This window comes from Hyperolius riggenbachi, chromosome 9 (genome assembly GCF_040937935.1).
Source record: "Hyperolius riggenbachi isolate aHypRig1 chromosome 9, aHypRig1.pri, whole genome shotgun sequence".
In the NCBI taxonomy this organism is placed as follows: domain Eukaryota; kingdom Metazoa; phylum Chordata; class Amphibia; order Anura; family Hyperoliidae; genus Hyperolius; species Hyperolius riggenbachi.
The window spans coordinates 212,922,646-213,066,824 of NC_090654.1; the positions used below are offsets into that span (position 1 = coordinate 212,922,646).

Below are 144,179 nucleotides of genomic sequence, written 5' to 3' on the forward strand. Positions count from 1 at the left end.
AGATTCTTGCATCCATGCCAGAGTTCCTGGCTTGGCTACAAGTTCCTTGTGCTTAGACTTTTAAATGAGGACCCAAAAGCAGCAGTGGGTCAGCAGTCAATCTTCTCTGAGTTGTGGAACTCTATTTCACAATGGGCCATGGAGAGTTACAATCATAAGTGTCTAGCTACAGGTACACAATATTAATTTATTAGGTGGGACGTGTTGTATAGCCTGAAATCACCCACCGTTTATTTTCCACAATTATTTCCCCACAATTTTTTTTTTCCAGAGTGAAAAAAAGACAGGAATGTTATTTAATGCTAAGCGTACCGTGTCTGTTGCAAAAAGGCCTTCAAGAAAGGAAAAGAAAACAGATCAATTTTACGTGGACAAAACCAAGTTTTCCCTCCCTGTTTTTTCTTTATTTCCATTCATTAAAAATTACAGTCAAGAAACTTTGGGGATTTTCAGATTTTTTTTTTATTTGAAGTCAAAAAGGCTTGAACAAAGATATGTTGTATAAAAGATGGACATAAAGTTTTGCAGGTTGCAAAACCTACCTATGAAATTAATCATTAAAGTTGGGAGCTGGGATATTAAAGCATTGTAGCATAGCATAATGCAAAGCAAAGTTTAAAGTAAAGCTTAAGTTTTCAGATGAAATGTTTCAGTCCTAGTTTAGCATAGACTGTAAAAAAATAAATAAAAGGTATAAAAAGGTTCAACATGAATTCAGAAACCCTTCAAAAATTACAAACTATATGTGGTTTGATACTTTTAAATATAATCTGTTTAAAATGTTTAATGAAATAATGTATTTATACACGTATTAACCTATTATTTTAATTGGTGAAATTCACCAGGGGGGAGTCCTAACCACTATTGCTTTCAGGTATCAAGCTAAGTGCATGTTCACACTATGGGCTTGATTCACAAAAGAGTGCTAACTGTTAGTTATTTTCACGTTTGCGCGCAATCGCAAATTTTTGCGTGCAATTAAACGTTTTCGCGCGAAATCGTTATCATTTTCGCGCACAAATGCAAATTTCCACGCGCAAACAATAACGATTTTGCGTGAAATGTCGTGTTTGCGCGCAAAAACGTTTTGCACAAACGTGAAAAACTGCTGTGCTAACAGCTAGCACTCTTTTGTGAATCAAGCCCTATGAGCATTTCTGATTCTTTTAAGCGCTGGCTATTTTAAAAATCGCCCTGGTGCAATAATTTTCTATGAGAGTGTTTACATGTGCGCATTTCGATTTTAGTAAAATCTCAAACGTGCTACATGTACCATTTTCTGAGCGTTTTTGCTCAATGGAAGGTATAGGGAAATCGCAAAGCGCTTGAAAAAGCACTGTGAATTGTGATTTCCTGAGCGCTTTTAAGAATAAATACATTGTATTTATTCTTTTCCGGGTTAAAGAGTTCACTTCCTGACTGACGTCATAAAGTGAATAAACTAATCTCTCAGCAAAAGCGCTTTCTAAGAGCAAAGCGCAGGGAAAAGCACTTTGAAAAGCGCTCTATAAATCGCTCAGCGATTGTGATAGCGCTGGCAAATTTATGTGAACAAAGCCTAAGAAAAGGATTCCAATGAGGAAAACATAGAAGTAAGAGCCGCAATGCTGTCCCTTGGAGGGGATAAAGAAAATATCCAGTATTTTTTAAATCGGAGACAAAAGCCTATAAAATTGTTTAAAAATTATTGCAGTTATTCAGTTAGATTGCATTTGAATTAAACAAACAATGTTCAGGGAAAATTTAACTTTTACCCCAACTTGAACAGCAACATTGTTTGTTATTTACACCATCTGCAAAGGCCAAAAAAAAGAAAAGAAAAAGAGTTAAAGCTCTCACTATTTTTGAACAATAGTAGGATCTCCAAGGGACTTCTGTCTCTGCTATGAAGCTGGGCTATCTTCTTGTGCAGACCATTCAAGGGCCTTCTGCCTAACTATACTTGCTTATCAATGCTGCTGTCCAATTTTTATTTGAATAGATTAAAAAAATATATACATACATATTTACTTGTTTTTTTTTAATCAAAAGCACACTTTTATTATCCATCTGCAAAGGAAGAATTAAGGAGAACTTGGACATGATTATCAACAAAAAAACCTGTTCTGTTGTTTTTGGTATCCTGCCCTAAAATGTCATTTGCTAAAATTGCTGCATAAACCAATTTTAATTACAAAACTATATAACCCCAGTACATGTGCAGTAGCCGCATCATGCCATCGCCTGTCAGAAGTATGTGGAAACAGCTGTGGCTGATCTCTCAGCCTGTTCACAGGTCCCCTTCTACTCTTTCCATTTTTCTTGATTCTTTAAGACATTGCATAAATAAATACAGAGGCATTAAAGGGTACCTAACATGAAATAAAAGTGGCCAGTTAAACTTACCTGAGGCTTCTCTCAGCCTACCATAGCCCTCCTGGTCCCTCGCCATCATTCCACTCTGTACCTTTCAGTCTCTGTGCAGCTCTGAAAGCTGGCCGACTGGGGCAGTCCCAGGCTATTGCGCATGTGCGTCCCCAGCCATGCGACTCCTTGATTACAATCACACTCCCATGGTCAGGAGCATCCAGCACATGTGCAGTTGCAATTTTTATGAACTGGGCAAGCACAGAATACTCCCATCCATGGGGGAGTGATTGGGATTTGCGCAGCCCAGGACTATGCATGCTGATTTCGGACAGGAACAGATGCTGATTGGAACACAGTGGAATCACTACGAGGAACCAGAAGGACTGCAGGTGCCTGGGAGAAGACCCAGGTAAGTTAAACTTGCCTCCTTTATTTCACTTTAGGCTTTTTCTAAAATTGTAAAGCCTTGTAACAATGTTGTTAAAAATGTTATAGATATTAGAAATTATTAAGCATAATACATGTGCACACAACAATACAATAATGTTACAAACCATTAGAAATACAAAATTATTATAACACGTTCTTGAGGTTTTTCAAGTGGTATAGCCCTGTTAGAGGTGGGTGATGTTGGGGCCTACTAAAGAGCCATTTTCTTCCACTCCATATACCCACAAGACTTGCTTCTGCCTCTTTCATTTGGTCAAAGTGTATTGTCCTTAAAGAAAAACCGTAACCAAAAATTGAACTTCATCCCAATCAGTAGCTGATACCCCCTTTCCCATGAGAAATATTTTCCTTTTCACAAACAGATCATCAGGGGGCTCTGCATGGCTGATATTGTGGTGAAACCCTTCCCACAGTGTGATGTAAGGACCATGGTTCTGACATCACACTGTGGGAGCCTTGTTGCATTGTGGGACATAAAAGCTGTTTACAGTTGTTTCCTACTGCCAAAAAAGCAAGCAACATCTCCTTCCACTAACATCACCTGCCAGCAGTAAAAATGTAATGATGTGATTAATGTCAGAATGTAAATCAGGGAGAGGAAAGATTTTACAATGGACAAACACTGACTAAATCATTTATACAAAATTATTGTAAAAATAAAGTACTTTTTTATTACATTATTTTCACTGGAGTTCCTCTTTAAGTGTTTCATGTCTTAGAAACACAGGGTGTGCATCAAGAGCAGTGTCTTTTTTAACAGCAATAATAACTTGGGGCAAGGCACACACTAAGATAAGAACATGGTGTACACCGGGGTGCCCACACTTTTTCGGCTTGTAAGCTACTTTAAAAATTAGCAAGTCAAAATAATCTACCTATTTGCAATTTTAGGAGCACAATTGTATATACAGAATGGAAAATGTTGTGCGGTTGGCATCTACCATAAAGTCCTTTAGATCTACCTAATGGGCACCCCTGGTGTGTACACCCTTTAACACTGGATGGCCTGCATCATTACAAATTAGCACTGAGGCCTAGTGCACACCAGAGCGGTTCTGCTGCTGTTTGCGATCCGCTTGCGGGTGCGGATCCGCTAGGGGAATGTATTTCAATGGGCTGGTGCACACCAGAGCGGGAGGCGTTTTGCAGAAACGCATACTCCCGGGCTGCTGAAGATTTTGGATTGCGGATGCGTTTCTGCCTCAATGTTAAATATAGGAAAAACGCAAACCGCTCTGAAAAACGGCACTTCAGAGCGGTTTGCCAGGCGTTTTTTGTTACAGTAGCTGTTCAGTAACAGCTTTACTGTAACAATATATGAAATCTACTACACCAAAAACGCTTCCCAAAACCGCAAAATGCTAGCTGAAACGCTACAGAAAAATAAGAAAAAGCGTTTCAAAATCTGCTAGCATTTTGCGGATCTGCTAGCGGTTTGTTGGTGTGCACCAGGTCTAAGTTCCTGTGAATGACAAGTCAGACACTAAAGAACTGACAGACTAACAACAATTGCACTCACAAAAGCTGTGTTCCATATTTTTTATTTTACCATGGTAACTCAAATGGTAATGGTAACTCAAATTGGTTGTGGGAAGTCACATACAACAACTTTTCTAATTGCATAGGCTGTGTTCCTAGAATTATATACTTATATACTTACACCATACTTATTTGCATGGTCATTCTTGGCTGCTGATATGTGCTGTAGTGGTCCAGGGTATTATGAGAAAGCCTACAAAGCTCTCCTCATTTACTCAAGAATATCATAGTGCTTTGGTTTAGACATTTACAAATTAAGAATATTCATGCCAAATTTGACATGACCAGAACTCAAACAACCACAGTGTTTAGCGCTTTGCTGATCACTGGTGATCAGCAAAGTGCTATGACACCAGTAATCCTATGGGATTACTCACACTGCAGTGCTTGTGGCGCAATTTGCGCCTATCACAAATGAACTACATGGAGCATTTTCTGAGCGATCGCAATGTCATTCCCTTTTTCCTGGCCAGTGAGACTGTTTATGTATATATTAATTTTAACCGGATATTAAGACTTTTAGGACTTTTACTTTGAGTTCAGTTTTTTATAAACCCTTTTTCTCAAAATAACTTTTATTGTTTTACAGTTAATTGAACAGTTAAAAGAAATATCACCTTACCTATCCTTTCCATTTTGTAGTATTTATTGTTTTCTGGAACACAGAATAGTTTCCCAAGCTTCCCTGAGCTACTGATGAAGCTGTCTGATTATCTAAGCAAGAGTAATTGCAAGTGCCATCCATTTAAGCAGCCTGCCATTCCAAATTCACAAGAGAGGTTTTAAGGAGCATCTGCTAAAATCTACAATAACATGATTTTAAATATGTTCCATTTATCTACCTCTTCCAGAACTAGTTTGAAAAATATTTTTTAACAACACTGTATATTGTGTTGGTGACGGAGTGAATTATTAAAGCTCACCGGTATCGTTAGTGTAGCAATTTTTATGGATACCACGTCCATTGATTTCTCATGGGAAAGGGGGTATCAGCTACTGATTGGGATGAAGTTCAATTCTTGGTTACGGTTTTCCCTTTAAACTCTTGAGGACCATGGGCTTAAACCCCCCTAAAGACCAGGCCATTTTTTTACAAAACAACACAGCACACAAGTGATCCCTCTTTTTACACAACACAGCACACAAGTGATCCCCCCTTTTCTCCCCACCAACAGAGATCTCTGTTGGTGGGGTCTGATCGCCCCCCTCAGTGTTTATTTTTTTTGTTGCAAGTATTTATCTTAGTTTTTTTTATTAAATCTACTTATTTATTTTAATGTTTTTTCCTCACTCCCTCCCTCTCCCCAGCCGGCCAATCATAGCGATCGGCTGTCATAGGCTTCAGCCTATGAGAGCCGATCGTTCTCTAGTAAACCAGGGGAACAGCCGTGTCACACAGCTGTCCCCAGTACAGCGCTGCTGCAGATCACAGCGCTGTACAATGTAATTAGACAGTGTCTAACAGCCTCCTGCCGCTTGGAGACGGAAAGCGGAGCTCCGCAGCCTGCACGTGATCTCCTGCACTGCCAGCCCCAAGGACCTTACGCCGACCGGCGTTAGACGGCCCTGGGGCTGCTGCCGCGGCCACGCCCCTTGGCGTGACGCGGTCGGCAAGCAGTTAAGCACAATACACTTTGAACAAATGAAAGATTCAGCAGCAAGCCTTGTGGGTATATGGAGTGGAAGAAAATGGCTCTTTAGTAGGCCCCACCATCACCCACCTCTAATATGTCTATACCACTTTGTCCAATCCTAGGGCATGGTGACGGTATAATAATGGTATAATAATTAGTTATTTTCAATAGCAGTGTCATGATTTTAGTGGTAATTCTTACTCCAAGTCTTGCTTCAGGAGTAATGGAACGCACTATACTTCCAGGAGGCAAGGTCATAGAGATGAAGACGTTCAAGATTGGATATTGCATGTGATGTTTAGAAGCATGAGTTTAGTTCTCACCAATAATATTTCTCCCTAAGAAACATGTCGGAGGTCTTCTTGGCATCTTTACACATTAATGACGCAGTTTTATTACTCCTATTGACAGACTTGTCCTTAAAGGGGAACTGAAGAGAGAGGTATATGGAGTCTGTCATGTTTATTTCCTTTTAAGCAATACCAGTTGCCTGGCAGCCCTGCTGGTCTATTTCTCTGCAGTAGTATCTGAATAAAACCAGAAACAAGCATGCAGCTAGTCTTGTCAGATCTGACTTTAATAAAACACCTGATCTGCTGCATGCTTGTTCAGGGGCTATGGCTAATAGTATTAGAGGCAGAGGATCAGCAGGGCTGCCAGGCAACTGGTATTGCTTAAAAGGAAATAAACATGACAGACTCCATATACCTCTCTCTTCAGTTCCCCTTTAAAGTTTTTCAGGAATCTGGGCACTTCAGCTCTGCAACAGGGAAAGCCGAGGCTGGATGGGTGAGATCTATCCACTCTGCTAACTAACTACAAACTCATTTGTCAGACTTGTTTATTAATGGTGGTTCTGGTTACTGCTGGAGACTGTGCTAACTGATCTATGGAGGTGTAAGAATGGTTGGTGGATTGTTTTGAACTGTGCATTTGCAATTTACATGGGCAATGTGAATGGATGCATGTTTTTCCTTCTCATGTTTGTCCAACCTTGTTTGATAATTGCACACCGAGGTGTAACAGATTTAGCAATAGGATTGGTTGTTGCTGTTTGATGATCCAATGAGTCCAGACCACTGAAGATTACGATTTCTTGTATGTTCTTTAATTTAGTATCATGGACTGCATATTTCAAATTAATTGACTTGTACACCATGATCCTGGATGGAAATCTAAAACTCAAACAGCAGATATCAGCTGTCATCAAGTCTTCCTTCTTCCATCTAAGTAATATAACGAAAATCAAACACCTTATCCCAGCTGAAGACCTACCTGCCCTGGTTCATGCATTTGTATCCTCCCGCCTAGACTACTGCAACGCCCTGTTCATCGGATCTACAGATAAGGTTCTGCGCCCCTTACAGCTAGTACAGAATGCTGCAGCCAGACTCCTAGCCAATGCCCCCCGCAGCTCACACATCACCATAGTACTGCAAACTCTTCACTGGTTGCCAGTAAAATGGAGAATCAATTTTAAGATCTGCCTGCTGACATTTAAGACTCTACGCCACATGGGACCCAAATACATAGCGGATCTATTGGAACTTTATGCCCCTCCACGCACCCTCCGCTCTGCCAACAATATGAAGCTGGTTATTCCCAGGATACACTTAACATTTGGTGCTCAGGCCTTTTCCTATGCAGCCCCTACTCTATGGAACTCACTTCCACAATCAGTACGAGAGGCTCCCTCTCTGGACAGCTTTAATGAAAGGCTAAAAACTCACCTCTTTTCCCGAGCCTTTGAGACTGCATAATGCAGGGTCACAGCGCTTTGAGTCCCCAGGGAGAAAAGCGCTATATAAATATTATTGTTATTGTTATAATGCTAACTATACACTCTGCCCTGAGAAATACTTTCAAATAGGTGGACGCTCCTAGAACTCTCTGCACAGTGTTTTTTTTGTTTTGTTTTTAGACCAATGCTATATATTATCACTGTTTGTATGTTAACAGCCAAACAGCTGTTGTTTAGGCTTTTTGATTAATAAAATTGGTATATTTTTAAATGAGAGCCGAACAGTTATATATGGTAATTCATTGGAGATGTGCACCCAAATGCCCATTTTCCCCATCATGTTTCAGTCATTAAATACAGTCAAACCAGAAGGTGGAGCTAGAAGAAAAAGGAAGCATTTATGTGTAATATTCAATGTGTTCCTTGTTAAAAAACAAAAACAGAAAAACTAATTGCCAAACGCCAACAATATTAAACAAATATTACAAAAAGTCCCACAATATATTCACTTTCATTCAATCAATATGGTAAATAGAATGTTCTAAAATTAAAAAATATTTTAGCAGAACAATGAAACCAATAACTATTTTGCCGCCTTAGAAATAAAAGGATGCAGATGCACTTTTCAACTTTTTTTCTCTTGTGTGCATTGTTTTGTTTCAATCAATTTTTCAACCCAACAAAAAAAATACAGTATTTATTAGCAAACATAAGCAAACTCATTTCAGTCCATGTATAAACGCAGGTGCTTGTGTGCATGCTCTTGTTAAATGTAAAGCTGGTCATAGGAATTTTTTCCTGTCTCAGGATGTGTGCTTGGGTACAAACACATGTTAGGCCCAACAACAGCTGTTCTTCCTGTGCTAGCTAAAAAAGATTGGCCTGTCTCGCGCCCTTCTGACTCGCTTATACTCCGCCACTATTGAGTTTATTCTCTGCTCCTCCATCGTGTACGGTACATGGGCGACTCCACTAGGGATAGGCATGAGCTACAGGTAGTCATCAAAGCCGCAGAGAAGATCATTGGAAACCCCCCACCTCTAGACCTCCTTTACTTCTCCACACTGCAATCCAGGCCAGTGAAAATTGCAACTGACCCATCCCACTCCAGAAACTGTTACCTTAACCACTCCCATGAAGGGTAGCAGCATAGTGGTGTAGTAGTAGTTAGCGCTCTTGCCTTGCAGTGCTGGGTCCCTGGTTAAAATCCCAGCCAGGTCAACATCTGCAAGGAGTTTATATGTTCTCCCCGGATCTGCGTGGATTTCCTCCAGGCACTCCGGTTTCCTCCAACATCTCAAAAACATACAGATAAATTAATTGGCTTCTCCCTAAATTGGCCCTAGACTATGACACATACTCTACACGATACTTACATAGACATGTGACTATGGTAGGGGCTAGATTGTGAGCCCTTCTAAGGGACAGTTAGTGACAAGACAATATATACTCTGTACAGCACTGTCAAGCTTGACACCATCATCTCGCAGCCAAGGACCACCAATACAGGTGCCCCCCAAGGATGTGTTCTGTCCCCATTCTTATTCTCCCTATACACCAACAATTGCAGGTCCACAGGGAACTCTGTCAAAGTCATCAAGTTTGCTGATGATACAACAATAGTTGGCCTCATCTCTGGAAATGACGAGCAAGAATACCGCAAGCAGGTTGACAGAATCTGCCTCTGGTGCAGGGAGAATGGCCTAGTCCTCAATACTGCAAAAACAGTGGAGATGATTGTTGACTTTAGAAAACATGCTGTCACCCCACCTCCAATCTGTATCGATGGTACGGAAGTGGAAAGTGTTCCCTGTGCACGCCTTCTAGGCACTACAATCTCCAAGGACCTAACTTGGAAAGCCAACACGTCCTCCACTCAGAGGAAAGCCCAGCAGAGGCTATTCTTCCTATGCCAGCTGAAGAAGTTCGGGATGGCTCGGGAGCTTCTGACGAGCTTCTACACAGCCACAATTGAATCTGTCCTCTGCTCCTCCATCCTTGTCTGGTACGCCGGCTCCTCTGCCAGCGACAGGCACAAACTACAGAGCGTCATAAGATCAGCAGAGAAAATCATCGGGAAATCACTCCCCTCACTAGACCAACTTTATAACTCCAGACTTTGCTCCAGAGCTCTGAGGATCGTAAATGACCCATCTCACCCAGGCTTCCGCTTCTTCCAGCGGCTCCCGTTGGGCCGGAGATTCCGGTCCATCTACACCAAGACTGCAAGACACAGGAATAGCTTCTTTCCCTCAGCTGTAAACTCTTTGAACATTATGAACTTTCTTACCTGGCCCATTCGAGTAGCACTCGGTAGCACATGCCGCACATCTTACATTCTACATATTTGAGCTCTAACTTGTGTTAATGTTTATGGTTAAATCGCTGTATCTGTACTGTTTACTGTATTGTTTTTGTACTGTATTGTATTGTATGTCTTATTCCACACCTAGCCCTGTACATGCCAAAACCAATTCCGGGTACGACCTAGTCGTGCTTGGCGAAATAAATGATTCTGATTCTGATTCTGAATATGTCAGCGCTATATAAATACTTAAAATAAATAAATAAGGCACCATTTCAGGACCATCTCCACCAGGACCTCCAGGCATTGGAAGTCTTTCTACCCCCAAGATGTCCTGGCCCCAACTCAGTCCCCCCCCTCCACTAGCTATCCCCTCTGTACAATGTAAAATGTAACTAGCAATCCACACTATAATTTTGCAATATGTACATGTGTGGTTTTGCCCATGAAGGTTGGCTGTGCTGTCTGTGCCAAACATAATTCCTTGTAAGGTTCCCAGTACTTGGCAAATAAAATCTGTTGTGCATCTAAATAATTACATTTTCTTTGTATTTTATGTATGTCATGCTTGCAATTCACAAGTGAGCATTGACACAAAAGTTTGTTGATTATTTAAAAAAAATGCCTTTGAAAATGTCACACATTACAATGTTTTTTTGAATATGGAAAGTACTGGAAACGTTTTATAAAAAGGTAAATTGAGATAGCTATGATAAACTAAAATAAAATGACTAGTATGAACTGTAAAAGGTATAAGACTGTGTCTTTTTAACAATTTAATCACTTTTAACACTACAGTTATAGCTTTAAAATATTACTAGAATTCATCAAATTAATACAGCCCAAATCAATGTTATAAAATACCTTATTTTAATGAAAATATTATTAAAAAGCAGCTATTAGGGGCAAAAGGTTTATAGCCCTTGCTTGGGTCAAATCAGATCATAGCAAGAGTAGTCCGATTCTTAGTGGTTTCATGACTACAATCACACATGCATCTGTAGTACAACATTTTTCAGATATTTCTTGTGAAGGCTATTTTTGCAGTTTTACTAATCCAGTGATTTCACAGTAAAATTAGGCCCAATAAGTTTGTCCCTCATTTATCTAAACATCCAAACATCAGACACAAAGAACTTCAATAAATCCAGGACAGTATTGGCTATAGAAAGTGGGGGCTGCACATGACTGATTACACACAACCACTGGTTTTCATTAACCTTGTTTAGTTCTAAAATAGCCCATGGAGAGTTGCAGACATTTTTTTTAACCACTTTGCATCCAGACCTTTTTTCTCACTTATTGACCAGAGCAGTTTTGACGGATTAGCTATAATCCTTATTTAATCAGAAATAACTTTGTCCTTACTTAGGACACAGAAATGAAATATATATTGTTTTTTTCAAGACAAACTAGGCTTTCATTGTATGCCACTTTTTTCCTTTTTGTTTTTGTTTGGACTATGTTGTATGGCCTTCATCAGGCCAATATATGTATGAACAACTCTATAGGGCCCAGTCAGCAACAAAAAGTCAGAACACGGAAAGATTGCATCTGCACCAACCAGACCCAACAAACACAATCCTTATGGCCAGCCGTCAAAACGTAGCCATGCAGCTATCCTGGAGTGTGGATAACACCTGGGTAGCTGCATGGCTACATATTTTGGCCTGATGAAGTGCATACAACATAGCCTGTACAACATGATGAAGGGCATACAACATAGTCCGAAACGAACATGTGTCGTTGCCTGAATGAATACATGTTTGCTTGAATTACTCATCATGTTAAACCAGATTACAGCACTCGTTTCTTGATAGCTTTTTATTGAAGCTCATGTAGACCATTTTTTTCACAGATTATAAGATTTTAACAATTTTTTGGATGTGTATCAATAAAGTTGTGTCAAAAATGTTTGTACTGCAAGACTCTGTTACCAATTTTTTATAGTTCTCTTTATAAGAAATAAGTCCCACCACAACAGTGGCATCATGTTATGCACACTAGTCTGTACTGTGCATTATTCATGCACACAAATTTATGAAGCAACAAACAGACAGAAGCGCCAAAAGAATAAAATTAGCTAAACAATGTTAAAAATAGAGGAGGCAGTGATGGACATACCTTATCCAAGTAGACACAAAATGCTGTTGATAATATTCAACAATATTTTTTATTTACATACTCCAAAGTGCAGTGCAACACGTTTCACATGTATGATCCCGCTTCATCAGGCAAGAGAATAGTGTGATCGTAGCAAACATAGCAAGCATGGTTTAATGAGCCAACTATCTCTGACTCACAGTTATATGATCCATCTATTGCCTGATGAAGCAGGATCATACCTGAAAAACGCGTTGCACTTTACTTTGGCGTATGCAAATAAAAATTATTGTTGAATATTATCAACAGCGTTTTGTGTCTACTTGGAGGAGGTAAGTCCACCACTGCCTCTTCTATTTTTAACATTTGTAGCTAATTTTATGCTTTTGGCACCTCTGTCTGCTTATACATTGCTTGAGTCCACCCTTGGTGGAGGGGTGTAAGTTGTAACCCCTTTTCTTCCAATCTACAGAGAACGACTTCTTTATCCTGAGTGGGGACAGGTCTAATCTCCCCACCTGCCTTTACACTAGTTGCCTAGATTGTGAATGATTGTGATTGGATTCCCTGGTTTGTGAGTATAGTTGTATACTTACTTTATCATATTCATCTATTAGCAGTACATACTACACTATATTGGGCTCTCAGTGTCCTCTTTTTGTATTGATTTGTTTAGATTGTAAACATATTTTGCATAAATGGTTCATATGTTTCCACACAAAGAATTTCATATGAATGCCAAAATTAATAGCATTAGTTTTTTCATATTTATGGGAAAATATATGTGAATAAGAACATTGACATCTTCATTCATTACTACTGATAAAATCATACTTAAAGGTTCACAGATAGTTTTAAATCTCTCCTGCTTTTCCCACATCCTGTTCAACCAGTAGGCACTAGCTCTGTGCTTAATGGGGTACTGATCTTACTTAATGTAAAGTTGCATACATACACTGGAAGAAAATTCCCCATGCAGAATGTTGACAGTTAGAGTAGACCGGGACTCTTGCACAGCACACAGTGAAAAGTATTTAGTGTTGCTGAAAAAAATCACTTCTCTGTGTAAGTTCTAAGTAAAGTGATTTTGCTGGGGAAAGTCACACATATTCAGTGATAGCAAACTTCTGAGATCTCCATGGCAAGTTCCAGGCATTCACCAGACTCCTGGCATATGTCAAATATGCCACAGTCACAGTCACAGCTACAGTTGCAGTCATTGTTGGATTGCTCCTCGTCGGAGGTGTGGTAGTACCGGTGGAAAGGGCAGCACACGCTCGTCACCAAATTCTCACACACATTTGGTAGCATAAGGAGGAAATCACAGAAGTGGCAGAATAAGCAAGCCAGGATAAGTGACGCACATTCCCCTACAAGCAAAGAGAGCACAGGTTCTCATTAGCAACAGTGTATTTGTTATAGAACAACTAGAGCAAATAGCTATTTTGCTATGTTACAACAACATGTGTAATTTGTATCACACCATTCTGCTTTCTGCTGCTGGTTCTGAATATTTTAGCACCTGAAAATTCTACCAGGATACTGGAAGAGGGGCAGGCAAGAACTTCCAGGACGTACTGGGAAAGCTCCCTCCAGGTGTGCAGACTGGAAGCCCAGTACTCCATGGGGTCCTTGTGTCATATGCACTGAGGGACCCCATGTAGTCAGCCACCATGCAGGTCAGCCACTGGCGTTGACAGGAGGATTCAGCCAAATCCTGTCTGCGCAGCTCAGACTGGTACAAAGCCCTTGTTAGAACCATCTGATCTCCAGGATTACAGGTGCTGCTGGCGGCAGGCACCTGCCAAGCCAGTTGAACAGGGACATGTGGGGTGGAAGGATGGGAGAAGACTTTCTCTGTTCAGCGAACTAGGGCCTCTTGCAACTCCCTCATTCACTCCTCCTGCTGTTTGGGATGAGGAAATTGCCCCAGATTCCCACTCAACTCAAAGGTCGAGAATGAGTGCGACCCACAAATCCTCCTTTGCCTTCAGCTGAACCACCCAGCCTGCACACCTTCATGGCCGGAAAACACCTCTTTACCATTTTCCTCCACTGCTGCTCCTCCTATTGCATCTCCTCCTCAGTGAGTGCTCGTCGTCTCCCTGAGCCCTCACTCGATCCAGCTCTTCCAGGGCAGCCTCTGCCTGATCAAACAGTACCCTGTCCAGCAACAAATCATTGGAAGCATGCTGCAGATGGAATCATGCACCCTGTTTACCAGGTTCCCTGCAGGATTGGGGCCAATACCAGGCAGACATGCTACAACTGCCCCCATTCCGCAAAAGACGACACAATTAGTGGTTTTGTGCCGGTCAATCAGGGGCAATTATGGACTACGCAGTGGTAATCTGCAATTATGACTTGTAAATAATTACGGATATACATAAATTACAAGTCATTATGCCCAACACTACCATACACATCTGTGACTCATGTCACCCAAATGGGATCAGGACCTGATACCCTGGGTGACATCACTGGGCCAGGCTTAACAGACCTAAAGTCAAACTGCAGGCTGACTGCACATCGTAGTTAGACTGAAGGTTTACTTTGCACTCTGATTCAATGCAGGGAGGTGAGGGACTGATGGAGTGGTGCAGACGTGTCATCACGCAGCAGGTGGGGCAGCAGGGAGTTAAAAGTAATCAGCCAATGCTCAGCCGAGTTGATCCACCTTTTACCTTTTAGCAGCTTCAAATGAGATGCCTCATTTGAAGCTGCTTTTGCAGTGCCAGTCTTTTTTGGGATAACTCGTTTGGCTGCCTAGTGCAGCCAAACAAGTGTGTGGGAATAAAGAGCTATAGTTACCAGCTTCGGACGGCTTCTTCTTTTCCTCCACCGGCGGCTCTGAACTCTCGGCAGGCTTTCTGGTTCCCAGTCACATCCGATCATATGATATGGCATGTGATCAGGATCTAGGAGACAGAGCCACCCGGTGGTGGAAGAGGGATGATGGAAGAGATGGAAGAGACTCTTCCATCACCCTTCTTCCACCACCGGGTGGCACTGTCTAATATGTCCATACAAAACACATCAGACTTATTTATCAAGACAGGCACTAATAAAGCTGGAGCAAATGTTCAGATATTGGCTAGAATAGACATTTAGAATCTTTACTTAATGTAATATTTTATAGGTCATTTGATTACTTGCTTTGGAGGAGCTGTTCCACTTTTGCTAGTTTCATTTGTATTTGCCTTTATAAATTAGTCTCAGTGAAAGTAAAAGCACTGTCGGTGCTTTTACATTCGTATCTATGCCAAGAACGTTCGTAATGGAGGCGTATGGTGTGGGACATTCCATATGTGGGGCATTTCTTCTTGTTTTGTGAGTTCTTTTGGCATACAAATAACTTAAAATGACAAACCTCTTTGCTTTGCTCTGCCTGTTATGAAAATACATTTACAACAAATTATATTAAAAAGACACTGAAGCCTCTTTTTTTACCTTATTATCTCATGCAGCCGTCTTCAGCTTTAAAGGGCAACTGACGAGTGAGGTATATGGAGGCTGCCATGTTTATTTCCTTTTAAGCGATACCAGTTGCCTGGCAGGCCCGCTGATCCTCTGCCTCTAATACTTTCAGCCATAGACCCTGAACAAGCATGCAGCAGATAAGGTGTTTCTGACATTATTGTCAGATCTGACAGATTAGCTGCATGCTTGTTTCTGGTGTTATTCAGACACTTCTGTAGCCAAACAGAGCAGCAGGGCTGCCAGGAAACCGGTATTGTTTAAAAGGAAATAAAGATAATCAGCCTGCATAGTCTTCTCTCTTCAGTTGTCTTTTAAATTATAAGCTGATTCACCCTATTCACGCAACAGAATGAGTTATTTATGGCCCAGAAATAGCCCAGCAATGTTCCACGATTTTGCAACTCACAGATTTTGTTGTCTGGTAGAGGCAGAGCTATGCACAGTAGCTCTGCATCTTCTCCAGTCAATCTCCGCTGATCTCCGCCTCTCCCTGCCCCTCTCAGTGAAAGAAGACTGAGGGGGCAGGGAGAGGCGGAGATCGGCGGAGATTGACTGGAGAAGCGTCAGATCTACTGCTCACAGCTCTGCCTCTACCAGAAAGCAAAAATATGCTAGCTCAGAACTTTGCTGGGCTATTTCTGGGCCATAAATAACTCGTTCTGCCGCAGAGATGCGTCAAATCAGCTTAGAATTTAATGCTGAAGATGGCTGCCTAAGAAAATAAGGTAAAAAAAAAAGAGACTTCATTGTCTCTTTAAGAGACTCTTACCAATCATAATTCTCTTGTTGTCTTTTTCCTACAATATGCAGCAAATTTTAGCAAAATCAAAAAAAAAGCAGGAGACAGGGACGTTTTGCTAACTCAGCCAAAAGTGAAATATTCATCAGAACTGTGGCAGTAGTTATCTCGAGGAAGTAGACACTATGCTCAGTATGAACACAGAAGGTCACCCTTCGTGGCTGCTTCCAAGGGAAGACTGATTGATTAACCAGACCCTTAATATACCCTGAAATGGCCAGCCACAGTTACAGAAAGCCTCTGATTGGCCAGTGGAAATGTTAACAAAGAATCTTAATCAATTTAAGAAGGCCACAAACTTGATGAATTAAATACTAAATTAAATACAACAATTGGTCAGATCCCCTCCTTCATATCTACTGCACATAAATCACAGGAGTAGAAGGTGGAGCTTCACATACCACCCAATCCCTATATGAACCGCTGACAATGAATGGTCAGCACAGTCCCAATATACAAATAATGTCTCTTTTTGTCACTATCCTCAGTGCATATATTCTTCTACAGCTCCGGCTGAATGCATAAGATAATAGAGAGCCTCCACCACATCTGGTAGTTTGAGTCTCACTAACTGCTGAAACCCAGATTTAGGTCTGTCTGCACCTTGGGACACTTATTGGTCATCCCTCACCTTCCCCGCAGGCTTGTTTGTTAGATTGGGCTTCTAGGACTGTTGGGAAAGAATTGGACTTAGGGTGGCTATACATTAATTTTGGTGACCAATCAATCTTTTGATCCAACAATTTTATTGACTCGGAGGAGTATCAGTACCACAACATGGTCACCTGACTGTTCTTTTGATAGATTTGCAGCCAATCAGGTTTACTGAAACGTCTCCATCACAAGGCCTCCTAATGACAGATGGACTCCTTGGCTGTATCTCCCCAAGCGTATAATTGTGTCCCCCCCATTTATGCCTGAGGGGAGTGTTGAAGGCTCACCTATCTGCTGGCAAGACTCCTGGCCTCCTCCAGTGTCCATCATAACCACAAGCACCTGTAGCATGTGACCTGATGTCAGTACATGTGCTGGTGTCATTTGGTACAAGTGCTTATGGTGACACCGGACACTGGAGGATGCCAGGAGTTGTGCCAACAGACAGGTGAGCCTTCAACACTCACCATGGGCACAGGAATGCTTATACATTTATAGGGGGAGAGCGACGGTGCAAGGATGATTTCATGCTGAAATCTATTGGAAATCAGTTTGAAGTGTGTGGACAGGCAACAGATCCCTCTCTGCTCAGATTCGATCAGAGAGGGATGTATCTAATGGCCGATCTGGTGGCAGATCAAGTGCTGTATGGCCACCTGATAATAGTTAGCCAGCTGATGATGATGATTCATTACATAACTATTTCCATTATCTTGTAGATAGCTGTGGGCCATGGGAATCCCTGTATGTGACTAGTAAAGATTATCAACCTGATGCAAATTATTCCAGCCTGCTTGCTAATTTAATGCAAAGTGAGTGCATCTTGGAATTGGGCCATTCAAATGCACTTCCTTTGTATTTTAATAGACCCATTTCCAAGCTGCATCAAGTTGGCCTGCAAGCTGAGATCATTTGCATCTCATTGGCCATCTCTGGTGACTAGACTGGGGTGGCAGGAGATAGCCTCCAATGTTCATCCTGGATGCATATTTCCTTATAAGAAAGCAGGCTACCACAGGTTTTTTCCTGGCCTGCAACCAAAGCAGCAGCAGATGGCCATAGAGTGAGAGAACATTGTGCAGATAAAGATATATTGTTAGAATACCTTAAAGAAAAGTAGCTGTTCTTTGACATTTTTTTCAACATCATCAAAGTATTTTTCCATCATACCTTCACCGTCAGTTTGGTGACTTGCGTTCTGTCTGGCTTCCTTGTATGACAGTATTTTGCTGCTCTCCTTGCTGGAAGAGTAAGTAACGAGACGCATGTTCTTTTCGTGGTTGGTCTCCTGGAAAGATTCATCTCCTGTGTCTGGGCTTGGCGGTGGCTTATGTTTCTTCTCTTTGGTTTTCTTAGCTAACTTTTCTTTGGTCTTCTCTTCTCTACTGCCACCCGCTAGATTCTCTTCTGCAACAAAAGGCTGTGAGAAGTCAAATCAGCTACAATCTTCCTTTACAGCAGAATATCTAAAGGAGCAGCATTTCAAACAAACTTGTAATAGACTTTAGTTTTTCTAGCAAGTGAATCTGCAAAGTGAAACTTTTTAAAATTTTGGATATGGCAAGAAAGGGATGCCGTTGGGCATTTATTACTGTCAAGCATCATGTTAAGCATTATTACTATCTATTTTCATAACTGGAACATGGATATTTTCCTGTACTGTATCTGTTTTGGTCATTGTCTCATTGATATTATACTCCTCCCAAAGTATGATGTCATGGCCATGGTCATGACCATTTCCTGTTTCTGAACCTCAAAGGGTTTTGGAAAATAACATGTTTCCAACCGCCAAGCAAGCAGTATCTCCCTCTGTGCATACAAATTTGTGTAAAAAACAACCTTTCACCCTGTCACATTGCAAATGGGTGTGTTTATAGGTAATATACACACTACTATTTTTTTTTTTAAATCTCAGCCTTATTTCTTCTATCCTATAAGATCCTATACCTGTTCTAATGTGGACTGGATTACTGCAGCATTTTCTAGTTGCACTGTCTCTGTAATATATCTAATCTTCTTTTGTTTGTCAAGCTTTGTTGACCCAGGGAAGAATGGGCTGCCTCTTTTGGAATGAATACAATTTATGCACACCCCCTGCAGGCTCTGTGGGCTTTGTTTACTCCTCACAGACAGCATCTCTGCTCTCAGTTTAAGCTTTTCTGTGATGCAGTTTGTGAGACTGAGAGGGGTGGGGGGGGGGGGAGGGAACTGCCTGTCACATGCTGAGAAACTGTGAGAATCCCAGACTGGTAACACAGATAATTCACTATGTTCACTATATAATAAAAACTTGTAGTATACTGTAACATGATATATATATATATATATATATATATATATATATATATATATATATATATATATATATATATATATATACACATATTAGCGTATGTGTGTGTATATACATACATGTATATATATATATATATATATATATATATATATATATATATATATATATATACACACACAAACATCACTTACTGGTTAGCGCCCATGTTTTTTGTTTGTAAACACTGCCTAAAACTGGCGATTAAAAGCCAGGATCACAGCAGAAGCTGCTTAGAGGAATCCAGGAGATCACAGTGACTCGATTGGTATGTTTTTTATTGTAGAAAACGGACAGTACAGATTCTCTTTAATGGGACCATGTGGTGATGAGCAACTAATGAACAAAGACACAGAGGTAGGGCACTGAGTGTGCTTAAGTCAGTGCCATCAGCTACTGCATCTAATCTGCCTGATTAGTGCCTGGTTTGTGACTTCACTTCCTACTGACCTTAGCTAGCCTTAAGTACCTACCGTAGCTAGCCCACCTGTTAATGCTGGTGGATTGGTGACTATTATTGATCAAGTAACTGGCGGCAATGACTTTGCACAAGAGGGACCATTAATAAACTGTCCCATGCTCTTCACTCTGGCATCTCTTTACTGCTGGAATTACAGAAAGTTCTTGGAGTGAAGAAAGTACAGTGCTGGAGGGAGGGGCATGTGTAAGATTTGCACTGTGGTCCATTGCTCTGCAGCAGTGCCACTGACTGTATACAGTAGTTAGCTTTAAAACAAATATGACAGCAGACTCTGGTATCAAGAAGCAATTTTGATTTCTGTGGTTTGGAGCCAAATCACATGATCAGCTAAGCAGCCACTAGAAACATTGAGAAGGAGCCAAACCATTACGTGGGAGAGCAGAAGGTGATTATTTGTCTACAAATGTTTTGGCACTGGCTACTGATAGTAAAATAAGAAGCTCATTGATAATATATGATAAATCTATTCTGTGCAATGCATATCCTCCTTTCTATTCCTGCAGGAAGCAGCAGGATCGCTTTAAAAATCTAAAACGTTGATAAAGCAATTATTCTGTATAAATGTCTGCTTCTTTCCCCCTCGAGTTGGACAATTCAGCAACTGTCGCTGAAATTAAGTGTGTATGGCTGATAATACATTACATATAACAGGAATAAAAATATGCACCCGAGGCCACTCAAGATTATTGCTATCTTATGTAGGATAAGCAACCCCCAATTAAAAATGCCTTCAAGTAAATAAAGAGGGATTAAAACAGCACACATACAGCGAGCGTCCATCCACCTTCGGAAAATTACCCATTTTGGTTTGCTGACATGCAAGTTCAAAGGTTGAGTTAGACAGGGAGCAGAAATGTTTTTCCCGTCCGCAAAGTGATATCGCTTTGTGACCTCGGATAAAACGGCATGCAAAACGAGCTTCCGCCTTACAACGATATGTGCAAATTACAGCTTTCCCAAGAATTTAAATTGACTCAAATACTTGAAAATCAATGGTAGGCTGTTATGGCCTCTAATGAAAAAAAATGCATTTCTTAATGTACACAAGATGGAGACATTAAAAATGTACATAATTTATAAGATGCTATTCCGTTTCAGAAGAATTTTAATCCGCCAATAATTATATGTGCATATAAATATATACATTTGTGATGAACACACGCTAGCGTTTGTTAAAAGTCAATGGGCAAAATGCAGGGAATAAGGAATAGCTCAAATAAAAGGCAGTTTGAGCACATGCCAAAAAAGCCATTCTGTTTTTTTCCTCATCATTTAAAAACACTGAAAATGTCAGAATTCAGTAAAAATTAGCAAAGTGGTAATATGGTATTAAAATAGGCCAATACTGAAGACATGAAGCCCCCACCTAAACCTCTAGTGCTACAAAATATAAAATAAGGTCTTAATTATCAATGCTGGATTCTGAGAGGGCTTATTCACACTATAAGAGCTTTATAAGCGCTAGTGATTTTGAAAAGCTGTTGCTAATGCAATGCTATGGGTGATTTTTACAAAATCACATTGCTCCAGTATGGACACTCATATAGGATAACATTAGCAAGAGCTTTTAAAATCACAAAACGCTTAGAAAAGCTCTTGTAGTGTAAACAAGCTCTAAGGCCTTGTTCACATTACAGCCGTTTTTGTTAAATTTTAAGCGCGGACGATTTTCAAAATCGCCCTGAAAGCGCTCGTGCAATGACTCTCTATGAGAGAGTTCATGTCAGAGCGGTTCGTTTGCGATCCGCTTTGAAAAGCGGTGCAGTGATTTGCCTCAATGGAAGGTATAGGAAAAACGCAAACTACTTACAAAATTGCTTTTGCAAGTGATTGCGTGAGGGTTTAAAAAAAAATACATTGTATTTATTGCTTCCAGATTTTTTTCCTGATCAAAAGACAGAAGAGCTCTGCAAAAGTGCTTACAAAAACGCCAACAAAAACAAGCAAACGCATAGAAAATCGCTGGAAAACCTTAAAAAAAAGCCCACCGCGGACGGCCACGCTAGCTGAACGCAATGTGAACAAGGCATAAGAGTGGCTAAGTGGGTTGTTGTCCAAGCAGTGACTACCAACTAGTGATGGGCGAACACCTGGATGTTCGGGTTCGGGAAAGTTCGCCGAACATGGCCGAGATGTTCGGCATGTTCGGGCCGAACCCCGAACTTTCCGAACATCCAGCTTTTGGGGGCCATATGGGGTCGCAGGCATAAGGGGGGAGCATGCCCCGATCGCGGGGGGGGGTCGGAAATTCCCCCCACCCCCTCCGCTAGCGCTCCCCCCTCTGCCCGCTTTCCCATTCAAAAGTTTAAGCAAAGTACCTGTAGTGGATGGCCTGGCAGTGGGCGGCACTGTGGAGTGAGGAGGAGGAGTCCGGAGAGTGACGAGTTGAGGGAGGCCGGGCAGCGGGCGGTTCAGCGGAAGTACCCTTGTGGTACTTCCGCCCTTTCTCTGACCTCACGCCCGCTGCCCGGCCTCCCTCAACTCGTCACTCTCCGGACTCCTCTTCCTCACTCCACAGTGCCGCCCACTGCCAGGCCATCCACTACAGGTACTTTGCTTAAACTTTTGAATGGGGAAGCGGGCAGAGGGGGGAGCGCTAGCGGAGGGGGTGGGGGGAATTTCCGACCCCCCCCGCGATCGGGGCATGCTCCCCCCTTATGCCTGCGACCCCATAGGGGGGCAGTATTCGGCCGAACAGGGCCCTGTTCGGCCGAACAGGGGCCCTGTTCGGCCCTGTTCGGCGGCCATTAGAAGTTCGGGGCGAACCCGAACTTAAAAGGCCGAACACCATCAGGTGTTCGGCCGAACGCGAACATCACCCGAACAGGGTGATGTTCTGCAGAACCCCGAACAGTGGCGAACACTGTTCGCCCAACACTACTACCAACCAGTGCTACCAGAACTCTGATCCAAAGATCTGACCAAAGCTTTTGAACATGATCCTGTGACCTGCTCGACAGGGAGGCATAACTGCTTTCTGCAGAAAAGGTAAAAAAGTAATTTAACAGTTTAGTGATTATGTCAGTTTGTTAACCCTTAGACTATCACCATTTAAAAAAAATAAAAATATTTAAACCCACATTATTGCACAGATGGAACTTGATACACAAAAGGGTGCTAACTTAGTTAGCACTCCTAAAGCCCTTTGGGACGCGCTAAGTTCAGCGCGCTAAGTTACCAGTGCAACGTTTCGGGCGCATCCGGTGTGACTTTTAGGCGCACCCGGTGCAACATTATGATCGGTGCGATGTTTCGCGTGCACCGCCCATCGCTAAACTTTGCGCGCGATCAATAATTATATTGTCCGACACAATGCAATGCAATGTGACAGTGGGAAAGTAGCCTTAAAAATAATCAAATAAAGATAACAAAATAAAAGATGATAAAATGTGCACGTTGTTAACACAGCAAATGAAACATCTATTAAAATTATGAATGTTACAGCAAAGGTTAATACATTTAAATCACACCTGAACTGAAAATAAACTGATGAGATTAGCAATTGTACCTATAGTTCTACTAATAAGACTTTCTTTGGCCTTGTTACAGTGTTACACTATAGTCTCAATTCAACCTGAGCCCTGTAATTTATCCCTTACAACGAAAGAAAGAAAAAAAAGAAACAAAACCTAGTTATATGTATGCTTGCCACTGTGTATACAGATGTTTATCTCAACATGTCACATGTCAGTTCAGGTACTCTTTAAAGAGACTCTGAAGTGAGAATAAATCTCGCTTCAGAGCTCATACTTAGCAGGGGCACGTGTGCCCCTGCTAAACCGCCACTATCGCGCCACTAAACGGGGGTCCCTTCACCCCCAAACCCACCCCCGCAAGACTTGGTCGTAGTCTTGGTCGTAAATCTTCCCTTCCTGGAGGCAGGGCTAACGACTGCAGCCCTGCCTCCAGTCACGTCTATCAGACTCGCATCGCCACCACTCTCCCCCGCCCCTCTCAGTGAAGGAAGACTGACAGACGCGCGTGGGGCAGGGCTCCATTTTATGGAGGGGATTTGGGGGTGAAGGGACCCCCGTTAAGCCGCAGGATTGCGGCGGTTTAGCAGGGGCACACATGCCCCTGCTATCTATGAGGTCTGAAGCGAGATTTATTCTCGCTTCAGACTCTCTTTAAGCATCTAGCAAGCAAAAGTCGTTAAAAAATAGAATCATTTTCTTAATTATATAATTAGGATCAACTAATTCTTGCTATGCTCTGAAAAAGTATGCTACACGTAAGGTGAGAAAAGGCAGGGCCAGTGCTTCCATATTGGGCAATTGGGCAATTGCCTATGGCCCTTGAGCCTGTAGGGGTTTCCTAGTCCAGTTTCTTAAAAATAATCTGTACTGTCTGATTTGTACAATAAAAAATATACCAATCGAGTCACTGTGATTTCCTGGATCCCTTTTGCTGTTTCCGCCGCTCCCTGCCGCCATCCTGGCTTTAACCTCCCTGGCGGTATGATTATTTTCAGATTTTAGGGTATTTTCTGAACATTTCAGACCCTAAAATCAGGAAACAATCATGCTGCCAGGAAGTCAGCAGCAGTCCCTGCTCTCACTCACCTCCCTGGGCTCCAGTGCTGCAATTTTACCTCCATCCACCGGGTGGCGCTGTAACACTTTGGTGAGATCAATGACGTTGATCTCACCAGAGTGACTAAGAGACTCCGAGGGCAGGAAAAAGAAGGGCTACCGACGTCTGCATCACCTGGGAAGTATGTAAAAGCTCCCTGCTGCCTCCATTCAGTTCCATTAAGCCTCCAGCGGCTAGCCCGAGTTAAGCTCGGGATTACCGCCAGGGAAGTCAATCCCCAGCTTTAGGCAGTGTTTACAAAAAAAACCATGGGCGCTAACCAGGAAGTGATGTATATATATATATATATATATATATATATATATATATATATATATATATACATGTGACATGTGACAGGCAGCTCCCTCCCCCTTAGCCTCACAAACTGCATCACAGGCTGAAACGGAGAGCAGAGACCTATCTGTGAGAAATAAACAAAGCACACAGAGCCTGGAGGGGGCGTGGAGGTGGCATGCATAACTTGTATTCATTTCAAAAGAGGCAGCCCAGTCCTCTCTGGGTCAACAAAGCTTGACAAAGAAAAGAAGATTAGATATATTACAGAGACAGTGCAACTACAAAAAGCTGCAGTAATCCAGACCACATTAGAACAGGTATAGAAAATTATAGGATAGAAGAAATAAGGCTGAACATTTTGTTACAGAGTCTCTTTAAAAGGAATCACTGTTGGGGAAGGGGGGATGCTACATTCAGGCTGAATTTACAATGTACTGGATGAAAAATAGATTCTCTAAAAACGGATCTATTTTCCATTTAAATGGTCAGTTGTTGCATTGGGTATCAGTTTTTAATCTAGTTTTCCATTCCGTTTTCGCATCACCACACACTCAGTACCTGTCATCATGTTCCTCTGCTCATCCATTTGGGTCCATACACATTAGAAATGTAAGCATCAGCCCCCTTTCACACTAGGGCGTTTTTATTGCTCTGTGTTACCCTTTGTTATTGCAGGATAATGCTAAAGCAATGAAAGTCTATGGGACATTTCATACCTGATGAGATGCGCCAGAAGCATCAGCACGTTAACATCGAACATCCGCTGCAACGTGCGGTAACTGGAAGTCATGTAAATCAACGGTGCCGCAGTTATTAAAACGTTTTTGTATTACGGTGCGCAAGTATGGAAGCATATTTTTTCAACACACTTACGTGCAATTCGTATTTTGGCTACAGGAAGTGAGTGGTAGAGAGAACCACTTATATGCATGCTGCCATAAACTACATTACCACACATTGGCGTGGGTATCTAGGTAGGCTATTTTAAGCGTTGCAGCGGAATGCGATCATCGGATCGCACTACAATCAAAACACAGGTTGCTGTGCTGAAACCAGCCTGAGGCTCCAATTGGTTTGCGAAAGACCAATGGGAATACTCCCTGAGCACCAGGGAGGATTTTCATTGGTTCACCACACATGACTCTTGCATTGCCCTCCATCACAGAGCTTACCCATTCAACTATGCTGAATGGGTAAGCCCTGTGTTGTGCTTGGACTACAGCCAATAAAATGTACCTCCTGCTGATTCTGACCACCTCAGTTTCAAGCTTTCTACAGTTTGCACCCAAGCAGAGCCTGATTAAGGCTAAATGGGGCCCTAAGCAAAGTAACTGATTTGCCCCCCCCCCCCCCGATCATGTCCTAATAGAATCAGAAGATGCAGCTGCACAGCAACATGCCGCACACACCGGGGCAGCCGCGCTACTGGTTGCTATGGGCAACAGCCCGCTTTCCTCTGTGGGTGCACAATGCAGGGAATAGCAGCGGCAAAATGCAGAGTGAGAGATAAATGGCTGGGACATTTGCACTCAGGGGCTGGGGCACCCCTGTGAAGAGGGCGCCAGATATCACAGCAGCAGCACTTTCCCCTTGCATCTCCAGCCTGGCAATAGCAGAAAGCTCTGGACACCGCCAAACCGGAAGCCATTCCCCAGACAGAATTACATAATCACCCCCACCACCGAACAACCGATTTCCTCCCAAACTAGACAGCCACCATGCAGCCTCCATCCCAGTGAATACGATAGTCCAGCAGAGAAGGCAGCCGCAGCGGGGAGAATGACAGCACCAGATGACTCACATTCACCTATTGCGATCCAAGCAATAGAGGTCCCGTCATCCAGAGCCCATCTGTCTCCTCTAGAGTGCTGCCGCTCTGTTACTACTACTATTACTACTTCCTACTTCCTGTCTGATCTGAGAATAAGGAAGTTCAGATCAAGTGGCTGCACTGTAGAAGAGACAGATGGGTTTCAGATTACGGGATCTCTATCGCTTGGATCATGAATAGGTGAGTGAGTGTTTGCCATCTGCCGCTATCATTCTTGCTGCAGCTGTGGTTCTCTGTGGGAAGGGAGGGAGGAGTGGGAAGTGGCAGAGTGCACAGTAGAAGGAGGGGGACCTAGGAGGAGAGCCTGGCTCTGAAGACAATCAGCAGTGCACAGCATCATTTGACAAGACAAGACAAGACAAATAACATTTATATCGCGCTTTTCTCCTGACGGACTCAAAGAGCCAGAGCTGCAGCCACTAGGACGCGTGCTATAGGCAGTAGCAGTGTTAGAGAGACTTGCCTAAGGTCTCCTACTGAATAGGTGCTGGCTTACTGAAAAGGCAGAGCTGAGATTCGAACCCTGGTCTCTTGTGTCAGAGGCAATGCCCTTAAAGGGACTCCGAGCAGTGCCTGTGGGTATGCCTTTAAGCATACCCACAACTAATTAATTACATCCTCACACCTACCAGCATGATGTTTGTAATTATATTCCCCTGGGTTCCTTATATTTCATTGCATTGTGCTGAATCGAGCTGCCGACTTTGGAGAAAAGTCGTCCTGTGTAATACAATGTAACTATGGAAAGATGCATATCATTTTGAAGCTTTCTTTCTCCTCTTTCCAATGATAGATAAACTGCCACCCTACACCTTTTAGTTTTCGCTATTTTCATGATCGAAATTGCCATGGCCGCGATTTAGATCGCGAAAATAGCGAAAACTAAAAGGCATAGTGCGGCGGTTTATATATCATTGGAAAGAGGTGAAAGAGAGCTTTAAAATGATATGCATCTTTCCATAGTTACTGCACTGCTCAGAGTCCCTTTAACCATTATACCATCCAGCCACCGCTGACAGGATGGCGAGGGCTGGTTTATGTACTGATGGGGCCCCTTTGACTCTGAATGGGGCCCCAAGCGACTGCTTTTTTTGCCTGGTCGGTAATCCGGCCCTGCACCCAAGTCAGAATTATTAGCTCTCATCTTTGTAGGTGCAAGGAAAAGGATGTTCTTAATAACTTAACAAACTTTATAAAAATATAAGCTACGGTTAAAGTGTATTTAAAATACCTTTTAAAACATCTTGGGCTTGATTCACTAACCGGCGCTAAGCCGGTCAGTGTGCCCTAAGTGTTAGTGTGCGCAAACCACAGAGTTAGGTGGTTTGCTCCCATACATTTGAAACAATCTCGCTCACTGCATGTGCAGCGTGCAGCGCGGGTAATAGTGTGCGCTGCTGGCCCTTAAAAGTCACACCCGGTGCAACGAAAATGGAGCATTGGGTGCCGTTAAGCAACGCTATGATGCGCCACTTCAGGGGCACTTGATACGCCATTTTTGTCGCCAGCGGGTGCAATGTTATCGTCGCACCGCGCACTAATATCGGCGCACCTGCACGGGGCTGCGCGCAATGTAGGTTTGGGCACACTAGCAGCCAAAAAGGGCTTTTCACACCGGCGCTAACACTTAGTGCCGGTTAGTGAATCAAGCTCCTTGAGGAATATTTTTTACTTTATAAGTTATGAAGTTCTCCTTTAAAGGCTGGTACTACTGGCAGCGACAAAAAACAAAGAGGTGGCTTGATGGCTTTATTCTTGGTTTATTGGGACGATATATTAAATAGATGGGCAGGGAGAGCTGACAGATAGGAAATCTATGATGATTATAGAGATTGCATAGCTATTTACTTGCCGAGTTAATTAACAATCAATCCAAATTATCACAAGCAGGCAGACTGCATGTAATTTGAATGGCCTGTTCGTATGGTAATTCATGAAGAAGGAAGTTGTATAAAGCAAGTGCTGCTTACTACAGAGGAATGAAAAGCCCCTTACAATGTAATACTTAAGGTAAATATGATCTCACATGAGCGGATGACACAAGTAGTAACATGCATGATCATGTTCCTCAACATTACATATAAATATATAGGGTACAAACAACATTTTTTCCTCATTCATGTGAGCTTGAATCTTTTAAAGCTTTAAAGTCCAAAAACATTTTTTCCTCATTCCTTGAGGAAGCAAAACCTGTTATCTATAACCAGTAATTCCGTGCTCATTTTAACTTGCACCTTTTATTAAATGTATGCCCATCTGGTGTACTCATTTATAATAAATTGATTAAAAGAAATTGAAAGAATTGTGAAGATGATTAAAATCAAAAATGTAGAGGATACCAGAGCCAAAAAGGTTTGGAAAACGGGTAGGAGGATTGTATGGGGAGTTGTCCTGATGGCTACCTCTCCCCCCGTTCTCCTCTGTTCCCCTCCTTACATACCTAAAGCCCCTCCGGCAGCTTCTTCCAGGTTGCCGGAGCTGGGCACCAGTATGCAGGAGCTAGCACAGAGCACTCCTGGCCGTGGTCTTGCGCTGAGGGACACGCGCAGCTGGGCTAGTGCCTACGTACTAATGCCCGACTCCAGCGATCCGGAATAGAGGCTGCCGCCTGCCCGAGGGGGTTTAGGTATATAAGGAGCGGGACAGAGGAGAACACGGGGAGCGGTGGCCAACAGGACAGCTCCCCATACATGCGTGCAACCAGTGGCGTAACAATAGGCCCTGCAGCCCATGCTACCGCGGGGGGGGGGGGGGCGCTCGGGGCTGTTTTGTGGGGGCTGGAGGGGTGGCAGCATGAGGGGAAAGCCTTGGCCACAGTCGGCGGGGAGAGGGGAAGTTTCCCCCCTCTCCCTCACCTCGGGGCTCTCCCCTCTGCGCTCCCTTCCAGCTAGATGTAGTGTGGGCAGCGGGCAGCAGCTAGCAGATACATACCTTTTTCCGTGCATTCCATCGCAGACTCCTCGCTCTTCCGGAAGTGATGTCAGCCGTAGTGATGCTCAAATACCCCTTTTTAAAATTCGAGTTTGGTCGAATTCGAATAGTAAATTATTCGAGGTCAGTCGAATATTCGAGTCGAATAATTTTTACTATTCGATTCGACCTCGGACTTCGAGCTCACTATTCGAGTCGGTATTCGAGCTAACTATTCGAGCTGACTATTCGAATTGGCCTTAAATAGCCTTCCAACACTTGTTTTGAGGGTGAATGATGCAAGAAACCTCTTTTTTTCCAAGTAACAACAGCAAGTGATTATGTGGGGATGTTCCTTTAAAAAAAAATGTGGAAAGAGAAGTTGTGTCCTTAATTTTGTTCAGTAGTGTTACTGTATATACTTGTTCTTCTTCTTCTTTATCTTTCTTCTTCTTCTTCTCGATCTTCTTCTTCTATATCTTCTTCTTCTTCTTCTATATCTTCTTCTTCTTCTTCTATATTGTCTTCTTCTTCTTCTTCTTCTTCTTCTTCTTCTTCATCTTCTTCATCTTCTTCTTCTTCTTCTTCTTCTTCTTCTTCTTCTTCTTCTTCTTCTTCTTCTTCTTCTTCATCTTCTTCTTCTTCTTCTTCTTCTTCTTCTTCATCTTCTCTTCTTCTTCTTCTTCTTCTTCTTCTTCTTCTTCTTCTTCTTCTTCTTCTTCTTCTTCTTCTTCTTCTTCTTCTTCTTCTTCTTCATCATCATCATCATCTTCTTCTTCTTCTTCTTCTTCTTCTTCTTCTTCTTCATCTTCTTCATCTTCTTCATCATCTTCTTCATCTTCTTCTTCTTCATCTTCTTCTTCTTCATCTTCTTCATCTTCTTCTTCTTTTTCATCTTCTTCTTCATCATCTTCTTCTTCATCTTCTTCTTCTTCTTCATCTTCATCTTCTCCTTCCTTTTCAATATCGTCTTCTTCTTCTTCACGTATTTCTCTTTTCAATTTTTTTTTTAAAGAAATGCAGCTATTTTTGAGCGTAACAAATAGCTGGTGGGCGCACGCATGTTGGAAGCGCCATTGTATGTGCTCCCTGGCAGTGGAAACACAAAGACAGCAGGAGGTAAATTCAGCAGCAGGAGGAGGAGGATGAGTGTGTGGCAGCAGGCAGTCAATGAGGCAGGCAGCTCGTCGTGACATAATAGCCCTGGTACCTAGCGGTGATACCAGGGCTGTAAATAAACACAACAGGAGGTCCCAGACAGCGGTCGTGCAGCCCACATTGTGTCCAATACACAACTGGGACAACACAGTTTTCAACCCGGGCACCTCAGAAAAATTAAACCTTTTTTTTTTTTTTAATGGTTTGTTTGGTTTTTGGTTTTGCAACCAATATAGCTATTGTTTGACGTAATAGCTGGTGGCAGAGTGGCAGCAGAAGGTAAATCATCTGTGTACCCTGGCAGTGGGAAACACAGACAGACAGCAGCAGCAGGAGGAGGAATGGAGGAGTAGGCGAGCAGCTACTGTTTGACGTAATAGCTGGTGGCAGAGTGGCAGCAGAAGGTAAATCATCTGTGTACCCTGGCAGTGGGAAACACAGACAGACAGCAGCAGCAGCAGCAGCAGGAGGTATGGAGGAGCAGTGTGAGTGTGGCAGCAGGTAGGCAGCGTGACATAATAGCCCTGGTACCTAGCGGTGATACCAGGGCTGTAAATAAACACAACAGGAGGTCCCAGACAGCGGTCGTGCAGCCCACATTGTGTCCAATACACAACTGGGACAACACAGTTTTCAACCCGGGCACCTCAGAAAAATTAAACCTTTTTTTTTTTTTTAATGGTTTGTTTGGTTTTTGGTTTTGCAACCAATATAGCTATTGTTTGACGTAATAGCTGGTGGCAGAGTGGCAGCAGAAGGTAAATCATCTGTGTACCCTGGCAGTGGGAACACAGACAGACAGCAGCAGCAGGAGGAGGAATGGAGGAGTAGGCGAGCAGCTACTGTTTGACGTAATAGCTGGTGGCAGAGTGGCAGCAGAAGGTAAATCATCTGTATACCCTGGCAGTGGGAAACACAGACAGACAGCAGCAGCAGCAGCAGGAGGAGGTATGGAGGAGCAGTGTGAGTGTGGCAGCAGGTAGGCAGCGTGACATAATAGCCCTGGTACCTAGCGGTGATACCAGGGCTGTAAATAAACACAACAGGAGGTCCCAGACAGCGGTCGTGCAGCCCACATTGTGTCCAATACACAACTGGGACAACACAGTTTTCAACCCGGGCACCTCAGAAAAATTAAACCTTTTTTTTTTTTTTTAATGGTTTGTTTGGTTTTTGGTTTTGCAACCAATATAGCTATTGTTTGACGTAATAGCTGGTGGCAGAGTGGCAGCAGAAGGTAAATCATCTGTGTACCCTGGCAGTGGGAAACACAGACAGACAGCAGCAGCAGGAGGAGGAATGGAGGAGTAGGCGAACAGCTACTGTTTGACGTAATAGCTGGTGGCCGAGTGGCAGCAGAAGGTAAATCATCTGTGTACCCTGGCAGTGGGAAACACAGACAGACAGCAGCAGCAGCAGCAGGAGGAGGTATGGAGGAGCAGTGTGAGTGTGGCAGCAGGTAGGCAGCGTGACATAATAGCCCTGGTACCTAGCGGTGATACCAGGGCTGTAAATAAACACAACAGGAGGTCCCAGACAGCGGTCGTGCAGCCCACATTGTGTCCAATACACAACTGGGACAACACAGTTTTCAACCCGGGCACCTCAGAAAAATTAAACCTTTTTTTTTTTTTAATGGTTTGTTTGGTTTTTGGTTTTGCAACCAATATAGCTATTGTTTGACGTAATAGCTGGTGGCAGAGTGGCAGCAGAAGGTAAATCATCTGTGTACCCTGGCAGTGGGAAACACAGACAGACAGCAGCAGCAGGAGGAGGAATGGAGGAGTAGGCGAGCAGCTACTGTTTGACGTAATAGCTGGTGGCAGAGTGGCAGCAGAAGGTAAATCATCTGTGTACCCTGGCAGTGGGAAACACAGACAGACAGCAGCAGCAGCAGCAGGAGGAGGTATGGAGGAGCAGTGTGAGTGTGGCAGCAGGTAGGCAGCATGACATAATAGCCCTGGTACCTAGCAGTGATACCAGGGCTGTAAATAAACACAACAGGAGGTCCCAGACAGCGGTCGTGCAGCCCACATTGTGTCCAATACACAACTGGGACAACACAGTTTTCAACCCGGGCACCTCAGAAAAATTAACCTTTTTTTTTTTTTTTAATGGTTTGTTTGGTTTTTGGTTTTGCAACCAATATAGCTATTGTTTGACGTAATAGCTGGTGGCAGAGTGGCAGCAGAAGAAGGTAATTCTGTGTACGCTGGCAGTGGGAAACACAGACAGACAGCAGAAGGGCAGTACACAGCAGCCCACTGTAGGTGTAAAATGTGTGGCTGCAGGCGACGTAATAGTCAAAGTGAACCAGGCTGGCTTAGTGAGCAGGAGCCAGGAGGTGGTAAAGGGTGGTAAGGCACATTAACGATGGTTCCGGCAGCCAGTTCATGTCCCCCTCTCGCCGACAACAGGGGCCAGGAACTCGCCTTCCACCCACGCCTGGTTCATCTTGAGAAACGTCAGTCTGTCCACAGACTTGTGAGACAGACGTGAGCGTTTCTCGGTGACCACGCCACCAGCTGCACTGAAGCAGCGCTCGGACAGCACGCTGGAAGGGGGGCAGGACAGCACTTCCAGGGCGTACTGCGCCAGCTCGCTCCAGATCTCCATGCGCTTGACCCAATACTCCATGGGATCAACAGGGGCATCGCTGTCAAGCCCGCTGTACGACCCCATGTAGTCAGCCACCATGCGGGTCAGGCGCTGGCTGTGACCGGAGGAGGATGCTGCTGCATGCATCTCCTCTCTAGTCACTGCTGCCGGAGCCTCTACAGTCCTGTAGAGCTCGTGGCTGAGAGACAGCAGGTCTGTGGGGCGCTTGCTGCTGCTGGATGCAGGCACCTGCTGCTGCCTCTGTGCTGGCTGCTGGACAGTGAGGGTGGAAGGCTGGGGGAAGGCTTCCTCCAAGCGCTCAACAAGGGCCTGCTGCAAGCTCCTTATTTGTTGCGCTGGGTCTCCTCCTGCAGGCGGCAGGAACTGGCTCAACTTCCCCTTGAGGCGTGGGTCCAACATCATGCTGATCCAGATGTCCTCCCTCTGCTTCATCTGGATCACCCTGGGGTCCCTGCGCAGGCACGTCAGCATGTGCGCTGCCATTGGGAAGAGGCGGGCCACGTCTGCTGGCACATCGACGTCAGTGCTGTCCTCATCCTCCTCCTCTGCCGCCTCATCCTCTCTCCACCCCCGCACCAACTCAGCTGCGCTGTGCTGATCCCCCTCATCAGCAGCCAGGTCAGGGACCTCCACCAAGTCCTCCTCCTCCTCCCCCTCAGAGGTGGACTGCGCAGCTGGTTGCCGCTCCTGCTGGTCCAAGGCTGCCGCTCCCTGTTCCAGCAAAGCATCGAGGGCCCTGTTCAGCAGAGAAACCAGGGGCACCCACTCGCAGACCATAGCATGGTCCCTGCTCACCATGTTTGTGGCCTGCAGGAAGGGAGCCAGCACTAAGCACACCTGCTGCATGTGCCTCCAGTCATCATCGGGGACGATGGACGGGAAGTTGCTGGTCTTGTCCCTTCTCAGAGCTGCGGAAACAGTGGCCAGGGCAAGGTACTGTTTGACAGCGCGCCTCTGTTCAACCAGACGCTCCAACATCGCCAGGGTGGAGTTCCAGCGAGTCGGAACGTCAAGGATCAGCCGATGGCGTGGCAGATCCAGCTCCTTTTGCACGTCTTCCAGGCTCGCACAGGCTGCAGCCGAGCGCCGGAAGTGACGCACAACATTCCTTGCCGTTTCCAGCAGTTCGCCCATCCCCTGGTAGGTGCGCAGGAACTTCTGCACCACCAGGTTCAGCACGTGGGCAAGACAGGGGATGTGGGTCAGGTTTCCCCTGTCTATTGCGGCAACCAGATTGGCCCCATTGTCGGCCACCACCTCTCCGACTCTGAGGCCTCTGGGGGTCAGCCAAATCCTCTCCTGCTCCTGGAGTTTGGCCAACACATGGGTTGCCGTCAGCTTGGTCTTCCCAAGGCTGACCAAGTGCAGCAGCGCTTGGCAGTGGCGGGCCTTCACGCTGCTGCTGAGGCGGGGGGTTTGGCCAGGTGTGCCGGAGGATGGCAGAGGATCGGAGGAACCTGCTGCAGTTCCCCTGAGCCTGCGGGGTGGAACCACCCACTGTGTTGCTGCTGCTGCTGTGCCCGCTGCTGCTCTCCCATCCTCACCCCCTTCCACCAAGCTGACCCAGTGGACAGTGAAGGACAGGTAGCGGCCTGTCCCGAAGCGGCTGCTCCAGGAGTCCATGGTGACGTGGACCCTTTCACCAACCGCGTGCTCCAGCCCTCGCTCCACATTGGCCATCACAAAGCGGTGCAGTGCAGGAATGGCCTTGCGGGAGAAAAAGTGTCTGCTGGGGAGCTGCCAGTCTGGGGCTGCGCAAGCAAGCAGCGCACGAATGTCGCTCCCCTCCTGCACGAGCGTGTACGGCAGGAGTTGGGAGCACATGGCCCGTGCCAGCAAGCCGTTCAGCTGCCGCACGCGACGGCTGCTGGGAGGCAGAGCCCTAACCACCCCCTGGAAGGACTCGCTCAAAAGGCTCTGGCGTGGCCTTTTGCTGACACGGGAATCAGCAGACACAGCAGAGGAGGCCACTGAGGACTGGCTGCCAGAACAGGCCTCAGTGTCGGCGGCAGGAGTTGCAGAGGGGGGAGGAGCAGTGCGTTTCCGCACTCCTGCTGGTGCTGCTGGAGGAGCAGGAGGGCGGGTGGCTGCTGTTGCTGCTGCTGCTGCTGAAGGCTGTGCCGTAATGGGTGTGGTGCCACTGCCAGCAGCAGATGCCTTCAGCCTCTGGAACTCCTCATGCTGGTGGAAATGTTTAGCCGCAAGGTGGTTGATGAGCGAGCTGGTGCTGAACTTTAAGGGGTCTGCACCTCTGCTCAACTTCCGCTGACAGTGGTTGCAAGTGGCGTACTTGCTGTACACAGTGGGCATGGTGAAAAACCGCCAGATTGGTGACAGAAACTTCCCCCTACGGCATGGAAGCGCTGCTGCCTGTCTCCCTGTGGTGGTTGGGGGGGGGGGCTTGGGTGCGGCTGGGGGTGGTACTGGCTGATGCTGCTGCTGCTGCTGCTGAGCCTGAGACACCAGCAGGCTGTGGGACGCTGCCAATGCTTGCAATGATGCGCCTCCTTGCAAGGCCCGCAAGCGCATCCTCCTCCTCCTCCTCAGAGCTGCTGAGGACGACATCCCCTGGAGGTGGTGGCACCCAGTCTCTGTCTGTCACCGGGTCATCATCATCCTCCCCCTCCTGAAACATGTCCTGCTGGGATGAGGACCCCCCAAACTCCTCTCCTGATGCATGGATGGGCTGCTTGACTGTCGCCACAGTCTTGCTGTCCAATCCCTCATCCCCCAAAGTGCCCATCAGCATCTCCTCCTCAAGATCGCCAACAACAGCAGACAATTTACTCATGATGCCTGGGGTCAAAAGACTGCTGAATGACAGGTCGGCGAGTGACGGTGAACTGGCCTCCTCCCCAGACCCTGCTGGGCGGCTGCTGCGAACAGGGGTGGTGGTGGTGGTGAGGGTGGAGGCCTCGGATGCAGAGCTGATGGCGGGCTGCTCATCCTCCGTCATGAGTTGCACCACAGTGTCTGCATCCTTTTCCTCAATGGGACGTTTCCGACCCGGCTGGAGGAAAATGGGAGCAGGTGCTACACGCTGCTGTTGCTGTGTCTCTGCAGCGTGAGTTGCAGATGCTCCTGCTGGGCGGCGCCCAAGGCGTCCACGGCCAGTGGCTATGGGAGGAATGTTAGCCACTGACGCTGCTGCTGCGGAACTGTGCATGGTGGCGCGCCCGCGGCCGCGGCTTGCCACAATGCTGCTCCCTCTCCTCCTGATTCCCTTGCTGCCCTTCCCCTTGCCCAAACCACGCTGGCTGCCACTTCCAGACATCTTAAATGTTTTGGGCGTATAGACAAAAGTTTTGTAAAAGGGCGGGTGAAAAGTGGGGTACTTTAATGGAGTGGGTTGGTTGGTGAGGTGACTGAGTGAGTGTCCCCTAGTACAGTAAGTAAGTAGTAACAGTCAGGAAGTACAACTAGCAGTTACAATAATCAGTAGTAATCACAAGTAAATTTAGTGTGTGTACACTCAGACAGTGAGTGCACGCACGCAGGAGCTAGTAGCCTATGAACACAGTGACTGAGTGTCCTAGACTCCTAGTACAGTAAGAGTAAGTAGTAACAGTAAGTAGAACTAACTAATTACAATAATCAATCAGCGATCAGAAGGAAATGGAGTGTGGGTGTGTGTACACTCAGACAGTGAGTGCACGCACGCAGGAGCTAGTAGCCTATGAACACAGTGACTGAGTGTCCTAGACTCCTAGTACAGTAAGAGTAAGTAGTAACAGTAAGTAGAACTAACTAATTACAATAATCAATCAGCGATCAGAAGGAAATGGAGTGTGGGTGTGTGTACACTCAGACAGTGAGTGCACGCACGCAGGAGCTAGTAGCCTATGAACACAGTGACTGAGTGTCCTAGACTCCTAGTACAGTAAGAGTAAGTAGTAACAGTAAGTAGAACTAACTAATTACGATAATCAATCAGCGATCAGAAGGAAATAGAGTGTGGGTGGTGTGTGTACACTCAGACAGTGAGTGCACGCACGCAGGAGCTAGTAGCCTATGAACACAGTGACTGAGTGTCCTAGACTCCTAGTACAGTAAGAGTAAGTAGTAACAGTAAGTAGAACTAACTAATTACAATAATCAATCAGCGATCAGAAGGAAATGGAGTGTGGGTGGTGTGTGTACACTCAGACAGTGAGTGACCGCACGCAGGAGCTAGTAGCCTATGGACAGTGACTGAGTGTCCTAGACTCCTAGTACAGTAAGAGTAAGTAGTAACAGTAAGTAGAACTAACTAATTACAATAATCAATCAGCGATCAGAAGGAAATGGAGTGTGGGTGGTGTGTGTACACTCAGACAGTGAGTGCACGCACGCAGGAGCTAGTAGCCTATGAACACAGTGACTGAGTGTCCTAGACTCCTAGTACAGTAAGAGTAAGTAGTAACAGTAAGTAGAACTAACTAATTACGATAATCAATCAGCGATCAGAAGGAAATGGAGTGTGGGTGTGTGTACACTCAGACAGTGAGTGCACGCACGCAGGAGCTAGTAGCCTATGAACACAGTGACTGAGTGTCCTAGACTCCTAGTACAGTAAGAGTAAGTAGTAACAGTAAGTACAACTAACTAATTACGATAATCAATCAGCGATCAGAAGGAAATAGAGTGTGGGTGGTGTGTGTACACTCAGACAGTGAGTGACCGCACGCAGGAGCTAGTAGCCTATGGACAGTGACTGAGTGTCCTAGACTCCTAGTACAGTAAGAGTAAGTAGTAACAGTAAGTAGAACTAACTAATTACAATAATCAATCAGCGATCAGAAGGAAATGGAGTGTGGGTGTGTGTACACTCAGACAGTGAGTGCACGCACGCAGGAGCTAGTAGCCTATGAACACAGTGACTGAGTGTCCTAGACTCCTAGTACAGTAAGAGTAAGTAGTAACAGTAAGTAGAACTAACTAATTACAATAATCAATCAGCGATCAGAAGGAAATGGAGTGTGGGTGTGTGTACACTCAGACAGTGAGTGCACGCACGCAGGAGCTAGTAGCCTATGAACACAGTGACTGAGTGTCCTAGACTCCTAGTACAGTAAGAGTAAGTAGTAACAGTAAGTAGAACTAACTAATTACAATAATCAATCAGCGATCAGAAGGAAATGGAGTGTGGGTGTGTGTACACTCAGACAGTGAGTGACCGCACGCAGGAGCTAGTAGCCTATGAACACAGTGACTGAGTGTCCTAGACTCCTAGTACAGTAAGAGTAAGTAGTAACAGTAAGTAGAACTAACTAATTACAATAATCAATCAGCGATCAGAAGGAAATGGAGTGTGGGTGGTGTGTGTACACTCAGACAGTGAGTGACCGCACGCAGGAGCTAGTAGCCTATGGACAGTGACTGAGTGTCCTAGACTCCTAGTACAGTAAGAGTAAGTAGTAACAGTAAGTAGAACTAACTAATTACAATAATCAATCAGCGATCAGAAGGAAATGGAGTGTGGGTGGTGTGTGTACACTCAGACAGTGAGTGACCGCACGCAGGAGCTAGTAGCCTATGGACAGTGACTGAGTGTCCTAGACTCCTAGTACAGTAAGAGTAAGTAGTAACAGTAAGTAGAACTAACTAATTACGATAATCAATCAGCGATCAGAAGGAAATGGAGTGTGGGTGTGTGTACACTCAGACAGTGAGTGCACGCACGCAGGAGCTAGTAGCCTATGGACAGTGACTGAGTGTCCTAGACTCCTAGTACAGTAAGAGTAAGTAGTAACAGTAAGTAGAACTAACTAATTACGATAATCAATCAGCGATCAGAAGGAAATAGAGTGTGTGTTGTGTGTGTACACTCAGACAGTGAGTGCAGTGCGCACACGCAGGAGCTAGTAGCCTATATGAACAGTGACAGTGAGTGTCCCTACGGGTACAGTAAGAGTAAGTAGTAAGTAAGTACAACTAACTAACAATAATCTATCAGTAATCAGAAGGAAATAGAGTGTGTGTACACACAGACAGTGAGTGAGTGCACACACGCAGGAGCTAGCTAGTAGCCTATAAACAGTGACAGTCAGTGAGTGTCCTACTCCTAGTACAGTATAACTACAATACTATTAGTAAAGGACAGCAGAAATACTGGTATAGATGAGAGAAATAAACAGAGGACAGCTGCCCACAGAGGCAAGGCCCCCCTGAGGCCTAAACCTGTAAGCTTGCAGCAGCTGCCTGTCTCTAATGTAACACACAAGCTACTAACTAAAATACAATGTCTATCTAACTAACAACAATATAGGTGTATATGGCAGGTGTAGGTGAGCAAAAACGCTAGGTAAATGATCACAATAGAGCACTTGCTAAGCCAAAGCACAAAGGAGCAACTCTCTCTCTGTACAAGTCTCAGGCAAGCATGGAGAAACGGAACATGGCGGCCGCTATTTATAGGGTAGGGGCTGGCCAGGGTCCCCCTCTGTGATTGGCTGCCGTCAGAGGGCCTGGGAGCCCTCTGATTGGCTCTAAGGACATCAATCTGGGCTATGACGCTATTCGAGCTCGGTACCGAGCTCGAATAGCGCCGGGTTGCTCGAATAGCTCGAATAGTGAATGGGCTATTCGAGTGTACTCGGATAGCCCATTCGAATAGCTCCAGCTATTCGGAGCTCGAATACCGAGCTCGAATAGCTGAAAAAGAGCTCGAATATTCGAGCTACTCGAATATTCGAGCTCTGCTGAGCACCACTGGTCAGCCGCTAGAGCGAGGAGTCTGCGGTGGATCGCACGGAAGAAGGTATGTATCTGCCAGCCGCTGCCCGCTGCCGACTGTAGCCAAGGCTTTCCCCTCATGCTGCCACCCCTCCAGCCCCCACAAAACGGCCACGAGCGGGCCCTGGGGGGGGGGCCCGCTCTAAAATTCTGCAGGGGGGCCCGGTGGGGCCTAGTTACGCCCCTGCCTGCAACCCCTGTTTCTCCAAACCTTTTTGGCTCTGGTATCCTTTAAGGTTTTAGCAAACTGGAAACTGCTAATTTTGCAAAGGTTCATTCAATAAAGTACTGTCACCTTACTATCATTTCTGGGAGAGATAAAATAGTAATTCTTGTGAAAAAATGCTTAACCTGCTGGGGTGCGGACTGTTGTCCCGATAAGGGACAGGGCAAAGTAACCATGCTATAATAGTTAAGAGATTCCCAAGAAAATGATAAAACAATCAAAAGCAAAGTGAACATAGAAGCTTACCACCAGTAATGGTTACTAGTCCAAGATTTGCCAGATAAATAGATTCAGACTTTGGTATGATGTATTTCACCATCTATCACAGCTTTTGTGTTAAAACAGTCTGGTGCCTGCTAGTAAATAAGAGCCATTGCTTTCTGGAGTATTCCGTACTCACAGAGAGATGCTTTCCTATCAGTTCATTTTCAGCAGCTGCATAAAGTCCCATTGTGTGATGCAAGGACATGGCTAATAAAAGGAAGAAGCAGCTATATTGCTGATCAGCTGGGCAAATCTGTATTGATTTTTCAGCAATGATCAGATAGAAATCTGAGTAATTAATTTTAAAAAGTTTTAATTGCTTTAACTAAGGATGCTTTTGGTCATGTGATCTTATTTAAAAAAAGAGTGTTTAGCTATAGAAGCCTTATTTCATGCAAAAATGAACGTACTGTCAGGGAGCCTACTTACTAAGATATTAGATTATATATTTAGAACTGGGCATAGGCTGTAGGGTTGGGGTTTAATCTGTCTCTTGTATGTTGCTTTTTGGTTAACTTTTGGGACTACCAGCACCAGGCCAGCAAAACAACTGGTCATATATCTAGGGCAAGGTGGGCACAGCCTGTTTAGTGTACATGCCACATTAATGTACCAATTGCACTCCTTGCTAGTGCTTCCTCAGCAGTCAGCTTATGCACTCACCAAGTTATCATTTTAAAGGGCACCTTCTACCATAAGCAATGCGAGAAGGATTTATCTCTTCCTAACCTCCCTGGCCTAGAATATGTGTAATGAACTTAGAGGTGCCACACATCCCTTTACATATACATCCAACTTGTCAGCTATGCTGCAGAAATTGGCACGATGGAGTGGTGATCCTTTCTTAAAGAACCTCCAACAGTGCTTCCTGTCTACCTATATGTAGCTAATAAATGATGCTTTTAATCTCCTCTTCTGAAGGTATTTCCAGCTCTCTTCTGTGTGGGTTTGTCTACTTATCCCTCTTACGACTTTAATGTTGCATCTGAGTGTCTGAAGGGATAAACATCCAGCTTGTCCATCATAATGAGCGGTTAACGTTCTCTATCTTGCAGGCCACGCTCCATGGATTAATAATGGGCCAAGAGCTTGGGAATACAAAGGGAGCCAGAGAAGCTTTTAACAAAGCATTATGCACCAGCTAAAAACAGTTAGTGTCAATGTAATATATGAATCTGAAAAACAAAGACGTAATTACAAGAGGGCTTACAGAAACACTTTCTAGTTACTGCTGATAGTGTCTACAGGGTATCTACTGTACATACGTAGCAAGCAGGCAGAGCCTGGAAACTATTTATTAAACACCCTGATGCATGAAACATTCTCATGGGATTTTTGTTTTCTCATCATAGCTTTGTAACATACATTTGTCAGCACCCAGCATATCCCGGCTCAACTGTAGCAACACCCTGCTCTTCGGCTTCCCAAGCCTCATTGACCCCTCATCCCCCATGCAGGCTGTTAATACTGGAAGAAATAACATTTAACGACAGGGGTGGCTCCCAGATTTTTCACCCCCCCACACACACACACAATGTAGCAAGGATGGAACAGAGGCGCCAATGACAGCTAAAAAAACATTAAAAAAGGGTTAAAAGAGGAGGTAGCGATGGGCCGAACCACAGAGGCGCTTGGCAGCTGCAGTGGTCAGTACTAGTTATTACTCCTGATAAAGCGGGTTTGATCCTGCGAAACGCGCTGCATTGTGGAGTGTATAAATAAATGTCATTGTTGACTATTAAATCGACCAATTCGGTGTCTACTTACCGGGTAAGTAAGTCCACCACTACCTCCTCTTTTACACACTTTTTAATGTTTTATCCTTTTATTGGCAGCTCCATTCCATCCTGGCTACAGTCTTGACTCCACCCTCGGTGGAGGAGTGTTACCCCTTGTCTCCGATCTACAGAAAGTGACTTCTTAACCTGAGTGGGTTCAGGTTATAATGCTCTACACCCGCCTATACAGTGGTTGTGTAACGATTGGTGTCAACAAGCACAGATTCTGATTATTGCTGATCTGCAGTATCACCAATAATGCAGATACTATACCTGATTATATGGTGATCTGCAGGATCACCAATCATGCAAGTATAGCGCGACACAGTACAATCGTAAGCAAGAGGGTGCTTGGTACAATCGAGTATCTCTATAGGGCACAGAGATACAACCTCCAGGCAAGCTGGAACAGCAGACAACAATAATATACAGCGTAAATACAAGTCTGTGGAAAAATCCACCACACAGTAATTCCTCAGAGGTGTGGTTACCTCTGAATGGGAACCCCGTGTGTGAGATCCTCCAAAGGACGGAGTGGAGGAATCTCTGCCTCTAGCAGCAAGGGTTTGCTAGTGGCGGTCGTCTCAAAGAGGCAAGCCTCTGATAGAACCCTACAGTGGGAGACGTTCCACTGAAGGGAGAAAGGTCAGACAAAATGAGGTTTGGCAACAGATCAGGCGGCAGCAGTACAGAAACGTGAGACAAGAGAATAGTCGGAATCCAAGCCAATAGTCGATAACGGTACGGGCTGGCGAAGTACAGAATCAGGAAGCAGAAGAGTAGTCAAGACAGGCACAGAATCATACACGATAAATCAAGACAATATAATATGTGTATATATTGGCGATAAACCAATATATAACACAATATCAGAGACAAGGCTGACTAGGTCTGAGTGCTGACACAGGGTATCGCAAACACAGACGAAGTGTGACTGAAAAGCACTTCCCTATATACTGCCTGGGAAAGAAGTCTCCACCCCAGGCAGCAACCAATCAGAGCAGGCTAAAATGTGAGCTGACCTCCAGGTCAGCTGACACGCTTTCTAAGAGTATAAAGGCGTGTCTGGCTCGCGCGCGCACCCCCTTGAGGCAAGATGGCAGAGCCCTGGTGAGCAGCATGCTGGTGAGTTTGGAGCAGAGTGCTCGGACGTGTTTGCGCAGTGGATGCGGACGAATTTGCGCATCCCGCGTTGGAAGGTCCGCTTGCCGGACTGGATGCGACCATATTTCCGCAATCCATCCGGCGTTGCGGATTTTTCGTTACAGGTTGCCTTTGAGGTAACCCACACTTGTGAGTATAACAGCGCATATTTTGTCTTTCTCCTTTCCTGTTTATACTACATACTACACTATATTGGGCTCTCAATGTCCCTTTCTGTTTGACCCTTCAAGTGTACACACACATTAAGGGTATACAAACTTGTGCACCTGAAAAAGCATTTTTGTATGTCTTGCTTAGACTATTGATTTATCCATTCATCTGACCAATGAGAATCCTTTCTATTTAGGATTAATTTCTCATTGGTCAGTTCAGTGGACCAGTGGTAAGCCTGAGGGGGAAATTAAATAATGCTGGGATTCCCTTCTTGCCACAGCACTGTAGTAAAAAAGGAATCCCAGCATCTCTTATGGTGGGCATAGACGGGTCGACTGGCGGATCGATTAGCCACCGGATCGACCCCAGCCGCGGCCCCGCCTGTCCGCATGTGCGTGCGGATCCATTGCCGCTTGTTCCCGCCGGCAGTCCTTATCAGCCGCTTGATTCCCTGCCATTGTCCGCCGGCGGGAATCGACCGGGCGCCGGTCGAGCGGCATGATCGGGCCAGCTGAATATTATCAGCTGGCCGGATCAGCTGGTCGATACACGGTACAGAAACGTACCGTGTATCCCCAGCATTAATCTCCTACCGGGCATCCCCTTGGTCCAATTTTTGATAACTGAATAATTAAAATGTTTACTTGTATTAGTTAAGCAATGGCAGCCCTTAGAGGAAATCTAAAGTGAGAAGTATATGGAGGCTGCCTCCATATTATTTCCTTTCAAACAATACCAGTTGCTTGGCAGTCCTGCTGATCTATTTGGCTGCAGTAGTGTCTGAATAACACCAGAAAACCAATACTAAGATCATACAGCCCAGATTATGTATTTTGTATCCTGCAAGGAGGTGGACCCATCGGGAAACACATGATCCATTCAGTCCACATGTGGTTAAAACGTGAGGAGTTTGATTTTAAGGAATATGAAATCTGTTCCATGTGGTAAATCCACCACATCTTGTCTAGTAGAGCGCGATGGGGAGGGAAAGGGCCTTCTTGCAAGCGCAAAATATGGAGGCTAATATATTGTGGAGGTGAGAAAGTTGGGGTATATTTTTGACTGAACAAAGCCACATATGGATCTGGATGGATCTGCGTTTGAAAAGTTAGAGAGATCTCTTTAAACCTGTTTTCCCAAATTTTGTGAACGGGGGGCAGTGCCACCAACAGTGTGCTGCCTCCACATTCACAAGTTGTTTTCTTTTTTGATGTTAGCAAAAGAAGAGTCATTATTTAACCACTTCACTACCTTGGTAATTTTCACAGTTCAGCTCAGCTGTGATAACTTTTGCAATAACTTTATCAATATTTATCACAACTAAATGATCTATATATTGTTTTTATCAGGACAAATAAGGCTTTTTGTGGCTGATGCTTGTTATTAGTAATTACCTTATTTTCTATGCATTTTAAAAGGAAAATAAGGAAAAAAGTGAAAAAAATACAACGTAAACAGTTCTATTGTACATTAAACCCACTCAAATTCTTTGTCTATCCCTCCTGTTTATTTAAACAGTTCATTTGTTTTGGTAATGTATTCGATGTAACAATTAAGTAATGTATACAATCTGCTACTTTCTGCTCCTTCAATGTGTATTTTACACTTGTTTACTAATTAACTCTGTAGTGATGTTATCAGGTCAGAGATAAATAAACAGTGTTATCTAAGATTTTGTTGGAAGGAGAGTGCTGAGACTTATTTTAACATCATAGAGACAGCAATGGGTTAAGAGTTAAAGGGACCCTCGGGTTCAGGCAGCCTGACAGCATTTTGCGCAGCTGCCCTTGCCCTTTTTTACAGAGGCTACCCTGAACACACTCATAGGGTACACTGTACCAGGGCTTTTCCGATCGTTGGCGATCAGTAAGAGTAATGCAATCGCCCTAAGTGTGAACAAGTCTTTAAAGTATATACCCTATCAGAAGCAGAGTAATTTATTTCACCAAGTACAAAGTGGGGTTCATTGTACCCGGAATTGGGTTTAGCTCATACGGGTTCTGGAAGGAGGTGGGGATAATGTCTGAAAGCCAAGAGCTGAGGCTGCCATACTACGGCGCCACCAGTCGCACTTTGCATCATCGATTATCCCTAAAAAGACATCTAAGGGGGAAGGGGAGGGGGAGGGGGGTCAGAGGGAGGTGAAGGTTTTGCTCATTCCAACAGCAATTGTTGCTGTGTTCTTTCAAGGGTGAGGGATATGGAGGCTGCCATATTTATTTCCTTTTAAACAATACCAGTTATCTGGCATCTGTCTAATGATCTGCCTCTAATACTTTTAGCCATAGACCCTAAAGAAGCATGCAGCAGATCAGATGTTTCTGACATCATTGTTTCTGGTGTGATTCACACACTACTGCACCCTAATAGATCAGCAGGGCTGCCAGGCAACAGGTTGTTGTTGTTTTTTTAAAAGAAAATAAATATGGCAGCCTCCATGTACTTCTTGCTACAGGTTTTCTTAAAGGTGAGTGTTACAAATTGAAAGTGAAAGTGAGTTTAGTATTTGGAATGGCTTACTGTTGGATGGTTGATGGCCCAGGTGATTAACTTTTTCAATAGGGATCATATTTTTGGCATTGTCATTTCACAGTTAAAATCCATCAGCACCAACCTGTCAAAAATGCACAGCAAGGAAACTGGTAACTATTCCAGAAATATCGGGAAACATGCTGATTCTTGACTACTTCCGACAATTACTAACCTAGATGAATTCACCATCTGCTGCTAAATATCACTAATATCTATTTCGGTTTATGTGTGTTTGCCGATCACATCTCACATAGAGCTGGTAAATGAAAATTACATGTGTGAATCAAGGTCTGTGAATATTTTGTACTGGAATCAAAGGAATTATCACCTCTGAGTCCCTGTCATCTCCAATAAAGCACCAGGGGAGGGGAAGGGGGGCTGCTATTCCAGTTCCACTTATCCTAAAAGATGAAATTCTTTTATCAGCTTGGCGATGGAACTGACATCTCCGTTTGCACCCTTTGTGTATCCTGTTTTCCTCCGGTGTTGTGTGACATGTTGAAAGCGCGCTACACCTGTTCCCCACCCCATCATCAGAGTGTTTTGTCTTCCCTGTGAACTGTTGACAAGGATCTCTCTGTAGCGTCAGATTAGCAGCCTTTTATCCTGCGATGGCATAGGCATATAGCAGCCGTGTTAGAGTATCAGGGAGCAATTTAAACTGCTACCAAAGCGAGTGTCAGAGGAAGAAGGGTAGCTTCCAAGAATATGCTGTCTACAACCCTTCTGAGATAGCAGTGAAGACAAAGAAATACATACAAATGCCTCGATCATATGTTATGCATAAGTCACCTTACTAACTTTCAAATCAAATTTCAGCAGCCTATATCTCTTGACCTACTCAGTGTTTCGACATGCAGTTGCCACAGAGGGAGACCTATGGCTGTGTATTTTTCATCATATGATGATAACTTTCTATTGCTTTAATTATAAGATGAACCTGAGGTGTGGGGGATATGGAGGCTGCCATATTTATTTCATTTTAAGCAATACTAGTTGCCTGGCTGTCCTGCTGATCCTCTGCTTCTAATTCTTTCAGCTACAGACCCTGAACAAGCATGCAGCAGATCAGGTGTTTCTGACAATATTGTCAGAACTGACAAGATTAGTTACATGCTTGTTTCTTGTGTACTTCAGACACTACTGCGGCCAAATAGATCGGCAGGGCTGCCAGGAAGCTGGTATTGTTTAAAAGGAAATAAATATGGCAGCCTCCATATACCTCTCACCTTGGGTTCACTTTAAAGGATACATGCAAGCTCCTCCTAAAAATGAAATCTACTTACCCTGGCGTTCCTCTAGCCTGCGCAGAACACTCCAGACCACGTGGGCACAATTGCGAGCCACGCTCGCCCAGGCGCAGTAGGAACCCACCTGGTGAGGTTGGCATCTGTAACGGAGGCGGTCCCGGAGCCGGGACACCAGAGGTGCAGCGAGGGACATATCTGCTACCAGGGGCTAGAGTAAGGCTCGGGTAAGTAGATCTCATTTTCTGGGGAGCTCGAATGTATCCTTTAAAGAGACTCTGAAGTCTCAAAAAGACCATCTTTTTATTTAACAAATATGTTTAATATGTTAGCCCTAACTAAACCGCCGCATTCCCGCAGCTGTACACTATCTAAATCCTCCCTAACTCGCCGGGGGGCAATCCAGGCAGTGCTTCTGTGAGAGGCAGAGCTACGTTCCCAGAAACTAGAGTAGCAGGAATACTACCAGTCACCAACGTGGTGATGGCAGAATCCAAGCTATCTGGATAATGAACTTCACTGACCCACCACGGATGCAGCAAATGTCCATCAAGCATGGAACTAGGCAATACACAATAATAAGAAAAATAACAAACGGCTCAACTAAAGGATAAATATATATTAGCAAGTCTGCACATATTTTTTATCAAGAACTAGCTAAAGCACAAGTAATAAGGTAGCATAGAACTACAATAACAGAACTATACAGAGTAACAAGGTGCCCAGTAGATCAGCATACTGACCACTATGACGGGCGGGGTAAGAAATGGGAGGCAGACTTTTATGCTGGCATCAGCCAATGGATGCAGGTATGCAAATCTCCACACAGCTGAATGGTAATCACTCAATCCTGAGCATGCTTGATTACCATTTGCTAGCTGGCTGTGAATGCAAAGGACTCCCATAAGAAATGCATGCAGTATTATGTAACAACATGCATGCAGAAAATCCAGGCCTATCTGGCAGCAGCTCAGCTGCAACAAGCAATTGGTGGAATGATGACAGCATCCTGAGCCCTGCCCAGAACTGCAGAGCGATTGCAAATGACAATGAGACCCATTGCAAATGCACAACCGAATGCAAGCAGATAAGCCAGAACTGTCCGTTTGCAGCTCCACTGCAACGGACAGAACACGCTACAGGAGGGATCCTTACACCAGCAACATATGCTGCTAGACAGCACAGAATGAGCAAAACCTTTCCTCAGTTTGATGATAGGGTACATACTTTAAAGACTTGCTCACACTAAGGGCAATTGTGCTACACTTACCGATTGCCAGCTATTGTCAAAGCTCTGGTACAGTGTCCCCCTATGAGGGTGTTCCCACAGCAGTGTTTAGATTTTTAAAAAAATCTAAATTCTTTTGCAACATGTAGAATTTTTCAGAACAATTCAGAGTAAAAGAAGCTGCAAAAATGAAAATTCCATTGCAACTTTACAATGCAACGTCCTACTGTGAACCTAGTCTCACAGTAAAGGTGGCCACACACTATACCATTTTTGTAAAATATCTTTTCAGTTCAAGAAAAAAAATGCAAAAAATGTTTCTGACTGATTGTAACATTTCAAAAATCTGATCAAGGTACCACACACGTTTTTCCCCAATTCTAAAAAAAAATGATTGAAAACTCAGAAAAAATTGCTTGGGTACATCAAATAATTGACAATCTACCACACAACATACAATTTTGATAAAAATTGATAAAAAAAATCTGACATTTCCAATCTTCTTTTATAAAAAAAAATAATGAGAAATTCGATCAGATTCCTCGTACAAATAAAAAATATTAAAAAAAAAGCTTTCGATTTTTTGAGACAACCGATCGTAATTATCCAATTCGTATAAAATTGGATCTTTTAATTGTATGGTGTGTGGCTACCTTTAGACTCAGAAATACCGAAACTACACATTCTGCCTATTTTCATTTTTTTTCTCACTTCTCCGGTACAAAGATTTTTTTTTCTCTTCCATTCAAACCTTTCATTTAATTATTAACACAATGCAATGAGCGTTGCTCTAAACGCACTCTAAAATTAGACGTCCAAAGTTATTAATTCCTGCAGCCAGTGTAAACCTACAGCCAAGCAAGAAGTTGGGAGGTTTTATGACTAATAATGACCTTCCATTACGCTGTGAGATGAGTTTAATAGTTCTGGTGATCTCTGGGGTAGCGATTCCACTGGTACAACGTAACTATAAAATGTTTTACAGGCCTGGGAGATGCACAGAAGCGTGTATGGGTAACGGCCTAATGGCTGCTTGCTCCTATTTCCTGTGTGGCCCTGATGAAGAACCAGACTTATTGCTGTAATACTGATAGGGATGTTTGTAATAAGCCTTAATGGTTCAGAACAAGATCATTGCATGCAGATTCAGCATTAAGCTCAATTTAACCTTCTTTCTGATTTCTCTATTTTTTATGATTTTAGAATCATTAAAAAAGGAAAAAAAATACACACACTGGATCAGTAAAATGCCTGTAAATGTAACTTTTGGGGATGGTTGGAGTGTGCAATACAGAAAACTGCTTAAAAGGAATACAGTATATTGCATTTCACATATACGGTGCTGCCCATAATTATTCATACCCCTGACAAATTTTGACTTAAAGTTACTTTTATTCAACCAGCAAGTATTTTTTTGATGGGAAATGACATAGGTGTCTCCTGAAAGATAACAAGACGGTGTACAAGAGGCATTTTTGTGGATAAAAACATTTCTCAGCTTTTATTTACATTTGAGCAAAAAAGTGTCCAGTCCAGAATTATTCATACCCTTCGCAAACTGTCACAGTCTGTGGAGAAATCCAAAGTTCTATACCATTCCAAATAGTCCAAGCTGTTCTAAAGCATCCTAACTATCCTGATTAATTGGGAACAGCCATTTTAATCAACTGAACAGGTGAAAAAAAGCAGCTCTCTGCAGTTGGTTTGTGGACAGCCATGGCTAAGACATTGTGGCTGGTCACAAGTCAGGAAAGGGCAACAAGGTCATTTCTAGATGTTTTCAAGTTCCAGTGGCTACAGCGCAAAGTATTATTAAAAAATACAAGATGTTCCGCACTGTGGAAAATATCAGAGGACGTGGTCGGAAGCCAACAGTGACACCTGTGCTGGCCAGGATGATAGTGAGAGAGGTGAAAAAGAATCCAAGGATCACCACCAAGGCCAACCTAGGGAATCTGGGGTCTACTGGTGGCAATGGCCCAAGAACTTCTAAAATCCTTCTACTGCGCCACCATAGAGTCTGTCCTCTGCTCCTCCACACTCATATGGTATGCTGGCACCACCGCCAGCGACAGATGCAAAATTCAGAGGGTCATCAGAACAGCGGAGAAAATAATTGGGAAACCCCTCTCCCCCTCGATCTTATCCACAACTCGAGGATGTGCTCTAGTGCAACAAAGATTGCCAATGACCCATCACACCCAGGTCATTGCTTCTTCCAATGGCTCCCATCGGGTCGGAGGTTCAGAGCCATCCCCACCAGGACATCACGGCACAGGCACAGAGACACTTTCTTCCCAACTGTGGTGAGACTCTTGAACTCCCTATAAGTCCCATGGCGCCCCCCTCACACTTGAGAAAGCACCTTCTTAGCTGTCGTCACCCATGTTACAAGAGTCTTATTGTTACTGCTATCATTCTGTGTAATCTTGATTTGCTTTTTGAAATTATACTGTCTGTGGTACTGTCTCACTGTTTTTCTTGCACTGGTTATGTTTTTCTACTGTAACTTATTGTTTGTGAGCTGCCCTGTGTTGCTAAAGCCAATTTCGGGCATGACCCAGTCATGCTTGGTGAAATACTAAAAGAAAGAGGAGTGCTCCATAGTGTATTACCATAAGAATTGCTTTAATTCGCAAGGATTAAAATTGTACTTACAGGATGTACAAAGGTATGCACATGTAAGCGGGCAGGTCATCCGCTGTATCCCCTTGTGCGGACAGATCGTACGTTTCTGTGGCCAGCAGTGCACGCTCCGGTAAAACCGTTGCTCGTCTCGCTAGGGGGTGGGCGGAGCCTATACCTGGCGTGCCTGTAGCGTCATTACGCGTTTCGGCGCTCTGCGCCTTCCTCAGATGACTTCACAGGCTCTGGCACGCCCCATTTATAAATTTATGTCGCTAAAGATCGGGGTGATGGAAAGAAGACCCGCCAACCTGAAAAATTTGGAGCTCATCATTGCTAAAGATGTATGGGCAAAAATACATGTGGGGACATGTATAGGAAGTGTTTGATTATTGAAAAGGGTATGAATAATTTTGGACTCAGTAAATAAAAGCTGAGAAATGTTTTTTTTCCACACCAATGCCTCTTGTACATTGTCTTATTATCTTTTGGGAGACACTTATGTATGTTCCCATGAAAAAAAAAAAATACTTGCTGGTTGAATAAAAGTAACTTTAAGTCAGAATTTTCTAGGGGTATGAATAATTATGGGCAGCACTGTAAATAAACTATGTCTTTGGTAAACAAAATAGGACAGAATTGTTCTCCATGTGGCCAAGTTGAAACTCAGAAGTTTATTATTGTTATACATTGTTTTCTTTATACTGTGAAGTTTTGACCCACAATTTGATGCATAAGTAATCTTTTTTTTGCCACCTGAAACTTGGGATAATCATTAATTCAAAACTCACCCTCTGTGCAATAGGCTCCATGTCGCATTCTAGATCTATGATACTTCCTCCTTCCATCTGTGAAGTAATGGAGAGATGGAATGTGACATAAAGAGCAGCACACAGAGATGTCAACAATGGTGAGTTAACCAAACCCATCCACTTCAAAATTACATCATTGCTCATAGGCACACATACAGCTGGGGAGGAATTATGGCCACCTTCCTGTTTAAACAGATTTCTCTCAAGGTGATAAGAAGCCTTATAAGATATGGCATTTATTGATGTTTTGGAGGTTTCAGAGCATTAGCTTTCTTTTTGAAGGACAGAGAAATTGCATTTGAAGTGGTCTGAAAGTCAGCATTTTGCTCTAATAGATTCATCATAGCTTTAAAGCTACTATAGAATTTTTTTTTAGCAGAACATCACTGAAATGGTTACACAAAGCACTATTGTCCTGCTATTCAGCTTCAAATCCACATCCAAACTGGAGATAACAGTATATTTGTTTACATTCCAATGTTGATACATGTGTGTGTAACAAGTAAAAAACTCTTTCTGAGACGCTGTCTCTGCTTCAGGCACACACATAGTTCAGAACAACATTAGAAGATTTGAATATATAATAAAAAGCAGTTAGAATAAAATGCAACAGCAGCTTTCAGGGCAAGAAAAACTACACTTTGGAAACGTGTAATTTGTAGGCAGACAATATTACTTATGCACAAAAGCAAATATGATAACTGTATGAATAATAAAAAGTAGAAAAACACATTTTTATTGAATGTTATGTCAGAGTTTCAGAAGACTTTAAGAAGCACTCCAGGAAGTTTCATTGAATTGTGGATGGAACTGGAATAACATTTGCAATTTTTACATTTAAGTTTTTTTGTCCTTCAAAAGTTGAAGCTGTAAAAGTGTTAATGTCAATGCTCTTTCAAAATAGCTGGCCAGCAACTCACCAATCTGAATACGTCTTGGGACACAGCTTATTTTTCATTACAGCCCCAAAGACAAGTGGGGAGTTCTACAAACACAGGGGAATGCCTGAGAAAAACAGCTTAATAGTCTTAAGACAACAGTGCCCTTAATTATTGTACACTTCTGAGATCTTCTTAAAATTTTTACTGAAAATCCCACAGTGACTCTTTCACAGGCGACACTACTGCCACAATAATGGAAGTACCTTTAATACTCTAGTTGGTGATCTGCATTGGTGCATTGTTCTGGAGTCTGGACCTAGAGGGTCCAGGGGACCAATGAGGAATCAGCAGCAAATTCAAAGATGATTTATGCCATGTCTCCTGTCTAACAACATTTCTTTCCTGTAGTGGGCAAACAGGGAACCTTAGTAAATTCATATTTGAATCTTGTGCCAGAGTTTCCTACTGGTCTTTTGAACTCTTTGGACGTACCATATATTACTACTCTTCTGTGAGGGGAACAGAGGAACCTGATTCAAACATTTTGCACTGACATGAGCTAAAACCGAATTACAGAAAGACAAGAGTATTATTATTTAGTCTTTATAAAGCACCAACATCTTCCACAGCACTTTACAGAGTATATTGTCTTGCCACTTAACTGTCCCTCAGGGGGGCTCACAATCTAATCCCTACCATATCCATGTTTATGCATGTGTTGTGTAGTGTATGTTTTGTTGTCCAGGGCCAATGTAGGAGAACATTATCTGTATGTTTTTGGGATGTGGGAGGACACCAAAGTGCCTGGAGGAAACCCATGCAGACACGGGGAGAACATACAAACCCTGTGCAGATAGTTATTGATACGTCTCGGACAGCACTCCTTGTTTGCTTCGATGGCGTGCCAGATCTAGCCTGTGTGTCTAGCACAGACTTGACATAAATCACCAGAATAAATGGCCAGCACTGGCCGTTTCTTAAAAAGCTGGTTTGTTTATTCACAAAAAATGTGAACAAAACATCGCCATGACACCCAGAGGCATCTGGAATGTAACTATAGCTCAGTAGTAGTAATAGCTCTTTGCTGCATACAAGTGGATGGAAGACTCCTCAGACATAGGTTACGCCTTCATTGCAGCCCAGTGGGCAGACTGGGCTGCAATGAAGGCATAACCTATGTCTGAGGAGTCTTCCATCCACTTGTATGCTATTACTACTACTGAGCTATAGTTACTTTCCAGATGCTTCTGGGTGTCATGGCGATGTTTTGTTCACATTTTTTTGTGAATAAACAAACCTGCTTTTTAAGAAATGGTCTGTGCAGATAGTGACCTGGCTGGGACTTAAACCAGGGTCCCAGTACTCCAAGAGCGCACTAACCACTATGCGCCCGTGAAAATATTACTAATAAATGTTCATAGGGAATTCTTTTTACAAAGGTGGAGTTACACTTTAAGGGAAGCTTGCTAATTTATTAATGCAGGTTAGTACCCTTTACTCATTCATTGTTCCTTGCAAGGTTTTGTTTGATTAAGCCTGATATTGTTCAATAGAACAGACCTGATATTGTTCAATAGAACAGACATATTAGATCATAGCACACATTGTTCCAGTCTTGTACAGCAGTGTAGGTGTTAACTTTTTTGCGCTAATACCATGTTCCTTTCAAAATGATCGACTCAAGCTGACACACTTAGTTTTGTCTAGGAATCACTTCGCCTTCATGACACAAAAGAGGAAGATGGCAAGGAATGAATGTCAAATAAAATCTCAAGATTGCATCTTTTTAGTTGATGATAACATTTGGCAGACACATGGGGTTCATTAATTTTGACTAAATGCACAAGGTTTTTTGTAATGAATTTCAGAAAGTGGAGCACTTCATTTGAAAATGTCAGTCTCCCGACTCCCGATAATAGATCTCATAACTATACGTTTGTAAAATACGCTTTTTTTTTCTTTCTTTTTTTAAGGTGCAATGTTGAGATGCTTATGGAAATTTAAATGTTAAGTCTGACATTCAGCAATGTGTTTTTGGAAGAATTCTTCGCAATGTGCATCTTTTTTTTCTCTCTTCGTTTTAAGGCTTTCCGCAGATGAAATAATCATATGGGATTTTTTTTTCTTACATCTGAGAAAATTAAAGTAATTTATGTCTTACAGATGCATGATAATATTGCCTTAATAAATGGTGCCTGGCTTGATTATTTTTTATGCACGTAATTTCATTCTAAATTACAGAGATAAGCAAACTTCTTAAAATCCTCCCCTCTCCCCTGCTGCTGGATCTGATCACTTGATGTTATTTTACTGAAGCTCTACGGCAAAGTGTGCGTGATAGCTTGGAGTTCGGTGATAGAACTGGGTGTAGAGTATCAGCATTAACTTTGTTAATCCCAATATCCTAATTCTAGGCACCCTGCTTCATGCATCCTGACTTTTGCACCACAACCTATCTTAACACCAAACTTGCCTGACACTTATTAAAATTCCTTACAAATTATTATCACCCCTCATCCCTAAGTCTACCACTGTGAAAGTGTTAGAATCAGAATCGACTTTATTCACCAAGTACGCCAAATTGACGTACCCAGAATTGGTCGCGGTACACATGACAATAGCACTAATACATGAGAATTAGACAGAGTAGTACATGAGACATATTTACACAGAAAACAGAAATGAACATTGATGCAAATGTAGCGGGAAAGGGGTGTGGACAAGAACTCAGAACAAAGGAGCGAGTCCTGCCTAGGAGTACTTAGAATTTTGCAGTGGACTCAGAAGTTCACAGTTGAACTTGGAAGATTGCAGTGGGACCTCTGGGGAACTTATACAGTCAGAGAACCTGAGATGGGCATGCCGAGGGGTTGGGGCACTGGGGCTCAGCGGGAGGACTGCCTGGGGGAAGAAGGTACTCCTGCCCCTGATTGTGCTGGAGCAGATGGATCTGTAGCGGCGGCCTGATTGGAGGAGCTCAAAGAAGTGGCTGCCTGGGTGGGAGGGGTTGTGCAAAGATCCTAGTGGCCCTCTGCTTCAATTCAGAAGTGTGGAGAAGGTCTAGTGGTGGCATGGGCACTCCTATGATATTTTCCGCAGTGCTGATTACACTCTGGATTTTATACTTGTCGCTGGTTGTAGCCCCTGTGTACCAGACAATGACAGATGAACAGAAGATGAACTTGATAGTAGCGGTGAACAACTCGCAAGGGAATTTCAAATCTCTTCAGTTGGCGCAGGAAAAATAGCCTCAACTGTGCATTTTTCTGAACTTTAGTGTAATTATTTGTTTTTCCATCATTGTTGTTATGCAAAGGTTGTTGATGTCAAAGGTCAGAGGAGAATGAGCACACTGGTTTGAGAAGATCGAGAAGCAACAGTAGCTCAAATTACCACTTGTTATAACCAAGGAAAGCAGAATACCATATTTGAACACACAAAACATTAAATTGTAAAGCAGATGGGCTACGGTAGCAGATGACCACACCAGTAACTACTATTGTCAGTTAAGAACAGGAAACTGAGTCTACAATTTGCTTGCTTTCACCAAAATTGGACAATGCAGGATCGGAGAAATGTTGCCTGGTCTCAATTTCGGCTGCAACACTCAAATGGTAGGGACAGACTTTGGTTTAAACAACATGAAAGCATGGATCCATCCTGCTTTGTGTCAAGCGTTCAGGCTGCTGGTGGTGTAACGGTGTGGTGGACATTATCTCAGCGTACTTTTGGCCTCTTAGTTACTTTGGACCTCTTAGGAACAAGAAGAAAAACATTTCAAAAAGACCTTAGAGTTTTGTAGAAAATTGAATTTAAGGTTACAATAGGAAAAAAGTATACATTTAAATGCGGTAAATGACAGATAATGTATCAACTTAGCGGTAGTGTACATTTACATATATCAAAAAAAAAGAGCAGAGTATTTCATGACAGGGTTTTCAGGGGGTCTGTACGCAGTGCGTACAGACCTCCTGGAAACCCTGAGGAAGAGGCAACACTTCAGCCAGTGGTCTCATCCCTCTACAGCCGCTGTATAAGGCAACGTTACTTATTTTTTTGAACTTTTTTTGTGTCTGAAATATTTTAAAAAATGACGTGGGGTCCCCCTCCTGAGCCTCTTTAACCCCTTGTCTCCCAAGCAGGCTAGGATAGCCAGAATGCTGAGCCTCGGCCAAGTGGGGCTTCACACCCTGAGCTATACCAGTCTGCATACAAAGTACAAAGTACCCCTTACCCATTTCTACAAAGGGTTAAATGAAATAAAAACATAACCATGAAAAAAGTCCTATAATGTTCTTAATTAACCAAAAACACCTTTACCAAAAAATGTTTCCATGCTAATATCCTTGGAAAAGTCCCATGACAATATCCTCTTGTTATGTTGATTGAAGATCTCTGCTGGCCACCCACCACCACACTCGATGTTCTCCACCGCAGCTCTCAGTTATACTGTATAGCAGAGAGCCCTATCCTGTGCCGAGGCTCCACTGTGGGCTCCTGCTGTCTTCCCCATCCCCCACACCTATTACCCCCACCCATGTTGGCACCTAGTGCACCCATGGGCGCACTAGGTGCCAGCATGGATGGGTGCGATTTGTGTGCACAGATGGGGAGGACAGAAGGAGCCCACGGTGGATCCTCCATCTGCACAGGATGGAGCTCTCAGCTACACTAAGCATAGCTGAGAGAAAAGCATCTTTGAATTTCCCTCCAGGGCTCCCCATTGGTTCCTTAACAATCATTTATATGGTTTTTTTGGGTGTCATCTCTTCATCAGCCCCTGCTGCACCATGCAGCTATTCACAGAGATAGTTTATTATGATTATTTAGTATTTATATAGCGCCAACATTTTTTGCAGCTCCTTACAGAGTATTTAGTCTTGTCACTTAACTGTGCATAAGAAGGGCACACAATCTAATGCATACCATAGTCATATGTCCATCACAGTCTAGGGCCAGTTTTAGGGGAAAGCCAATTAACTTATCTGTTTATGTTTGGGATGTGGGAGGAAACCGGAGTGCTTAGAGGTAGCCCACACAGACACAGGGAGAATATACAAACTCCCTGCAGATAGTGCCCAGACTAGGACTCGAACCAGAGACCAAGTGCTGAATGGCTAGAGTGCTATCCACTATGCCACTGTGCTGCCACAATTGCTTCTAATGAAGAAAGAGATGGGTGGAAATCAGCTTCAGCAGCTGAAGGAACAGTGAAGGACAACAAGGGAGGGAGGGCAAAATAGGCATTTATTGCACTGTTTTCATACACACAGCATGGCAAAGCACAGCAAAGTACAGCAGAATTAATTCAATATTTGTTCTCCCCTGTTCCCCTACCCTCCTCCTTTATTCTGTGCCATCACCTAGCTAACCTGCCAGCAGAAATGGATAAGGTAATATATACTGTATTTTATTACAAAATCTGATTGACCTGTGAAGACCAAAAAAGTGTTGATCTGTTTTCACATTAGCTCAGTTTATATATACTGCAGGTCCCTAAATGTTGATGTGACTTTGCTATGTGCTGGGTTGTTTTCTTTATTTTACATTTGTTGCACTTTACATACTTTACCTCCATGCGTGTACCATCAGCCTCCTGGCTAGACTGCTGGAATTCATTGTCTGCGATCCACAAAACAGTAAGACTTTAAAGTCCTGACAGTAGCAGCAGTGAGTGACTGCTTGTAGTGCATCAATTAGTATGGATGTTCTTTTGTCTGCATCTCATATGGGCTCCTAGGACCAGCTTGTCAGACAGCCACCTCCTCTCTTTGGGATCAAACTGTCAATGCAGGCAGGCTTTCTTTTCATTCCGAGCTAAGACACCCCCAGAGAGAGGAAGCTTTCAAAAAAGCTTCACACTAAATTACACGATACTAGCTTTAGCTGAGCGAGCTGACAGACCTTTAAAGAACTATTACAAAGGTTTGTTTTGAATGACTTGTTAACTATAATGAATAATTTCTGAAAGCTTCAGAAGTAAGAGGTAACCTACATTTGACCTTTTTTAGTGTACACCTCATCCAATGGGGAGGTTTGCATGATGTAATATGTGATGGGAAATGTTTAAGATTTGATGGTGAGCCTGTTATTTATTAGAAACATGACATTGCAAACAGATGCGATTTAGATACTCACCGATTTAGATACTCATGTGATTAAGCACAGTGGATCAGTCTTGTCTCCAAGTTCATAATCTTAGCAAGGACATGGTCAACATGAAATAAGTGTGTTCTTTTTGTGTTTACATGGGTTTCCTCCAGATGCCCAGGCTTCCTCCACAACCCTCCCCCCCATGATGCCCCCAATCCTTACAAAAAAATGAACCCAGAATGTAATAGGGAGATTAGATCCTGAACTCCGCTGACAAACAGCAATTTATCTGAATTAGGGCTAATTGTAGGAAGTAGTATAGCAGCCTCGGCTCTTGGCTTTCGGACATCCCCCCCCCCTCAATCTTACCATCCAATCCCCCCACTCCTTCCAGAACCTGTATGAGCCAAAACCAATTCTGGGTGCAACCAGCCCCTACCTCCTTTCCTTTGTACTTAGCGAAATAAATGATTCTGATTCTAGTGTGCTTCTGAAGAATCAATGCCTGACACTATAAACTCTACCCTCCACAGGGGAGGACTGGGACCTTTTGGCCTGGGGGGAAACACAAACTAGAGGCCCGTTATCATGGCAGCACCAGCCCAAATGACGTTACACATGCGCCCCACGTCGTATATGTCAGTAGTCACATGGAGCGCCAATGCTGAAATACAGTAAGAACACTCTGGGGACAGTGTGGCAGGTAAAGTACAGGCACCGGGGTGTACATAATACATTTTGAGGGTCAACAGTCGGGGTGTACTATGTGTCTATCATTCGTGGTTATTGCATGCCGTGATTATCACACCTGACAACCACACCTGACAACCAAGATTTCCCAACATCTCAGATTGATACAGTCAACCAATTTCCACCCAAAAATGTTATCCACTTCGATAATATCAAAACGGTTGGCCAATCGGCTGTCGAGTCAACAGATGTATGGCCACTTTAATTCCCCAAAGCTCATACCTTCATTTCTCCCCCCCCCACACTTATGTCCTCCCCTTCGCCACCATCTCTACTAATCCCTCACTGCGGAAGATGGTGGTATATAAATACTAAATAATATCAATAATTTGCCTCACCAGGATTGCACTTTCACTTAGCTTTCCTGTATGACAAGAAGACACAGCCAGCCAGCACTAGGGGAAGAGGGAAACAAAGGTGAATGAGGGAGGGCTGGTGCACACCAAGAGTGCTTCTGAGCGTTTTTCAAATCGACACTGATTTGAAAAGCGCTTGGCTAACCCAATGACGGTGTTCTCACAGCAGCGTTTTGCTTTTTTCAAAATCACAAACACACTGCATGTAGCATTTTTTTGAGCGATTCATTCAAAATTCGCTCTGAAAAATCGCTTCACAAAATCTCACTCAAAAATTGCTATCGATTGCTATTGTGATTTTGGCGTGCACTACCACAGAGAGAGGAGTGGAGAGAGACTGAGAATAGCCTGAGATGGAGCAGAGAGCTTATCTGTATTGCAGTCCCACATCACACAGAGGCTACTTGCTTGTAAAAGGACTCCTGTCCCGGGCAATCTCTCACACAAGTCAGAAAGCAGCCCTCCTGGAGTCTAGGGACTGTCAAAAACTTTTCAACTTGTTTAACACCTTATCCACACATGCAGTCATTATAACATAGGGGAGAGACCGGACAGATATTTTCCCATGGAGGCAAGCTCTGCATCATGCTGTGTATATTAACCAGCTTGCCTGTCCTCTAATTGCACTTCAAACCTCAATATACCAGGCACTTGACCGGCCCTAAATCACTGAATGAAAGGCGGCCTGGAGGGAGATTGCCCCCCTTCACCCCTGGCCAGTCCGGGCCTGACCCTACAGCAGATATCACAATCCAGGTAACCCCCCCAACCCAATGCTGAAAACTCTGAAAAAATTTACTGAAATTGACAATAATTAAAGAAGTAGAGGTAACAGTCCCTTATGAGTGCCATTATAGGTACCTCACCTTACCTATGTAACCATAGGAGTAAGTAATTGTGTGCATTTCAGTGTATCAGTGTTGAGACTATGAATTGAGAGGAGGGAGAACTGGCAGTGAGCAGCAGGCAATGTAACAAGGCTGGGGCTGGCCATTTTCATGCCCCACTGACACCTGCTGGCTCCAGGCTCATGCCTACTGTGTCTATTGGTAATTTTTTTGTCTAAAGCAATCATAAAGTGAATGAAAATAGATACTTACCTCAGAGGTGGGAATCTTCTGGATAGTCCAGAAGCTTCCCACATCTTCTTTCACTCCATAGTTCTAGCACTGGGTCCCTCCGTTTTTTTAATGTTCAAGTGGGGCCTTGGATGAACGTGTTCATACTGGGCATGCAAGAGTAAGGTCTGGGCATGTCCAGTAGAATGAGGACATTTGTATTGGGAGGGAAAAAAATAAATGAATGAGCACCTTTGTTCTACTGAGCATGTGCGGACCGTACTCACGCATGCCCAGTTTAGACATGCTCATCCACAGTCAGGCTCACACACTGAACAATCTTATTTGACCCAGCAAATAAAAGGGACACATTACTGGAAAATATTCTCAAATATTCTAACCCTATACCATTTAACTGTAATAAGTAAGTGTAATAAGGAGGTACATACTGGCCACTTTATTAGGTACACCTTAGTAGTACCAGCGTTGGGTCTCCTTTTGCCTCCAGAACTTCCTTAAGTCTTTGTGCCGAAGTTTCAAGAGGGCGTTGAAAACATTCCTCAAGGATTTTAGTCCATATTGACATCATAGCATCAAGCGGATGCTGCAGATTTGTTGGCTGTACATCCATGATGCGAATCTCCCATTCCACTACAACCCAAAGGTGTTCTTTTGTAGTGTTTATCAAGGTTTCTAACCTAAGTATCCCCATCACAATTCAGGTCCAGACAGGAACCCCCAAACTCCAAACAATGATTATTGCTTATTGAGCAGTCTAATCAGAGCGGAGGAAAACAGAGGGAATGAGTGGAGTTGAACTGGCAGGTGGAGGGGGACACTGAGAGCAGAGGCGGACACAGATGATGAGAGGAGGGGACAAGGAGGGTGGAGTAGGGCAAAAGTAATGAGCAGAGTTGACAGGGGGACATCTCTTTCTCCCTCAAATTAATTGGGAAAATTCTCAAATTGTGCACCTAGTCTACCTAAGCCTAGGATAAACCTCCTCTGAAAAGGGCAAACTACTAGTCCTCAGCTGCTCACATTCTTGAGACAGTTGTAAGGTCAGACTATGGATAGAGAAATGCAACGCAACATGTGCTGTAACTAGGTAGACTATGCCTATTAGAGATAAGGAAGCAAAATGTATGTGTTTGGCCTCATGGAAATGTAACCCTCTAAAAGAGGGTAGTGTAATGTGGAAATGTATTTAACACGTGTAAGGTAAACTTAGAATGTTAGGCTAAACTTCGCCTTAGAATTAGCATTGTGGAATCAAAACGGTGCATAAAGAGGGACCTAAGCGCCCAGATAGTCACATAGACTGGGTTGCTATGCGACCGCATATACAAAAAGGGGAATATTCCAGAAGCCCCGCTCGAGCAGAGCGAGGCACAGCGCAGGCGAAGTAGGGCAGAGCGCGTGAGACACATGCTGAGGGAACTGGTTAAAACCAGTTCTCCTCACAGAGTGCTCTTCAGTCAGTCAGTCAGTCAGTCAGCGGTGGTGAGCCAGGGAGGCAGAGGCCAGCAGAGCAAGCGGGGGCCCAGCGCAGCAACCAGACCGCAAGCAGAGTGGGGGCAGTGGTGATAGAGCCCAATGCAGTGACCGGAGACAGTTTAAAGAGATAGCAGGCCAGATCCAGGTGGGCACAGAAGGAGAGAAACCCTGTCAAGCCAGTTGAGTATAGGCCTTGTGCCAGCATCAAGCCACAGGTTGTGATCAGAAAAGGGCCAGAGTTCAGTGGAGGTTGTCTGAGAATAGTGACAGTTAATCCCACCATACTGAATGGCATATTCTGATGAAGGTGGTGTGACTAAAATCTGCCTGTCTGATAAAGCCTTAAAGAAACAAATGACATTGTGTTGATAATCAGTTCATTAATGCAATATAATACTGTATTGCCAAATAAACAGAGACTGTGGTCAAGTATATTAAGTGTGAGTGAAGTTTGTCATCAGAAAAGTAAATAGCCTCTGATAAACCCCTCAGTGACATATAGCTCAGCCGCAAGCAGTCATACTGACTCAGAGACATTTGCCTGTCAGCCTGCATCAGTTCAAAAGTCATCAGTTGATTTATTCTTCATTTATCTACTAAAAGCCTGATATGAGAAGTGAACCAAAGTGTTATTTTGTGTTACCTGAGTGCAAGGCCTTAGAAAGAGAAAGAGAGCAAGAGCCTTTAAGATAAAGAGAACCTGTCAGCAAAATTTAACTAGACCGGTTAAGCTATCAACAGTAAAGGAGAAGATTGGTGCTGGAATCATACTGCATCCAGTGTTACTAAGAGAACTACAGTGAAAAGCAGAGTGACATCTGACAGAGAAAAGAGTCAACAAAGTTGGTGAACCAGTGTTGCAATTACAGTAGTTAGAGCTTATTCAGTATACAGTATAGGGAGAGTTATTGGTGGTACAGCTGGGTGCATTGGTTAATTTTGTTTTTTTATTTTATTTTCCTTTTATTTCTCTAACTCCTTATTGGTTGATTAGATTATTCTTTATTTTGATGTATTATTTTACTTGGGGACCCACATAAAAAAGAAAGTTTGAAAAGTACAGTAGATAGAGCAAGAGTCTGAGAGAGCTTATGAGTAAAGTAATACATAATTTGGATGCCATATACCAACCAAAGAACTGTGGAAGTTGCTTCAGTACCATATTAAGGAGAGCCATTAACACCCTAAAGTTTTGCTGAACAACATAGCTTGGACTTGGCAGCAAGGGACTGAGACTGAATAGGAACTGAAGTTGCTTAGTTGATCTGTCCCTACCCAAGCCCCTATGCCTCAGTAAATGGTACTGTGATCAAAAATGTTGTATTGAAAAGTGGTTGATGATTGTAAGAGAAGAAGATCTGTTGTAGCTCCATTTATGTATAAAAGTGTCTGTGTAACCTAACCTTTTTATCCCACAGCTTTTACCGGTGTACCGACTGTGAAGAGGAGAAGATTGTATTTTTGACCTGTGATGTACAAGGAAAGTGTATATTTGTGTTGAGAGTTATACTGGTTGAGTGAAGTTACCAGTTGACCATTGGTAAGGTCACAAATAAATCCTCGATAGTCAGTGTCTGGTGGATTCCTCTCGACCGGGGCAGAACACAGAGGATAAATCTGGTTACAGAAAATCTTCCCAAATCATGCTTAGCAAGATACTTGTGAACCTGGCAGTCAAGCTCACCATGAGCAGCTTAGGAATGAAAGAGGAAATAGGATTTAGAGGCAGTCTGGTGGGAAAACATTGGGTGGGGAAAGTGGAAAGATCCGCCTGCTCCACCTGTAATTTCCCAAAATGCACCCCTTGCCCCAGTAACCAATCATTAGGGATCCCAATACAGGCCTTCATAGAGGGGAGGGGAGCAGAGCAGGGGTTTCTCATTCTTTTTTGTGATTTCATGCTCTAAGGAGGGAGAGGGGTAGGGAGAGTGAGACAGGACAGAGCTGCATCATTTTCAAAGAAAGTTAGATCCGTGTATATTGTAGAATGGGGATAGAATTAGCATTTATACACAATCATATAGTACTCCTAAGCCCGTGATGCCTAATCTTGGCACTCCAGCTGTGGTGGAGCTACAAATCCCATGAGGCATTGTAATACTCTGACAGCTCTATGCATAACTCAGGGAGGTAGAGGCATGATGGGATTTGTAGTTTTGTCACAGCTGGAGTGCCAAGGTTAGCCATCACTGTCCTAAGCACTTTGTATGCATCAAGAGATGATGTTACTCACAACAGGGAGTACTTGGCCAAAACAGTCATTAATAAAAGGGCACATGCTGTAATAATGTTGAGAAACACTGATCTAGAACACTACAAGTTGTGTGAATGGTCAGATGTTTATTTCTAGACATGGTTACAGCATGATAACATTGAAGGTGAGCATCTAACTTAAAGAAGACCTCCAGAGTAATTAAGAAAATGTAGCCTCCTACTAAAAAAAAGTTATAGTTACCTGAGCAGCCTTGTCCTGCAAAGCCCTCCTGAAGACCTCACATCACTCGACTTCTGGCACCTGGCCCTGCCTCAGCCTTCTCGAGGTGCCGGAATTTGAGTAGAGCGGGGTCTTCGGGACGGCATGAAAGGTCTGCTCAGGTAACCATAACTTTTTTACTAGGAGGTTGCAGGATTTTCTTAATTATTCTGGATGTCCACTTTAATAGCAACACTGCAATGTTCTATATTCTGTTGTTTTAATCAATGCTGCTCATCCAGATTCTGGATATCCGGGTAACCCGGATATCCGACCGTTTTTCATCTATATGCGTATATTTGGTCGCATACGCGGATATCCGCGGATATCTGGCGGATATTCGGATCCGAATACTGTAACTAAGGAGATGATGTCCTGGAGCCAATCAGAGGGCTCCCAGCAGAAGCCCTAGCAACCAATCACAGAGGGGAACACTGACCAGCCCCACCTGACCTCATTGAGCCAATTAGAGGCCTCCCAGCCTAAGCCCTGGCACCCAATTACAGAAAGGAACCCTGGCCAGCCCCCCTGTATAATAAGGAGGGATGCCATGATGAGACATATCATCCTAGCTTGGGAATGCTCACTGAGAGACATGCTCCAGTGCTGCTGGCCTAGCAAGGGCTGTATACAGTGATAAACCGAAAGCTGTTCAGTGATTAACCCCTTCACTATTACTACACTGTTGTTAAATCATTAATTAGCTTGATGTCATTGTGTGACAGTCAGAGTGTGTGTTGCAGGCCTGCTGGCCTACCAAGTGCTGTACACAGTGATAAACTGAAAGCTGTTCAGTGATTAACACCTTCACTATCACTACACTATTGTTAAATCATTAATTAGCTTGGTGTCATTGTGTGATAGTCAGAGTGTGTGCTGCAGGCAGCTGCTATATGTCTGTGTGTGTGCTGTGCACAGACCAGGCCAGCTGCTGCCTGCTGGCCAGCTATTATTACTACTGTGTTAGCTTTCTACAGCACTGCTGTGCTGTGAGAAGTGCCAGTGTGACAGTTAGTGTGCACGAGGGTCTTCTCCTCTGCTGTCTGACTGTCACTCGGCACTTGGCACGTGTCACTCGGCACTTGGCATGTGTCACGTGGCGCGTGTCACGTGGCACTTGGCACATGTCACGTGTCATGTTGCATGTGTCACGTGGCACTTGGCACGTGCCAAGTGCCACGTGGCATGTGCCAAGTGACACGTGCCAAGTGCCACATGACACGCACCAAGTGCCACATGACACGTGCCAAGTGCCACGTGCCAAGTGCCACGTGCCAAGTGCCAATTGCCACATGCCATGTCCGAAATGCTCCTGGCACACATTACACCTGCTGCTGCTGCATTGCCCTGCTCCTGCTACCTGTGCAGCTCCTACCGCCAGGGTGCCACAGGCCACTGATACCACCTATATTTAACCCAAAACACAATTGCTGCATAATTTTTTGGAGGTGTCGCGGCTGAAAACTGTCATGCCCCAGTTGTGCGGTTGGACTTTGGACACAATGGGCTCGATTCACAAAGCGGTGCTAACCCAGTTAGAGACTTTAGGCGTGATAACCATTGCACCACGCTGGTGAAAAGCCAGTTTAGGCATGATAAGTTTAGGTGTGATAAGTTTAGGTGTGATAAGTTTAGGCATGCTAAGTTTAGATAAGTTTAGATCGCACGCAAAGTCCCGCACGCAAAGCAGCGCCATTAAACTCTATGCGAAGTGCACCAGACTTTGCTAGCGCAAAACTTTTGATCAGCTGTGCACCGCGGTGCTAACGCAGTTGGTGCTTAAACTTATCATGCCTAAACTTATCACACCTAAACTTATCATGCCCAAACTTATCACACCTAAACTTATCACACCTAAACTTATCATGCCTAAACTGAGTTTAGGCGTGATAAAGGGCTTTTCACCAGGGTGCTAACTGTTAGCACCGCTTTGTGAATCAGGCTCAATGTGGGCTGCACGACCGCTGTCTGGAACCTAGGCCTGATGTTAATTGAGAGCCATTTTTTTGGGATAGGGGGGGAGGTTTTAAGTCCCCACATCATCAATTAGTATTCCCCTTAATAAATAATGATGATACATGCCTCATTTACCCTAAAAAAAAGTTTTTAAAGCAATTCAAAGGCCACTTCCGTTTTTTCTATGCAGATATCCGAATCCGGCCGGATACCCCAGATACTGAGGTTGGATATCCGATCCGGATTGGAAAATTTTGAAATTGGATATCCAACCCGGATCGGATATCTGGGTATCCGGATCCAAATCGGATTTTAAAAAGGGGTATCCGAGCAGCACTGGTTTTAATACTTGCATTTTGTACACATCACACTATTTCTGATTGCAATAAAAATCTGAACTTAAAGAGTTACCCACCCTATTTTAAAAGAACAAGCAAATGTTTGTGATTTCATGGGGCAGCCTTCTTTTTGGAAGAAAGGAGGTGGTAACAACATAGGAAAACCTATCATGCTTTGCACAACATCAGGGGAAAATGCCCGGGCAGTTTTATTTGATGGGGCGGAGCTTAGCTATTGTGCAGCTAAAATAGGGCTTATGTAAGAAAAACAAAGTTCTGATGCTGTGAAGTGAAACACCAAGCCTTTCCAGTGCTGCTGAGTAGATTTTTAGTCTGGAGGTTCACTTTAAAGAGAAAAGCAAGGCAAGCCTGTAGTAAACTGTAGGACTCATTGGTAGCAAGTTAGACATGGTTTTTGTAATATTTTTTATTTTATTTTATAGAAAGGAGATCTAGTGAGGAAAAAAAAAACACTACAAAATAAGAAACAAATGGTGAAGGAAATAAATATATTAAATCACTACTTTACATGATATAATAAAGGGTATAAATTGGCACAAATCACTCAAACTAAATCTTGCTAAGATAACCAGTCATGTAGTAATATATTTATCGAAAATAACAGAAATCTAATGTACTGTGTAACAATAAAATGTGATCATTTGTCTTGTCAAAAGTCAATAAAGTTCTTCATCACATCAAAATGGGATTGCCAGGATTATGAGTGTTTTATTTAAATTTTGATTCAACTTAAGTAAGTTTCGATTGTTTTATACTCAGTTCGATCATTTTATCAAAATGGAAAATGGGTCAGTATGTATCAATTGAAAGTGACATTTTCAGTCACTTTCAATACATAAGATAATTACATCAAATAGAAAATAAAACATTTCTACATGTGGCCACCATAAGCGTTGACTGAAAAAATGAAAATAATGAATAATACGTTTTTTTCAGTGGTGTATAAAAAATAAGGCGCAAATACATCATCAGAAACCTACATGAATATTGTATTGGAAGAGATTTTATAGGAGATGGCAGCAGTTTGCATAGTATAAACAACAGCTGCTCCTAGAGCACATTTATTATGAGCAATAATAGCATAGAGGTCCAGCCATTACAGTGTAACAAGAAAAAAAAATGTGAGCCAAAAACAAACACAAGCAGTATATTTTCTGGGTAGCAGAAAAAAAGGGTGCATGATGAAGGTTGACAAAAAGGGCGCTGCCATAGGCTTTAATGCAATTACTGTATCGTTAATACAGTGAAAAAAGCAGAAAAAAGGGTGCCGTGAAAAATTTCGTTAATGACATTAGAACATTATAGTTTTTGAGGTAGTTAACGTTAGAAGTTTACAACGTTATAGTTTTTGTCATATTATTTTGTTAATAAGTACAGATTATACGTTTTGAAAGGTATTAGCGTTAATATATGTAAAAGGGTGTTTCTGCAGAGGGAGTGGTTAGGTTTAGGCACCACCAGGGGGAGTGGTTAGGGTTAGGTACCACCTAGGCAACGGTTAGTTTTAGGCAACACCAGGGGTGGTGGTTAGGGTTAGGCACCACCAGGGAGGGTTAGGTACCACTGGGGGGGAGGGGTTAGGGTTAGGCACCACCAGGGGGTGGTGAAGGTTAGGCACCACTGGGGGGTGGTTAGTGTTAGGCACACCTAGAGGAGTGGTTAGTTTTAGGCACCACCAGGGGGGGGTTCAGTGTGAGGGTAGGGTTGGGTTAAGCAGTATTGACAAAAAATGCAATGACATTTAACGTTTATATTTATTCGTTATTATATCTTGTTTGTTATTTGCAACAGTAAATATCATTAATAATGCTTGAAAACGAAGGTTCTCGTTATCAAATTTCTTTAATTAATTCGTTAATAAGTCGGGCGCTTTTTTCACGGCACCCTTTACACGCAGAAGGAGTGGTTAGGGTTAGGCAACACCAGGGGGAGTGGTTAGGGTTAGGCACCACCCGGGCGGCAGTTAGTTTTAGGCAACACCCGAGGGATGGTTAGGGTTAGGTACCACCAAGGGGGTGGGAGGGTAAGGCACCACCGGGGAGGGGACTAAATAGGGTTAAGCGCCACCAGGGGAGTGGTTAGTTTTAGGCACCACCAGGGGAGGGTTCTGTGTGAGAGTAGCGTTGGGTTAAGCTGTATTATTAAATTACGTTATGATTTTTAACGTGAATATCTTTTCATTATTATTTCCCGTCTGTAATTACAATGGTATTTATTGTTAACCAAGTTTGACAACGATGTTTATCCTTATCAGATTTCGTTATCCACCCGCGCTATTTCGTTATCAAGCGGAGCCCTTTTTTCACTGTGCCCTTTTTTCATGCACACATTTTCTGTTTCAGTATAATGCAGTGCTAGGAGCCACAATTTATTTAAAAAAAAAAAAAGAACAAGTAAAACAATTTACTTCTGTTTAAACGTATTTTTAAGGAAATATCTCCAGCACCATACAGCAACATGGGTAAAGGTAAGTATAGATGAAACAATCATATTTAGCTAGCAGGATGCCATCACCTTAGCTGCGTGTTGAACTGACCATGTGCTTGTCTTCATTGGCTCCTTGCTTGAATTATGACTATTACAACTGCACTATGAATATGTATGATATACGTTTGGTGTATCTATGTGGTTATTCCTACTATCATATTGTTCTTGGAGGAGTTATTTTCAACATTTGTGGAACATGAACTTTTCTTTCTCTGTTTAGCGGTTTCGGGTTCAAAGCTTTTTTGGGCCCTATGCAATTTGTGATGATATAATTTGCTTCTGGTTGAGTTTCGTATCATCAGACATTGGTCAGAAGTTACCAGCAAATTCAATTGCCAGCTTGTCCTAGGCAATGAGTGGGAAGAGCTTGATCATTGCTAGTAGCTGTTGGGTGATGTTGAAGCACGGTTTTGTGCTGTAGAGCTGTCTTTTAGTATTACAGCAGATCTATCTTGCCCACCAGTTAAACTACCACACCACACATCCACTCACCAGCACTACAGTGCCAAGTACTACAGTGCCAAGTACCCCAACACTCTTCTGACATCCACTGTACCTGCCACTGCAGTGCCAGTCCCCCCAACACTCCCCTGGACCATTGCACCCTGCTACAGCAGCACCGTCATCACTAGGGCCACCGCCACTCACTGCCTCTCTTCAGTAAACACTGTGAAGCAATGGGAGGCCTGGCAAAAAAGCTACTACAGTGCTAGGCATCCCTAAACTCTCTGGACATCTGCTGCCCCCACGAGTACAGTGCTGGGCTCCCTAATACACCGTGGTACCACTGCTCTTTGCCACAGAAGTGCCACCTTCACGGGACAATCCAAACTCATGTCAGCGCTGCCCCTCACTGCTACTCTTCAGACTTCCAGCCTGAACTCCCCATTGGTTCCCTAAACAGGCCAATAGGAATCCTCCTCAAGAAGGATTCCCACTAGCCAACCCATGTGGTTCTCTGCCATACTAACCTATACCACTACCAGCCCACACACTCCATTATATATCGGCTCTGTAAGAGATGCATGGCAAAGCTTCCTCTTCCCTGTCCATATCATTGACAAGGTGCTCATCTCCACCTCTGTGCATTAGAGATGGGGTAACTACCCCCATATCCCTCATATCATGTACCATGCAGGCTGGTACCAGTTGGTTAGCCCCAAGCAGGTCACCTCAGCCATCCTGGCTATAAAAAGTACCTAAAAATATGTGAAAAAGTATGATCAGAATTATTTTGAGCATTTTCTTGCTTGCTGGTGGTTTATAAGGCCTTTTATGACAAGGGCCCAAATGCAATTAACTTTTTCTCCTGAGAGTTTTCCTATGTGATATTTTCAAACTTATCAATAAAATGCATTTTAAACTACCAGAAGGCAATATCGGAGTGAACTGCGCAGGCGTACGCTCCGATCCACATGGCGGTGATTGACAGTCCCGCTCGTGCAGGCGCAGTACAGGCCGACCTCCAGGTCAGCCTGACGTCATCACCGCGGACCAGGAGGCAGAAACGGTGAACGGCTGTGGGCAGAGCTGCGGCGAGGGACATGCTGGGAGCTTGGGGCTGGATGAACCCCCGGGTAAGTAGCACTTATTTTAGCAGAAAATGCCTGATAACTCCTTTAAGTAGAACAGTGGGAACAAGGAAAAATTTAAAAGAAAACTTCAAAAAAGACTTTATAGTTTTTGAGATAATAGATTTTAAAGGTTCAAAGGAAAATAGTACACGTTTAAATACGGTAAATGACGGTTAATGTATTTACCTCATTTACATGTTTACTTTTTTTTCCTTTGCACCTTTAAAATCCATTATCTATAAAACTGTAAGGTCTTTTTGAAAAAAAAATCCACTGTTGTACTTAACAGATCCTGAAAATTTGGTGTTTATAGCATGTAAGGGGGCTACGTGCTAAAGTTGGCAGGTTTTGGTGGTATTTAATCATCAATACTTTTTCATTGGAAATTTTAAATTCGATTTTCTCAAAAAACTATAAGGTCTTTTTGAAAAAAAAAAATTTAAGTTTTAGCCACTGATCACCTTTATAATCCATGCAATTTTGCCGATTGTAGCATGTATATAGGAGCTTTGCTAATAACGTTAAAGGCAAATCCGGATCACAAACCCGTGATCACGGATTTTACAGGCAATCACAGATAAAATCCGAGTTGAATTCGTCAGTCAGTTTAAAATCCAGGTCACAAACACGGCTTATCCGGATTTTGGAACTGCCGTGGCCGGATTTATTTGAATCCGTGATCAGGGAATCCGAGCAACACTACATGGCACATGAAATCGGCAGGTAAAAATTAAAACAATATAATCTACCAAGAAAGTATTCAAATTTATGGCTGCAATTAGATCAGGTTGTCTAACAATCCAGACTAAAGGTGCCCATACACTCGTCAGATTGGCAGCAGATAGATAAGAAATGCATCTGATGATCTATCTGATGCGTTTTTAGAACATTTTTTACCAGGATAGAATTCCAATAGATTTCAGTTTGAAATCTATTGAAATTCGATCTGATGGCATTTTTTTGCCATCAGATTTCCATTAAGGCCAATGCAAACTGATAAGCAATCTCATCAGATCGACCTAAATTTTCCACCCTGCAAGTTCGATGGAAATCCATCGAAATCGATCGAAATCGGCCGTCGATCGGTCGATTGGCCAACCGATTTGCAACCGGGATCGATCGGTCGGCCAGAAAATCGGCTGAGTGTATGGGCTGCTTAATGAGTAAGTTACATGAAGAAGATTCCCAATGATTCTGTTGTAAGAAAAAAGTGTCCACACAAGCTACTATTATGATTATGATTTGTACTTCACTGAGACTTCACAAACAGAACAGCATGTCTAGAAGATCCTATATAAAACATGTATTTATAATACATTTCTAAACAGTAAAAAAAAGTCTTAAAACAGTATAGTTTACCTTTAAAATCTACCTGATAAAAGTCAAATCCCTTCAAACAGAAGCCCATTTAATTCTGTGAAAATCCTTAAAAGCTTAGACTGTAACTTGAAAAAAGAGCAAGAGATTGACTGATGAATAAAATGAAAGTGACAAAAATAATATAATATCAAGTTGCAAGTCTTTTTAGGGCAAATGCAATTAACTTTGAATAATATCATCAAACTGATGGCTCAAAATGCATTTTCTTTCTTTCTTTTTTTTTTCTTTTTTTTTTTTTTAACAATCTCAGTCTGAATTATTATACCCTCTTTTGAATAATGCTTGCGTTAGGTACAATACATTAAAATATTGTGGGTTTTTTTTGGTTTTTTTTTAAACGGCAGGCACTTTGAAGTTGAGAATGCAATTAAAAATATGCATACACAATTGTCATCAGCATTTTGGCCATGATATTAGTTTTAATATCCGCCACTACAGAATCTAATAAAGGGGAAAAAATGCAGTTGGCCAAGTTGGGAGGTATGGGTAGCGGCGTCGATAAGCTTGCACTTTTGGGATTTAAAATTACTATTAAGGACGTCGGTTACAGGTTTGAAGAGGAGAAGTTATTATTGAAACACAATCTCAATCTACACTTTAATGGGTAATTCAAATTGTTCATTTAGAGAACGACTCGACTATTTATTAATTCTTCAATAGGTTTCAGACGGGTTTAAATCTGTGCTCTTTAATAATCCCCATTTTAACAAATTATTTCATTTCCAGTACGCTAAAATTAGAGCATTTTTTTTTTCAAATAAAGATGCTTGTGGCAATGACATTCTTGAAAAAGAATGAGTTTATTTCTCAATGCTTGTCGAGAGGTTTTAATATTCAGAAAAGCGTGCAAGTAGCGGACTTAATTTTTAATTGCGACCTTCACTAAAGTGGCAACGGTTTTATGAGTGTAATTGAGCTAATGTAAGAAGAAGTGAACTACACGTAAGAGATTTGATTTTTTTTCTATATAATGGAGTGTACAATTAGTAAATACATTAATTTGAATCAGCAAGGTAACTAAATGCGACACGGCCCCATCCTAAAATGGTTATTAAAGTAGAGCTCCAGGATATGTTAAAGAGACTCCGTAACAAAAATTGCATCCTGTTTTTTATCATCCTACAAGTTCCAAAAGCTATTCTAATGTGTTCTGGCTTACTGCAGCACTTTGTACTATCACAGTCTCTGTAATAAATCAACTTATCTCTCTCTTGTCAGACTTGTCAGCCTGTGTCTGGAAGGCTGCCAAGTTCTTCAGTGTTGTGGTTCTGCTATGAACTTCCCCTTCCAGGCCCCTCTATGCACACTGCCTGTGTGTTATTTAGATTAGAGCAGCTTCTCTCTTCTCTCTTATCTTTTACAAGCTGGATAAATCGTCCTCTGAGCTGGCTGGGCTTTTACATAGTGAGGAATTACAGACAAGGGCAAAGCTGTTTGCAGGAAGAAAAGAGCAGCCTGAAACTTCAGTGCATGAGAGATGCAGGGGGAAAGAAACACACAAATGATCTCTTGAGATTCAAAAGGACGGCTGTATACAGCCTGCTTGTGTATGGATGTATTTTCTATGTGTGGACATACTGTACATCAACCTACTTCCTGTTTTGGTGGCCATTTTGTTTGTTTATAAACAAACTTTTAAAAACTGTTTTTAACCACTTTTAATGCGGCGAGGAGCGGCGAAATTGTGACAGAGGGTAATAGGAGATGTCCCCTAACGCACTGGTATGTTTACTTTTGTGTGATTTTAACAATACAGATTCTCTTTAAATAAAATTATCCATTTTGTTGTTTCTGCTATTACAATTTATCTTTGCATACTTTTTTTTTGCTTAAAATGCACTTTAAACATTAAGTAACAAACAAGAAAAAACAACAACAAAAACAACAACAAAAAAGTGATGTAGTAAGAAGCAGTTCTGCCATTCATTAGATTCTCATTACTACAATCAATTTTAAAACCTCAAGTCTTATCCTCCCTTCCCATTGCTTCTCTTTATTAACTCAGTAAAACCCCAGTGATCCAGAACTCAGTTAACCAGAAGTCTCAAGCAACCAGAAAAAAATGCTGGCCTTGCAGGATGCATAAATCTACTTTTACACTTCTTCATACAGTAATAAACCGCTGTAACGATTGTGGAATCGTCTCCGTGGTCAGCGCACCAGGCGTGCGCTGACGCGGCGGATTTCCTCCACAAGCGTATAATTGAGGACACCCAGGCTAGGTGTTATGCACCCGCAGAGGGCAATTCCCACCGGCAGATGGCGCTGTGGAGTGCAGGCGAACACAGCCGCTGCACAGCCACAGATGTCAAATGGGAATTGTACAGATCCAGGACAAGGTACAATCAGGCAGGGCTGGATAGCCCACAGGGAACAGAGCAAAGGGACAGAACCAATGTGTGCCCACCAAACTAGTCGCCACCCAGCGACGGCGAACACACAACGGCGGAAACGAAGTAGGAAACGCAATCGCAAGAATGGCGATTGCCAATAGCGACACAAGACTGAGCAGGACAGAGCAGAAGGGTAGCAAAGGCACAGCAAATCATACAAAGAGAAAGATAAAGAAAATAACAAATGCTAGCTGAACGCGAACACCGCACTCATTCGCAACAGTGCACGCGTTCGTGCGCGGTCTCCGCGTGTTACGCACAACAGAGACAAGCACGCCTAACTAACCAAAGACAGACAAACATGAAACAGAGAATGCGAGCGCTTGCTTAACGGTTACCTCACCGAGCCTACAGCAAGCATTCGTATCAGACAAGACAGACAAACGTAAATCAGGAACTAGGCAGAAAGGACCCAACGCTCTTCCGTCAGAGCAAGTGTGATCCAAGCAGAAACACAGATCAGAAAGATCCACAGCCGCTACCTCTAGCGGTTAGTGCGATCCAGGAAGACAGATCAGAAGAATCCACAGCACTCGCTCCAGAGACTAGTGCGATCCAGGAAGACAGATCAGAAGGATCCACAGCACTAGCGCAAGGCGAGTGCGATCCAGGGAAGACAGATCAGAAGGATCCCCAGCACTAGCGCAAGGCGAGTGCGATCCAGGGAAGACAGATCAGAAGGATCCACAGCACTAGCGCAAGGCGAGTGCGATCCAGGGAAGACAGATCAGAAGGATCCCCAGCACTAGCGCAAGGCGAGTGTGATCCAGGGAAGACAGATCAGAAGGATCCACAGCACTAGCGCAAGGCGAGTGCGATCCAGGGAAGACAGATCAGAAGGATCCACAGCACTAGCGCAAGGCGAGTGCGATCCAGGGAAGACAGATCAGAAGGATCCCCAGCACTAGCGCAAGGCGAGTGTGATCCAGGGAAGACAGATCAGAAGGATCCACAGCACTAGCGCAAGGCGAGTGCGATCCAGGGAAGACAGATCAGAAGGATCCACAGCACTAGCGCAAGGCGAGTGCGATCCAGGGAAGACAGATCAGAAGGATCCCCAGCACTAGCGCAAGGCGAGTGTGATCCAGGGAAGACAGATCAGAAGGATCCACAGCACTAGCGCAAGGCGAGTGAGATCCAGGGAAGACAGATCAGAAGGGGCTACCAGTAACAACCGCTGTTCCGGTTAGCTCCCAGACACACAGAACGACTTCCTATCGACCACCGCTGGGACAGGACAGTTGCAACAGACAAACAAACAGATAAGTAATGCTAACGGCACTAAAGAAACTGCCTAGTGCAGTCCCCAGACAGGGCCGGATTTGTACTTTTTACTGCCCAAGGCCCACTACCTCCAGCCGCCCCATGACAACAGCGGGGTTAAGGTAGCAATTAATACAATTCTCTCGATGATTGATAGTCCAATTCAATCTTAATAGCGATCGAAAACAATCATTCAGGACCACAAATGGAAAGAAAGCTGCTATTCAATTTAACAAGATTGACACAGTTGTTCCATTAATTTTTCCATGAATCTGATCAAATTCCTTTTCCATTAGTGGTTTCGAATGATCATTTTTGATAAATATTGTCTGGAGAATTGTATCGTTTATGGCCACGGATAGGGTTATCGGACATAGGAAAGGACAGAAGTTAGAAATTCTGCAGGATCAGGATATTAGGGTATGGAATTTATGAAAAAAAAAAAGCTGTTTAGGGGAAATTAATACCTAGGCCTTTTGGCAATTTAGGGTGAGGCTAGTAATTTGAATAGGGTTATGGGAAAATGGATAACATTAAGTATTAGGTTAGGGTTACTGATTAAAAGATTATAGTGATTAAACTGACTGAGGATGGTCAGCGACACAACTATGTACTCTGTAATGTGCTGAAGAACAGGTCAACACTATATAAACACATACTAATAACATGGGAGGACACTAGACTATGGTAGGATTAGATAGTGAGCTCCTGTGAAAACAGTCATTGACATGACTATGTACTCTGTAATGTGCCGCAGATGTCAGTGCTATATAAATATAATATGGTAGGACATTAGACTATGAATATGGTAGGATTAGAGTGTGCGCTCCTCTGAGGACAGTCAGTGACATGACTATGTACTCCGTAATGTGCTGCAGAATGTCAGTGCTATATAAATACATAATAATAATAATATGGTAGGACATTCGACCATGACTATGGTAGGATTAGAGTGTGAGCTCCTCTGAGGACAGTCTGAGTGACATGACTATGTACTCTGTATAGTGCTATAGAGGATAGTGTTCTCACAGTGTTCTCTCTCATCTGTGCCCTGAAGACCAAAACAAGTAACAAAGAAACCAGTGAGAGAATTAAAGGTTAATTGCTGTGGAAGGGAGAGGGGAGAAGAGGAAAGCTGCTGATTAACTAAACAAGATAGTAGCAGTGACAGGGCTGTCTGCATGAACATAGAACTGATAGACGTTAGACAGCTGGTCACTCTCTCCACAGCAGTTTAGCAATAGGCAGCGTTCTGCAAATGAGGAAAATGCCTGTAATCTGCACAGACATCTCTCCCCCTCTGAAGCTACAAGTAATCTGCACTGCAGTGCACCATGCAAGCACATGTCTCACTCCCTGTCCCTGACGCTGTCAGCAGACTCAGCAATACCTCCTTCACATGCTGCTGAGCTTACTCGTCTGCCTCTTCCTTCTTCCGCTCAAACCTCCCGGTCTGCTGGCTCAGCCCCGCCTCTCAGAGTGAGAGAGAAGAGGCAGGGCGCTCCTTTCTCTGTACACTACCACGCAGGATAAACTGGAGGACAGCGTGGCAGCAGACAGCTAAACAGCTGATCTGTTGCTTGTGTGCGACAGCCGCCCCAGCTCTACTGTCGGCAGGTTTCCGCCCTAGGAACCGGCCTAGGTGGCCTGTGCGGAAATCCGGCCATGTCCCCAGAATTACTCTAAGATAACTTCAACAAGAAGTAGCATGGCTGACACTCACTAGGAGTGTTTACTACAAACCCTGAAGGAATGACCAGCCAAGGACTGTGGGTAATCCCAACCTTTATACTGCCAGTCATCACAGGAGGCAGGTAGGGGATTTGCATAACGAATGTATGCAAATTCCTCAGCAGCAAGCTGCAATACTGACAAAAGGTCTCTCTTAAAGAGACCTGCAGAATGCAGACCTGAACAGTGGTCAAAAAGCTGCCTGTCTGCACAAGCAGCTGAGCAGATTCTCACAACCGCTATTACATTAAAGTATACATGAGCCGAAGCTTGTAAGTGCACAGTGCCGGTTCAAGTGCAAGTGTGTCTGTGTGTGTGTGTGTGTGGGGGGGGGGGGGGGGTGGTGCACAGAGTAAGGGAGACATAGGAGCACGGAGGGAAGCCTCAATAGAATCCTGACGCTTCCCTCTCTTTAGGTAAATATCTCTTTTTTAACCCAAGCTTCGGCTTGGGTTCCCAATTCAGGTAAGTCTGACCTTTGTCCTAATTGTTTTTTAATTACTTTGAATTACTGTATTTTAACATTCATACATAGTTTATGGTAAGTATACAGTATGGAGTATAGTACTGTTTTTTTAGCTAAGCCTATTTTTAACCTTGACTCTCAAGCAATCAGATACTACACTTATATGGCATCAGCCAATCCCCATTGGTGCCAGATGGATAATGGGGGATTTACTGTATTACCATTATTAAATGGCACTGATATCTTTCACAATGCTGTACAGAGTAATAAGGCATGCTGCTAATGGTTCTTCTAAGGAACTTACAATAAGAGATGGCCCGAACGGTTCACCGGCGAACAGTTCCTGGCGAACTTCCCAGGTTTGCGATCGCGGAGAACCACAAACTTTTCCAGAAGTTCGGTTCGCCTCCATAGTGCATCATGAGGGTAAACTTTGACCCTCTACATCACAGTCAGCAGGCACATTGTAGCCAATTATGCTACACTCCCTCCTGGAGCCCCCCCCCCCCTTTTAAAAGGCAGGCAGTGTCAGGCTTTTCACTCACTCGTGTGCCTGGAGTAATTAGTGAAGGGATAGCTGCGGCAGACTCTCAGTCTCTCATAGGAAAGGATTAGTTAGGCTCTTGTAGGCTTGTTGCTCCTTGCTGATTCTTATTGCTAAAAAATCACCCCACAACAGCTCTTTTGAGAGCTAATCTTGTTCTTGTGATCTAATTTTTTTTTATGTGTCTCACTGACACTTGTGTTGCATAGACATCCTTGCTAATTCATACTGTGTGTGCCGCTGCCAGGCCCAGCACATTCAGTGACTACTACCTGTGTGTGTGACAGTCAGGTGCACATTGTAATACCCACTGCATATACCTACCTGTTGTTCACTGTGCACCTACCCACCTACGTGAGCGCACGCAGTGTCACTGTGCCTGTCCGGTACCTGTCTGTGTGTGACAGGTGCACATTGTAATACCCACTGCATATACCTACCTGTTGTTCACTGTGCACCCACCCACCTACGTGAGTGCACACAGTGTCACTGTGCCTGTGCGGTACCTGTCTGTGTGTGACAGGTGCACATTGTAATACCCACTGCATATACCTACCTGTTGTTCACTGTGCACCCACCCACCCACGTGAGCGCACGAAGTGTCACTGTGCATGTCCGGTACCTGTCTGTGTGTGACAGGTGCACATTGTAATACCCACTGTATATACCTGCCTGTTGTTCACTTTGCACCCACCTACCTACATGAGTGCACACAGTGTCACTGTGCCTGTCCAGTACCTGTCTGTGTGTAACAGGTGCACATTGTAATACCCACTGCATATACCTACCTGTTGTTTACTGTGCACCCACCCACCTACGTGAGCGCACGCAGTGTCACTGTGCCTGTCCGGTTACCTGTCTGTGTGTGACAGGTGCACATTGTAATACCCACTGCATATACCTATCTGTTGTTCACTGTGCACCCACCCACCTACGTGAGTGCACGCAGTGTCACTGTGCCTCTGGTACCTGTCTGTGTGTGACAGGTGCACATTGCAATACCCACCACTACATATACCTAATACTGCCTGTTGTTCACTTCAGTGCACCCACCTACGTGAGCGCACACAGTGTCACTGCGCCTGTTCAGTACCTGTCTGTGTGTGACAGGTGCACATTGTTATACCCACTGCATATACCTACCTGTTGTTTACTGTGCACCCACCCACCTACGTGAGCGCACGCAGTGTCACTGTGCCTGTCCGGTTACCTGTCTGTGTGTGACAGGTGCACATTGTAATACCCACTGCATATACCTACCTGTTGTTCACTGTGCACCCACCCACCTACGTGAGCACACCCAGTGTCATTGTGCCTCTGGTACCTGTCTGTGTGTGACAGGTGCACATTGCAATACCCACCACTGCATATACCTACCACTGCCTGTTGTTCACTTCAGTGCACCCACCCACCTACGTGAGCGCACGCAGTGTCACTGTGCCTGTTCAGTACCTGTCTGTGTGTGACAGGTGCACATTGTAATACCCACTGCATATACCTACCTGTTGTTCACTGTGCACCCACCCACCCACGTGAGCGCATGCAGTGTCACTGTGCCTGTCCGGTACCTGTCTGTGTGGGACAGGTGCACATTGTAATACCCACTGCATATACCTACCTGTTGTTCACTGTGCACCCACCCACCCACGTGAGCGCATGCAGTGTCATTGTGCCTGTCCGGTACCTGTCTGCGTGTGACAGGTGCACATTGTAATACCCACTGTATATACCTGCCTGTTGTTCACTTTGCACCCACCTACCTACGTGAGCGCACACAGTGTCACTGTGCCTGTCCGGTTACCTGTCTGTGTGTGACAGGTGCACATTGTAATACCCACTGCATATACCTATCTGTTGTTCACTGTGCACCCACCCACCTACGTGAGCGCACGCAGTGTCACTGTGCCTGTTCAGTACCTGTCTGTGTGTGACAGGTGCACATTGTAATACCCACTGCATATACCTACCTGTTGTTCACTGTGCACCCACCCACCCACGTGAGCGCATGCAGTGTCATTGTGCCTGTCCGGTACCTGTCTGTGTGTGACAGGTGCACATTGTAATACCCACTGCATATACCTACCTGTTGTTCACTGTGCACCCACCCACGTAAGCGCATGCAGTGTCATTGTGCCTGTCCGGTACCTGTCTGTGTGTGACAGGTGCACATTGTAATACCCACTGCATATACCTATCTGTTGTTCACTGTGCACCCGCCCACCTACGTGAGTGCACGCAGTGTCACTGTGCCTCTGGTACCTGTCTGTGTGTGACAGGTGCACATTGCAATACCCACCACTACATATACCTACTACTGCCTGTTGTTCACTTCAGTGCACCCACCTACGTGAGCGCACGCAGTGTCACTGTGCCTGTTCAGTACCTGTCTGTGTGTGACAGGTGCACATTGTAATACCCACTGCATATACCTACCTGTTGTTCACTGTGCACCCACCCACCTACGTGAGCACACCCAGTGTCATTGTGCCTCTGGTACCTGTCTGTGTGTGACAGGTGCACATTGCAATACCCACCACTGCATATACCTACTACTGCCTGTTGTTCACTTCAGTGCACCCACCCACCTACGTGAGCACACGCAGTGTCACTATGCCTGTTCAGTACCTGTCTGTGTGTGACAGGTGCACATTGTAATACCCACTGCATATACCTACCTGTTGTTCACTGTGCACCCACCCACCCACGTGAGCGCATGCAGTGTCATTGTGCCTGTCCGGTACCTGTCTGTGTGTGACAGATGCACATTGTAATACCCACTGTATATACCTGCCTGTTGTTCACTTTGCACCCACCTACCTACGTGAGCGCACACAGTGTCACTGTGCCTGTCCAGTACCTGTCTGTGTGTGACAGGTGCACATTGTAATACCCACTGTATATACCTACCTGTTGTTTACTGTGCACCCACCCACCTACGTGAGCGCACACAGTGTCAATGTGCCTGTCCGGTTACCTGTCTGTCTGTGACAGGTGCACATTGTAATACCCACTGTATATACCTATCTGTTGTTCACTGTGCACCCACCCACCTACGTGAGTGCACGCAGTGTCATTGTGCCTGTCTGGTACCTGTCTGTGTGTGACAGGTGCACATTGTAATACCCACTGCATATACCTACCTGTTGTTCACTGTACACCCACCCACCTACGTGAGCACACCCAGTGTCACTGTGCCTGTTCAGTACCTGTCTGTGTGTGACAGGTGCACATTGTAATACCCATCACTGCATATACCTACTACTACCTGTTGTTCTCTTCAGTGCACCCACCCACCTACGTGGGCGCACGCAGTGTCACTGTGCCTGTCCGGTACCTGTCTGTGTGTGACAGGTGCACATTGTAATACCCATCACTGCATACCCACACTGTACCGTGAAGTTGAGAGGCAACACCTCTGGCACACAGCGTTGGGTCAAGGGTCCATCTGACCATGGATGCCTGGTCTGCCAAGCATGGTCAGGGCAGGTACATTACTTACACAGCCCATTGGGTCAACCTGGTGATCGATGGCAAGCAGGGAGTATGTGGCTGTGCAGCGGACCAACTTGTGACACCTCCACGGCTTGCAGGCAGGCCTCCTGCCACCTCCTCTCCTCCTGCTACATCCTCTTCATTGTCGTCATCCTCCTCCTTCTTGGCTGAATGAGTTCAACTCTACTGGTGCCGCGATCTCCTCTCCAGCTACACAGCCCCAGCTCCCCAGGGCCTATGCTGCATGCCAGGTACGACGGTGTCACGCCATCTTAGATATGTCTTGCCTCAAAGCGGAGAGTCACACTGGACCAGCTCTCCTGGCTGCTCTTAACAAACAGGTGGATCAGTGGCTGACCCCGCACCAGCTGGAGATCAGCAACGTGGTGTGTGACAATGGCAGCAATCTAATTTCCGCATTGAATTTGGGAAAGCTGACACATGTACCCTGCATGGCACATGTGCTGAATCTAGTCATTTAAAGATTTGTGTCAAAGTACCCAGGCTTAGAGAATGTCCTGAAGCAGGCCAGGAAGTTGTGTGGGCATTTCAGGTGGTTTTACACGGCCATGGCACACTTTGCTGAGATTCAGCGGAGAAACAAGTTGCTGGTGAGACGCCTCATTTGCGATAGCCCGACTCACTGGAATTCGACCCTCCTTGGGCTTGATTCACTATGCGGTGCTAACCTACTTAGCACATCTAAAGTCTTTAGGCGCGCTAACCAGGGTGCTAAGTAGGTTAGCACCGGCTTTCTCAATAAGATCGCACGCTAAGTACCGCACGCAAAGTTTTGCACGCACAAAGTCCTATGCGCACGCTAAGTCCCATAGGCTTTAATGGGCAATTCCGAGGAGCACCCTGCGCTCTGTGCAGTGCGCGCGCAACTTTGCACGCGATGCAAATTAGCGCGTGAAAACCTCTTTTAGACGTGCTAAGGGGCTTTTCACAGGCATGCTAACAGTTAGCACCGCTTTGTGAATCAAGCCCTAGATGTTCTCTCGCCTGCTAGAACAGGAGAAAGCCGTCACCCAGTACCTCTACAATTTCAGTAGAAGGACACAATCTGGGGAGATGGGGATGTTCTGGCCCAACAACTGGACACTGATGTGAAATGCATGCAGGGTCATGCGGCCGATTGAGGAGGTGACCAACCTGGTGAGTCGCAGTGAAGGCACCATCAGCAACTTGATCCCGTACGCTTATTTCTGGGAGCGTGCCGTGCGTAGAGTGGTGGATCAAGCTGTGGAGGAGCGTGAAGAGGAACAGTTACGGGAGGAAGTGTTGTGGGATCAATTTGCACCAGAACCAGGTGTTTCCTCAACACCTGCGGCAGCACAGAGGGGGAGGAGGAGGAAGAGTTGTGTGGTGACGAGGAGTCAGACTCGGATGAAGAGCAAGGTGTTTCTTTGGAGGAGGAGAAGGCGGCGGCAGAAGAACAACCACAGCAGGCATCACAGGGGGCTTGTGCTGCTCAACGTTCCCATGGTATTGTTCGAGGCTGGGGGGAGGAAGAGGACTTACTTGACGTCACTGAGGAAGAGCAAGAGGAGATGGATAGTACGTCTGGATCCAACTTTGTGCAGATGGACTCTTTCATGCTGTCCAGCCTGTTGAGGGACCCCCGTATGAAAAAAAACTCAAGGGGAATGAGCTGTACTGAGTGGCCACGCTACTAAAGTGGCGGACATGTTACCAACTCACCTGAAGGCAGAAAGGATGCAGCACATGCAGAACAAGCTGGCAACTATGCTTTACAATGCGTTTAAGGGTGATGTCACAGCACAAAGCAATAAAGGTACCACTGCCAGTAATCCTTCTCCCATGTCAGGACGCTCCAGTGATCTCATGGTGATGTCAGACATGCGGACATTCTTTAGCCGGTTCAGCACCACAGTGTCGAAAACCTCATGCATCTGAGCACCGTTCACCTCCCATTCATTCGCCAATAACCTTATTGCACCTTATCACAATTAATTGATCTGTATCTTGTTTTTTCCGCCACTAATTAGGCTTTCTTTGGGTAGTTGTAACGGTTGGGTGTAGCAACTCAGATGTCTGCTTATATGGTGATCTGCAGAATCACCAATAATACAGACGCTATACCTGATTATGTGGTGATCTGCAGAATCACCAATAATACTAGTATAGCTAAAGTGTGCAAAGAGTGTAGTGCTTGGTGCAACCGTAACTTATTAGTTTTGCAAGACCTTACCAGAGGGACTGGTAAGGTACTATAATACACAGACTGTAACCTAGTAGTTTGCGAGACCTCACCAGAGGGGCTGGTGAGGTACTATCAGTGCACAGACTGTGTAACAGAGAACAAGCCCCAGCAACTAGTGATGCTGAGGGAATCTCCCAAAGGAAAGGGTGATTCAGACTATACTGCAACCTAGTGATCACCTGAGGAGCAGGTGATTAAGACTATACTGCAGTCTAGTGGACACCTGAGGAGCAGGTGTTACAAACAATACTGCAACTACTGATCACCTGAGGAGCAGGTGATTAAGACTATACTGCAGTCTAGTGGACACCTGAGGAGCAGGTGTTACAAACAATACTGCAACTAATGATCACCTGAAGAGCAGGTGATTAAGACTATACTGCAGTCTAGTGGACACCTGAGGAGCAGGTGTTACAAACAATACTGCAACTACTGATCACCTGAGGAGCAGGTGATTCGATACTAAGAATCCCTCACCAGAGGCTAACCCACTGGTGAGGACAGAGTGGTCAGACAGGCAAGGTTCGGCACCAGGGAGGTATGTAACAGTACAGAATCGTGAGGCAAAGGGATAATGGATAACAGGCAGAGGTTCAGCAACTGGGCAGATAGTCAGAAGTGCAGAAACGTTAGACAGGAAGCAAGGTCAGAGTAATAGCCAGAATCATACACAGGTAATCAATAACAATATAACAATTCCTAGTCTAGGTGTGAAGCCTTGGTTTCAACACCTGGGATCTAGTCTAAGGTCTGAGCGCTAACACGTAAGTATTCACGACAGCAGACCGGGACCGAATGACAAGTGAAGGCTTATGAGGAAGAGGGAGACTCTCAGCCACTCCCACCTCGGATCTCCGCCAATCCGAGCGGCGAGAGTCATCCCTGACGTCAGCCGACCGGCAGGTCAGCTGACGCACCTTCTGCAAGCATAAAGGTCCTGTCTTCGCGCGCGCCCGCATTGACAGACCTCCTGCGAGTCAGAGAACCAACCGTTCCCGGCGTGCCAGACGCCGAGGGAATGGAGAATGCTTGTGAGCCAGGGAAGGAAGCGGCTGCAGACACCCCCTGCGTATCGGCAGCCGCTGAGCTACTAGTTGTTACAGTAGTACATTTTGCTAAGAATTATTTTTCTCTAAATCCATTTTAACAGGAAGATTAAGAAAGAAATGAAAAAAAATCATTATTTCTCAGTTTTTGCCCATTATAGTTTGAAATTAATATACGCTACCGTAATTAAAATTCATGTATTTTATTTGTCCATCTGTCCCGGTTATTACACCATTTAAATGATGTCCCTATCACAATTTATGGCGCCGATATTTTATTTAGAAGTAAAGGTGCATTTTTTCCATATGCATCCATCACTATTTATAAGCTTATAATTTAAAATAATATAATAACATACTCTCTTGACATGCATATTTAAAAACTTCAGACCCCTGGGTAACTATTTATGTTGTTGTTGTTTTTTTTATTGTTTTTATTTATTTATTTATTTTAATAAAAAATGTATTTGGGTAATTTTTGATGTGGGAGGGAAACAGCAAATTTTACATGTAAAATAATATAATTGTTTAATAAAAAATGTTTGTGGGTGCAGTTTACTATTTATTTTTTACAGTCAAAAAAGTCCTGGATGTGAACGATCTCGCATCCAGGAACTAAAAAGAAGGTGGTGAGGTTTCCTGGGGGCAGAAATACTGCGCTCTCTGAATAGAAAGCGTCGGTATTTCTCCAGGGGAGTTAGATCGGTGAATGGGAATTATATTCTAGCGGAGGGCGGCGGGAGCGCCGATCGCGCGCACCACGCGGCAGCAGCAGCAGAGTCTATCTGGATGAGTAAGTTCGTCTGGATAGGCCGAACTGGTTAGTTCAACGCCTCGCCTTAGTGCTTCCGGATCCACCCTCCACTAACGCCTCAAGCGTCTGATCAGAAAGGACTTTCAGCGCAGCTGGAGGCATTGTCACTGACTGAGAAGAGAAGTCGCCTAAGTCACAAAAGTGTTCAATACCTCACCTTTATCAAAATGAATAAGGCATGGATCCCGGAGGGCTACTGCCCGCCCCAAGACTAAGTCCGTCCCCACACACAGCATCTCTGCCGGCACGCTGTTTGACTGCCTACCCCAAGACTAAGTCGCTCCCCACACAGCACCTCTGCCCGCAGGCCGCTTGACTGCCTTCTCCGCCACCACAAACAGGGTCCAGGACTCCAGGTGGATTCCTGAATTTTTAAGGCCACTGCTAGCAGCGGCCGCTACACTAATTTTTCTGGTGTATCACACGGCTGTCCCCAGTACAGCACTGCCTTAGATTGCAGCGCTGTACAGTCCTATTAAACGCCTCTGGGAGGCTGAAGGAGGAGCGGAGCTCCATAATTCATGCGTAGATGCGTGTGCATCAGCGCGGGCGATCTCCTGCAATCCCCGCCCACAGCTATTCACGCCAGTTGGCATGGAGTGGTCCTGGGGCTGCCTCCGCGTTCCTGCCAATTGGCGTGAAGCGGTCAGCAGGGGGTAGTGTTGGGCGAACATCTAGATGTTCGGGTTCGGGCCGAACAGGCCGAACATGGCCGCGATGTTCGGGTGTTCGACCCGAACTCCGAACATAATGGAAGTCAATGGGGACCCGAACTTTTGTGGTTTGTAAAGCCTCCTTACATGCTACATACCCCAAATTTACAGGGTATGTGCACCTTGGGAGTGGGTACAAGAGGAAAAAAAAATTTAGCAAAAAGAGCTTATAGTTTTTGAGAAAATCGATTTTAAAGTTTCAAAGGGAAAACTGTCTTTTAAATGCGGGAAATGTCTGTTTTCTTTGCACAGGTAACATGCTTTTTGTCGGCATGCAGTCATAAATGTAATACATATAAGAGGTTCCAGGAAAAGGGACCGGTAATGCTAACCCAGCAGCAGCACACGTGATGGAACAGGAGGAGGGTGGCGCAGGAGGAGAAGGCCACGCTTTGAGACACAACAACCCAGGCCTTGCATGAGGACAAGAAGCGTGCGGATAGCATGCTTTGTACCACCATGCAGTCATAAATGTAATAAAGATAAGTGGTTCAATAAACAGGGACCACGCGGCAACGCTAACCCAGCAGCAGCACACGTGATGGAACAGGAGGAGGCGCAGGAGGAGAAGGCCACGCTTTGTGAGACACAACAACCCAGGCCTTGCATGAGGACAAAAAGCGTGCGGATAGCATGCTTTGTACCGCCATGTAGTCATAAATGTAATAAAGATAAGAGGTTCCATAAACAGGGACCGGCAACGGTAACCCAGCAGCAGCAGCAGCAGCAGCAGCAGCAGCACACGTGATGGAACAGGAGGAGGCGCAGGAGGAGAAGGCCACGCTTTGTGAGACACAACAACCCAGGCCTTGCATGAGGACAAAAAGCGTGCGGATATAGCAGCAATGCTTTTTGCCGCCATGCAGTCATAAATGTAATACAGATGAGAGGTTCAATAAACAGGGACCGGAAACGCTAAACCATCCCAGATGTTCATCGGTCATGTTACTTGGTTGGGGTCCAGGAGTGTTGCGTAGTCGTTTCCAATCCAGGATTGATTCATTTTAATTTGAGTCAGACGGTCTGCATTTTCTGTGGAGAGGCGGATACGCCGATCTGTGATGATGCCTCCGGCAGCACTGAAACAGCGTTCCGACATAACGCTGGCTGCCGGGCAAGCCAGCACCTCTATTGCGTACATTGCCAGTTCGTGCCAGGTGTCTAGCTTCATGCCCGGTTTCAGGTCCAGCGGTGCCAGCCACAAATCCGTCTGTTCCTTTATTCCCCTCCAAATTTCCTCCCCTGTGTGCTGCTTATCCCCAAGGCAGATCAGCTTCAGCAACGCTTGCTGACGCATGCCAACAGCTGTGCTGCACTGCTTCCACGATCCTACTGCTGCTGGTGCTGGGTTAGCATTTCCGGATGAGGTACAGCTTTGAGATGCGTTGGAGGAGAAGGAGTCAGAGAGGTAGGTGCTGCTGTTGTTATCCAGCTGTTTGCGGCGTGGGCAACACCCGCGCCGTAGCAGGTGAGGAATCGCTGCCAGGCTCCACAAGGTTCACCCAGTGCGCGGTAAGGGAGATGTATCGACCCTGGCCGAACGCACTCGTCCAGGTGTCAGTGGTGAGGTGAACCTTGCAGGCAACGGCATTCTTCAAGCTTCGGGTTATTTAGCTGACCACGTGCTCATGCAACTCAGGCACTGCAGAGCGCGCAAAGTGGTAGCGGCTGGGAACAACGTAACGTGGGATGGCCACTGTCATCATGCCCTTGAAGCTGTTTGTCTCCACCACTCGATATGGCAGCATTTCGCAGGCCAGAAGCTTGGCTATGCTGGCTGGCTGTTACTGCCACGGCCCGGGGGTCATTTGCTGGCAATTTCCTCTTGTGCTCAAACATCTCAGAGACAGACAACTCAACCGTAGCGCTGCACACCGAAGGGCTGTTGGTTGTTGTGTTTGATGAACACTGGGAGACCTCAAGAGCACTAGTCCGGAAAGTGACAGTGTCAGCATCGTCTGATGTTTGTGAATGTTGTGAACCACGCAATGGCTGGGCTACTGCTGCTGCTGAGGCGGGTCTGGTGGTGAGTCTGGTGAACCCAAGGGAGGCAGTGTTGCTGGTGGTACCCTGTCCTGCCGCGTTTGCCCACAGAGTGGGATGTTTGGATAGAATGTGGCGGCTCATGCTGGTGGTGGAGAGGTTGTTAATACTTTTCCCCCTGCTCAGGCGGGTCTTGCACACCTTGCAAATCGCCATGGTAACATCCTCAGTGCAGTCTTCAAAGAAAGCCCAGACTTTAACTGGCTGAGGACTCGGACCTCGTGCGTGATGTGCTGGTGCTGCTTAACCCACTGCTGGACGCTTGAGAGGTCATCCAAGTAATTATCTGGTCCTGTTCTTTTGGATCTGTGAGGGTTGTTGTCCTGGACAACATGGGCAGTATTGAGTGGGTTTTCTTGGGTGCTCCCCTGTGGCCTGTACGTGAACCGTCAGGGGAAACACCTCTTCCCTTGCCCCTCCCTCTTTCACCGGATTTCTTCCTCATTTCACTTATCCTTAAAGTACACGCTGACTGGCAGCAGTACAGTGGCAGTACAGAAATGCTATACAGTGGTGGGTGAGCGGTGTACCACTATTGTCAGCAGTGACACAGAGCACAATGCTATACAGTGGCGGGTGAGCGGTGTACTACTGTTCCCAGCAGACACAGAGTGGAAGTAAACACAATGCTATATAGTGTGGCTGAGCCGTGTACACAGAGTGGCATTAAACACAATGCTATATAGTCTGCTATATAGTCACCCCGAACAGGGTGATGTTCTGCAGAACCCGAACAGTGGCAAACACTGTTCGCCCAACACTACTGGGAGGGAACGCAGATTTTAGTACCTAAACACACGATACAACATGTTTTCCGGGGTCGGACTCTGAGGCACATACAGATGGTCCCGATCATCATCCTCATCATACAACTCTTCTCCTGAGTCTGACCCACCCACCACCTCTGCCACCCCAACATCCCCAGACACAGACCCCTCATCGTCCTCAACATTAACTTGGGATGCTGGCCTGAGCCAGACCTCCTCCTCCACATCAGGCCCCATCATCTCCTCAATGGCAGCCCTCATTAATCGCTCTGGCGACGGACTGATGGACACAACGTTCTCCTCCGGGGAGGGCTGCTGCTGACCACTGGCTGCTGGGGTGGATGTTATAGCTTGCGTGGGGCGTTGGCTGTTGCTGTTGTTGGGAGTGCTGCTCACAGCGGAGGTCTCTGGGGAACTCATGTTGAGCTCATATAGTGGTTGACGGTGAGTGGAGTATTACTGATCCCAGCAATATACACACTGACTGGCAGAGTACGCAATGCTATATAGTGTGGCTGAGCGGTGTACACAGAGTGGCAGTAAACACAATGCTATATAGTCTGGCTGAGCGAGCGGTGTACTACTGTTCCCAGCAGAATCAGAGTGGCAGTAAACAATGGTATATAGTCTGGCTGAGCGGTGTACACAGAGTGTCAGTAAACAATGGTATATAGTCTGGCTGAGCGAGCGGTGTACTACTGTTCCCAGCAGAATCAGAGTGGCAGTAAACAATGGTATATAGTCTGGCTGAGCGGTGTACACAGAGTGTCAGTAAACAATGGTATATAGTCTGGCTGAGCGGTGTACACACAATGCTATATAGTCTGCTATATAGTGTCAGTAAACAATGGTATATAGTCTGGCTGAGCGAGCGGTGTACTACTGTTCCCAGCAGAATCAGAGTGGCAGTAAACAATGGTATATAGTCTGGCTGAGCGGTGTACACAGAGTGTCAGTAAACAATGGTATATAGTCTGGCTGAGCGGTGTACACAGAGTGGCAGTAAACACAATGCTATATAGTCTGGCTGAGCGAGCGGTGTACTACTGTTCCCAGCAGAATCAGAGTGGCAGTAAACAATGGTATATAGTCTGGCTGAGCGGTGTACACAGAGTGTCAGTAAACAATGGTATATAGTCTGGCTGAGCGGTGTACACAGAGTGTCAGTAAACAATGGTATATAGTCTGGCTGAGCGGTGTACACAGAGTGGCAGTAAACACAATGCTATATACTCTGGCTGAGCGAGCGGTGTACTACTGTTCCCAGCAGACACAGAACAGTGAACAGAATGCTATATAGTGTGGCTGAGCGAGCGGTGTACCACTATTCCCAGCAGACACAGAACAGTGAACAGAATGCTATATAGTGTGGCTGAGCGGGCGGTGTACCACTATTCCCAGCAGACACAGAACAGTGAACAGAATGCTATATAGTGTGGATGAGCGAGCGGTGTACCACTATTCCCAGCAGACACAGAACAGTAAACAGAATGCTATATAGTGTGGCTGAGCGAGCGGTGTACCACTATTCCCAGCAGACACAGAACAGTGAACAGAATGCTATATAGTGTGGCTGAGCGAGCGGTGTACCACTATTCCCAGCAGACACAGAACAGTGCACAGAATGCTATATAGTGTGGCTGAGCGAGCGGTGTACCACTATTCCCAGCAGACACAGAACAGTAAACAGAATGCTATATAGTGTGGCTGAGCGAGCGGTGTACCACTATTCCCAGCAGACACAGAACAGTAAACAGAATGCTATATAGTGTGGCTGAGCGAGCGGTGTACCACTATTCCAAGCAGACACAGAACAGTGAACAGAATGCTATATAGTGTGGCTGAGCGAGCGGTGTACCACTATTCCCAGCAGACACAGAGTGGCAGTAAACAGAATGCTATATAGTGTGGCTGAGCGAGGTACACAGAGTGGCAGTAAACAGAATGCTATATAGTGTGGCTGAGCAAGCGGTGTACTACTATTCCCAGCAGACACAGAGTGGCAGTAAACAGAATGCTATATAGTGTGGCTGAGCGAGGTACACAGAGTGGCAGTAAACAGAATGCTATATAGTGTGGCTGAGCAAGCGGTGTACTACTGTTCCCAGCAGTGACACAATGACAGGGGGGACCCTGGCTAGCGTGGCTGGAGCGCGAACTACCCTGCCTGCCTACCCAAAGCTAAACCCACAGACAAATGGCGGAGATATGACGTGGTTCGGGTATTTATTTACCCGAACCACGTGACCGTTCGGCCAATCAGAGCGCGTTCGGGTCCGAACCACGTGACCCGTTCGGCCAATCACAGCGCTAGCCGAACGTTCGGGGAACGTTCGGCCATGCGCTCTTAGTTCGGCCATATGGCCGAACGGTTTGGCCGAGCACCGTCAGGTGTTCGGCCGAACTCGAACATCACCCGAACAGGGTGATGTTCTGCAGAACCCAAACAGTGGCGAACACTGTTCGCCCAACACTAGCAGGGGGTTCAAATTAGTCAGTGCAAGGTATAATACTTAAAGAGGAACTCCAGTGAAAATAATGTAGTAAAAAAAGTGCTTCATTTTTTACCATAATTATGTATAAATGATTTAGTCAGTGTTTGCTCATTGTAAAATCTTTCCTCTCCCTGATTTGCATTCTGACATTTATTACATGGTGACATTTTTACTGTGGGCAGGTTATGTAGCTGCTCCTTGCTGTTTTGGCTGTTAGAGACAGCTGTAAGCAGCTATTCCCTGTCTGTGAACATTGTTACATTGTGGCAGTTTGCCCAGAGTACCGCGGTACTCAGAGCTTCTGGTGGGAGGGGTTTCAGCACAAAATCAGTCACACAGCACCCCCTGATGGTCTGTTTTCTCATGTAAAAGGGGGTATCAGCTACTGATTGGGCTAAAGTTCAATTCTAGGTTGGAGTTTCTCTTTAAGAGTACATTTATTATTGTATAGAGAGTTGCTTTCCAGTTCTGTCCACTTGAAAAGGGGTAAAACATAAATCAATACATTGCAAAGTGAGAAGTTAAAACATAGAAGTGAGATCAAGAAATGATTGACATTTGTCATGTAATTTGTTCATATTGTTTGATCCACAATCAGCCTGCACGTCATCATCTTTACTACTGCCAGACTTGAAAAAAAATCAGACTATACCAACTGTCCTTATCTATAACTACACCTTCTGACAATGTGATAGACTAAAGGGTTGTTTTTTTTAGTAGATATACATATGCACCGAAGGAGATAGTGGTTGTGGTAGTGGCAGTTGGAAACAGCTGTTATTTCCCACAAAATAACAGGGCTTACAGACAGGAAACTGTGAAGAACTAGGTCCTGACATCACACTGTGGGAGGAGTTTCACCACAATATGAGCCATACAGACCCCTGATTAGTGGTGGGCACAAATTACGCCTATGCGTAATTACGCATCGTAATTTGCAATTATGCATCGTAATGGGAAATGTGCGGATTACGCCTAAAAAAATTGATGGAAATAAAATAGCTAGCCGTAATTAGCCGGCTGATGAACCTTCACATCCCTCTGTCACCCTCCTCCCATGTCTCCTTAGGGATGACGGATGATTGCCAAGTGCGACTGGTGGCACTGTAGTATGGCAGTCTCAGTATGATTATGATTCTGATGGACGCAATTTTTTTTTTGCATACCAACACATTTTCACATTGAATATTTAACTAATACCCCCACATATGAAGTTCACCGGCTGATGAACGCAATTTTTTTTTCACATAAAAAAACATTTTTCTTATTAAACATTTAACTAATAGCCCCACATATGCAGTACACTGGCTGATGAACACAATTTTTTTTCACATACCAACCCCTTTTTTCGCATTGAATATTTAACTTATAGCCCCACATATGCAGTACATTGGCTGATGAACGCAATTTTTTCTCACATACAAACACATTTTTTGCATGAAATATTTAAGGGTCACACACAGTACATTGGCAAATAGATGCAATTTTTTTTTACACATATACATATTGCATAATTACAGGTGTAATTATGATTCACAAACTTAGTATGCTGTACGTCATGCAATCACAATTACGCAATGCTAGATGCAAAAAATTACACAAAATTTTGTGGAATCGTAATTGACCTATTACGAGCACCACTCCCCTTGATGATCTATTTGAGAAAAGGTAAATATCTCTCAAGGGAAAGGGGGTATCAGCTACTGATTTGAAGTTCAATCCTTGGTTATAGTTCCTCTTTAAAGAGGAATTCCAGTGAAAATAATGTAATAAAAAAGTACTTAGTTCTTACAATAATTATGTATAAATGATTTAGTCAGTGTTTGCCCATTGTAAAATCTTTCATCTCCCTGATTTACATTCTGACATTTATCACATGGTGACATTTTTACTGTGGGCAGGTGATGTCACTGGAAAGAGATGGTGCTTGCTTTTTTGGCAGTTGTAAACAGCTGTTATTTCCCACAAAGCAACAAGGCTCCCACAGTGTGATGTCAGTACCTCAGTGCTGTGTGAGGCGCTGACATCACACTGTGGGAGGGGTTTCACCACAAAATCAGCCATACAGAGCCCCCTGATGATCCGTTTGAGAAAAGGAATCGATTTCTCATGTAAAAGGGGGTATCAGCTACTGATTGGGATGAAGCTCAATTCTTGGTCACGGTTTCTCTTTAAAGTGTACCCAAGACAACAAAAATAAAAAAAATTATACATACCTGGGGCTTCCTCCAGCCTCCTTCAGGCTAATTGGTCCCTCACCGTCCTACTCCGCTGCCTAGGTCCTCCAGTAAATGCCCCGGTGTCTTCACCATTTAGGCCAGTCGGTGAAGGAGCTGTCTGGCCGCACTCACTTCCCCGTCGCACGGGGCATCTACTGGAGGAACTAGGCAGTGGAGAAGGATGGTGACGTACTGATAAGCTTGAAGGGGGCTGGAGGAAGCCCCAGGTATGTTTAATGTTATTATTTTTATTTATCTCAGGTTAACTTTAAGTTTGGAAAGCAGCAGCCAAGGACAACTTAACTGAAATCTTTAAATGGATTTTTAACATAGATGCTGAAATGATTTTCAAATGTTAAGGCATTAACTGTTGCTACAGGGGCATTAAATGTCTCTCTATGTTCTTGGAATGCTACTTAGAGTTCTGATTTGACTGTGTGTGTTAATATTTCATTGCTTACAGGAATCATAGGAGATGGTATTCACATCTTCCAACACCTAAAGAGCAAAAGGCAGTATAGTAAATGTTTGCTTTCATTATACAAACCTACAATTCAGCCACTTGTAATACTATTAGAAATCATTTCTTCTTGAGCTTGGAATGATTATGTTAAATATTTTGCAAATATACTGCTGTAGCAGAAATGTAAAATACGTTCTTTAAAGGAGCAGTAAAATATTTATAAGCAGAGGAAGAAGACCTGCTGAGCATACACTAATAAATATCCTGGTGTACATAAAGAAGCAAAACATTATGCATCTCTCCATATGAACTTTATTTACAGGTCAACAAGAATGCGTAAGAATCTCCATGTTGATTCTCTGTTGTGTGATTTCAAAGGCAAAGCTAAAACGCTATGAAAATGTTAATGCCACAAAGTAGAGGATATGAAAACTGTTTCTATGAACCAAAACTGGGTTATGACTCTAGGAATAATACAAGGGTCAGCCTGCGAAAAATAACAACACCGGCGTATTGTATTTTAAATATTCTAATAATGGGAATACAAATGCAGAGAAGCATTGCAGGCAAAGAAGAGGATATGTTTTAGTAAAACCGTTGGGTTTTGTACAGTATCTGGAAAACTACTGTGAAGAACAAAAAATAATCTTTCTTTGGTAGGAGAACCTGTCAGAAGCAGAAACAAGTATATTGGTTCTCAGGATAGAAAACCGCCTGTTGACCATTATGTAGAGATTTCAGTGCCCAGTGCTTGCTGTAAGCAAAAAAAAATAAATAATATTTTTGACTCTCTGAACCACTTCACCTCAAAGGGTTTTTTTCCCCTTAAAAAACCAGAGCAATTTTCACCTGTCAGCACGCCTTCCATTCATTCGCCTATAACTTTATTACTACTTATCACAACAAAACAATCTATATCTTGCTTTTTTCGCCACCAATTAGGTTTTATTTGGGGGTACTTTTTGCTAAGGGCCTGTTTCCACTTCACGCAGGTTCTGGAAGCAGAACAACGGACTCCAATGAAAGCCTATGAGTCTGTTTCCGCTAAATGTGTTTTTTCTGATGCAAATTTCCCATAGGTATTCACTGGATTCAGTTTTCTGCATCCAGAATCAGCTTGTAGTGGAAACAGGCCCTAAGAATTATTTTATTCTATCAGTGTTTTAATAGGAAAAATAAGTAAAAATGGGAAAAAAATCATTATTTTCAGTTTGTAAACATGATTTTTCTGATGCAGATTTCCCATAGGCATTCATTGGATTCAGTTTTCTGCATCCAGAATCCGCATGTAGGGGAAACAGGCCCTAAGAATTATTTTATTCTAACAGTATTTTAACAGGAAAAATAAGAAAGAAATTGGAAAAAAATCATTATTTTCAGTGTTGGCCATTATAGCTTTAAATTAATACATGCTAATGTGATTAAAACCCACACATTTTATTTGCCCATTTGTCCCGGTTATTGCAACTTTTAACATTTTTCCCTAGTATAATGTATGGTGCCAATATTTTATTTGCAAGTAAAAGTGAATTTTTTCAGTTTTGTTTCCATCCCTAATTACAATCCCATAATTTTTAAAGTAATAGTAATATACCCACTTGACATACATATTAAAAAAAATTCAGTCCCTAAGGTAAATATTTATGTAATTTTTTTTTATTTGTAACTTTTTCTTTTTTTTCTCCCCAAAAATTTTGGTACCTATTGGGGAGTGTGGGAGGTCAGGGGTTAATTTAAAATGTTTAAATAATGTCAAAATAGGTCATTTATTGAAAAAAAAGTAGATGTAATTTTACTAATTATACTATTACTATGCAAACAGGAAGCACTGCGTTGACGGCCTTTGTGAATGGCGGCATTGTCTCATAGACGGCTGCTGTCATTCACGCGGGGACTTAGATCAATGAATGGGAACTGTGTTCCCATTCATTGATTTAGTGGTTAAAGATTAGCGGCAGTAATGGGTGCGGGAACGTGCGGGGGGGGGGGAGGGCAAGCAGGAATGTGCGGCGGGGAGGGACGTAGCAGCTATGCCCCTGCACAGTTATGGCATTTTGCAGGGACGTAGTTACTCGTCACAGGGTAGGGGAAGTGGTTAATGTTCTAGCCTAATGTCTAACCCAACAACCATGCCTAACGCTAAACCTCTCCTCTAACCTATCTTTAGCACTAACCCTCATGTCTAGCCCATGCATAATGTTAACCCTACCACTAACTTGTGGTAGAAGGTGATCGACACCCTAAAAAAGAAGAACAAAGAAACAACGGGAGCCCAAATGGTGCAGTACATCACAAGTTAAATTGCAAATTTAAGAGCCACTGGGTACCAGAGTACACCCCTCCAAAAGAGGGTGAAAAGCACAAAGGGTGATGCGGCACCCAATGTTATATAAAATTGTGTTAAAAACAGCTACGGTAATATAAATTAATAAAAGGAAAGGTGGCTTACCTCAATAACGACACATTCCTACACATACGAAGTTTAACCATTTAAGCATTTTGGACATAGCTGCTACGTCCAAAAGGCTGCTGCGCTCCTGCAGACTATTGTGCAAGCGCACGTGTGCTCCCGTGCTGCTGCCCGTTAACCCGGAAATCAATGAATGTGAACATAGTTCCCAATCATTGGTTTAAGCACGTGTTACAAAGACTGACAGCTTCTATGAGAAGCTGCGATCTTTCTAAGTGTTGCGTCCCCTCTGCACTTCCTGTAAGCATGCTTGATAAGCTTGCAGGACCAAAAGAAAAATTCACTGTGGCCATCTTGTGGCCAAATAGTAAAACTACATCTACATACTTTTTAAAATAAATAAATATACATACACTTCCATTAAAATTAACAGTTTACCTCCACACTGTCCCAAAAAAACCCAAACAAAATGTTTAATAAAAAAAAATTACAATAAAAAAACAACAACATAAATAGTTACCTAAGGGTCAGAACTTTTTTTTAAAATGCATGTCAAGAGGGTATATTACTATTATTTTTTTAATTATAAGCTTGTAAATAGTGATGGACACAAAACTGAAAAAAAAAATGTATTTCCAAATAAAATATTGGCACCATACTTTGTGATAGGGACATAATTTAAATGGCGTAATAACCGGGACAAATGGGCAAATAAAATATGTGGGTTTTAACTATGGTAGCATGTATTATTTTAAAGCTATAATAGCCGAAAACTTAGAAAACTTCAATTTTTTTCAATTTTTTCTTAATATTCCTGTTAAAATGCATTTAGAAACAGGACAGGTGACAGGAAAAAACAAGATATAGATCAATTCATTGTGATAAGTAGTGATGAAGTTATTGGCGAATGAATGGGAGGTGAAAAATGCTCGGATGCATAAGGTGAAAAATGACTTAAGTCTGAAGTGGCTAGCTATGCACAGGCTAATGCACTCCTATGGCTAATTCAACTACATAAGTATATGAATGTGTCGTTATTGAGGTAAGCCACCTCTCCCTTTATTATTTTATCTGTTTTTAACACAGTTTTATCTATCATTGTGTGCCTCTTCCCCCTTTTTGTGTTTCTACCACTACTTTATGCCTAATGCTAATACATCCTCTACTCTATACGTAGCTCTAGCCATCCTCTGAAAATCTATACATTACTTTTTAAGCCTTCCATAAATCTACTATTAATCCTAACTTTAACTGCTCATCAATCCTGACCTACAAGTATGCCTACATCTAACTGGTCACACAAACTGATCCCTAAAACTAACCTTAGCTTAATACTAACTAAAGCCTTGGGTTGGATGCTGTTCTGTGTTATAGCTTAATCTCATATACCCTGTATCTCAATGGTCCATATTTATAAAAGTATTGTAAAGTTGTCTTGTACTCCCAAATAGGCACACAAGGGTGGGGCTACTTGCTAGCACACAGTGCTTTGTCACTAACTGCTATTGCACGCTACCTTGTTACTGCAAGTAATGGTAAAATTGCAGTGCATTCCTGAAAGGCGTGGCAGATCTCTTGCCTTCCTCCAACCTCTATACCCCAATCTGACACCACAATCTTCACTTTTAGACAAGTCCAGAGATGGTTGTAGTCAGCCAACTTCGCTACGCTGGAACTGCGCGTAGTTTTACGCAATTACGCTTCGCCAAAATACGGCTTCGAAATAAAATATTCACTTTGTATGCATTTCGTAGACTATGCGTTAAAATACGCAATTACGCGTAGTGCGAAGCGTAGAGTATGCGGACGCTTATGCCATTATGTAGAAAAAATTAACGCATTAATTCCTCTGCAAATGCTTGTACCAGGAACTCTTCTATGCGTACATTCCTCTTTCCAAAGCGTAATTTTGTAAGCATACAATATGTACGCGTACTTCGTAATACACATGGGAACTACGCGTAGGGGATGTAAACTACGCGTAACGGTACTTCGCTACACGTAAAATCGTAAGCATAGTTTTGAAACTTCGTCTACAAACTACGATGCGTAGATGCGAACTACGATGCGTAAATTCGCACTGGCGTAGTTTCTGCTCATCCCTGGACAAGTCCACACTTGAACAAGAGACTGAAAGCATCTACCTGACTTTGGTTGCCCCAAGACTTATCGTGAAATGTATATAGGCTGAGACTGGGAAGGCAGGAGTATCATCAGAACCCACTAGGCAAAGACAGGAAATACTGGGTAATATCAGGAAGCAGCGTAGGATGCATTGTGGAGAAGAAAGCACAGGTCAAAACACAAGTAGTATAGACAAGAGACAGGGAGCAAGGTTGCTGAGAGTGAACACAGTTTTGAGCTTCTGGTAACTGGCACAATAAATAAGACAATGACAGACAGGAAGGAATGTTTACCAATCCAATCACTATGGTAGCAATGGTAAATATCCACCCAGAAACAAACAGGACTAGACAGAACAGGAAGGAGTGATACCAATACCAACCCCAGCTATGGTAATGTCCACACAGCAGCACTAGATAGAGCATCTGCCAATCGCAACCGCAGGGTAGGGCTGATCGGAACAGCTGAATTCCGATTTCGCCGAAATTCGGTGTACCGCATGCGAAAACCGAATTTTGTGTTCCGAATTGTCGTCTTCTGAGTGCATTTCTATTGAATTAAATAGTGCCAACTTCCGCAGGTAATTGTAAAGCCCCCGTACATGCTATCATCACCAGATTGGCATGTATATTAACCTCCTTGGCGGTAATGACGAGGTCAGCTTGTCCATTACCGCCAGAGGGCGCCGCTCATGCCCCGCTGGGCCGATTTTGACAATTTGTTTTTTAAAACATGCAGCAAGCACTTTGTTTACATCGATCGCCGCTGCTCGGCGCCGATGCGCCGCTACCCGCCGCGTTATAGGCCCCCCCGAGAACCCGTGCGCAGCCTGGCCAATCAGTGCCAGGCAGCGCTGAGGGGTGGATCGGGACTCCTGATGACATCACAACGTCGATGACGTCATCACGATCGTCGCCACGGCTACGGGGAAGCCCTGAAGGGAATCCCATTCAAAACGGGATTTCCTTATGGGAAGACGCGGCGGCAGCGATCGGAAGGGTGGGAGGGACGCCGCAGGGAGGGGGGAATCATGTAGCTAGCGCTAGGCTAGCTACATGATTTTAAAAAAAAAAAGAAAAATAGTGCTGCGCCGCCACCCTGGCGCATTTCATAGAAAGCCAGGGTGGTTAAGCAGATGAGTAGGAACATGGTAAAAAAAAATTGTGAAAAGACCTTATAGTTTTTGAACAAACAAACACAGAACATTTATGTTGCACTTTTCTCCGGGCGGACTCAAAGCGCCAGAGCTGCAGCCACAAGGACGCGCTTTATAGGCAGTAGCAGTGTTAGGAAGTCTTGTCCAAGGTCTCTTACTGAATAGGTGCTGGTTTAATGAACAGGCAGAGCCAAGATTCGAACCCTGGTCTCCCATGTTTCCAGCTTATGCAATACAGATTGCAGAGGCTGTCTACAGCCATTCAACCCCTGGGCGGGTGCGTGGGACCTCCTAAGAGGATACTAGCGTGGGAACACTTCTGAGGATACTGGCATGGAATCATCGCAAGGTAAGTATCCCTGGTTAATTTAGAATAATAAAGGACTTTTTTTGTTGCTGTGTTTTTATTTCTTTTATTTTAACTCTTTGTGCAAATAGATAAGAGGTACTATATAGCCCTATACTCTTTTCACCTGGGGAGGACCCCATGGATATATTTGTTAAAGGAGAAGTGGTGCCACACAGGGGCATTCCTACCATAGAGCACAAGGGGCATGGCGCACAATGTGACTGACATCAAGGGGGTGTCTCCACGACCCCCCCAAAGCGGCAGAGCAGAATGGGAAGCAGCACTAGAAGGAGGGGCAGTGGGGACAGCAGCGGGGAGGGGGGCCAGAACCCCTTCACCCTCACCTGGGTCTCCGCCTTCTGCATCTCCTCCCCGCCATATAGTAACGGCAACTGCAGGCTCGGTGGGCGGGCGGATAATTACTCACCTCACTTCCACGTTCCAAGCACTGAAGCGCAGCGTCATTCGCCACAACTCTTAGCCTTCAATGCCGCCCACTTTGCTTCCTGATTAGTGGAAGCAAAGTGGGCGGCATTGAAGGCGGAGAGTTGTGGTGACTGACTGCGCTCCAGTGCTTGGAACGCGGAAGTGAGGTGAGTAATTATCCGCCCGCCCACCGAGCCTGCAGTTGCCGGTACTATATGGCGAGGAGGAGAGGCAGAAGGAGGAGACCCAGGTGAGGGTGAAGGGGTTCTGGCCCCCCTCCCTGCTGCTGTCCCCACTGCCCCTCCTTCTAGCGCTGCTTCCCATCCTGCTCTGCCGCTGCGGGGGGGGGGGCCGTGGTGACACCCCCTCACTGGCAGTCACGCGGTGCACCACGCCCCTGTTTGGGACAACTTCCCCTTTAACAAGCGGATCCACAGATGTCCTCCCCAGTTGAAAAGGGTATAGGGGTATATAGTACCCCTTACCTATTTGCACAAAGAGTTAAAAAAATAAATAAAAACACGACAATGAGAAAAGTCCTTTATTATTCTAAATTAACCAGGTCCAACGCCAGTATCCACTTAGGAGGTCCCATGCACCCGCCCAACTCCCAGGCTGAATGGCTGTAGCAGCCTCCGCAATCTGTATTGCAAAAGCTGGAAACAGAATACAGAAACTTTTGTTTAACTCTTTGTGGAAATGGGTAAGGGGTACTGTGTATACACAGTACCCCTATACTCATTTCTCCTGGGGAGGGGGTGGCCTCCGGGGATCCGCTTGTTAACCATTTCAGCCCGCGGGGATTTTTCACCCTATGCATCAGAGCAATTTTCACCTCCCATTCATTCGCTAATAACTTTATCACTACTTATCACAATTTATTCATCTATATCTTGGTTTTTCCGCCACTAATTAGGCTTTCTTTGGGTGGTACATTTTGCTAAGAATTATTTTTTTTATAAATGCATCTTAACAGGATTAATAAGAAAAAAATTCATTATTTCTAAGTTTTCGGCCATTATAGCTTTAAAATAATCTATGCTACCATAATTAAAACCTATGTATTTTATTTGCCTGTTTGTCTTGGTTATGACACCATTTCAATTTTGTCCCTATCACAATGTATGGCGCCAATATTTTATTTGGAAATAAAGGTGCATTTTTTCCATTTTGCGTCCATCACTATTTACAAGCTTATAACCAGTTCGGCCTATCTGGACGAGCTTCCTCGTCCAGATAGGCACTGCTGCTGCCGCCGCCTCGTGCGCGCGGTCGGGCGCGTCCCCCGCGCGCTCCCGCTGCCCGCCTCTAGCCCCCCGATCAGTGAATGGGAATATAATTCCCATTCGCCGATCTATCTTCCCCGCAGAAATACCGACGCTTTCTCTCCAGAGAGCGCGGTATTTCTGCCCCCAGGAAACATTTCCCCTGCTTTTAAGTTCCTAGATGCGAAATCGTTCGCATCTAGGACTTTTTTCACTGTGGCCATCTTGTGGCCGAATAGTAAACTGCACCACAATTCATTTTTAATAAAAAAAATATATATTTTACATTTAAAATTAACAGTTTCCCTCCCACACCAAAAATTACCCACATACACTTTTTTTTATTAAAAATAAAAATAAAAAATACAATTAAAAAAAAACAAAAACAACATAAATAGTTACCCAAGGGTCTGAACTTTTTAAATATGCACGTCAAGAGAATATGTTATTATATTATTTAAAATAATAAGCTTATAAATAGTGATGGACGCAAATTGAAAAAATGCACCTTTATTTCTAAATGAAATATCGGCACCATAAATTGTGATAGGGACATCGTTTAAATGGTGTAATAAGCGGGACAGATGGGCAAATAAAATACATGAGTTTTAATTACGCTAGCGTATATTAATTTCAAACTATAATGGCCAAAAACTGAGAAATAATGATTTTTTTTCATTTCTTTCTTAATCTTCCTGTTAAAATAGATTTAGAAAAAAATAATTCTTAGCAAAATGTAGCACCCAAAGAAAGCCTAATTAGTGGCGGAAAAAACAAGATATAGATCAATTCATTGTGATAAGTAGCAATAAAGTTATAAGCGAATGAATGGGAGGTGAACGTTGCTCGGATGCATGAGATTTTCAGACTGCGGTGCTGAACCGGATAATTTAAAAAATGTTCGTAGTATACCCCCTTCAAATGCATATTTAAAAAGTTCAGACCCTTAGGTAACTATTTATGTCTTTTTGTTTTAATTGTAATTTTTTTTCCATTAAAAATTTTATTTGGGTAATATTTTGGTGTGGGAAATAAACAGTTAATTTTTAATGTTATTATATGTGTAAATTGTAATGTAAAAAATATGTAGATGTAGTTTTACTATTTGGCAACAAGATGGCCACCTTGAGTTTTTTTTTCTCCTTGTGCTTCTCACTAAGTGGAAGCACAAGGGGGACACGGAACATTTTACGTGCAGAAAGACTGAAGCCTCTAGTAAGAGCGCTTCGGTTTTTCTGCTGGGGACACGGATCGGTGATTGGGAAGCATGTTCCCGTTCACTGATCCCAGGGCTACCGGGGAACCGCACGGGGGCACGCCCACGATAGTGTGCAGGAGTAGTGTTGGGCGAACAGTGTTCGCCACTGTTCGGGTTCTGCAGAACATCACCCTGTTCCGGTGATGTTCGAGTTCAGCCGCATGGCCGAACTAAGAGCGCATGGCCGAACGTTCCCCGAACGTTCGGCTAGCGCTGTGATTGGCCGAACGGGTCACGTGGTTCGGACCCGAACGCGCTCTGATTGGCCGAACGGTCACGTGGTTCGGGTAAATAAATACCCGAACCACGTCATATCTCCGCCATTTCTCTGTGGGTTTAGCTTTGGGTAGGCAGGCAGGGTAGTTCGCTCTCCAGCCACGCTAGCCAGGGTCCCCCCCCAGTCATTGTGTGTCGCTGCTGGGAACAGTAGTACACCGCTCGCTCAGCCACACTATATATAGCATTGGTTACTGCCACTGTGTACCTCGCTCAGCCACACTATATATAGCATTGTTTACTGCCACTCTGTGTACACCGCTCAGCCAGACTATATAGCATTGTGTGTACTGCCACTCTGTGTACACCGCTCAGCCAGACTATATAGCATTGTGTGTACTGCTACTCTGTGTACACGGCTCAGCCAGACTATATAGCATTGTGTGTACTGCCACTCTGTGTACACTGCTCAGCCAGACTATATAGCATTGTGTGTACTGCCACTCCGTGTACACCGCTCAGCCAGACTATATAGCATTGTGTGTACTGCCACTCTGTGTACACCGCTCAGCCAGACTATATAGCATTGTGTTTACTGCCACTCTGTGTACACCGCTCAGCCACACTATATAGTATTGTTTACTGCCACTCTGTGTACACCGCTCAGCCAGACTATATAGCATTGTGTGTACTGCCACTCTGTGTACACCGCTCAGCCAGACTATATAGCATTGTTTACTGCCACTCTGTGTACACCGCTCAGCCACACTATATAGCATTGTTTACTGCCACTCGGTGTACACCACTCAGCCACACTATATAGCATTGTTTACTGCCACTCTGTGTACACCGCTCAGCCACACTATATAGCATTGTGTGTACTGCCACTCTGTGTACACGGCTCAGCCAGACTATATAGCATTGTGTGTACTGCCACTCTGTGTACACTGCTCAGCCAGACTATATAGCATTGTTTACTGCCACTCTGTGTACACGGCTCAGCCACACTATATAGCATTGTTTACTGCCACTCTGTGTACACCGCTCAGCCAAACTATATAGCATTGTGTGTACTGCCACTCTGTGTACACCGCTCAGCCAGACTATATAGCATTGTTTACTGCCACTCTGTGTACACGGCTCAGCCAGACTATATAGCATTGTTTACTGCCACTCTGTGTACACGGCTCAGCCACACTATATAGCATTGTTTACTGCCACTCTGTGTACACCGCTCAGCCACACTATATAGCATTGTGTGTACTGCCACTCTGTGTACACCGCTCAGCCAGACTATATAGCATTGTGTGTACTGCCACTCTGTGTACACTGCTCAGCCAGACTATATAGCATTGTTTACTGCCACTCTGTGTACACGGCTCAGCCACACTATATAGCATTGTTTACTGCCACTCTGTGTACACCGCTCAGCCAAACTATATAGCATTGTGTGTACTGCCACTCTGTGTACACCGCTCAGCCAGACTATATAGCATTGTTTACTGCCACTCTGTGTACACGGCTCAGCCAGACTATATAGCATTGTTTACTGCCACTCTGTGTACACGGCTCAGCCACACTATATAGCATTGTTTACTGCCACTCTGTGTACACCGCTCAGCCACACTATATAGCATTGTTTACTGCCACTCTGTGTACACGGCTCAGCCACACTATATAGCATTGTTTACTGCCACTCTGTGTACACCGCTCAGCCAGACTATATAGCATTGTGTGTACTGCCACTCTGTGTACACTGCTCAGCCAGACTATATAGCATTGTTTACTGCCACTCTGTGTACACGGCTCAGCCACACTATATAGCATTGTTTACTGCCACTCTGTGTACACCGCTCAGCCAGACTATATAGCATTGTGTGTACTGCCACTCTGTGTACACCGCTCAGCCAGACTATATAGCATTGTGTGTACTGCCACTCTGTGTACACCGCTCAGCCAGACTATATACCATTGTGTTTACTGCCACTCTGTGTACACCGCTCAGCCACACTATATAGCATTGCGTACTCTGCCAGTCAGTGTGTATATTGCTGGGATCAGTAATACTCCACTATATGAGCTCACCATGAGTTCCTCAGAGACCTCCGCTGTGAGCAGCACTCCCAACAACAGCAACAGCCAACGCCCCACGCAAGCTATAACATCCACCCCAGCAGCCAGTGGTCAGCAGCAGCCCTCCCCGGAGGAGAACGTTGTGTCCATCGGTCCGTCGCCAGAGCGATTAATGAGGTCTGGCTCAGGCCAGCATCCCAAGTTAATGTTGAGGACGATGAGGGGTCTGTGTCTGGGGATGTTGGGGTGGCAGAGGTGGTGGGTGGGTCAGACTCAGGAGAAGAGTTGTATGATGAGGATGATGATCGGGACCATCTGTATGTGCCTCAGAGTCCGACCCCGGAAAACATGTTGTATTGTGTGTTTAGGTACTAAAATCTGCGTTCCCAGTAGTGTTGGGCGAACAGTGTTCGCCACTGTTCGGGTTCTGCAGAACATCACCCCGTTTGGGGTGACTATATAGCAGACTATATAGCATTGTGTTTACTGCCACTCTGTGTACACGGCTCAGCCACACTATATAGCATTGTGTTTACTGCCACTCTGTGTCTGCTGGGAACAGTAGTACACCGCTCACCCGCCACTGTATAGCATTGTGCTCTGTGTCGCTGCTGGCAATAGTGGTACACCGCTCACCCACCACTGTATAGCATTTCTGTACTGCCACTGTACTGCTGCCAGTCAGCGTGTACTTTAAGGATAAGTGAAATGAGGAAGAAATCCGGTGAAAGAGGGAGGGGCAAGGGAAGAGGTGTTTCCCCTGACGGTTCACGTACAGGCCACAGGGGAGCACCCAAGAAAACCCACTCAATACCGCCCATGTTGTCCAGGACAACCACCCTCACAGATCCAAAAGAACAGGACCAGATAATTACTTGGATGACCTCTCAAGCATCCAGCAGTGGGTTAAGCAGCACCAGCACATCACACACGAGGTCTGAGTCCTCAGCCAGTTACAAGGAGCCAGTGGGCACAAAGCTGACACAACCGGCAGCGACACCACGCACACAACTGTCAGATAACCAGACGACGTTGGAGTGAGCTGCGCAGAGGTTGTTCTGGGGAGCTCTACTCCACGGCGGCGGCCCCCCACAATGACATATGATGAGTTTGAGGAGATGGAAGAGGAGGGTATGGACAATGTGGACATAGACCCAGATTTTGTTTGTGAACGAGAACATCGCCGTCGTAGCAGCAGCACAGATGAGTCTGTTGAAGAACCCACTGCTGCACGAGTTCGCCTTGTGCCACAAGGTAGGCGGCGCGCAATTTCAGGCACCACAAGCGTGGAAGTTCAAGTGAGAGGCAAAAGAGGCGCAAACAGAAATCGCCAGCAAGGCAGGTGCTCCAAAGTCTGGGCTTTCTTTGAAGACTGCACTGAGGATGTTACCATGGCGATTTGCAAGGTGTGCAAGACCCGCCTGAGCAGGGGGAAAAGTATTAACAACCTCTCCACCACCAGCATGAGCCGCCACATGCTATCCAAACATCCCACTCTGTGGGCAAACGCGGCAGGACAGGGTACCACCAGCAACACTGCCTCCCTTGGGTTCACCAGACTCACCACCAGACCCGCCTCAGCAGCAGCAGTAGCCCAGCCATTGCGTGGTTCACAACATTCACAAACATCAGACGACGCTGACACTGTCACTTTCCGGAGTAGTGCTCTTGAGGTCTCCCAGTGTTCATCAAACACAACAACCAACAGCCCTTCGGTGTGCAGCCCTACGGTTCAGTTGTCTGTCTCGGAGATGTTTGAGCGCAAGAGGAAATTGCCAGCAAATGACCCCCGGGCCGTGGCAGTAACAGCCAGCATAGCCAAGCTTCTGGCCTGCGAAATGCTGCCATATCGAGTGGTGGAGACAAACAGCTTCAAGGGCATGATGTCAGTGGCCATCCCACGTTACGTGGTTCCCAGACGCTACCACTTTGCGCGTTCTGCAGTGCCTGAGTTGCATGAGCACGTGGTCAGCAAAATAACCCGAAGCTTGAAGAATGCCGTTGCCTGCAAGGTTCACCTCACCACTGACACCTGGACGAGTGCGTTCGGCCAGAGTCGATACATCTCCCTTACCGCGCACTGGGTGAACCTTGTGGAGCCTGGCAGCGATTCCTCACCTGCTACGGCGCGGGTGTTGCCCACGCCGCAAACAGCTGCACCGCCGTCCCTCCCACTGGATAACAACAGCAGCACCTACCTCTCTGACTCCTTCTCCTCCAACGCATCTCAAAGCTGTACCTCATCCGGAAACGCTAACCCAGCACCAGCAGCAGTAGGATCGTGGAAGCAGTGCAGCACAGCTGTTGGCATGCGTCAGCAAGCGTTGCTGAAGCTGATCTGCCTTGGGGATAAGCAGCACACAGGGGAGGAAATTTGGAGGGGAATAAAGGAACAGACGGATTTGTGGCTGGCACCGCTGGACCTGAAACCGGGCATGAAGCTAGACACCTGGCACGAACTGGCAATGTACGCAATAGAGGTGCTGGCTTGCCCGGCAGCCAGCGTTATGTCGGAACGCTGTTTCAGTGCTGCCGGAGGCATCGTCACAGATCGGCGTATCCGCCTCTCCACAGAAAATGCAGACCGTCTGACTCAAATTAAAATGAATCAATCCTGGATTGGAAACGACTACGCAACACTCCAGGACCCCAACCAAGTAACATGACCAATGAACATCTGGGATGGTTTAGCGTTTCCGGTCCCTGTTTATTGAACCTCTCATCTGTATTACATTTATGACTGCATGGCGGCAAAAAGCATTGCTGCTATATCCGCACGCTTTTTGTCCTCATGCAAGGCCTGTGTTGTTGTGTCTCAAAAAGCATGGCCTTCTCCTCCTTCGCCTGCTCCTGTTCCATCACGTGTGCTGCTGCTGCTGGGTTAGCGTTGCCGGTCCCTGTTTATGGAACCTCTTATCTTTATTACATTTATGACTGCATGGTGGTACAAAGCATGCTATCCGCACGCTTCTTGTCCTCATGCAAGGCCTGGGTTGTTGTGTCACAAAAAGCGTGGCCTTCTCCTCCTGCGCCTCCTCCTGTTCCATCACGTCTGCTGCTGCTGCTGCTGGGTTAGCGTTGCCGGTGACGGTCCATGTTTATGGAACCTCTTATCTTTATTACATTTATGACTGCATGGCGGTAAAAAGCATGCTATCCGCACGCTTCTTGTCCACATGCAAGGCCTGGGTTGTTGTGTCTCACAAAGCGTGGCCTTCTCCTCCTGCGCCTCCTCTTGCTCCATCACGTCTGCTGCTGCTGGGTTAGCGTTGCCGCGTGGTCCCTGTTTATTGAACCACTTATGTTTATTACATTTATGACTGCATGGCGGTAAAAAGCATGCTATCCGCACGCTTCTTGTCCTCATGCAAGGCCTGCGTTGTTGTGTCTCAAAGCGTGGCCTTCTCCTCCTGCGCCTCCTCCTGTTCCATCACGTCTGCTGCTGCTAGGTTAGTGTTGCCGGCGCGTGGTCCCTGTTTATTGAACCTCTTATCTTTATTACATTTATGACTGCATGGCGGTACAAAGCATGCTATCCGCACACTTCTTGTCCTCATGCAAGGCCTGGGTTGTTGTGTCTCACAAAGCGTGGCCTTCTCCTCCTGCGCCTCCTCCTCCTGTTCCATCACGTGTGCTGCTGCTGGTGCTGGGTTAGCGTTACCGGTCCCTTTTCCTGGAACCTCTTCTCTGTATTACATTTATGACTGCATGGCAACAAAAAGCATGTTACCTGTGCAAAGAAACATGACATTTTCCACATTTAAAAGACAGTTTTTCCTTTGAAACTTTACAATCAATTTTCTCAAAAACTATAAGCTCTTTTTCAAATATTTTTTTTCCTCTTGTACCCACTCCCAAGGTGCACATACCCTGCTAATTTGGGGTATGTAGCATGTAAGGAAGTTTTACAAAGCACAAAAGTTCGGGTCCCTATTGACTTCCATTATGTTCGAAGTTCGGCGCGAACACCTGAACATCGCGGCAATGTTCGGCGAACGTTCGCGAACCCGAACATCTAGGTGTTCACCCAACACTACGCAGGAGCACACCAAAGAGCGGCACCGCAGCAGAGCAGCCACACGGATGTGAGCTTCACGTCCAGGCAGCAGAAATGGTTAAAGGGGACCCCCAGGTGGCACCATGAACCCCCCAGGACGTTGGCGGCCCCCACCTCCTCCTGGGGCACTGGAGGTGGGGAAGAGCCCCTTGTCCATGGATTGGACAAGGACTCTGGGGAGAGGGGGAGGCTTGGCCATCCCTCTCCTCCAGAGCCCCCCATACCATGGACCATGCGGGCTGGTATAGCTCAGGGTGCGAAGCTCCATGTGGCCGGGACTCCGCATTCTGGCTATCCCAGCCTGCATTGGGGACAAGGGGTTAAGGAGGCTTGGGAGGGGGGACCCAATGCTGTCTGTTTGCATGAAATGTATACAATATATATATATACAGAACTCGGAATGCAGTAACCTGTACTGCAGCAGTGTCATTTTACACAGTTTAAAAACCATTTTTTCTATGAACTTTTGAAATCGATTTGCTCAAAAACTATAAGGTCTTTTCACAATATTTGTTATTACCATGTTTCTACTCATCTGCTTAATATACATGCCAAATTTAGTGATGATAGCATGTACAGGTGCTTCACAATTAACCGCGGAATTTGGCACTATTGACTTCAATGGAAATCCGAAGTCGATACTCGGAACTGCCAAATTCCGATGCCAAACTCGGAATTCAGAATCCGAGAGCTCAGTCCTACCGCAGGGAAGACAACATTCAGGCAGCAAGATATGAAGGAGCTTTACCAATAGCAACCACAGCTATAGTATTGTCCAAAGGGCAGAACTAGAAGAAGCACCTGTCAATCACGAATGCAATGAAGGCAAAATCCAGGAAGCAAAATAAGAAGGAGCATTATTAATAGCAACCAAAGCTCTAGTAACGCCCACAGTTCAGAACTAGAAGAAGCACCTGTCAATCGCAACTGCAGCACTGGCAACGTCCACATGACAAGGCTGGAAGGAACACTATTTGCCACCGCAGGAATAGGACACATTCACAAAGGTCTGAAACAAGATAACCAACAGTTATACCAAATACCAGAAAATATACTGCGCTCCCCTGGAAAATCTCACTATTAGGGGATCGCAGCAACGAAAGGTCACTTCACCTCAATTGCATATATGTGTCAGATCACTGCGCTTGCTCAAACCCTGTAACACAAATTCAAAATATGCACATAGTACACACCATTTCCTGCAATAAGCTATATTCAGCACCCTGTGCCGCACTCCAGGGGACAGTGGCACCACTTTATCAGGGATCAGAGCCTAGTTTCCCCCTTTGTGGGAGCACTCACCAGAAGCGCGTCTTGAATCACTGCACATCAAGCCTCTTTATGTCAGCCAAGGAGAAGACTCAGATGTAAAAGCAGATTCCAGTTTAATACCTCATATACACAGGATTACAGAGGTTGCACTTGCTCCAGCCGTGGACAAACAAAGCAGCACATTACCATCAACCTTCCTTGTTTTCTGGTGTGACGTCAGCGCGCACCTCCAACTCCACCCTACGGTACATGACTCATTCAGGGGCCCCTGAATGAGTCAAATGGACGACACAGAAAGCACAATACAGGATACAGCGGACACAAAGGGGCACTGCAGAGGGCATAAGAAGGGCAATAGAGGACACAAGAGAAAGGGATAGAGCTAGACACATGGGGAGACAGGAGGACACAAGGGGGACCGAGGGGAACAGAGGATGCAAAGAAGACTCTGGGGGACAACGGAGTACACATGGGACAGAATAATTGGGGGGAAACATCCACAAGATGCCCCTGCACTTTGAACGCACCCGGTTTAGTATTTTCCCCCCTGTTTTTCCTCTAAACCTAGGTGAGTCTTGTGGTCAGGAGTGTCTTGTGGTCCAAAAAAGATGGTAACTTTTCTGCCTAGTTTTCTCTAAGGGGATCATGTTTCATCTTCAGCGCGCACCTCCAACTCCACCCTACGGTACATGACTCATTCAGGGGCCCCTGAATGAGTCAAATGGACGACACAGAAAGCACAATACAGGATACGGCGGACACAAAGGGGCACTGCAGAGGGCATAAGAGGGGCAATAGAGGACACAAGAGAAAGGGATAGAGCTAGACACATGGGGAGACAGGAGGACACAAGGGGGACCGAGGGGAACAGAGGATGCAAAGAAGACTCTGGGGGACAGCGGAGTACACATGGGACAGAATAAATGGGGGGAAACATCCACAAGATGCCCCTGCACTTTGAACGCACCCGGTTTAGTATTTTCCCCCCTGTTTTTCCTCTAACCCTAGGTGAGTCTTGTGGTCAGGAGTGTCTTGTGGTCCAAAAAAGATGGTAACTTTTCTGCCTAGTTTTCTCTAAGGGGATCATGTTTCATCTTCTTCACAAAATAACTTTTCAGCACTCTGCAATTTAAGTAGTAACCAAAGTCAATATAAAAGTAATATCAAACTTATTTTGTGTATTTTCTTGCTTGCTGGTGGCTTAGAAAGTATTATATTGATAATGATAATATGTGAAAACATCTCATGTGATAAAATGCTTTATTTTTTTTCTACATAACATAGTCTACTTATTTTATCAGTTTGAATAGGTGCCAAAAAAGTTTTTGGGATAAGTAATCTGTCATATAATTATTGTAACTGTGGATTGCAATCAGTTGCTCCCCCATTGGCATAAGAAGTTCCCAGTTCCACCCTAATCTTAATGCTTATGGGTGTTCATCATGGGTAAAAAAAAAAAAAAAATAAGTTCAGTTACTGATTATATTAAGATGTTTCACCAATACAACACTAGGGTCATCCACATGGTGCAAAGACATCAATGTCTGATGTCTCCACTCTGCAGCAGTGCACTCTGGCAACTCTGGCAATGAACTGCTGCATGCATTTCAGTGCAGTTAGCAGTGTAATCCAATTTAACGTAATTGAATAGAATCAACACCATAACCACCAGCAACACAAATGCCATGCGTTTCTGTAAAACGTGTGGCCACCTGCACTGCTAACCAATGCACAAGTGTAGATGGGCCTTAACCGAAGTATGTTATGCAAACAACATAAAATCACAAAACGTCATGCACATGCCAGTACAGTCTACAAAAAAAAAAAAAAAATATAGGTTATGTTATTTAAGCAAACTGAGAAACGTTAGATGGGACACATAATTTTGGCGAATGGGTGGGGGTGACTGCAGAACTCGAAGTTGTTCTTGATTCATGTGACTTTTGTTGCCTAGTCAATCCAGTTGAAGGACAACATGATTTTAATTATTTCACTTATGAATCTTGACATTTAAACTAAACTTCAAAGTGTTAAAATAATCCCTCATCCCAACATATTACTGGAACTATAACCAGTTTTGTTTTACCACAGTGCCTATAACCTAATCCCTCTACATTAGCCTTAAAGGGGCATTATGTCTAATATTGCTGATTTTAGTTAATAAAATAAATAATGTGTACAAGAGGTACAAGTTATAAAAAAAAGTAAATATCTAGTGAAAAGTTAAGTGGTATGTGACAGGACACATTGCTGAAGCTGGTGGAGGATATGAATACACAATTAAGCGACGGGAATTCAGAAGAGCTCATTAACCATGAGGGGGGAGACAACTGCCATTCTGGCTAGAAAGATCCTTTCCCTGTGATAAGAAGTTACACACTGCTTGCGATGTGTTGTTTAAGCACTGTAGCGTATCTGGCTGAGTCTGCCCCTCCTTTCTCTCACACAGACTGTGCATGGGTCCTCGGCAGAACCAGAGGCTCAGCCAGAGACCCTGCAGAGATTAAACACCACATTACTCGCAAGCAGTTACTTTCTAGCCAGAACGGCAGTTGCTCTGGTCCTCCCCCCACATGGTTAATGAGCTCTTCTGAAATCCGTTGCTTAATTGTGTATTCCCATCCGCCCCCCCTCCAGCTGCAAGCAAGGTGTCCTGTCACACACCACATAACTTTTCATCAGCCATTTACTTTTTTTATAACTTGGACCTCCTGTGCACATTATTTATATTATTAACTATAATCAGCAATATTAGACATAATGCCCCTTTAACTTGACGTTCACACTAAATTAATGCATAACACTAATTCCTGGCCGCAACCTTTCTGACGCTCTAGACTATACTATTAATACTTGTGTAGTCAGATAAGGGCCCATATGCAGTTCACGTTTTCTCCTGAGTTTTCTCCTAGGGGATTTTTTCACAACTTCTCAATAAAACCCTTTTTAAACCACCAAAAAGCAAGAAAATACTCAAAATAATTTTGATAGTACATTTTCACTACTTTTTTGGTACTTTTTCAATCAAAAAAGTTCTGAAAAATATTTTTAAATAAAAGATGAAAAATTATCTCCTAGGTAAAAAATGCAGGAGAAAAAGTGAATTGCATTTGGGCCAAGAAGTCCAAATAATTTGTTCCTGCTCACACACAAATGACTTTTACTAAGAGTCAGCCTGTTTCAAGTTGGTCTACTTAAGTTTTCATAAGTCCAAAAACCAAACAATATCGCAGGTCAGAGGTGACTAAATTATTTTTTTCCACTACTTCTCTTTTGTTTTACGGTTTAATAAGCAAGACTACTCAACTATCAATCACAAAAAGAGACTTTTGGCCATATGCAATTTAATTTTTTACCTGGGGTTTCTCCTAGGAGCTAATTTTTCATCTTCAATTTAACCAGCTGGGCGGTATGGACGAGCTCAGCTCGTCCATCACCGCCGGAGGCTGCCGCTCAGGCCCTGCTGGGCCGATTTGCATCAAATAAAGAGCAGCACACGCAGCCGGCACTTTACCAGCCGCGTGTGCTGCCCGATCGCCGCCGATCTGCGGCGATCCGCCGCGAGCAGCGGCGAAAGAGGGTCCCCCCAGCCGCCTGAGCCCAGCGTAGCCGGAACAAAAAGTTCCGCCCAGCGCTAAGGGCTGGATCGGAGGCGGCAGACGTCAGGACGTCGGCTGACGTCCATGACGTCACTCCGCTCGTCGCTATGGCGACGATGTAAGCAAAACAAGGAAGGCCGCTCATTGCGGCCTTCCTTGTTTATTCTGGGCGCCGGAGGCGATCGGAAGAACGCCTCCGGAGCGCCCTCTAGTGGGCTTTCAATAGTTTTTTTTTTATTAAAAAAAAACCCTCCCGCAGCCACCCTGGCGATTTAATCAGAACGCCAGGGTGGTTAAAATAACTTTCCAGAAAGTTTCAACTAAAAAAAGTACCAAAAAGAAGATGAAAAAGTACTATTAAAATTATTTTGAGTATTTTCTTGCTTTCTAGTGGCTTAAAAGGCATTTTAAAGGACACCCGAGGTGAAAATAAACAAATAAAATAAATAATTGTATCTATCTTCCTTCTCCTAAAAATGACTTTTTAACATATTCCACAGTTTTATGTTTAAATCTACTTTTTAAGTTTTAATGGTTTCATTGTTTTTGCACAATGACACATTCATTGAAGTATGCCAGAGCTAAAATTTATGAACTATTGACCCTTTTTTTTCTGTTTCCTGCTCTCAGAAGCCATTTTCTGCTAGGATAGTTTTTTATAGTTGGAATTTCTTATCAGTGAGGGTCACACTGTTGTCCCTTCCTGTCTGAGTCAGGACTGAGTCAGCCACTTACATACCTGATATTTAACTCTTTCAGGCAGAGAAAGCGTTAAAGGATCACAGCATAGTTATTTCTATACCCATGTCTATCTCATCATGTCATATGTCACCTCTGGTATCCTTTAAGTTCACAAATATCACCTGGGAGAAAACTCAGGAGAAAACATTAATTGCATGTGGGTCCTTGGCCCATATGCAATTCACTTTTTCCCCTAGTTTTCTCCAAAGTGATATTTTCACAATTTGTAAATTAAATGCCTTTTAAATCACCAACAAGCAAACAAATGCTCAAAATAATTTTGACAGTACTTTTACACCTACTTTTTGGTACTTTTTCGATGGTAAAGTGCTAAAAAATTATCTCCTAGAAGAAAACTAGGAGAAAAAGTGAATTGCATATGGCCCCTGGTTTTCTCTTAGGAGATAATGTTTCATCTTCTGTTGAAAAAAACTTTTGCAATTGAAAAAGTACCAAAGAGTAGGTAGAAAAATTACTGTTAAAATTATTTTCTTGCTTGCTGGTGGCTTAAATGGCATTTTATTAATAAGGTGTGAAAATATCCCCTAGGAGAACACTTAAGAATAAAAGTGAACTGAATAAGGGCCCTTGTGGCTTTGAAGCTTGCTTTGATTTCTGATGGAATTGCCCATTAAAGTTTTGTAGATTGCACAATTTAAACCAAAAGTATGATTCTTGATTCATCCTATGGTACACACGGAGTGATTTCTTAACCTGTGGTAGAGGATACACACAAGTAATACCGTTGTTAAGATTTATGGATAAGTTTGAAGTCAACCAGTGTCCTATTGTTCTAGAGTGTAACTTAGGCCTGAGCTATAACTAATGGTCATCCCTTACTCTTAAGCTGCTCTCATTGTCAACTTACACCATCTTTCATCATGTGATATTGATGATAGGATTATTCAGCAACTGGTTAGTGACAGTTGGCCATAGAAAGAAGCTAAGTGAGGGAAGAATGGGAGGGCAGTTTACAGCTCCGGCCTTAGTTTCACTCCATAAATAAATGGACACAGAGTCACTTTAAAATGTGTTCTAGTGAAGGCCGCTAAAAAAATATATATATATTGTCTCAAAAAAACTTTTTTAAATGAAAAAACAAAATATTCTATTCGGTTTATAACCTACTTGTGATGCTTGCAACCATTTTTTTTGTATGACTAAATGGGTGGTGCAGTGATGATTTACCTATTTACCAATTTACCTATGTGTTTGCTCTCTTTGTTCTCCCTGTGTTTGCTCTGGGATTACTCCCACACTAAAAATCATACAGATGGTTTCATTGGCTCCCTAAAAACTGGACCTAGAGTATAATAGAGGCATTACTTTTTGAGACACATTTAGTTTTTGAGTTTTGTGAATTGTTCCATGACCATGAGTTGAAATTTTTGCAAAATGTCATTTTTTTTGTTTATTCTGTATTAACAGGGTATGATTATTGATTGTTGTGTGCTACCTAAATTATTGATTGTTGTGTGCTACCTAGCTACATCTTGCTGTGTTCTTGAACCTGTCATTTTTGTTGTCCCTTTATCAATAAGTATTATTAACATCATATATCTCAATAGCCCTGACACTTTCTGTAGCACTTTACAGAGTTCATTAAACAACTCACATTACTAGCTGTTCCTCACAATTTACGTACTGTACAATATTAACAGTCTAATGTCTCTATGATAGTCTAGGCCTAATTTAAAGTGGCCTGAAACTCAGCATTTCATATTTGCTCCAAAAGATTCCTTACAGCTTTAAACCTAATACCACAAAAAAAAATGTTACATTGTGTGTAACAACTGATAACAAGCTCTCTCTGCTTCAAGCATGCACACAGTTCAGAACAGCTCACTAGAAGATTTTCATATACTGTATAATAAAAAGCAGCTTGAATAAAATGCAATGGCAGCTTTCAGAGCCGATAAACTGTACTTTGTGAACTTGTATTTTGTAAATAGGCAATATTACTTGTGCACAAAAGCAAATATGGTAACGGTATGGGTAATAATAAGTAGGAAAACACATTTTTATTGAATGTTATATCAGAGTTTCAGACCACTTTCAGGGTGAAGTGAAATTAATCTACTTATTATTTATTTGAAAAAGGAGGAAACCCAATGGAAACCTATGCAAACATGGGGAAAACATATAATCTAAATGCAGATAGTGTCCAGGCCTTTTTGAATTTTTCAAATTTCGATACATCATTAACAGGCTCCTCCTCTCACTCTTAGCAACCCAGTCAAAAGAACTATCATGCCTCTGACCTAAAAACAGTAATAGCACATATTTACATAGATGAAATTCTTCTTCCTTTGGGAGTCTTTAGGAAACTAGTGAAAGTTATGGTAAAGTAAGTAACGCCTAGACTTCAGAAGAACTGCTGATAACCCAATTGGGTTCCATGGCGCTTCTCTTTTGGAAGGTAGTACAGTGGCCTTGTATCTTCTGCTAATATACATGTCCATCCAGATCTGGTCGGTGCCTACCATGTAAAATTAACTAACCATAATTTAAAAGTAGATAGGCTGAGTTGATAAGCTGAGAGCAGAGGTACTTTTATTTGTTCTTCTGCATTTTTGCACTCTACTTTGGCTACCACAACCCATAAAACAAAGCTCATGAAGCTATTCCAGATACTATTATAAAGTGAATACTCTTAACATAGATAATTCTCATGCAGTGCAATATTACCTTGAATCTGAATATAATCTACATTCTACAGCATTGCTTTGTGTCTTTGACAGCAGGAAATGATTTAGCAGAGATCATTTCTGAACCCTAGCAACATTCCTTCTCATAATAATAAACAATTATCTAAACAGCTTCTTTCATTACTTGCGTAGGAAAATATTTTGATGAATTAAATGACTTAGACGTTATTTTGGCACCTCTTTGTTCTAATTTATTAAAGACAATAAATATTATTTCTGAGTGCATCTCACAAATTAAGATTAAATAAACATCTTATTAGAATACATTAAGTCTAAATTACGTCTATTATTATTAGAAAAAAAAATACGCAGCTTACCTTCTTCCAGCCAAGAGATTGTTTCCTGATCTTTGTGATAAATGACTTTATTTTTGCTGTTCGTGTTTTCTGACATCTGCAGGGATTGAAGTTGAATTATTACTTCATAAATATCTTAATAAGGCTACTTCTTATTTAGCTGTAAGGACTTATGAGCAAACTTTCCGTTTGCTCTAATTCCATAGCTGAAAAATAAAACTTTATTTCATGAAAACTTAGATATGTAAAGGAAAGCTATGGCTAGGACTTCACCTGCGCTGTGCTTAGATTGCCTTGTTGTGTGTTGCTCTCTGGCCTCTCTCATACTGACAGCAGTGAATTGATCAGCAATGCACTCACTATACAGTGCCAGAATTGTCTTAATGCCAGGATCATCTAACTTACTGCCGTGCCGATGGGATTTTGCAGACAGCATTAGAGGAGATATTTCAAATCAGCTCAGCACTCACAAAGCTTCCTAAGCATAAAAACAATAACACGTATTAACTGCTTCAGGGACACTTGGGCTTTCCCAGCAGTACTGAAATGACTGCATAAACAATATTCACATGCACTAGTGGTATGCTCCTCTAAAAATATTAATCGCGGTTATGCAAATTATTTTGTTATTTAATAGACTACCCCCAAAATAGACATAGTCTATTTAGCCATATGATTGCCTTTATTTAGCATTTATAAAACTTTTGAAATGGTCATCAGGGCTGTGCAGTGGGTCCTTGAGTGGGGGGTGCTCAAATTTAAATAAGGGGCCTCCCCAACCCCGAAAATGAACAGTAGTACCTACAAGTGGTGGGGGACCTCCCCAACCCCCTTGTCCTGCAGTGACATGGGACCTTCACCCTCCTCCCCCCCAGCTCTCCACCTGTCCCTAACCATCCTCCTGAGCCTCTCCACTTGACAAGTATATTCAGGCACAGGAGTGCTGGCTACATTCGATGGTGTGGAATCAGTCGGACCTTGTCACCGGCGGCCACGCGGTCCCCTTCCAAGTTTCTGGCTAGGGTGTATTGGTTTTCATGTGGATGCTGAATGCAGATGCTGGGTACCATGTGGGTTCTGGTTGCGGGTACATGGTGTCATGTGAGTTCTGCCTATGGGTGGGTATTGAGTGTCATGCGGGTGTTGATTGCAAGTACTTAGTGCCATGTGAGATCTGGGTGCATATACTGAATGTCATGTGGATTCTTGTTGCAGGTACTGAGTGTGACATAGGTGTGAATGCTAGGTGCCATGCCTGAACTGGGTGCTGGCTATGGGTGGGCATTAAATGTCACTTAGGTTTTAAATGCAGGTACTTTGGGTGCGAGTACTGGTTATGTGGGTGCTTGGTGCTGCTAGTGGGTGCCATGTGGAGGCTGTGTGCAGATGTGAGTACTAGGTGCAATGTCAGGCCTGGTTGCAGGCACTTGGTGTCATGTGAGTGCTGGGTACCAGCTATGGTGGGAAGTGGTGTGGGTGGATGTTGGAAGAAGTAGAGGTCAGTGTAGGTGCTGCAGGAAGGGGAAGTCATTGGGGGGCTAGGGAGGGAGAGATCACTAGGGGTGCTGGGGGTGGGAGAGGTCAGTTTAGGTGCTGGGGAAGTCACTATGGGTGCTGCTAGGGACAGGAAGGGTACCGCTGGGGGAGGGAAAGGTCAATGTGGGTGCTGGGAGAGGCAGGGTCACTGCAGTTCTAATGCTGGAGAGGGAGAGGTCAGGGTGTGTCCTAGGTGGAGGAAGAGGCCGCAAGGTTGAGGGAGAGGTCACTCTGGATGCTGGGGGAGGAATAGGTCACTGCTGTCAGGAAAACACCATCTTACCTGCCCCCACACAGCTGCAGGGATGGTTACACTAGGATTCCTGTATGTCTTTTTACTCCGTAGTATCCTAGCTGGGTGAGGAGCGGGCCATGAGGTGGGCGGGAGTTCAAGTGGTTCCAGTTCTGAGTGGGCGGAGCTTATCATGGCTGGGGCGAATCTTCCTTTTCGCAGCCAAAGGGGCCTTTTTATGGGAAATTAAAAAGGGAGGGGGGGCTTGGGCACCCAGAGCCCCCTCCCCTTGCACATGCCTGATTGTATTTGTTTATGCATTTAAAAATATGGTAAGAGAGTTGAAACAATGCTTGCCAAAATCCTTGCATAGTATAGAGCTCAACTAAAGGCACCATTTTTTTTTCTCAAGTAAAATAAAAATAATCTTTTCAATATTTGTATTTATTTATTTAAATTACATTTATATTTCAATAAATAAATACAAAGAGAAAATTCATGTTTAACCACTCTACGACCGCCTAACGTTGATCGGCGGCCACAAAGCGGCTCCCCCGGGACCACCTAACGCCAAGTCCTGATGGCGGAGATTAACAGGGAATGCTCGCGTGCATGCGCAATAATTCCCTGACGAGTTTCGGAGCTCTGTGTTCAGTCTGTCAGCCATTATGTGTATGTACAGTGCTGCAATCTCCTGCAGTGCTGTACGGGGGACAGCTCTGTCACTGAGCTGTCCCCTTGAGTGGCTCAAAAACTGATCACTCTAATAGGCTGATGACTAATAGAGGTGATCACACTGATTGGTTCTCAGGGGGGAAGGAGGGAGGGTGGGAAAAAAATACATGTTTATTAAAAAACAAAAAACATTTAAATTAATAATAAAAAAACATTGCAGCAGTAATCAGATGCCACCAATAGAGTTGGGCCGAACCTCCGATTTTAGGTTCGCGAACCGGGTTCGCGAACTTCCGCGGAAGGTTCGGTTCGCGTTAAAGTTCGCGAACCGCAATAGACTTCAATGGGGATGCGAACTTTGAAAAAAAAAATAATTATGCTGGCCACAAAAGTGATGGAAAAGATGTTTCAAGGGGTCTAACACCTGGAGGGGGGCATGGCGGAGTGGGATACATGCCAAAAGTCCCGGGGAAAAATCTGGATTTGACGCAAAGCAGCGTTTTAAGGGCAGAAATCACATTGAATGCTAAATGACAGGCCTAAAGTGCTTTCAAACATCTTGCATGTGTATACATCAATCAGGTAGTGTAATTAAGGTACTGCTTCACACTGACACACCAAACTCACCGTGTAATGCACCGCAAACAGCTGTTTGTGTAGTGACGGCCGTGCTGGACTGGTGCGCACCATGGCGAGAGTGCAGGTTTTGGTGGCTTTACAGCCCATATGGTCGCCGGGCTGATGTAGCTGAATGACAGAACAGTGACTGTCCAGCTGATCAAATTTGGTCTGACCACAATGAGGCAACGACCTTATTATCGTGGGAAGCAGACAAAGATAGCAGGAAAGCTGGCACTGCTGCAAGTGTTCAATTTATTGTAGCAAGGATAAAGTGCAAACGTGCAGCATCTTGCAAAAAGTATAGCATGAAAAAACACATACCCTGGTGAGAAGAGGCGTGGAGGATGGTGGGTGCTGGGCACAGGATGCCTGACGGCCGTTTCGCGCTAAACAGCGCTTCTACGGAGGCTGCAACACTGTTGGGCAATGGCTGCTGGTTAAATACTATTCAGAGCCAGCGTCTAGCGTCACTTCCGGTGGCAGCGCCGCCCCTACTTCCGCGTCACGTGTGCGTACGCATTGACGCGTTGCGTCAACGTACGTCACATGCGTACGAAGATCCGCGTGGCGCCTATAACGTACGCATGCCAATTAGATACATGCGTACTGCATAATTATGCATGCGACGCACGCGTAAATAAGGTCGCATAGGGTGAGTGGAAACACTCCCCCCAGCGGCCAAACTTGAACAGGGCCCGACCCGGCAAGACTCACACCTTGGGTGAGGAGGGGTAAAGTAGGAAAAATGGGGAGGAAGGGAGGGTGGAGTGGGGGGTAGGGATATAAAAGATCAGGGGATCCTGAATGGAAAAGGTGTCATAGAACCCTAAGTGTCAGTGTGGCCAAATCGTGCTCCATCCGGGTGGAAAGTCCTAAGTACTATATTTAGCTATTATAGCACTGTGTGCCTTGTACTTAGGACTTTCCACCCGGATGGAGCACGATTTGGCCACACTGACACTTAGGGTTCTATGACACCTTTTCCATTCAGGATCCCCTGATCTTTTGTATCCCTACCCCCCACTCCACCCTCCCTTCCTCCCCATTTTTCCTACTTTACCCCTCCTCACCCAAGGTGTGAGTCTGGCCGGGTCGGGCCCTGTTCAAGTTTGGCCGCTGGGGGGAGTGTTTCCACTCACCCTATGCGACCTTATTTACGCGTGCGTCGCATGCATAATTATGCAGTACGCATGTATCTAATTGGCATGCGTACGTTATAGGCACCACGCGGATCTTCGTACGCATGTGACGTACGTTGACGCAACGCGTCAATGCGTACGCACACGTGACGCGGAAGTAGGGGCGGCGCTGCCACCGGAAGTGACGCTAGACGCTGGCTCTGAATAGTATTTAACCAGCAGCCATTGCCCAACAGTGTTGCAGCCTCCGTAGAAGCGCTGTTTAGCGCGAAACGGCCGTCAGGCATCCTGTGCCCAGCACCCACCATCCTCCATGCCTCTTCTCACCAGGGTATGTGTTTTTTCATGCTATACTTTTTGCAAGATGCTGCACGTTTGCACTTTATCCTTGCTACAATAAATTGAACACTTGCAGCAGTGCCAGCTTTCCTGCTATCTTTGTCTGCTTGCCATTTGATGTTGTTGCTTGAGCACGCTGAAGAGGTTTAAAGAAGAGGCGTATGTGTAGTCCTCCTGTGCAAACTGCCTGTTGTCGCAGCTGATGTGTGCATGCCATTTCACTGTAGTGCCAACCATCTACTTTTCTATGAATCTACTTATTATCGTGGGTGTGCCCCCCGAGACACTCATCTAGGCGCCGGTCATTGCTTCATTGTGATACGCAAGCCCCTTCACTACGGCAAGGTAATGATCACGAAGGGGAATGGGCGCATGTACATGCCTTTTATTTTGTTGTTGCAGCTGCCCGCAGTGCAGCCAGAAAAATTAGGCAGTCATGTACACGCACCAGACAAATTATTACAGCGGCCGCTGCTAGCAGCGGCCTAAAAAATTCAGCAATCCGCCTGGAGTCCCGGACCCTGTTGGTGGTGGCGGAGAAGGTAGTCAAGCGGCCTGCAGGCAGACATGCTGTGTGGAGGGACTGGGAGCGACTTAGTCTTCTTGGGGCAGGCCAGGCAGCCAGTCACACGGCGTGCAGGCAGAGATGCTGTGTGTGCGGGGACTGACTTAGTCTTGGGGCGGGCAGCAGCCCTCCGGGATCCATGCCTCATTCATTTTGATAAAGGTGAGGTACTTAACACTTTTGTGACTTAGGCGACTTCTCTTCTCTGTGACAATGCCTCCAGCTGCGCTGAAGGTCCTTTCTGACAGGACGCTTGCGGCAGGGCAGGAGAGAAGTTGGATCGCAAATTGGGACAGCTCTGGCCACAGGTCAAGCCTGCGCACCCAGTAGTTCAAGGGTTCCTCATCGCTGTTCACAGCAGTGTCTACATCCACACTTAAGGCCAGGTAGTTGGCTACCTGCCGTTCCAGGCGTTGGTGGAGGGTGGATCCGGAAGGGCTACGGCGAGGCGTTGGACTAAAGAACGTCCGCATGTCCGACATCACCATGAGATCGCTGGAGCGTCCTGTCTTTGACTGCGTGGACACGGGAGGAGGATTAGTGGCAGTGGTACCTTGCGGGCGTTGTGCCGTCACATCACCCTTAAAGGCATTGTAAAGCATAGTTGACAGCTGGTTCTGCATGTGCTGCATCCTTTCCGCCTTCCGGTGAGTTGGTAACAGGTCCGCCACTTTGTGCCTGTACCGAGGGTCTAGTAGTGTGGCCACCCAGTACAGCTCATTCCCCTTGAGGTTTTTTATACGGGGGTCCCTCAACAGGCAGGACAGCATAAAAGACGACATCTGCACAAAGTCAGATCCAGTACCCTCCATCTCCTTTTGCTCTTCCTCAGTGACGTCAGGTAAGTCAACCTCCTCCCCCCAGCCGCGAACAATACCACGGGAAGGTTGAGCAGCACAAGCCCCTTGCGATGCCTGCTGAGGTTGTTCTCCTGCCGCTGTCCCCTCCTCCTCCTCCCCCAAAGAAACACCTTGCTCATCATCCTCTGAGTCTGACTCGTCTTCTGCACACGACTTCTCTTCTTCCTCCTCCTCCCCCTCTGTGCTGCCGCAGGTGTTGAGGAAACAGCTGGGTCTGATGAAAATTGGTCCCATGCCTGTTCCTGCCGTAACGGTTCCTGGTCACGCTCATTCACAGCTTCATCCGCCACTCTACGCACAGCACGCTCCAAGAAGTAAGCGTAGGGAATTAAGTCGCTGATGGTGCCCTCACTGCGGCTCACCAGGTTGGTCACCTCCTCAAACGGCCGCATGAGCCTGCATGCATTTTCCATCAGTGTCCAGTTGTCGGGCCAGAACATCCCCATCTTCCCAGACTGTTTCATTCTACTGTAGTTGTAGAGGTAGTGGGTCACGGCTTTCTTCTGTTCTAGCAGGCGGGAGAACATGAGCAGGGTCGAGTTCCAGCGAGTCGGGCTATCGCAAATGAGGCGTCTCACCGGCATGTTGTTTTTGCGCTGAATTTCCGCAAAGCGTGCCATGGCTGTGTAAGACCGCCTCAAATGCCCACAGAACTTCCTGGCCTGCTTCAGGACATTCGCTAAGCCAGGGTACTTTGCCACAAATCTTTGAACCACTAGATTCATGACATGTGCCATGCAGGGTATGTGTGTCAGCTTCCCCATATGCAAAGCGGCAAGCAGATTGCTGCCGTTGTCGCACACCACGTTGCCTATCTCCAGGTGGTGCGGGGTCAGCCACTCATCCACCTGTTTCTTAAGAGCAGCCAGGAGAGCTGCTCCAGTGTGACTCTCCGCTTTGAGACAAGACATGTCTAAGATGGCGTGACACCGTCTTACCTGGCATGCAGCATAGGCCCTGCGGAGCTGGGGCTGTGTAGCTGGAGAGGAGAACTGCCACTCAGCCAAGGAGGAGGAGGACAGCGAAGAGCATGTAGCAGGAGGAGAGGAGGTGGCAGGAGGCCTGCCTGCAAGCCGTGGAGGTGTCACAATTTGGTCCGCTGCGCCCTGCTTGCCATCGTTCACCACCAGGTTCACCCAATGGGCTGTGTAGGTAATGTAGCGGCCCTGCCCGTGCTTGGCAGACCAGGCATCCGTGGTCAGGTGTACCCTTGAGCCAACGCTCTTCGCAAGAAATGACACCACTTGCCTCTCAACTTCACGGTGCAGTTGGGGTATGGCCTTTCTCGAAAAATAAGTGCGGCCTGGCATCTTCCACTGCGGTGTTCCGATGGCCACAAATTTACGGAAGGCCTCAGAGTCCACCAGCCGGTATGGTAACAGCTGCCGAGCTAACAGTTCCGCCACGCCAGCTGTCAGACGCCGGGCAAGGGGGTGACTGGCCGAAATTGGCTTCTTCCGCTCAAACATTTCCTTCACGGACACCTGACTGCTGCTGTGGGCAGAGGAGCAGGAACCGCTCAAAGGCAGAGGCGGAGTGGAGGAGGGTGCCTGTGAAGGTGGAAGGGAGAAAGCGGCAGAAGCAGATAATGCACCTGATGGAGGAGGAAGAGGAGAAGGAGGGTGGCTTTGCTTTTGTGTGCTGCTGCTGCTTTTGCTCAGGTGGCCATCCCATTGCTGTTTGTGCCTTTTCTCCAGGTGCCTTCGTAAGGCACTTGTCCCTACGTGAGTGTTGGCCTTTCCACGGCTCAATTTTTGTTGGCAGAGCGAACAGATGGCTTTGGTCCGATCTGAGGCACACACATTAAAAAATTTCCACACCGCTGAGCTACCCTGGGATGTGGGCACTATGAGGACCTCAGCAGCTGATGCTGAAGGGCAAGTTGGCTGGCTGTACATAGGTGGCGATACATGGTGCCGGACTCTGCCACCAGCTGTTTCTGACGAAGAGCTGCCCCAGCTTCTTTCAGCAACTTCTCTCCTCCTACTACTCTCTGACTCCCCCTCTGAACTGTCCCCCTCTTCATGACCTCTATTGGGAACATACAGAGGATCCCTATTACCGTCATCATCGTAGTCATCCTGCCCAGCTTCGCTTGCCTCAGACAGATCCAAACTTGCACCATCAGTAGGTCCTTCATCCTCCTGACACGTTACATCCATAGTGTTGCCGCGTAACGCAGACATATGAGCTGGTGAAAATTCATCTGGCTGTAACAACAATGGCTGTGCATCAGTGATTTCAACACTAAATAATTCTTGCGAAGTGTCAAATGCAGCGGAAGTGGTGCTAGTAGTAGCGCTGGTGGCTGAGCAAGATGAGGTGTTCTGTGTCGCTAAATACTCAACCACGTCCTGACAATCTTGGGAGGTGATGGGACGTGCCTTCTTCCTAGCACTGTACTGTGGGCCAGGTCCACACGAAATTACATTTACACGACCTCGCGCAGACCTGCCGGGTGGCCTTCCTCTGCCTCTGGCACTACCTCTTCCTCTACCTGTTTTGTCCATATCGGGTATGCACGGAGTGGTATATCACACTGCAGGCACTCACGTAGGTAGGTGGGTTCACTTAACTGCACAGGTATGCGCACTGATGCGGTGGGTTCACTAAACAGAACAGGTATACAGTGGCAGGTTCACAGAACAGGTATGCAGTGGCAGGTTCACTGAACACAACAGGTATGCAGTGGCGGGTTCACTGAACAGGTATACAGTGGCGGGTCCACTGAACAGAACAGGTATGCAGTGGCTGGTTCACTGAACACAACAGGTATGCAGTGGCGGGTTCACTGAACAGGTATACAGTGGCGGGTCCACTGAACACAACAGGTGTGCAGTGGCGGGTTCACTGAACAGGTATACAGTGGCGGGTCCACTGCACAGAACAGGTATGCAGTGGCTGGTTCACTGAACACAACAGGTATGCAGTGGCGGGTTCACTGAACAGGTATATAGTGGCGGGTCCACTGAACAGAACAGGTATGCAGTGGCGGGTTCACTAAACAGAACAGGTATACAGTGGAGGGTTCACTAAACAGAACAGGTATACAGTGGCGGGTCCACTGAACAGAACAGGTATGCAGTGGCGGGTTCACTAAACAGAACAGGTATACAGTGGCGGGTTCACAGAACAGGTATGCAGTGGCAGGTTCACTGAACACAACAGGTATGCAGTGGGGGGTTCACTGAACAGGTATACAGTGGCGGGTCCACTGAACAGAACAGGTATGCAGTGGCGGGTTCACTAAACAGAACAGGTATACAGTGGCGGGTTCACAGAACAGGTATGCAGTGGCAGGTTCACTGAACACAACAGGTATGCAGTGGCGGGTTCACTGAACAGGTATACAGTGGAGGGTTCACTAAACAGAACAGGTATACAGTGGCGCGGGTTCACAGAACAGGTATGCAGTGGCAGGTTCACTGAACACAACAGGTATGCAGTTGCGGGTTCACTGAACAGGTATACAGTGGCGGGTCCACTGAACAGAACAGGTATGCAGTGGCAGGTTCACTAAACAGAACAGGTATACAGTGGCGGGTTCACAGAACAGGTATGCAGTGGCAGGTTCACTGAACACAACAGGTATGCAGTGGCGGGTTCACTGAACCGGTATACAGTGGCGGGTCCACTGAACAGAACAGGTATGCAGTGGCGGGTTCACTAAACAGAACAGGTATACAGTGGCGGGTTCACAGAACAGGTATGCAGTAGCAGGTTTACTGAACACAACAGGTATGCAGTGGCGGGTTCACTGAACAGGTATACAGTGGCGGGTCCACTGAACAGAACAGGTATGCAGTGGCTGGTTCACTGAACACAACAGGTATGCAGTGGCGGGTTCACTGAACAGGTATACAGTGGCGGGTCCACTGAACAGAACAGGTATGCAGTGGCAGGTTCACTAAACAGAACAGGTATACAGTGGCGGGTTCACAGAACAGGTATGCAGTGGCAGGTTCACTGAACACAACAGGTATGCAGTGGCGGGTTCACTGAACAGGTATACAGTGGCGGGTCCACTGAACAGAACAGGTATGCAGTGGCGGGTTCACTAAACAGAACAGGTATACAGTGGCGGGTTCACAGAACAGGTATGCAGTGGCAGGTTTACTGAACACAACAGGTATGCAGTGGCGGGTTCACTGAACAGGTATACAGTGGCGGGTCCACTGAACAGAACAGGTATGCAGTGGCTGGTTCACTGAACACAACAGGTATGCAGTGGCGGGTTCACTGAACAGGTATACAGTGGCGGGTCCACTGAACAGAACAGGTATGCAGTGGCGGGTTCACTAAACAGAACAGGTATACAGTGGCGGATTCACAGAACAGGTATGCAGTGGCAGGTTCACTGAACACAACAGGTATGCAGTGGCGGGTTCACTGAACAGGTATACAGTGGCGGGTCCACTGAACAGAACAGGTATGCAGTGGCGGGTTCACTAAACAGAACAGGTATACAGTGGCGGGTTCACAGAACAGGTATGCAGTGGCAGGTTCACTGAACACAACAGGTATGCAGTGGCGGGTTCACTAAACAGAACAGGTATACAGTGGCGCGGGTTCACAGAACAGGTATGCAGTGGCAGGTTCACTGAACACAACAGGTATGCAGTTGCGGGTTCACTGAACAGGTATACAGTGGCGGGTCCACTGAACAGAACAGGTATGCAGTGGCGGGTTCACTAAACAGAACAGGTATACAGTGGCGGGTTCACAGAACAGGTATGCAGTGGCAGGTTTACTGAACACAACAGGTATGCAGTGGCGGGTTCACTGAACAGGTATACAGTGGCGGGTCCACTGAACAGAACAGGTATGCAGTGGCTGGTTCACTGAACACAACAGGTATGCAGTGGCGGGTTCACTGAACAGGTATACAGTGGCGGGTCCACTGAACAGAACAGGTATGCAGTGGCGGGTTCACTAAACAGAACAGGTATACAGTGGCGGATTCACAGAACAGGTATGCAGTGGCAGGTTCACTGAACACAACAGGTATGCAGTGGCGGGTTCACTGAACAGGTATACAGTGGCGGGTCCACTGAACAGAACAGGTATGCAGTGGCGGGTTCACTAAACAGAACAGGTATACAGTGGCGGGTTCACAGAACAGGTATGCAGTGGCAGGTTCACTGAACACAACAGGTATACAGTGGAGGGTTTACTAAACAGAACAGGTATACAGTGGCGGGTTCACAGAACAGGTATGCAGTGGCAGGTTTACTGAACACAACAGGTATGCAGTGGCGGGTTCACTGAACAGGTATACAGTGGCGGGTCCACTGAACAGAACAGGTATGCAGTGGCTGGTTCACTGAACACAACAGGTATGCAGTGGCGGGTTCACTGAACAGGTATACAGTGGCGGGTCCACTGAACAGAACAGGTATGCAGTGGCGGGTTCACTAAACAGAACAGGTATACAGTGGCGGGTTCACAGAACAGGTATGCAGTGGCTGGTTCACTGAACACAACAGGTATGCAGTGGCGGGTTCACTGAACAGGTATACAGTGGCGGGTCCACTGAACAGAACAGGTATGCAGTGGCGGGTTCACTAAACAGAACAGGTATACAGTGGCGGGTTCACAGAACAGGTATGCAGTGGCAGGTTCACTGAACACAACAGGTATGCAGTGGCGGGTTCACTGAACAGGTATACAGTGGCGGGTCTACTGAACAGAACAGGTATGCAGTGGCTGGTTCACTGAACAGAACAGGTATGCAGTGGTGGGTTCACTGAACAGGTATACAGTGGCAGGTCCACTGAACAAAACAGGTATGCAGTGGCGGGTTCACTAAACAGAACAGGTATACAGTGGAGGGTTCACTAAACAGAACAGGTATACAGTGGCGGGTCCACTGAACAGAACAGGTATGCAGTGGCGGGTTCACTAAACAGAACAGGTATACAGTGGCGGGTTCACAGAACAGGTATGCAGTGGCAGGTTCACTGAACACAACAGGTATGCAGTGGGGGGTTCACTGAACAGGTATACAGTGGCGGGTCCACTGAACAGAACAGGTATGCAGTGGCGGGTTCACTAAACAGAACAGGTATACAGTGGCGGGTTCACAGAACAGGTATGTAGTGGCAGGTTCACTGAACACAACAGGTATGCAGTGGCGGGTTCACTGAACAGGTATGCAGTGGCGGGTCCACTGAACAGAACAGGTATGCAGTGGCGGGTTCACTGAACAGGTATACAGTGGCGGGTCCACTGAATAGAACAGGTATGCAGTGGCGGGTTCACTGAACAGGTATGCAGTGGTGGGTTCACAGAACAGGTATGCAGTGGTGGGTTCACAGCACAGGTATGCAGTGGTGGGTTCAATGAACAGGTATACAGTGGCGGGTCCACTGAACAGAACAGGTATGCAGTGGCAGGTTCACTGAACAGGTATGCAGTGGTGGGTTCACAGCACAGGTATGCAGTGGTGGGTTCACAGAACAGGTATGCAGTGGTGGGTTCAATGAACAGGTATACAGTGGTGGGTCCACTGAACAGAACAGGTATGCAGTGGCAGGTTCACTGAACAGGTATGCAGTGGTGGGTTCACAGCACAGGTATGCAGTGGTGGGTTCACAGAACAGGTATGCAGTGGTGGGTTCAATGAACAGGTATACAGTGGCGGGTCCACTGAACAGCACAGGTATGCAGTGGCAGGTTCACTGAACAGGTATGCAGTGGTGGGTTCACAGCACAGGTATGCAGTGGTGGGTTCACTGAACAGGTATGCAGTGGTGGGTTCACAGCACAGGTATGCAGTGGTGGGTTCACAGCACAGGTATGCAGTGGTGGGTTCACAGCACAGGTATGCAGTGGTGGGTTCACAGCACAGGTATGCAGTGGTGGGTTCACAGAACAGGTATGCAGCCAGACAGGAACAAGTTAAGCCTAACTAATCTTTCCCTGAGAGACAGTCTGCAGCAGCTCGCCCTACTCTCACTAACGCAGGCAGCACACGAGTGACCGTAATGGCCACCGCTGCCTGCCTTATATAAGGGGGGGTGGGGCTCCAGGGGCTAGTGTAGCCTAATTGGCTACACTGGGCCTGCTGACTGTGATGTAGAGGGTCAAAGTTGACCCTCCATGTGCATTATGGGGCGAACCGAACTTCCGCAAAGGTTTGCCTGCGGGACGCGAACGCGAACCACTGAAGTTCGCATGGAACCGTTCGCAGGCGAACCGTTCGGCCCAACTCTAGCCACCAACAGAAAGCTCTGTTGGTGGCAGGAAAAGGAGGCAAGATTCATTTGTGTGCTAAGTTGTGTGGCCCTGCAACAAACTGTTAAAGCTGCAATGTGCTGAATTGTAAAAAATGGCCTGGTCATTAGGGGGATCTGAGCCTGTGGTCCTTAAGCAGTTAAACTTCACCTGCTAATCTGACTAGTGATATATTGTAAGAAAGAGAGTCTTTGTGATTGTTAACATATACCGATTGTCCTCTATGGAGCAATCAACCCTTTAGCATAGACAGAGCAGTAAAACAAGATCTTTCTTGCATGCGAAAGCTATGCAGCCAAACCAGCAGGTGACTTTACAAAAAACATGTGCACATGTGTGATACTGTATTTACTGACTTCTGGATTCAAAAATAAACTTAAAAAAATCTTGTATTTAAAGCAAATCTGAAGCACCCCCCCCCCCAAAAAAAAAAAGAAAAAAAGAAACCCAAACACTTGGATGATATCATGAATTGTATGTGTAGTACGGATAATGAATGCAACATTAGTAGCAAAGAAAAGAAACGTTTCACATTTTTATTTGCAGTTCTAGTTTTTTTTTATAACATTGCATCATTCTGTCATATTTGCAGTTTAGAAACCACACTCTGTCTTTTAAACTATGAAACAAAGCAGAAATAATGACCCTTTAAACATTACTGCAGTAAAACTGTATCTCAAGCTGTGTCTCACTGTTTTTTGGCTGTTTAACTGCTTTAGAAAACGGGATTATATTCGACCCAGTGGGTTAAAGAGCTCATAGAAGCTTTTTTGCATAAATAACATGTACTATTTTGTACTATACTTTAATATATATTAATACATATAATTTCATTGAATTGTAAATTGTGAGCGAGGTTAGCAGTTTCTACAAGTCTTTTTCACATATCAGAATATGGTGGCACCTACTACTACTACTACTACTACTACTACTGCTGCTGCTGCTGCTGCTGCTGCTGCTGCTACTACTACTACTACTACTACTACTACTACTACTACTACTACTACTACTACTTTAAATACATAATCCCCAAAGGATGTCCAGCATTTTTTGACTCATGGAGCTGTTGTAGAGCCTGAAGTCTTAATTGTGGTGGAACAAACAGTTTATGTGGTGGCTTCCCTAAAGGCAAATCATCCTGAAAAGACATAAGGTGCTTGGATAAGTCCGCTGACCGAACTGTATTATATAAAGCAGCTATAACACATTGGAAAGTAAGGATTGGTTCAGGGGTTTCTAGGATAGAGGAACTGACTTCAAAACTTTGGTACAAGGCATCAGCTTTGATAATTTTTGAACCTGGTTTGTACATTATAACATAATTAAATCAGGAGAAAAATAATGCCCAACAGGCTTGACAGGAATTTAACCTTTTGGCTCCTTCAATACACTCAAGGTTTTTATGGTCGGTGTACAAAGTTAACGGAGAAGAAGCTCCCTCTAACTAATGCCTCCATTCCCTGAATGCCCATTTTACAGCCAGCAGTTCCCTATTGCCAATGCCAATATCATAATTTTGTTTGGATGAAGAGAACTTTCTAGAAAAGAATGTGCAGCAGAGATGCAGTCTCTCAGGATTGCCCAAATACTGGGAAAGGACTGCCGCCATCCTCCATTCTGAAATATCTACCTCAACAATAAATCGGCGCTGGATGTCAGGATGTTTTAAGACTGGAGCAGAACAAAACGCTTACTTTAACTTCTGGAAGGCCTTGGATGCCTGTGGAGACCAATGTGAGTGATCAGCATCTTTCTTAGTGAGATCAGTTAACGGAGCAACCTTGGTAGAGAACCCTTTAATGAATTTTCTATACAAATTCGCATACCCTAAAAATTGTTGTAATGGCATCAAATCTTATGTCTGTGGCCAATCTAAAACTGTGGACAATTTAGCAAAATCCATGGCAAACCCGATATCAGAAATAACATACCCTAAAAAGTTAACATGTTGAATTTCATTTTAGCATATTTGTGATTTTCACATAATTTCTGACTTAAATGCAGTGCTCAGAAACTGAGGACATAAAAACCAAGACGTGGTCTAAATAAACAAACAAAAATGTGTCTAGAAAATCCCTGAAGATGTCATGAACAAAATTCTGGAAGACTGCTGGTGCTGGGGGAATAAAAAAGGCAAAAAGGCATTACCAGGTATTCATAATGCCCATCTTGAGTGTCTTCCATTCATTGCCCTGATGGATACATGTAAAGTTGTAGGCTACATGTAAAACAAATTTGGTAAAAATCCAAGCCCCTGCTACATGGGAGAAGAGATCATCAATGAGTAGTAAAGGGTATCTATTTGTTACTGTTATTCTATTCAGACCCCTATAATCAATGCATGGCCTAAGCCCACCATCTTTTTTTCTCAACAAAGAAAAGACCTGCCCCTGCTGGAGAGGTAGAATGATATATAAATGATATATAAACCCTTTTTGCAAATTTTCCTTTACGTAATTCCTCATGGCGATATTTTCAGGACCTGAGGGAATTAAACGATCTACCTCGAGGAGGCATGGTTCTTGTTAACAAATCAATGGGTCAGTCATATGGTCTGTGGGGGGAAGCTCATCAGCTGCCTGAGGTGAGAATGCATTGCTAATTTCTCTGTATTGCGCAAAAAAAGTGGGATCAGCGCATCACCAGGCCGTCTCTGAATGGCCTCAGCTCAGAGATGCGCTGAGCCCCCCGCAATTCTCAATTTTACTGGTAGCGCGCCCAGGCTATGCATATGCATAGGTAGAATTTAGTTAGTGTTAGGTCCCCTCCCATGGAGGAAAGACTTCTTCGACAGTGGGAGGGACGAGTACCTAACAAATTGCAAATTGTTAGCGGAAACTAACATCCTCCAAGTGGTGGACAGGTCATGTGTATGCTCATTGTGTATTTGAATCCCATGAGTGGGGTGTGCACTTTTTTGCAGGTAAGCACTCATCTGTTTTTAAGTAGCGCTGTTCATTTCTTTGCTAAATTTCTCTGTATGGTTCAGGCAATTAGTAAATCTTGAAATCCACGCTATGCAAAGGAAGCAGGTTAAGGCAAGAACTTGACCAACTGCTGAGCTGAACAGTCTGCCTATCAAAACTGAATTGTGCAGATACAACTAAAGATGTCCTAGAATCACAGGTGTAGATGGCATATCAAGTAAGAAAAATTAAAATTTTTCATAGTGAATAGCTCCCACCTTTAATTGGACCTCGGGTGTGACAGTCACAGGTTGACTCAACTGTAATGGGGAGTCACCGATCGCTGTAACACAAACCTTTTCAACCAATGATAGTGCTGGGATTCCCAGATTTTTAGCTATATTAATATCCATAAAATTACCCACAGCCCCAGTATCCACAAATGCTTAACCATCAAAAGTATTACTACTCCACACAATATTACAAGGAAATAACAACCTTTTACACTCTTGAGGACCTGTCTGCCTAGGGGATTTTCCTCAACCTCACCTAGGCGCTGAAGTATTCCAGCGTGAACCATATGACCTGGACCTCCACAATACAGACAGTCCCTTTGAATGCCTCCTGTTTTTTTTCGGTAAGGAACAGCTTTGAAGAACCAATCTGCATTGATTCTTCTAGTGCATGAAAAGGAAAAGCGACATGATTGATAGGGACCCAAGAGACCTCTGAGGATTACTTTTTCTGTTGTCATTGGCGTAGCCGATGATCAATTCTTTTAGCTAAGATGATAGCTTCATCTAGTGTGGCAGGTTGTAGATGGCCCATCAGATGATCCTTCACTATGTCTGACAAACCATGCAGAAATTGATCCCGAAGTGCTGGATCATTCCATCAAGTGAAGACAGACCAGCATCTGAATTTGGCAGCACACGCCTAAGCAGAGTTCCTTCCTTGTTTCAAATGTCTGATCTTTTGAGCAGAAGTTACGGTGACATCAGTATTGTAATATACTGAAAGGCACTCATAGCTTTAAAGAACTCTGTTACTGAAGAAAAGGCAGGATGACCTTAAAGAAGGCTGAAAGCCCATGCCCAAGGGTTGTCTTGCATTAACCAGATACCGGTAACTAAAGCAGCCTTCTGAGTTTCAGTTCCAGATTCCAGAAGCTTTTAATCTCACATAGAAAAACATAAGGCATGAATTCATGAAGTTACTAATTTTACTGCTCAGTGTATTTTGCCTTCCAAAACAAAAGGTATTTGCTGACTATTGCATTTTAGTAGCAGGGGTTTTTAGTTTCTTTTAGTCCTCTATAATTCCTAATAGTTTTGGGTCAGCCCAAGCCGCTTTGGTATTCTGTTCAATTTAAAGCGAGTTCTAGTACCAAACAGGAGCTCCAATGACAGGAGGAGCATCAGGGAGATTGACCCAAGGAGCAGCAGACTGGGCAGCCACCATTTCAGACAGATGTTTGACAGCGTCAGTCAACTGATCAATCTGCTTCTGCATGTTTTCCATGGTAAAAGTGAAATTTTGGCCCTTGAGTCCATTACACTCCAACCCCAAAAACAACCATCTGTGACTACACAGGTGCCACCAATCAACCACAGTGTGTAGTGAGGCACAAACCACTGACCACAAATGGCATGTTGCTGTCTTAGTGGAGAGGTTTTATGCCACTGTTGATGGGTCTTTAACAAGCACGAAGGGCACCCGTACAAATGCTAGATTGTTGGCTGGAAGGTCCCGAAATGGCTGAGTTCTATGCAGCGTGTGTATGAGACATATATAACAGAGAAATGTAACAACTGCAATATTTTGCTAACATCTTCGCTGAACTTATTTACTGGATAGAATTGTCCTATTTAACTCAATAAAAGAGCAATTTGCCTACATAAATACTTTTAACTCTTAGTACTAGTTGTGTCCTTTGCAACCTCAAGCAATATTGTACTGGTTTCAAAGCTCCTGATACCATCGTGTCAATCATACCAAGTATAAAAAAACTATTTACAGAAAGAGAGGTTTCCGCTGATATTGCTTTGTGAACAAACTGCTGGTTGTCGGTAAGTGTTTTAATTTAAAAAAAAAGTGAGTGCTTTTATACAACTCAATGCAACGTCCACTGTCAGTCTAATTGAATCAGTATTTTCTGTAACTTGTCCATAGAAATACTTTATTCTAATGGTCAGAAGTTTCCAGTAAAATGCATTAACAGCAAAGCAAGTGCTAGTTTTCAACATTCCACTCAAGAGAAGTTGGAGGTACTTATTGTCTAGTTATAGGAAAAAATAGAGTGTTACATGAAGTTATAAAGGATTGAACAATAAAAAAGGTAACATTTGTTCTTTAAATATTTTTGAAATTAAAGCAAATGATCCATCCAGAATTATTCACCATATTTTGTATATGGGTGGGTTTTGTATTTATGAATGTGGAATTGGCCAAAATGAATAAACAAAGTCAATAAGGCTTAGATAATCATGTTTCTTTTATATACCATCCCTATTACAGCATATACTCGAGTATAGGCCGACCCGAGTATAAGTAGACCGCACAACCCCCCCCCCCCCCCCTCCCCACCCCACCCAACTTTTACCTTAAAAAAACTGGGAAAAATATTTGACCCAAGTATAAGCCGTGGGTGGCAAAAGCCACAACCACAACACCACTCACAGCCATGGCCGGCCACAACCATATACTAGAAAAGCAGCATAAATTCAGCAGAATGCAATAATAAGCCAGAACATAGGCCTACAATGGAGATGGACATGCAAAGAACTTCTGTTGCAAAGTTTAAAGTGCATCTGAGGTGAACTTTTACTCATTGCATAATTGTGTTCCTTTCCTATTGTTTATAGGGCATTCCTCAAGCCAACTACTTTTTTGTTTTTGTTTTAATACTCTAATTCCCTATAAACTAAATAAACCATGCCCACAGGTTTTCAGAGAGCCTTGGCAGTAGCAAGGGCTCATGGGAGCTCAGTCTGGGCAGGAGGAGGAGGAGGTGTTACTAGCCATTGATTTCAGAGGCAGAGGGGAGAAGGGAGGAGGGGGGGTTAGGTTTTTTTTACAGGCTTAGTGATCAAGATACAGATAAGCCTGCCTCTGTGTAATTTTTACAAACAACATGGCTGCAGTCATTGTATCACAGGAAGAAATAATCATTTTCTATTAAAGCTGTTTGCAGCTATATTTGCTGTGTAAACTATCTAAACTTTAGATAAGGTATATAGACAAGTTACTTGTTATAGTTAGTTTTTCATCTCAGATCCGTTTTAAGCTGGCATAAAGATAAAGCATGGGATGCAGAGCCACAAAGTCATGTATCTAAAACTTGACATAAGAATGCAAGGATTCTCACCACTCAGTAGACACCGTCCCTGTACGCCTTCCAAGTTTACAACTCGAGATGAGGTTAGCTGGGACCTCCTATGGAAATGTCAAGTGTATGGTCTCCCTCAGATGATGCACCACTGTGCATATTGTGAGGACACTGTGGGGGTTACTCAAAGAGTAGTGACTCGAGTATAAGTTGAGACCCCCACTTTTGGCCCACTTTTTTGGCCCAAAAATTAGGCTTATACATGTCAGATGTCATTTGGAAAATTATAACATACATACAGTGGGTTGCAAAAGTATTCGGCCTCCTTGAAGTTTTCCACATTTTGTCACATTACTGCTACAAACATGAATCAATTTTATTGGAATTTCACGTGAAAGACCAATACAAAGTGGTGTACACATGAGAATTGGAACGAAAATCATTCATGATTCCAAACATTTTTTTTACAAATAAATAACTGCAAAGTGGTGTGTGCATAATTATTCGGCCCCCTTTGATCTGAGTGCAGTCAGTTGCCCATAGACATTGCCTGATGAGTGCTAATGACTAAATACAGCTGTGTGTAATCTAATGTCAGTACAAATACAGCTGCTCTGTGAGGGCCTCAGAGGTTGTCTAAGAGAATCTTGGGAGCAACAACACCATGAAGTCCAAAGAACACACCAGACAGGTCAGGGATCAAGTTATTGAGAAATTTAAAGCAGGCTTGGGCTATAAAAAGATTTCCAAAGCCTTGAACATCCCACGGAGCACAGTTCTAGTGATCATTCAGAAATGGAAGGAGTATGGCACAACTGTAAACCTACCAAGACAAGGCCATCCACCTAAACTCACAGGCCGAACAAGGAGAGCGCTGATCAGAAATGCAGCCAAGAGGCCCATGGTGACTCTGGATAAGCTGCAGAGATCTGCAGCTCAGGTAGGAGACTCTGTCCATAGGACAACTATTAGAGAGTGGCAAGAAGAAAGGCATTGTTAACAGAAAGCATAAGAAGTCCCATTTGCAGTTTGCCACAAGCCATGTGGGGGACACAGCAACCATGTGGAAGAAGGGGCTCTAGTCAGATAAGACCAAAATTGAACTTTTTGGCCAAAATGCAAAACGCTATGTGTGGCGGAAAACTAACACTGCACATCACCCTGAACACACCATCCCCACTGTCTAATATGGTGGTGGCAGCATCATGCTCGGGGGGTGCATCTCTTCAGCAGGGACAGGGAAGCTGGTCAGAGTTGATGGGAAGATGGATGGAGCCAAATACAGGGCACACTTGGAAGACCTCTTGGAGACTGCAAAAGACTTGAGACTGGGGCGGAGGTTCACCTTCCAGCAGGACAACGACCCTAAACATAAAGCCAGGGCAACAATGGAATGGTTTAAAACAAAACATATCTATGTGTTAGAATGGCCCAGTCAAAGTCCATATATAAATGCAATTGAGAATCTGTGGCAAGATCTGAAAACTGCTGTTCACAAACGCTGTCCATCTAATCTGACTGAGCTGGAGCTGTTTTGCAAAGAAGAATGGGCAATGATTTCAGTCTCTAGATGTGCAAAGCTGGTAGAGATATACCCTAAAAGACTGGCAGCTGTAATTGCAGCAAAAGGTGGTTCTACAAAGTATTGACTCAGGGGGCTGAATAATTACGCACACCCCACTTTGCAGTTATTGATTTGTAAAAAATGTTTGGAATGATGTATGATTTTCAATCCACTTCTCACATGTACACCACTTTGTATTGGTCTTTCACGTGGAATTCCAATAAAATTGATGCATGTTTGTGGCAGTAATGTGACAAAATGTGGAAAACTTCAAGGGGGCCGAATACTTTTGCAACCCACTGTATATAATTAAGAACAAAAAATAGATTGCATTGCCTGGCTGTCACATGGGCATGGGCAATGCCTATGATTGGGGCATAGCCTGTGTCATTAAAAAAAAAAACAAGTGTTACCACAAGATCCTCTCCCCATACATATTCATAGATAATATGATATGAGAGATAGATCTGGCAACCAGGGACCTTTTAGGAACAAAAGAAAAATAGAGACTGAGAGTCAGATATGGTGCATTATGTCTGAATGAAATGTTTTTAGAAAGACAGAAAAAGATCTAGCAGAGAGAAAGCGCTACAGTCTGCACAAATTACTGCATACAATAGTTAGGCTAAAAATAAAAGATAAAACATGAAAAAAAGATAAGCACAAAGTTCAAAGAACAGTGAGTGTGCTATTCCTTGGTTGAATGCATTATTTCCCCCATTAGGTGAGTTCATTCCCCATTGGGTGTCCTGGTGGTGGTCTACCCTGATTGGATTTCAGTGTAGTGTCTTAATCTTGGACATTTAGTAATGATATTGTTGAGGTACACACTTGAACTAGAACTTGACATTGAGAAAGATAGCCTACACAAGGTTGCCAACCTGATTTCTAATTTTTCCTGAGCAAAAGGCCCAAAAAATCTGGCCACCCAATTTTTTGTAAGGATAGGGGGCATAGTCAATAGCAGGAATTCTGGGAGGTCTAAACTGTGGGTGTGGTCACAATTAATTCTATTTACTTTGGCATTGAGTGACAAATACAGCAATCATTAGACCGCAAATGCAGTAGTAATTGTTCTCCAAATAACAAATGCATCAACAATAACCCTCTTTATAACAAGTTTGTCACCTGTCATTTTCCCAACTAGCACCTATACAGAGTAGATAGAATCCCAGACACCCCTACTCACGTTATGTAAGCCTAAGACAGAGAGAGTGGGGAATTTACAACACAGTGAGACACACAGCACTTCAAGTCACAAATTACTCCACAAAAGTTGTGCAAGCCTAAGCCTTTATAGGGGTCCATACCTATCCAGAGCTGCCTGCAGTCCTATATGCTCACTACATGACCAGGTTATTTTGGCGCCTTGAGCCAAAGCTGGGCGCTGTCATATCAGCAATGCTATGTTGCACTCACTGCATAAGGGTAATTAGAGGATCTGACGATCGCCAGCCCACAATATTACATCTCCATCCCTCCTTTAGGGCCGCCAGGGTATTGAGTGGCAGCAGGGTGAGCTGTCATTTGGCTCACCCTGTGGTCATCTCAAAGGCGGTGGGAACATACTGTATGTTCACCTATAAAGCACACTACATAACCAGCAAGAACCTCTATTGCTCTATAATGGCCAGTGTATATTCTTTCCGAAGTACCTGCACATTAACACTGCCCTGATAATACCAACTTAGGCAAATGGGTCTGCCTCCAATCCACTCCGCTGTTGCCCTCTAACAGTCCAGTCTGATCCCCCTCAGGCACACTACTCTAGTAATAGACATGTACAGTTGCACACCACATTAGGTTTGCTCAAATGATCATAATGCCAAAAGATAGTGCAACATTAAATTCAGAAAAAAAATTTGCCACATACTGTATAAGGCAAATTACATATACAGTGGTATATAAGGGATACATTTGTAAAAAATGATACAGTAATGAATACCTTAATACAAATAGTGGCAAATGCTAGATAACAAACGGGCCGATCCAATTCACTTTATGTCTTACTTTACTTTGGCCTCAATTCACTAAGATCATGCTGGAGATAATAAAGCAAGAGAAAACTTACCTCCACACAGTGAGAGAGTTATCTTATCTCTTCATTCCTTAAGTTTCCTCCTCTGTAGTTAATTTACCTCCTCTGTAGTTAATTTACCTCCTCTGTAGTTATTTTCACATGCAGTTAATTAAAAGCCTGTCTTTAACTCTGGAGTTATTTTAAGGATTGGAGAGTTAACTTAAAGACAGAAGAGTTAACTTTAGGTTTGCCTGAGGTAAAATGTTTCCTGAATACGACATGCCTTATCACCATGGTAACAACTCTAGAAACGTTATTAAATACAGGAGATAAGCTTAGTGAATTGAGGCCTTTATCTCTTACCAATAAGCAAGAAAATAGTCAGAATTATTTTGCCTGTGCTTTTCACCTATTTTTTGGTACTTTTTCAATTGCAGAGTGCTGAATAGTTATTTAAACAGCAAATACAAAATTATCTCCTAGAAAACTTAGGAGAAAAAATGAATTGGATTGCGCCCTAAGTGCTTTAACATTTTACTCTAGCACAAATGTACATCTTATAAAAATATATACACATGTATTTCAAATGTTACCATTTTTTAGAATAGTGGTCCTTTAACTAATGGCCTTATACCGCTGATAAAATATTCAGTTAATGCCTGAATAAATGAAATCACCATGACTCCACTTTTGCTTGCAGTTTTTTCAATCTGCTGAAGTAATAAAGTGTTTCTTATGTTTGGTGGTATATAAAATGCCCAATAGGCCATTGAGATCCCTTACTTCCACAATTAATATTTGTCCATACAGACTCTAAACAGTCACAGCCTTGATCCATTTCTAACAAGTGATAAAGACATTTTAACAGACAAACCTCTCCACTTTTTGTTATTTATCCCAAAAGGTGAGCAGCCCTGCTGGGATGCTTGCTCCTCTTGCTCTTCCTCACCACTACAGCCACCATTCTCCTCCTCTGAGTCCTCTTCAGACTCCTCCCTCTGACCATGTGCAGTTAATGACATTGTCCACTCTCCAATTTGCAACAGCATAAACTCTCCATTCTCTTCATGCAATCCTTCTTTCCCAACCATCTCACCACCATGTTTACCCAGTGGGCAGTGAAGTTTATGTACCTTCCCTACCTGTGTTTTGAAGACCAGGTGTATGTGGTCAGATGGACATTAGCCCCAACTCTATGGGATTGGTTGACCTGCTGCTGCACATGTCATTACAGGTCCGGTATGCCTGTCTGCTAAATGAATCTTCCACTGCAGTGCTGCAACGCCTCAAACTCAGCCAGCAAGCAGGGAAAAAGCTGGTGGGTTAGCAGTTCTGACAAGCCAGCTGTCAGACAATGGGCAAGGGGGTTACTTGGTGACAACATTTTGTTTTCTCCTCAAACCTTTGAGGGATGGAACACTGACTCTGTGGTGATGACCATGAAGCGGGCAGGCTGGAAGGCAGAGTGTAGGACCACTGGGAACTACGGAGAGAGGGAGGTGGAAGGTGATGATCCTAATGTGCTAATTACGATCACCAGTTATGATTATGTCACTCATAATGGAAAAGTCGTAATCACGAAAATTACGCAAAATGTTTGCGTTATTACGACCATACATGAAATGTTCTTAATTAAGATCATTTTCCTAATTACAATCGTATTTGTGA

The 144,179-nt window shown here is 44.6% G+C and overlaps 1 protein-coding gene across 1 annotated transcript; it reads right to left on the reverse strand.

The window, feature by feature from the left end:
• Positions 1–13,140: 13,140 nt before the first annotated feature.
• Positions 13,141–119,807, reverse strand: MDFIC2 (MyoD family inhibitor domain containing 2). The gene is made up of 5 exons (XM_068251835.1): positions 119,764–119,807; positions 119,512–119,587; positions 51,980–52,036; positions 18,225–18,461; positions 13,141–13,491 (listed from the first exon to the last, which is right to left on the reverse strand). Exons 2-5 carry the CDS (start codon positions 119,585–119,587, stop codon positions 13,232–13,234), a joined length of 630 nt encoding a protein of 209 aa, XP_068107936.1. The 5' UTR covers positions 119,764–119,807; the 3' UTR covers positions 13,141–13,231.
• Between the last annotated feature and the right edge of the window lie 24,372 nt (positions 119,808–144,179).

What these genes read in the sequence shown, in the direction of transcription:
- MDFIC2 (XM_068251835.1), bottom strand. Translation starts at nt 119,587, where the DNA reads ATGTCAGAAAACACGAACAGCAAAAATAAAGTCATTTATCACAAAGAT. An exon ending in TGGAGCCTATTGCACAGAGG is followed by an intron (nt 18,462 to 51,979) that starts GTGAGTTTTGAA and finishes CTTTTGTTGCAG; the next exon opens with AAGAGAATCTAGCGGGTGGC. An exon ending in TCACCAAACTGACGGTGAAG is followed by an intron (nt 13,492 to 18,224) that starts GTATGATGGAAA and finishes CTTTGCTTGTAG; the next exon opens with GGGAATGTGCGTCACTTATC.